General features: G+C 47.8%; 7 protein-coding genes and 5 non-coding genes across 26 annotated transcripts; 8 read left to right on the plus strand and 4 right to left on the minus strand.

Annotated features, from left to right (window-relative positions):
• The first annotated feature begins 7181 nt into the window (after positions 1–7181).
• On the plus strand, positions 7182–26654 carry KIF2C (kinesin family member 2C). 3 transcript variants are annotated; one of them, XM_064281870.1, is made up of 21 exons: positions 7186–7818; positions 8904–8998; positions 12590–12691; positions 12876–12924; positions 14776–14898; positions 16138–16260; positions 16832–16932; positions 17539–17634; positions 18081–18135; positions 18222–18384; positions 19457–19547; positions 19772–19835; positions 19912–20003; positions 20778–20920; positions 21757–21961; positions 22069–22179; positions 23363–23430; positions 23943–24048; positions 24150–24263; positions 25672–25795; positions 25950–26654. In XM_064281870.1, the coding sequence occupies exons 1-21, from the start codon at positions 7755–7757 to the stop codon at positions 26030–26032; spliced, it is 2172 nt and encodes a 723-aa protein (XP_064137940.1). In that variant the 5' UTR covers positions 7186–7754; the 3' UTR covers positions 26033–26654. The 3 variants fall into 3 exon arrangements, with proteins under 3 accessions (XP_064137942.1, XP_064137941.1, XP_064137940.1); XM_064281871.1 differs by lacking the exon at positions 16138–16260 and having other exon boundaries at positions 7185–7818; XM_064281872.1 differs by lacking the exons at positions 23363–23430; positions 25672–25795; positions 25950–26654 and having other exon boundaries at positions 7182–7818.
• Positions 26655–45339: 18685 nt separating this feature from the next.
• Positions 45340–48184, plus strand: RPS8 (ribosomal protein S8). Its single transcript, XM_010595306.3, has 6 exons — positions 45340–45438; positions 45836–45942; positions 46460–46559; positions 46979–47154; positions 47397–47526; positions 48025–48184. Exons 1-6 carry the CDS (start codon positions 45435–45437, stop codon positions 48132–48134), a joined length of 627 nt encoding a protein of 208 aa, XP_010593608.1. The 5' UTR covers positions 45340–45434; the 3' UTR covers positions 48135–48184.
• LOC111752077 (small nucleolar RNA SNORD55/SNORD39) lies at positions 45674–45753 on the plus strand. The gene has a single exon (XR_002787095.1). It is a non-coding gene; the product is annotated as a small nucleolar RNA SNORD55/SNORD39 (small nucleolar RNA).
• Positions 46277–46380, plus strand: LOC111752086 (small nucleolar RNA SNORD46). The gene has a single exon (XR_002787104.1). It is a non-coding gene; the product is annotated as a small nucleolar RNA SNORD46 (small nucleolar RNA).
• Positions 47221–47289, plus strand: LOC111752085 (small nucleolar RNA SNORD38). Its single transcript, XR_002787103.1, has one exon. It is a non-coding gene; the product is annotated as a small nucleolar RNA SNORD38 (small nucleolar RNA).
• LOC111752084 (small nucleolar RNA SNORD38) lies at positions 47842–47911 on the plus strand. The gene has a single exon (XR_002787102.1). It is a non-coding gene; the product is annotated as a small nucleolar RNA SNORD38 (small nucleolar RNA).
• A 2063-nt stretch (positions 48185–50247) lies between the features above and the next one.
• Positions 50248–56130, minus strand: BEST4 (bestrophin 4). Its single transcript, XM_064281884.1, has 9 exons — positions 55474–56130; positions 55294–55388; positions 54512–54745; positions 54108–54262; positions 53587–53664; positions 53091–53279; positions 52895–52975; positions 52622–52776; positions 50248–52446 (listed from the first exon to the last, which is right to left on the minus strand). Exons 1-9 carry the CDS (start codon positions 55623–55625, stop codon positions 52176–52178), a joined length of 1410 nt encoding a protein of 469 aa, XP_064137954.1. The 5' UTR covers positions 55626–56130; the 3' UTR covers positions 50248–52175.
• Positions 56131–74623: 18493 nt separating this feature from the next.
• On the plus strand, positions 74624–80396 carry PLK3 (polo like kinase 3). 6 transcript variants are annotated; one of them, XM_064281877.1, is made up of 15 exons: positions 74624–74848; positions 75015–75122; positions 75243–75359; positions 75505–75634; positions 75721–75808; positions 76627–76722; positions 76811–77009; positions 77126–77252; positions 77455–77546; positions 77785–77878; positions 78017–78100; positions 78194–78356; positions 78470–78599; positions 78771–78884; positions 78993–80396. In XM_064281877.1, exons 1-15 carry the CDS (start codon positions 74639–74641, stop codon positions 79182–79184), a joined length of 1944 nt encoding a protein of 647 aa, XP_064137947.1. In that variant the 5' UTR covers positions 74624–74638; the 3' UTR covers positions 79185–80396. The 6 variants fall into 6 exon arrangements, with proteins under 6 accessions (XP_064137947.1, XP_064137946.1, XP_064137944.1 ...); XM_064281876.1 differs by having other exon boundaries at positions 78017–78356; XM_064281874.1 differs by having other exon boundaries at positions 78771–80396.
• Positions 75241–80206, minus strand: DYNLT4 (dynein light chain Tctex-type 4). The gene has a single exon (XM_064281882.1). It carries the CDS (start codon positions 80204–80206, stop codon positions 79538–79540), a length of 669 nt encoding a protein of 222 aa, XP_064137952.1. The 3' UTR covers positions 75241–79537.
• Positions 80397–82599: 2203 nt separating the features above from the next.
• On the plus strand, positions 82600–99608 carry BTBD19 (BTB domain containing 19). Of its 8 annotated transcripts, XM_003415558.4 has the most exons (8): positions 82600–82709; positions 84190–84403; positions 84533–84586; positions 85862–85921; positions 86210–86278; positions 86352–86483; positions 86609–86734; positions 86866–99608. In XM_003415558.4, exons 1-8 carry the CDS (start codon positions 82624–82626, stop codon positions 86998–87000), a joined length of 876 nt encoding a protein of 291 aa, XP_003415606.1. In that variant the 5' UTR covers positions 82600–82623; the 3' UTR covers positions 87001–99608. The 8 variants fall into 8 exon arrangements, with proteins under 8 accessions (XP_003415606.1, XP_023410425.1, XP_023410423.1 ...); XM_023554657.2 differs by having other exon boundaries at positions 84190–84586; XM_023554655.2 differs by having other exon boundaries at positions 86609–99608.
• LOC111752095 (U5 spliceosomal RNA) lies at positions 96047–96164 on the minus strand. Its single transcript, XR_002787113.2, has one exon. It is a non-coding gene; the product is annotated as a U5 spliceosomal RNA (small nuclear RNA).
• Positions 99609–99804: 196 nt separating the features above from the next.
• PTCH2 (patched 2) lies at positions 99805–115994 on the minus strand. Its single transcript, XM_064281883.1, has 22 exons — positions 115628–115994; positions 114965–115157; positions 108462–108651; positions 108289–108358; positions 108022–108113; positions 107252–107447; positions 106557–106678; positions 106264–106411; positions 106053–106184; positions 105810–105965; positions 105628–105720; positions 105142–105267; positions 104932–105050; positions 104442–104790; positions 103984–104296; positions 103753–103895; positions 103470–103650; positions 103072–103352; positions 102825–102962; positions 101646–101788; positions 101462–101561; positions 99805–101052 (listed from the first exon to the last, which is right to left on the minus strand). Exons 1-22 carry the CDS (start codon positions 115697–115699, stop codon positions 100789–100791), a joined length of 3621 nt encoding a protein of 1206 aa, XP_064137953.1. The 5' UTR covers positions 115700–115994; the 3' UTR covers positions 99805–100788.
• Positions 115995–122629: the final 6635 nt, after the last annotated feature.

Raw genomic sequence — 122629 nt, forward strand, 5'->3', positions numbered from 1 at the left:
AGAAAGATCACAGCCATTGGAAACCCTGTGAAGCACATGGGATTGCTATGAGTTGATATCTACTTGATTGCAGCTGGTTACTGGTGAAATATCATACCTTATCCATACTTCCACAACTTGTTTTTTTCATTCAACATTTATGTTTTCAAGATTTATTTCTACTGATGTCTGTAGATCTAGTTCCAGTTCATCCATTTTATCTGCTGTATTATATTCCATTGGTTGAGTACACCACAGTGCCTGGGACGTAAAAACCTCTGACATGCTAAACAAAGCGATGATATAGTGACATTGCTATAAAAAAAAAAAAACTCTTCACAGTTCCCATATATTTATATGAACAGTTTTCTCAGATCTTTCATTCATAAAAACAAAAAATAGGAATAACTCTGTCTCATTCTACATGAGCCAATTGAAAAATAAAACAGTTTGTCTAGCTCATTGATAGATGCATTTCCAATAAGTTTTTATGTTTTAGGTTGAAAATTCTTTTGTTATTTTGATCAACCATGTACAAAAATAATTGCAGTAATAATTAAATCCAGAAAGTATGTCTTAACACTCAGAGACTTATGGTCACAAGAAATCTTTTTAAAGATAGATTTATACACGTGAGCATCTTTTCATGTTTATTAGCAATTCCAGTTTGCTGTTCTAAAAACATCCTATTCAGATCTTTTGCCTGTTTAAAAATTGTTGTTCTTTTGTTTATAGTTCTTACACTTTAACTCTTGAAATTAAACCTTTGACAGTTATATGTTTCTCATACTGTCAGTTGTTTTCGTTTATCATACGGAAGTTTGAAATTTTAATGTACTTAATCCATCAGTTTTCACTTTATAGTTTGTTTTCTAGATGTAAAAAATTTCCCTATCCTAACGTTATAACAGGAGCCCTGGTGTCATAGTGGTTAAGAGCTACGGCTGCTAAACAACAGGTCGGCAATTCCAATCCACCAGCCACTCCTCAGAAACCCTATGGGGCAGTTTTACTCTGTCCTATAGGGTCGCTATAAGTCAGAATTGACTCGATGGCAACAGGTTTGGTTTTTTGGCTAAGGTTATAACAGGAATCCTGGTGGTGCTATGGTTAAGTGCTCAGCTGCTAACCGAAAGGTTGGCAGTTCCAACCCACCAGCTGCCCTTCAGGAGAAAGATGTGGCAGTGTGCTTCCATAAAGATTACAGCACTTGGACCACATTAACCATGGCCACCACTAGCCTGAGGCCAGAAGAACTAGATGGTGCCTGGCTACCACTACTGACCTCTCAGACAGGGACCACTGTAGTAGGTCATGAACAGAGTGGGAGAGAAGTGTAGAACAAAATTCAAACTCATAAATAAGACCAGACCAGACTTACTGGTCTGACAGAGACTGGTGGAATCCCTGGGACTATGGCCCACAGACACCCTTCAAACTGAAATCACTCCCAGAGATCACGTTAGAGCCATACAATAGACAGGCCTATAAAACGAACAATAGCACCAGTGAGGTCTGTACATCTCAGAACAATCAACTATAAGAGACCTAAAGGGCAGCATCTGCCCAAAAGCAAAGTTCAAAAGGAAGGTAGGGTAGGAAAGCTGGGCGAATGGACATGGGGAACCCAGAGAGGAAGTGGGGAGAGTGCTGACACATTTAAGAATTTGTAACCAATGTCACGAAGCAAGCTGTGTATAAACTGTTGACAGAGAAACTAATTTGCTGTTTCACCTAAACCACAATAAAATGTTCAGAAAAAAGACTACAGCCTTGAAAACACTGTAAGGCAGTTCTACTCTATCCTGTAGGGTCTCTATGAGTTGGAATCGACTCAGTGGCAAAGGGTTTTTTGTTTGGTTAGTTTTTAGTGTTATAACAAGGTCACTAGGTGGCATGAATGGTTTGCACTTGACTGTTAACCTAAAGGTTGGGGGTTCAAACCCACCCGGAGGTACTGGTGAAGAAGAGGCCTGGGGATCTGCTTCTGTTAAGATTACAGCCAAGAAAACCCTATAGAGCAGTTCTACTGGGTAACGTGGGGTCACCATGTGTCAGACGGCAACTAACAACAGACTCATATTTTCTTCTAAAAGTTTTAAAGTTCTGGTTCTTACAATCGAGTTCCTAATCACCTAATTTTTTTAAAATGATGTGAAGTAGGGACCTAATTTTATTTTTTTGAACATTATTTGCAGCATCCTTTGTGATTGCAGGAAGTTGGATGCAACCTAGATGTCCATCACTGGAAGCAGTGGTGGGTAAGATGTAGTATTATGCAGCAGTTAGAAATAATGTGTTAGATGTCACATTGCATTGAAAACATGTTGTCTTAGTCATCTAGTGCCACCGTAACAGAAATAACACAAGTGGATGGCTTTAACAAAGAGAAATTTATTTTCTCACAGTCTAGTAGGTTAAAAAAAAGCCCTAATTCAGGGCGTCGGCTCCAGGGGAAGGCTCTCTCTCTCTGTTGGCTCTGGAGAAAGGCCCTTGTCCTCAATCTTCCCCTGGTCGAGGAACTTCTCAGGCACAGGGACCATGTCCAAAGGACAGTGCTCTGCTCTTGGTGCTGCTTTCTTGGTGGTATGAGGTCCCCAACTCTCTGCTTGCTTCCCTTTCATTTCTTGAGAGATAAAATATGGTGCAGGCCACACTCAGGGAAGCTCCCTTTACATTGGATCAGGGAGGTGCCCTAAGTAAGGGTGGTGTTACAATCCCACCCTAATCCTCTTTAGCATAAAATTACAATCACAAAATGGAGGACAACCACACAACACTGGGAATCATGGCCTAACCAAGTTGACACAAATTTAAAAAAAAAAAAAAAATTTTAGGGGGACATAATTCAATTTTTGAAACATGTTTAGTGAAAACGTGAGATATATATTAGCATAAATTTTAAAATGCATCCACACTCACACAAGGCATGTGGTCAATACCCATTCTGCAGCAACATAACAACAAAAAGATATATATTAAACAGTAGAATGGGTGCCTCATGGAGAGAGGAAGGGAAATGAGAGAGGGATATGAGAATAAAAGAGACTGAAACAATGAACGATAGACAAGTGGACAAAGAAGTAATGCAAGAGAGGAGCCTTACACAGACCACTAATAATATGTCATGAAATGAGAATCGTGATTACACCTGGGATATTCCAGAAATACCTTAGGTAGGTAGACAGATAAGCAGATCTGCTACTAAAAAAATAGAAAAGAATGAAAAAAAGGAAGGCAAATAAGACTGAGTCATGGTCATCAGAGTGTACAATTGAGGGGTAATCATTCCTGTACCAAGAAGGACATAAATAAGTAGCCATAATTCAAGCAGTGGAAAAAGGTGGTGAAGGACTATTTATCCAGTCTCTGTTTATTCATTTTGTCTAGGCTTTCAAATTTATTGGTGTAAAACTGTGCATTCTTTTTTTATATTTATAGTCTATTTGTACTTATCTCTTTTCATTCTGTACTTTGTTCATTTGCATATTTTTTATCACTCTTGCCACATTTATCTAGCTTATTAGATTTAAAATTTTAACAACTGTTAAAATTCAAACAGTTGTGTGCCGTCCAGTCAATTCTGACTCATACTGACCCTCTACAATAGAGTAGAACTGCCCCCATAGGGTTTCCCAAGCTGTATGTAATGGAAGGAATACACAGAGAAGCTGTACCAAAAAGAACTGATTGATGTTCAACCATTTCAGGAGGCAGCATATGATCAAGAACCAATGGTACTGAAGGAAGAAGTCTAAGCTGCACTGAAGGCACTGGCGGAAAACAAGGCTCCAGGAATTGATGGAATACCACTTGAGATACTTCAACAGATTTACGCAGCGCTGGAAACACTCACTCATCTATGCCAAGAAATTTGGGAGAAAGCTAGCCGGCCAACCAACTGGAAAAGATCCACCTTTGTGCTCAAAGAAAGGTGATCCAACTGAATATGGAAATTATTGAACAATATCATTAATATCACACTAAAGTAAAATTTTGTTGAAGATGATTCAAAAGTGGTTGCAGCAGTACATCAACAGGGAACTGCCAAAAATTCAAGCCAGATTCAGAAAAGGATGTGGAACCAGGGGTATCATTGCTGATGTCAGATGGATCTTGGCTGAAAGCAGAGAATACCAGAAAGATGTTTACCTTTGTTTTATCGGCTATGCTAAGGCATTCGACAGTGTGGATCATAACAAAGTATGGATAACATTAGGAAGAATGGCAATTCCAGAATACTTAATTGTGCTCATGAGGAACCTGTACATAGATCAAGAGGCAGTCTTTCAAACAGAACAAGGGGATACTGTGTGGTTTAATATAAGGAAAGATGTGCATCAGGGTTGTATCCTTTCACCATACCTATTCAATCTGTATGCTGAGCAAATCTGAGAAACTGGACTATATGAAGAACAACGAGGCACCAGGTTTGATGGAAGGCTCATTAACAACCTGTCATATGCAAATAATGCAACCTTGAAACTGTAGAGGACTTGATCAAAGACCACAGCCTTCAGTATGGATTACACCTCAACATAAAGAAAACAAAAATCCTCACAACTGGGCCAATAAGCAATATCATGATAAACGGAGAAAATATTGAATTTGTCAAGGATTTCATTTTACTTGGATCCACAATCAACACCCATGGAAGCAGAAGTTAAGAAATCAAATGATGCACTGCATTGGGCAAATCTGCTGCAAAAGACCTCTTTGAAGTGTGATAAAGCAAAGATGTCACCTTGGGGACTAAGGTGCACCTGAACCAAGGCATGGTGTTTTTAGTCGCTCCATATGCACGTGCAATCTGGACAATGAATAAAGAAGGCAGAAGAATTGATGCCTTTGAATTACAGCATTGGTGAAGAATATTGAACAGACCACGGACTGCCAGAAAAACAAACAAATCTGTCTTGGAAGAAGTACAGCCAGAATGCTCCTTAGAAACAAGGATGGCAAAAATTCATGTTATAAGAAGGGATCAGTCCCTGGAGAACATCATGCTTGATAAAGTAGAGGGTCAGCAAAAAAGAGGCAGACCCCCAACAAGATGGATTGACACAGTGGCTGCAACAATGGGCTCATGCATGACAACAACTCTGCAGATGGTGCAGGACCTGGCAGTGTTTCTCTCTGTTGTACACAGGATCACTACGAGTGGGAACCCACTCCACGGCACTTAACAATAGTGTAATCTTTATGGGAGCAGATCACCAGGTTTTGTCTCCCACAAAGCCGCTGGTGGGTTTGAACCCCCAACCTTTAGGTTAACAGTCGAGTGCAAACCACAGACCTTTCTGTTAGCAGCCAAGTGCTTAACCATTGCACTAGCAAGGCTCCTTTCAAACAGCTAGCTCTTTAGAATTCTTTTTAGATCCCTTTTTCACTATTTCTGCCCCTTTTTTTTTATTTTATTTCTATGAATCTCAACTTTGTAGCTCTTCCCAATATACTGAATTAACGAAGTATCAGGAATGTTTACAGCTGCAGGTAAGAGAAAATTTGAATAAAGTTTGCTTAAAGAAACTTGTTTTGCATCATTTTGTTTTGAATTCACATGTCACATGACATAGGTTCAACTATTCAACCATCAAGAGCCCTCTTGGTTTCTTCTGCCTTTCTACTTGAGTGTCCTAATTGAGTTGGTCTTCTGACCCAACGACTATCACCTAGTTCATGATCCCAAGGTGGCTGTCACAACTCCAGATGTGCATCCATGTTTATGGCAAACAAAAAGGGGAAGAGATGGTACAAACTAAGCTTCCTCAAAGTCTATTAAAAAACAACACATCCTGCCCAGAAACCCCCAGAACAACCCTTCTTACATCTCATTGGCTGGAACTATATCACATGGCCGGCTCTAATTGCATGGGAGTCCAGGAAAGCAAGTATTTAGCTTTTTCAGTTCTGATGTGGAGATGTGTTAAGAAAAAAGGGGGTTGGGAATGGCTTTTGAATTAGCCACCAACACTGTGTCACGAACAATTGGCTTATTTGTTTCCAATCTTCCTTGTTTTCTTTATTCCCTTCCTGATGCCTTTTGGATGAATCCTCACCCTGATCTTACTGCTCACCATTTCATTTTGGCTGTAACCATTCTGCTAATCAATCCATGTATGAATTTCAACTATTAAATCTGTCAAACCCAGTATTTCCCAATGATTACCTGCTTGTTCCTGCCTTATGTTAACAATATCCTCCCTTACCTTCTGAGGATATTTATGTTTTATTTTAGATTTGTCAGGTCTATTAATTCTGCTTCATCAAATATAAATTTCTCTGTTGTTTTTCTCTTATTGCAGATGTATTCCCCTTTGGCTTTGTATTACCTTGGAGATGTCAGTGAACTTGGCCAGTAATGGGGATGGGAGAGGGCTAAAGCCTAGACCTACTAAGATATGAAGGGTGGGGGGACAATATTTAGTGTCCACTGATTTGGTGCAACCTAGCTAGGCTTGAGTACTGGGATGGTGCTACTGGTTTTCTGCCTCACAGTGGCAATGGCACAGGCAACAATCCACCCAGGGTCTTGGCCAGAGGTGAGCAAAACCAAAAGGTCTCACTCGGCCTTAGCCTCACTCCCATCTCAAGGTGCCGGACTCTTCCACTCTGGAGTCACATTCTCCCCACAGCTGGTCCCCAACCACCTTGTCTCTCCATGGATTTGTTTTTACCTTAGTTTCCCAAATTCTCAACCTCCCTACACTTCTTTTTCTTAGTTGTTGTTTCTTAATAGAAAATTTCAAGCAAGCAAGTCATTTCATGCTACTCTCCTCCTCACCAAGGCTTCCAGCCACACTGGCTTTCAGTTTTTTAAATAAGAGTTTTTTTTCTGAGTTCTTGCCTCAGGGCCTTTGCACATACTGTTCTCAGAACATAGTCTGTAAGGCTTTCCACCTCCCTGCCCTCCCTCTTGCCACTGCTGGCTCCTTCTTGTTCTCCAGACTCAGGTTAAATATCACTTCAAATATTAATCTGGTCCCTTTATCTAAAGTGTCTTCCTACTTATATTCTATCTCCAGCACACAGGCTCCCTCAAAGCGCTACCAGAATTAGCAATTTACTTGTTACTTCTTTTTGTCCCCTGCTCATATTACAAACGTTAGGTTAGAGAGCATGGACTGTGTCTTGTTTTTCTATCTCCAGCACCTACACCATGGCTAGTGCGTCGCAGACAATAGTTGGTGAATTTCTGTCTTTCAGGCACTCTATACACAGTGCCTCATTTAAATCTCGCAGTAACTCAAGGAAGAAGGAAGCGTGCTCCCCTTCCGCAAAGCAGAAAACCGAGTAAAGCTTCTAACTTGTCCGAGGTCAAACTTGTCCGAGGTCAAAGAGCTAGTAGCTGAAAAAGCCGGAATTCGAATCCATGTCCATAGGACTCCAGCGCCCTCACTCTCAAACACTATGCGTAAGTTTTCGGGGAACCCAGGTGTACAGTGAGGAACGAGTACAAACCCACCAACTGCAAGCCTGCGACCTCAAGGCCTGAGGAAGTCCCCAGCACGCACAGCGCGCAGGCGTATGGTTAGGCGAATGGGCGGTCCCGGGCGCCGGAAGAAGGACCGGAGACTACGTATCCCACAAGGCTCCGCAGGGCGTCGCTGGCCGGCGAAAACGAAACGGGCGACGGCGTGATGACGTTGCTGGAGACGCTGGCGCGCGGGATTTAAACTGCGGCGGTTTGGGCGGCGTTAAGACTTCGCGGGGTAGAAAGAGTTGTGATTTTTGGTACTTGGCGTTTCTCTTCACGGCTGACCTGCCGACTGCCCATGGACTCGTCACTTCAGAACCGACTGTTCCCCGGTCTCACCATCAAGATCCAACGCAGTAATGGTGAGGGGCGGGGTCCTGAGGCCAAGGGGAGCCGTGGGCGGTGAGACGGCTGAAATTACTGTCCCGCCCCCAAAAGGCAGGATCCTGAGGCATGCTCTTCAGGATCTGGGTCTCTGCGCTGGCTATTGGTCTTCCCTACCTAGTGCTAGGAGCCTCTACGCAGACTTGTGTCTCCTCCCCGCCCTCCGGGAGTGGGCGCGGCTTCTCCGCGGTCTTTGCACCTCCCAAAGAGGTTAGGGGTGCTAGATTCACCTCGCTTCCAAATTCTCCCTGAAACAGCCCTGCTTGTGTAGGGAAGTATGCTTCCTGAGCCTTCTACTCTCCAATAAATATTGTGCACTTGCAGTATGTCAGGCTCTGGGAATTCTGCAGACGGACAAGATTTCTGCCCTTAAGGAGCGTGTAGTCCTGTCCACTCTTTTTTGATTAAGGAGCTGCACAGCTACGGCAGGTCTAATACTCGTGTCATTAGGAGAATTATCAGACATGGCCGCCAGGAGTGAGTTAGGGAAACCCAAGGAAGCTAGCCTTAGTGCTGTGTGGAAGAACAGTTTACCTAAGAATTATAGCGACTCCCTTACCCAAACATACCTTCACCCCACTGTAGGCTCTCTCTTGAGTGGGAGATGAATCATCCCATGCAGGTCGGTTTTGAGATCTGTTTCCTGCGCATCTCACTGTGGATGTTCTATGAGTGAAGACTCCAGGAGGTTTATTTGCCCGTTTAGTGTTTAAAAGGAGCCTTAGTGGTGCAAAGGTTAAAGAGCTGCTTCTGCCAACCAAAAAAGGTCGGCGGTTCGAACCCACTAGCTGCTCCGCAGGAGAAAGATGTGGCAGTTCGCTACAGTAAAGGTGAAAAAAACCTTGGAAATCCTACGGGGCAGTTCTACTCTGTCCTACAGGGTTGCTGTAAGTCGGAATGGACTCGACAGCACTGAGTTTGGTTTTGGTTTAGTGTTTAAAAAGAAAGAAAGGCAGCTGCCTATTCATTCAGGTAAACACATATTGAGAGTCTCTGGGATCCTAAAAATGAACTGCCAGCCCTCAGGGAACAGACGGGTAACTCTGGCCTTTTCATACTCTAGGTTTAATTCACAGTGCCAATGTAAGGACTGTGAACATGGAGAAATCCTGTGTTTCAGTGGAATGGACAGAAGGAGGTGCCACAAAGGGCAAAGAGGTAGGTTCTGTGAGATGGCCTCTGCATTTAACATCTTCCTACATAAAGATTCTGTTTGGAAGTGAAACCTGTGGGAGCCTTGTTTCTGATGTTTTCCTGTCCTCCCTAATCTTAAACTTGGTCCTTTTTGGATGCACTGGGATTTCATTTAGTTGGACTTGTTTTTGTTTGTTTGTTAATAATATTTTATTGTGTCTTTGGTGAAGGTTTACACACAGCAGTTTAAGTTCCCATTCAACAGTTTTTACATGAAGTGTTCAGTGACATTGGCTATTCTTCACAGCGCATGAATATTTTCATTATTTCTGTTCTGGCTGTTCTGTTTCCATTAATCTAGTTTTCCTGCCCCCGTATTCTAATCTTCGTTTGAAAGTAATTGTTGACTATTGGGTCTTACAGGTGATTTTTTGAAGAAGCACAGTACTTCTGGATGATATTCATTATTTTGTGAGCCAATCTGTTATTTAGCTACAAGGTGACCTCAGGACTTAGTTTGTGTTCAAGGTTTACAGAGTATCTCAGGGCAGCAGTCTTGGGGAGTCCTCCAGTCTCAACTAGTCTAGTAAGTCTGGTGTATTTTTCTTTTTTCTTAAGGAATTTGAGTTTCTGTCCCACATTTTTCTTCCATTCCATCAGGGCCTATCTATTCTGGCCCTGACTAGAACACTTGGTAGTGGTAGCCAGGCATCATCTAGTTCTTCTAGGGCTCTGTTTTAAATTGAAGCAACCAACAACTTCTGGTATGTTTGTAAAGAGCAAACTGCACAGAATTCTAAAACCTTGCTTACCCAAATTAGCTTCTGAGTGCACACTACCTGTCATATTGGTTTGAGGAGCAAAATAGATAATCCAGTTGAGACAAAATTCTGTTTCTGAAATACCAAATAACAGAAAGCGACTTGTGATGAATGGCACAGATGAGGAGTGCTAGAGCGGCTCAGAGGTGGAGACTTGGGGGCTGGGGTATAAGAAAGCAGTAAGATGGCCCCCAGTAGTAAGGGGTTAGGATGCTTGGCACCAACAAAAAGACTGAAAAGAAATTGGAGCATCTTCATCTCTGGCACTAAGATGTTTAGATTTTTAGTGGTTTGTTTTGTGTTTGTTTGTTTATAAGAAGAGAAATTTATTGTCTCACAATTCTGGAAGCTAGTAATCTGAATTAGGGTGTTGGCAGGATCACGTTCTCTCGAAGACTCTATGGGAAGAGGCTTTCTGGTCTCTACCAGATTCCGTTAGCCCTAGACATTCCTTGGCTTGCAGTTGCAGCGTCACTCCTTTGTCACATAGCCTTCTTCTCTTTGTCTAAGATGTTTAGGTTTTATTCTGTAGGCAGTAGAAAACACTGGAAGGGTTTTAAGAAGAAGAGAGGTGTGACTAAGGTATTTCTGTGTTAGAGGCATTGTGGTATAGTAGGAGGGTCACCAGACTAGGAGTATGACAACTTTGATTTTACCTGGCTCTGCTACTACTCATGCAAGCTTTCTCACCTCTTAGAAATTTAGTTTTCTTATCTGTAAAGTGAGGATGATAATACTCAACAAATCCTTCTGGCCCAATGCCAAAATGCCAGACAGTGTGTTCAGGTCTTGGGGATACAGAGATGAATAAGATAAACTTGGTCCCTCTTTCATGGAACTTAATGAGATAACATGTGTAATGGGCTTGTTTAGCACAGTACCTTGTGATAGGTATGCAAAGACTATATTTAGATGGTATATGTGAGGAACAAATGAAAGGATTGAGTAATTTACATTAACTTAACTGCCCCTGAAGAATCAAGAGGATCCTAAAATTCTTTTCAACCAGCTACTAACAGCTCCTTGTGAGTTTTGTTGTTGTTTGCTAGAATAGCTCTTTTTGGGTCTCACTCCAGCTCAAATATTGCTGTTAGGATGAGGTCCAAATTTCTTAGTGAATCATCCACAGCTTTTTCATGGTCTGACCCCAGTCAACCTTTTTCTTTGTATCTCACACATTTCTTCCAAAGTGTCCTGTGTCCTGGGCAAACAGGTTAACCCACAAGTCTGTGAACATGCCTAGTACCTTGCTCCTTTCATACTTTTACTCTTGTTCCTTCCCCTCAGCACGTCCATCATCGCACATCATCGATGTGAGAATCAGTTAATGTCAGAGCTAGATTTAGGACTCTGGTCTCCAATGCCATTTATGCTCTCTGTAGTTTGGGGGTTGGAAACTGGGAAGCCATGATGTATAGAAGATGTCCTTAGCTGTCAATGTTATGTGGACAGAGTATGATTGCTGAGCCATTTGCCAGGTTTTGCATTTGGTGATTCTTTCCTCTTCATCTTATCCCATGCTGCTTTGGTTTCTGGCCCTTTTTGCTTAAGAATTCTCTCCCTTATTAGATGTGGACTCCCCAGGGCAAGGGCGATGTATGTTTTAATTCATCTTTGACTCCTTTCCTCTGCACTGCTTAGTGTCTTACTCACGCCTGGTAAATGTTCTAATAGACCAGTTAATAAATACAGATTGCATATCTAGGAGGGAAAGCCCTAGCTAACCCTGGAGTACATTTTAGCTCTGTCACATTTTGAAATACAAGTGACCAAGGTGGTACTAATTCTATGTGTTTGAACCTGCTGTGAAGTTACACTGATGAGGTTTGAGTTGTTCCTAGAGGGCTGCAGGACTCTGATGATGTAAATCTAGAATTGTGACCTCACTGCAGGCATGAGCAGGAAGCTGTGCTGGGAAGAAGTTTTTGGGCCGCGTAGAAAATGTAGGTAGACTTAGGGTTAGGTATCAGCTGTCAGGAACTTGTCCCTACCCATAAGATCCTGTAGGGGCTTCATTTTGACTCTCACCAGGACAGTTAGAACTTGTTTCTTCCTCTGCGTCAGCCAGCGAGAGGTGCTCCAGGGGCTGTGTCCAGCAGGACCCCAGGAGGACTCAGCAGAACAGTAGGGAGCTAGATGGCCTAGATCTACTGTGGACTGCCTGCCTGTTTGCCTGTCTGTCTGCCTTCCTCTTCACCTCATTCTCAGCACTGACGTCTACCATTGGCTTGGAAATCAGAAACTTATATCCATCTAGATGGTAAACCACGACTAAGAAAGAACCATTTGTTTTATAACTATTAGTACTTAGAGGAAGTTAGAGCTGGCAAAATCTGAATCTAGAGGTAGCCTTGTTGTCTTAGTTTCCTAGTACTGCTAGAATAGAAATACCATAAGTGTGTGGCTTTAACAAACAGAAATGTATTTTCTCACAGTTTAGGAGGTTAGAAGTTCTAATTCAGGCTTTAGGGGAAGGTTCTGTCTGCTCCTTGGATATCTCCATGTGGCACCTATCTTTCCCTCCTTTGTCCTTGTTTCTCTCCATGCCTAATCAGCTCCTTTATGTCTCCAAGTGATTGTCTTAAATACATGCACCCTACACTGATATAGCCTCACCAACATAACAAAGAAAACCCTATTTGCAAATATGATTACATCCTTAGGTATGGGGGTTAGGATTTACAACACATCTTTTTGAGGGACACAATTCAAACCATAATACCTTGTTTGCAGAGATGAATTTGGATTGAGCAAGCTATGGTGTTCCACTGAAATTTGTATTTGCTCCTTGTAGATTGATTTTGATGATGTGGCAGCAATAAACCCAGAGCTCTTACAGCTTCTTCCCTTACGCCCAGAGGACAATCTGCCCCTGCAGGAGAATGTGACAGTCCAGGTAGGTGCCTGTCATCTGGCTACAGCCAGTGCCCCCAGAAGACCCGCTTGGCTAGTTGACTTCTTGCTGTTTTGTTTCCTAAGACTTTTCTGGGACTGCTACATCAGCAAAGTACTTGGGTCCCTAATGGTCCCTTAAGAATTGAGAAGAGCCATATATTGTGGTGGTTTGTTTTGTTTTTCAGAAACAAAAACGCAGATCAATCACCTCCAAAATTCCTGCTCCAAAAGAAGGTAAATGGATTTTCCCTGGCTTGTTGTCACAGGGCTTGTGCCAGGAATGATGTTCCTGGGGCTCAAAGCTATGGGAGCTGTGAAGCAGGTGGCTTCTATATGGGCTGAGGTCTTCTGTCCTCTGTTTCAGGCATCTTTCTCAGTGAGGAAGAATCCAATTTCAGCTGTTACACCAACTTTTAAGGGGCCCTGGTGCATTAGGGAAATTTGCTGAGTGGCCTAGGAGCCTTTCCTGTAGAATCCAGAGCCTGTTGCTGCGGGGGGATCAGTCATTAGCAGCCTAGCTGGGCTCGGCTTCCTTCAGGGCTCAGCATTCTCAAGGGAAAAGTATGCTTTGGAGTAAGGTTTGTGAGCAGGCTATGAAAAAAGCAGATACCTAGGCCTGGGCTGTTTAGAGGTGCAGTTGATGGTGCTTTGGAGAGCTGGTTGGGATGGAAAAAATAACAGCAATGCCTCCACATCTGTGTGAGGGTTGGGCTTTCTCTGCATAATTAATTATAGTAAACCTACTTTGGATACAATAGACTGTGACTTAGGGGGTGGCTCTAGGCAGAAGCTGCCCAAGAAATCAGCTTATCACTCAGAGCCAATCTTACCTCACAGGCTGGTGAGCCTGCACAGTCTATCCCAGTCCAGGGGTTACTACTGCCCTGACATGATCTAGCTACCTCAGAGGACCTGTGAATACTTTTTGGAGCTTCAGATTCCTGGGGGCCCAGGGTAGGTGGTGGTACTATTCCTAGCTTGGGCTGGGCCTGAGTGGTGTGGTGCTAGCCCTGTTTTGCTGGCTGTACTGTTAGGGCCTGCAGGAAAGATGGGGATGGTAGCGGTACCACTCCACATATATGCCCTCACAGGAGATTACTCCAGCTCCTTTTAATGGACACAATCTTCATAAATGTGCATGCTATCTAACAGTAGAAATAAAAGATTCCAAATAATTAGGGGAATAGAAAAAAATGTGCTAACTCAGGCTTTTTATGAAAGACATACATATGCCAGACCTTCAGCCTAAATCTATGACACTTGGAAATTCGCTACAGCTTACTCTTTGCTTACATCATGTATTCTGTTTCCACATTTCTGACCTGTACTTTATAGGTGATGAGTTGATGGTTTCTCTATTATGGAGATGAACTAAATATAGATGGGTAGAAATTGATAAAAATTCAAGAATAACTCAACAGTTTCTCTTGGTTAAGCATTCTTTAAGATTCCAGAAAATGAATGTAGCTGATCCCCATGGGCTTCTGATGACATGGCCATGCCTGGCTCTGTAAAGCATGCTAGAGCAGTGGGAAAAGCTCAGACTTCGTCATCTGACGGCCTTGGGTTCACATCCTGGCTCTGCCACTTACTAGTTGAGTGACATTGGACAAGTTACTTGATGTCTCTGAGCCTTAATGTCCCCTTTGATCAGATAGGAATGCTCATACCCAACTTAGCTTGTTTTGAGTATAGGAAGGCTGTATGTACAATGGTAGTTGCTGCTGCTACTGTCAAGAATAATAATGCTTTCTCTCAGGGACTTGGATTAGGCCTGTCGCTACAGAAATTATTCAGCTGGGTTGTAGGTCTCTCCATTTACTCAAGAGAGATGCTCTTGTGGGGAATATTTTTGCCTTAGGAGCTCCCAGAGTTGCAGAACATGGACAAGTAAGTTTTGAGGTTGCTGATACTTGACCTTTTCTAATTTTTCGTTTGAGTGGAGAGAATGGGAAGTTGGTGGGCTCCTTTCCTGGTAGCGGAACTCATCTTACCCTGTGCAGAATCTTGGAGGGTTGTCCCTGACCCCTCCATTGGCCCTTCTGATCATGCTACACTGACTGGCTGCTTCCCTTGGTTCTTCAGCTCTTCGTGGCCGCTCCACTCGCATGTCCACAGTCTCAGAGGTTCACATCGCCGCTCAGGAGAATGATATGGAGGTGGAGCTGCCCGCGTCTGCCAACTCCCGCAAGCAGCTTTCTGTTCCCAGTGAGTGATGACTCTGCTCTCCCTGTTTGAGGACCTGGAGCAGGCTCCTCACATATTGCCCCGTTGTGAAATATCCTAGGATTCCCACACCACATCAGCTTCAGTTCTTTTCTGACCCTGTCCCACCAACACTGCTCCCTTATCTGGAAATCATTTCTTTTTTTTTTTTTTTAACTTGTTATTGATACAATGTTTATGTAGAGAAAAGTACACATATCACTAAGTGTATAAAACTGTATAAAACCAAACCCGTTGCTGTCGAGTCAATTCCGACTCATAGCAACCCTATAGGACAGAGTAGAACTGCCCCATAGGGTTTCCAAAGAGCAGCTGGTGGATGTGAATGCTAACATTTTGGTTAGCAGCCAAGCTCTTAACCATTGCACCGCCAGGGCTCCCACTGAGTATATAGATCAATGAGTTTTCTTAAGTTGAATACATTCATGTAACTAACACCCAGCTCAAACAAAACACCAGCACTCCAAAAGTCCCCCTCAGCCCCCTTCTGGATCCTAGACCCCAAGGGTGACTACAATCCTGACTTCTAACAGCATAAATTTGGTTTTTTTTCCTCTTTTTGTACTTTACATAAAAGGAATTTTAAAATATATTAAGTAAATTACTTGTAATTTAACAGACGTATAAAACAGATGCAGATTTTGTAAGACACACAGTCATTACCTCTTACATTTATCAAATTCAGCTCTAAAAAAAGAAAATAAACAAAAGGGTCATGGCCAGGGATGGAAAGTAATGAGTCATTGTAGATTGTACCTTTGTGTTGAGTCAGTATAGTCAGTCTTTGCCCAAGTTCCCTATCATTACTGGCTTTTCAGCCTTTGCTCCTGTTAACCACCTGGGTTCCTAAGGCTTTGGAGACGTCAGAAAGGTCTGGCTTTTCCCCTAAGTAGGTAGAAAGACCTGGCCTGAGAACCCATGCTTGGGTCAAGCCTAAAGAATTTCAGGCCTCCAAAGGCTTTTCCTTTCATTGTGAAGCCCATACTGAGCTAGTCAAACTATTTAATGACTCCAGGAGCCAACCCTTCAAGAGAGACTGGTTGAGTTCAGCATGTGTGCGAGTTGAAGGGAAAGGCCCAGCTCTGCTCATACTGTAAGAACCTGAGTCCTTGCTGAGGTGGCAGCCAGCAGCCCTCCTCCCGGCTCATGAACTGCTAGGTCATGGTGAGCACAGCTGCAGAATGCCTGCCTGCTTCTCCAGTGACTCTCGTTCCCCCACAGCCGGCCCCCCTAGGCCCTCCTGCCCTGCAGTGGCTGAAATACCATTGGCGATGGTCAGCGAAGAGGTGGAAGAGCAAGTCCATTCCATCCGAGGCAGCTCTTCTGCAAACCCTGTGAACTCAGGTAGACAAGCTGAGCTGTCTGCTGTCCTACTCCTAGTATAGGATAGGTAGTTAACATCCTGCCCCAAACCTGGCCTGCCTCGGCAGCTGAGTTCAAACCGTCTTGGTCATAGGGGGGCATGCATGTTTCCCTGTGGTCATGGGATCAATGACCCCAAGAGGGTTTCACAAGAGTGATTACATCCTCACAACATGGTAGAAGCCTTCTGCCGTTGTTGAGGTGTTACCATAGCTATGCTTTTCACCAAAACTTGAAAAACAGCCCAGAATGGCCGTTGAGACCAAGCAGGGTCTGTCTCACCTCTCTGTGGTTGTTGAGAAAACAGCCACCAAGGCACAGGGCTTGGGTTATTGCTACTCTGAACTTACACTAGCCAAGTCATTACCTTGTGGACTTGTCCATCCCAAAGGTCATGGCTCTTGCTTCGTTGCCTTGCATATGGTGATTTAAGAGCAATGATCTAGAAAATGCCTATTCCAGGGAAAGGCCCAGGACTCAGTAATAACAGAAGAGCAGGCTGACCTTGACAGGTGAAAAGAATGGGCTCCTTTTTTTTTTTTTTTTTTTGTAGTTCGGAGGAAATCGTGTCTTGTGAAGGAAATGGAAAAAATGAAGAGCAAACGAGAAGAGAAGAGGGCCCAGAACTCTGAAATGAGAATAAAGCGAGCTCAGGTAGCTTTCTTAGGCATCGGGGCAAGAGTTTTGACAGGCATCCTTAACTGAATTCTAACAAACAACAGATATGGTTGCGCCTGAGCACTTCTGAGGCTCTAGTTCTGATATCCAGGAAGTTTAACTGGTTTCTCATCAGGATTCAGAGAACAAATTATTTAGATGTTTTTCTGAAGGCCCTCAAATGAGAAAAATTTAATGCTGGTTGTCCATTAGGCAAGCCCATCACATGATACATTGTGTGTCTGTGGGGAGGGGGTTCTGCAATGGAGTTCCAGTTTGGAGCATTTCCCCCAGATTGCAGTAATTGTTCTGAGGAAGCCCAGCCTGCTGCTGGCCTCCTAAGAGGTGGGACAGTGGCCCTGGCCCCAGTTCCTAGGGTAGTTTGATGCATGCATAGGCGCGCCTACCTCTCTCTGTTCCCCAGGGCTCTGTTCCTGGGTTCTTGGTCTAGAGTCAGGATGGGAGGAAGTGAGATTGTGTGGGAGCTTTGTCAGCTCTGAAGGGCCGTGAGCACACAAAGCTGTAGTTGCTCTCTTTAGCACTGAGGCCTGAGGGCACCTACATCTTAACAGTCAGTCCTTTTTTTGCTCTTGTCCCAAACAGGAGTATGACAGCAGCTTTCCAAACTGGGAATTTGCCCGGATGATTAAAGAATTTCGGGCTAATTTGGAATGTCATCCACTTACTATGACTGATCCTGTAAGTAAATCCGAAGGACTTCTACCTCTCTCTAAGGAAGTGAGAGAGTTCCAGGAATCTCTACTCACTCACCCTTGAAGTTTTTTAGTACCCTTTGGTGGGCTGGAGCTAGAGAGCCACAGCTGGCAGGGTCCTATCTTTACCAGCTATGTGCCCACCTCTCCCCTCCCTCAGCTATCGTAGGTTGGCTAGATTCTTCCTAATTAATTATGAAAATGGTGCTGAAACCTCCTGTAAGCAGCAGAGTGAGAAAACTAGGAAGAACACTCAGTGCCATCTCCTTTTGCCGTGGAGTAGCTAATAAAGGAAGTAGGGGTCCTAGTCTTAGATCTTGGCCCTTGACTGGGCCAGATATGGGATTGGAGGGGCAGGGGCTCTGGGCAAGCTTTCTTTTGACACTGCTCTGACCCTTTGCTGGTTGGCTGTCTTCTCTCATCCTCTCTAAGATCGAAGAGCACAGGATATGCGTCTGTGTTAGGAAACGCCCTCTGAATAAACAAGGTAAGCTCTGTTAGGTCAGGGGCTTAGGACTGACTAAGAGTTCCTCTGTGTCTAGGAGCACCCCCTGAAATACTTTCTTTCTGCAGAATTGGCCAAGAAAGAAATTGATGTGATTTCCGTTCCTAGCAAATGTCTCCTCTTGGTCCATGAGCCCAGATTGAAAGTGGACTTAACAAAGTACCTGGAGAACCAGGCATTCTGCTTTGACTTTGCATTTGATGAAACTGCTTCGAATGAAGTTGTCTACAGGTTAGTCCCTTATCTTCCTCCCCCACCTTCTACCCTTTTTTTTTTTTTGATGTATTGGGCATTGTGATAACACTTCTCACAGACATGCTGAACTCTGAGGGCCTTTCTGGTCCCCTCTGGTGTTTTCTTTGGTCATCCATCACATAGAGCCAGCTTTGGCTCCTGGCACCAGGAGGGGCCCTGTTTGGGCCTGCCACATCCCATTTTGCAGCTTTGGTGGCCCATCCTTGAGTGGATCACCAGTGAGGTATGCTTTAGTGGCACATACTTTCCGAGGCTGGGCTGGGCAGACTCCCGGGGTTCTTCTAGTGTCTTATGCAGCCACCTCAGTGTGACTTAGTAGGCTCAGGAAATTCTAGAACCGGTCTGTTCAATATGGTACCCACTAGCCACATGTGGCTATTTCAATCTGAAGTTAAATAAAATTTAAAAATCAGTTCCTCAGTTACACTAGCACAGTTCAAGTGCTCAGTGGCCGCATGTGGCAGTGGCTATTGTTGGACAGCACAGATTTGAGCGTTTCTGTCATCACAGAAGGTTCTGTTGAGCAGAGGTCAGCAAACTATGGCCTGTGGAACAAATCTGGTTCACAGCCCCTTTTTGTATGGCTCTCAAACCAAGAATGGTTTTTACATTTTTAAAGGGTTGTAAAAAGAAAAAAAGAAAGTATAACAGATCTATGTGGCCTACAAAGCCTAAAATATTTTAAGCCTCTACTTTGGAGGGTTTCCCCTGATCTTTGTGGTGGACCTTTTGCTGGAAGTTGGCTGTTAAGCTCAAGCTTTCATCTGGTGTCTCTAGTATCAGAGGAGGAGCTTCCTTGCAGCTTCTGGCAGGTCAGTCCAGGCCTCCAAGTTGGCCAGCAGTATTTGAGATTTGTAAGTGGGGCTGGAGTCAGGTGGGACCACTTTGCACATTGTTCAAAAACCACTGAGGCAGGAGAGGAGTGCCAGTGCTTGGAAGGAGGACTTGAGGACCCTGGGAGTTCTGCCGTGGAAGGGCAGCAAGAACATGTTCCAAGAAGCCCATTTTGGGGAGAGATAGAAACACCCTTCCCTACCCTTTCTTGTAGGTTCACAGCAAGGCCACTGGTACAGACAATCTTTGAAGGAGGAAAAGCAACCTGTTTTGCATATGGCCAAACAGGAAGTGGCAAGACACATGTGAGTATCCAGGGTGCCAGGGAGAAAGCCTGCCCAGGGTACAACACCGAGTCCCTTCAGTACAAATGACCATCACCAAATACTCTGACCATGCCAGATGCAGGGAAGGCCCTTCGCAGGTCCAGCCTCCAGACTGTGGTGAAGCGTTCTGTGATGATGGAGCCAGTAGTGCTCTGGCCTCGACCAAGAACCATTTACACAGTCTTCTGCCCCTTCCTTTGTAGACTATGGGCGGAGACCTCTCAGGGAAAGCCCAGAATGCATCCAAAGGGATCTATGCGATGGCCTGTAAGTAGTATGTGCTGCCGCAGTTGAGTTGGGCTTGGAAGGCAGGTGGCTTACTTATCCAGGCTCTTTCCCACAGCCCGGGATGTCTTCCTCCTGAAGAATCAGCCCCGCTACCGGAAACTGGGCCTGGAAGTCTATGTGACATTCTTCGAGATCTACAATGGGAAGGTAACTGGCAGAGAGCCCTCTGTTTATGCTGTTGGGGCCCCTGAACTTTCTAAAACCTTGAGGTTGGCTAGAAGTTACAGAAGCCAAACAACCTGTTGGCCGAGAGTTATAACAGGCTCAAGTCTTTGATAGGTCACTTTGCCCTGGCATGTGTGGGAGGTTCCTCTGATGGTGGGATGGCACCCAAGCTCAGCAAGGATGGCAGGGCTCCCTCTCAGGTGGAAGGTTTGCCTTGTGTGTGTCCTGTCCTCCCAACCCACTTCCCTCCTAACTTTGTCACTTTTTCTCTTCCTCCTCTGCTGCACACATTCATATTCTCTCTCTCTCTCTATGCTTTACAGAGTTGTCTTCCCTGGAGAGGAATCTAAGTGAAAAAAAAAAAAAAAGTGATAATAGCTAATATTTATTATTAGTAGTATGATATTTTAGGCTATGCACTATTTTCGGTACTTGTCTCAACTCATTTAATCATCACAACATCCCTATGAGGTAGAGATTATCACCACTATTTCATAAATGAGAAACAGACCTAGAGTGGTCAGGTAACTTGCCCAGGCACTCCACAGCTGGTAGAGCACCAGAGTTGCATCAAAGGGAGGCAGCCTGTTTCACATCCCAAGCGTATGACCCTCCACTAGTCTGGCATCTACCTGGTAGTATACTCTGCCTTTCCCACTGCCAGCCCTTGTCTAAGTGGGACAGGCTTGAAGGAGGGAGGTGTCAGGTGGGGTGCCCAGGTGCCTGACCCTCAGCTCACTCCCCTTGCTGGCACAGCTGTTCGACCTGCTCAACAAGAAGGCCAAGCTACGTGTGCTGGAGGACGGCAAGCAGCAGGTGCAGGTGGTGGGGCTGCAGGAGCACCTGGTTAACTGTGCTGATGATGTCATCAAGATGATCCACACAGGCAGTGCCTGCAGGTCAGAGCTGTGGCAAGGGGAAGGAGCCACTTTCTAATGCCCGGTTCAGGTGGTGGAGACTGGCTCTAAGCCCACTGCCATTTCCACAGAGAGCCTCTTCCCCCTGTTTGTTGCAGCCTGTGAAGGCCTCTGCTTTGAGGGATCTGTATGGGGCTGATGACCCAGGGCCAAAGGTTCATGAGGAGCAAGTCTAAGCATCTTAAGTCTAACCAAGGCAGGGTTTATTCCCAGGCTATTACCCCAAATGCATTCTTCCTGGCTTCTCTGGGTTTCTTCTTGCTGTTCTCTTCCCTCTTATTGGTGGGAAACTGGAGCTCTGAGTCTATTCTAGGCTGGAAGAAATAGGGCTATAACTCCTCTGTACAGTGGTAGGGAAGTGTTCTTCTACTAGGGACCTAGGCATGGTGGCCCACTGGGGAAGGAGCCAGCTTAGGCTGGGCAGCTCTTGGAGGCACAGAGAGGAGGCTGCCCTCTGCAGGGCCCTCACGTTCTGGTAAGTGGTTCATGAAAGCCCCTCCTTCTCTGCAGCAGGGGCAACTCATCCTTCCCAGATCCTTATGGGCCCGAGGTCTGGCCTAGGCTGTAGCACAGGATCCAATACTTCTTTAGCCACTAAGAAAATTTATTAGGTTCAGAGCTGGGGAATAGCTGCTGCCTAGGGAGGGCAGAACAGAAGTCTGGGTCAATAAGACACTTGGTATCTTGGAGTCCTGACCTGTGTCCCTCCCTTATCAGAGAACTCACTGCTATGGACTGGAGTGGTTTAAACTCTGGGGTGAAATGGTTCCTGGTGACCGCATAAGCTTATCACCTTCCTCTGCCCTCCTTTGCCATAGGACCTCTGGGCAGACATTTGCCAATTCCAACTCTTCCCGCTCCCACGCCTGCTTCCAGATTCTTCTTCGAGCCAAAGGGAGAGTGCATGGCAAGTTCTCTTTGGTGGATTTAGCAGGGAATGAGCGAGGTGCGGACACTTCCAGTGCTGACCGGCAGACCCGCATGGAGGGTGCAGAAATCAACAAGAGTCTCCTGGCCCTGAAGGTAGCGGGGCTAACTCAAGGTGGCTGGCCTGGAGGGCTGCTGGTGGATGGAGGAAGTTGGCAGTGCGAGAGGAAGGAATGGACCTTGTTGCTTTTGCCGCTCCACAGGAGTGCATCAGGGCCCTGGGACAGAACAAGGCTCACACCCCATTCCGGGAAAGCAAGCTGACACAGGTGCTGAGGGACTCTTTTATCGGGGAGAACTCAAGGACCTGCATGGTGAGTGGACTCACTTTGGAGGTGGTGATGTAGGAGGAGGCAGTTGCTTTCCAAGGAGACATTTCTTCTTAATCCTGGGCCGGAAGCTCAGTGCCCCTGAGCTCCCTGGGTTTCAAGGCTCTAATGTAACTAGACTTTCATACCCTGCTCTTCAGCACTAGCCTCCTCATTGCCTACCCAAGCTTCAAGAAAAGGATCTGCTCCCTTTACTATATGTAGGTGCTGCTCTTCATTTGTGGGAGGTCATTCCTCCCCTACCTGGTGAAAAGTGGGGGGCTTCTGAATTCAGAAGGACCTTTGAGTAAGCAGGAAGGGAAGTCCTGTCTCCTCCTGGCTTCCCTGGGGCTCACTGGCTGGGGCATAGGGCTGCTATAGCTTTGCATGACTTTCATCTCCTTCCCTATTTTATCCCTCAGCCCTTCTAGTTAAGGTCTGCTCTTAACACCCAGCCATCCCTCCGCTCCAGGGAATATCCTCTCCCCCGCCTCCTGAGTAAGGGCCTTTGCATGAAGAAGGTAGTTTTCTGAACAAAGCTTTAAACCATTCTCTTGTGGCTTGGGTGAACTGTGGATTCCAGCAAGAGCCATAGAGCCTTCAGGTGTGACCTTGGTCACATGAATGTCTCAGTAAAAAAATAGTAAAGCAGGAGGTAATCAGACAAGCCTTTAAAAGCAGGGAACCTTTTTTTTCTTATTGTGCTTCAAGTCAAAGTTTACAAATCAAGTCAGTCTCTCATACAAAAATTTGTATATACCTTGCTATGTACTCATAGTTGCTGTCCCCCATGAGACAGCACACTCCTCTCCACCCTGTATTCCCCATGTCCATTCAACCAGCGCCGGTCCCCCTCTGTCTTCTCATCTTGCCTCCAGACAGGAGCTGCCCACATAGTCTCATGTGTCCACTTGAGCCAAGAAACTCACTCCTCACCAGTATCATTTTCTGTCTTATAGTCCAGTCCAATCCCTGCCTGAAGAGTTGGCTTTGGGAATGAGGGAACTATTTTTTAAGGTGCCTTAATTCGCAGTGCCGGTGGGGCGAGTTGCCCAAGCACAGAGTGGGAGCTTAATGAGGGTATCAGCAGCTTGAAGAGACTACTCCTGGTGGCCGTTCCAGCAGCAGGCTGTCCAGTGCCCTTACCCTGTGATCCTCAACCCTTAACCACCCATTGCTTCTTTTACAGATTGCCATGATCTCACCAGGCATAAGCTCCTGTGAATATACTTTAAACACCCTAAGATACGCAGACAGGTACTAGTACCTACAGCCATGTAGGATTGCAAGGGGGCTGTACAGGAGGAAGGTATGGCGATGACAAGAGATGGAGGGAGGCAGGGACAGATTACCAGATAATCAAGGTACGCACAGGCTTACATCAAAGAAATGGTGAAACCCATAAGAAATTGTGCACTACAGATTAGTAAGTAAGCACAAGTAAACCTGCGTAAACCTTGCTTACTGGTTAATCTGACCCTGGGAGGCTCTCTTCTGCGACTCAGCAAATCTGAGGCTTGGGGCTTCAGACATAATGCTAGAAGGTCTGTCACAGATCCCCTCAGGACTTGGTGGGGGAGTCAGCAGGGCATGAAGTTCTTTTCTAGGCCAGGTTCAGTTTATTCCACCTCTCCAGGCTGAAGGCAAAGCTGCTGCTATGTCCCCTCAGAGCCCCAAGCCTTCAGCCTAGAGAGGTACAGCCTGAGTGGTGCTGCACTCTTGTGCATGCCAGGGAGGCTGTTGTGGGACTTGAAACCTTGTTTTCACAGGGTCAAGGAGCTGAGCCCCCACAGTGGGCCCAGTGGGGAACAGCCAATTCAGATGGAAACAGAAGAGACGGAAGTCAGCTCTAATGGGGCCCTGATCGAAGGCAATGTAAGGGGGCAGAGTGGGACCAGGCAAGGCAGGAACGTGGCCTGCTGAGGTGGGAATTCAAAAAGCCACAACTGTTGTGTTTTTCCTTTTGGCCCCTTTAGTTCTCCAAGGAAGAGGAGGAACTGTCTTCTCAGATGTCCAGCTTTAACGAAGCCATGACTCAGATCAGGGAGCTGGAGGAGAGGGCTGTGGAAGAGCTCAAGGAGATTACCCAGGTAGGGACATGGCCCACGGCCAGGGAGGGACTGGACAGCCATTCTTACCACAGGCGCTCTGCAGTGCTCAGCACCATTCTTTGAACATGTCCTGGGCTTTGCTTCCAGTCTTCAGGTTGGAATGGCAAGAGGCAGGTCTCTACCCAGTTTTCCTTAGTTCCACCTAGTTGTTCTTATGGGGCGGCTAATCACCACACCCTCTTCTCCAGTCTGGCACACAAGACTTCCTACATCCACCTAGCCAGAACTAGTCTCTCCATGTTCCTGAATGAGTTTGGAGGGTGATGGATATACAGGGACCTTGTTTATTCAGTGACTGTTCACTGAGTACTTCTTATATGTCAGCTCCTGTCTAGAGATGAAGGACCAAAAACATCAAGTATGGGCAGTAGACCCCTAAAGTAAGACTTGAGATAAAATTCTGATGCTTCTGTTTACAAGTTGATTTCCCTGGAAAAGTCATTCAGCCTCACTGGGCCTCAAATTCTTCATCTCTAAAATGGGCAAGACGAGATGGCTGAGGATTAAGTGATATGCTTCTAAAGCACTCAGCACCGGGCCCAGCATATGGTCAGTGTTTAGGAAGCAGTAGATCCTGCTGCGGCTGTGATGCCTGCTTCAAAGAGCAAGTGGTGGGGAAAGATGTGAAAATGAAAAGCTTGTGGCTCTTATAGCTGAGGAAGACACGTGAAGAATAAGTGTGTAAGCATGTTCTCCTCTTCCTGGAGTGCTTAGGGGCACAGACGTTGGAAAGGACATGGCACTTTCAGGATGACTGAGAGGTTCACTATGGTCAGAGCACAAGGTGTGAGTAGAATTAAGGCTCTGCACAGGTCAGCAGGGACCAGATCTTACCAAAGGTCTGGACTTCATTATGATGGCAGGGGGAAGCCTTTGAAGGGAGTTAAGCACAGTGGTAACATGGTCATATCAGAGTATTAGATACATCACTGTGGCCACAGTGTGGAGCCTGGTTTAGAGGCTTGGGGAGAGCAACAGTGGAAGCAGAGAGAGCAGTTAAGAGGTTGTTGGAATAGTTCAAGAGAGACCTAAGTGTCTAGATTGAGGTGTGGCCTTGGCCATGGAACTGGAGTGAGGACATGAGATTTGGGAACCATTTCTGGGGTGGAACTGGCATGTAAGGTGAAAGAATAAAGCTGTTACTCAGATTTCTGGCTTGGGCATCAGAACAGATAATGCCATTCATTTGCCCTAGGGAACAAGTTTGGGGTAAGGAAGAGGATGGATTCAAGCTTGAGGACGTCCTGGGGAGCGGTTCAGGAGGCAGGATATGGGTATTTTATGTAGGCATCTGCATTACTTATATAAGGTAGAGCCCCAGGAAGGATTTGCTCAGTTGGTTTGGTAATCAGTGAACTGACTTGGTCCTTCTCCCTCTGTGTCGCAGCAAGGGCCAGACTGGCTTGAGCTCTCCGAGATGACCGAGCAGCCAGACTATGACCTGGAGACCTTTGTGAACAAAGCAGAATCTGCCCTGGCCAAGCAAGCCAAGCACTTCTCAGTCCTGCAAGGTGGGTTTGGCCGGATGGGGGTACAGTTGGAGGGTGGTGTCCTCTGCTGGCTCCTGGGCAACTGCAGGTGTTGGCAGCTCTGCCCTGAGTGAGTGGAGGTGTGGTGCTCTGACACTCCATTAACCCTGTGTGCCCCACGACCCATTCCTTCCAGATGTCATCAAGGCCTTGCGCCTGGCCATGCAGCTGGAAGAGCAGGCCAGCAAACAAATAAGCAGCAAGAAACGGCCCCAGTGATGACTGCAAATAAAGATCTGTTTGGTTTCACTCCCAGCCTATTCCCCTTCCCGCCCCTCCCCCAGCAGACTCTGGGCACCTGGTGGGTCTAGTCAGGGTCTGAGCTGGGACAGGCTTTTGTAAATGCCAAATATGTGGGCATCTGGGCCCAGGGCAGCTGGGGAGGGAGTCAGAGCTATGACATGGAACAGTATTTTCCTTTTCCTCCACTGTAGCCCTCGTGGGAGTTCTAATGTCCTGCTGTGGCCCTGCCTGGTCAGCTCCTTCCTATTGCTCCAGCTGGAACCTATGTGGAAGGAGGGAACCTTTTCATCCCGTGTGTTGCCCTTCCTCTCCATCAAAGTGGGGGAAGCTCTCTGATGTAGAGCTTTCGCTTGGGCAGCATTCTGTTTTTGTGGACTGGCTGCTCGTGGAGAGCTTCCCGGGGTTGCCATGGATCTGGGGAGAGAGAAGGAGCCTTTAGTCCAGCTCTCTGCTGCCTCTGACCTGCCTTCCACACCCTTGGTCCGGGCACTGATAAGTCTTGTACTTTAAAAAAACTTTCCGGGACCTCTTTCTTCCTTGCTGTTTTCTGTTTTATGTGTTCATTATATGTGTGTCTAACAATAAAGAAAAAGATCAGCCTTTTGTGTGATGTGTGGGAAGGGCCTGGGATGTTTCTGCGCCTCCTGGGGCCAAGGACACTATTGCAATTTGGCCATTAAATAACCATATCTGTGAGTCTGGATTCAGAAGTTTAGCTGAATCAGATGTTTGACAGAACTGGAACTAGCTCTGTGGCCTTGAAAAAAAGCTTCCAGATTATCTGAACGTTACCCCTCATCTGTAAAATAAGGCCACCAATACCCACCTCACAAAGTTGAGAGAATTAAATGAAAGAATGCTACTACCCAGGACCTGGCCACCCCACCTGGAATACCAAATGAATGCCTAACTAGTCTCCCTGATTGAAGTAACTCCGACTGACCCATTCTCCCCAAACAGCCAGAGGAATCTTTATAAGTCATCCCCTGCTTGGAATCTTTTTAACAACTTCCCTTGCACAAAGGATAAATGGCCTGCTAAGTCCTGTCTGCTCAGCTCCTTTCTATTACTACAGCTGGAATTAAGATAGAAGTGTAGAGGTATAGAGCCCAGCATCTGAAGGCATGCTGCAGAATTGGGTTCTAGCTCTTCTTGCAGAATCTTAGGCAACTTGATGAACCTCTTCCATCTATAAAATGGGGATAATATTAGTATAGAGTTGTTAGGAAAATTAAGCAAGTTGTATACATACCCACTGCCCATCTGTCAGTTTGTCATACTGTGGTGGCTTGTGTCTTGCTATGGTGCTGGAAGCTATGCCACCAGTATTTCAAATACTAGCAGGGTCAAACATAGTGGACAGGTTTCAGCAGAGCTTCCATACTAAGACACTAGGAAGAAAGGCCTGGCAATCTGCTTCTGAAAATTAGCTGGTAAAAACATGGATAACAACAGAATATTGTCCAATATAGTGCTAGAAGATAAGAAGATGGCACAGGACTGGGCAACATTTCATTATGTCACACGTAAGCTCGCCATGAGTCAGAGTTGATTCAAAGGCAACAACATACACACAGTTGTAAGTACAATGTCTCACATGTAATAAATGCTACATAACCGACTCGACGGCACTGGGTTTGTTTTTGTTTGTTAACTGCTTGGTACATACTGAAAAAAACTGGTTGATGTCCAGCTATTTCAGGAGGTAGCATATGATTAAGAACCGATGGTATTGAAGGAAGAAGTCCAAGCTGCACTGAAGACATTGGCAAAAAAACAAGTCTCCAGGAATTGACCAAATACCAATTGATGTTTCAACAAATGTATGCAACACTGGAAGTCCTCACTTGTCTATGTCAAGAAATTTGGAAGACAGCTACCTAGCCAACCAGAGATTTATATTTGTGCCCATTCCAAAGAAAGGTGATCCAAAAGAACGCAGAAATTATCAAACAATATCAATATCACATGTAGGTAAAATTTTGCTGAAGGTCATTCAAAAACAGTTGCAGCAGTGCACTGACAGGGAACTGCCAGAAATTCAGGCCAGATTCAGAAGAGGACGTGGAACAAGAAATTCCCGATGTCTGGCTGAAAGCAAAGAACACCAGAAAGATGTTTACCTGTGTTTTATTGACTATGCAAAGGCATTTGAGTGTGTGGCTCACAACAAATTATGGATAACATTGTGAAGAATGGGAATTCCAGAACACTTAATTGTGCTCCTGAGGAACCTGTACTTAGACCAAGAGGCAGTCTTTTGAACAGAACAAGTGGATACTGTGTGGTTTAAAGTCAAGAAAGGTGTGCATCGGGGTTGTATCCTTTCACTATACTAATTCAATCTGTATGCGGAACAAATAATCTGAGAAGCTGGACTATATGAAAAAAAAGTGGCATCAGAATTAGAGGAAGACTCATTAACAACCTGCCATATGCAGATGACACAATCTTGCTTGCCGAAAGTGAAGAGGACTTGAGGCACTTAATGATCAAAGACTACAGCCTTCGGTATGGATTACACCTCAACATAAAACAAAAATCCTCACGACTGGACCCGTAAGCAACGTCATGATAAAATATTGAAGTTGTCAAGGATTTCATTTTACTTTGATCCACAGTCAACATCCATGGAGGCAGCAGTCAAGAAATGAAATGGTGTATTGCATTGGGCAAATCTGCTCCAAAAGGCCTATTTGAAGTATTAAAAAGCAGTCATCCCAAGGACTAAAGTGCGCCTGACCCAAACCATGGTGTTTTCAATCTCCTCATATACATGCGAAAGATGGACAGTGAATAAGGAAGACAGAAGAAGAACTGATGCCTTCGAATTGTGGTGTTGGCAAAGAATATTGAATATACCATGGACTGCCAGAAAAATAAAAAACAAATCTGTCTTGAAAAAAGTACAGCCAGAATGCTCCTTAGAAGCAAGGGTGGTGAGACTTTGTCTTATGTACTTCGGACATGTTATCAGGACGGACCAGTCCCTGGAAAAGGACATCATGCTTAATAAAGTAGAGCGTCAGCAAAAAAGAGGAAGACCGTCGACAACATAGGTTGACACAGTGGCTGCAATGATAGGCTCAAACAGCAACAATTATGAGAATGGTGCAGGACCGGGCAGTGTTTTGTTCTGTTGTACGTAGGGTCACTAGGAGTTTGAACTGACTCAATGGCACCTAACAACAGCAACAATAGAGGAGCCATAGAGACTGAGACTGGGAAGGTAGGCTGGGGTCTAATCATAAAGGGCTTTGAATGCTGTATACTTAGGTGTCTGGAACTGAGCCTATACACAAAAAGGAGCCATTGAACCGAGTTAAAGAAGAGAGATACATGGTTGGATTTGTAGTTTAGAACTATTACTCTTGGAACAGTGTAAATGAAGGAATCAGAACTGTCTACATGGATACTAGTTAAGAACCTTTCGCAGAAAGCTAGGATAAGGAATGAAGACAGGACTGAGCTACAGCAGCAGCAGAAGTGAGGATTAGAGGAAGACACCAGACAGTGAAGAGGTGGGTGGGGAAGGTGGGCTGGGAGGCCATTGCCTTCTACCTGCTTGCTGTGGAATTCTAGATGGCACCTGGCCTGGCTCCCATCTGGTTGCATGCAAGGAACTGCTCTGTTACAAGTCATTGGGTCTTGTGTCCCACAGATTTGCCTCAGATGATTTCTGGGGAAAAAGTATATTCCCTGTTGTTAAAATCTCTTCTCAGCTGATTCTGATCACCAGGTCAATGGGCCCACCACCCCCCTCCCCGCTCCCAACTGTTTGCTGTCCTTGGGACTTACACTGCAGCTCTTCCCTCCATGTACATTGAAAGAGCTACTGGCGAGTTCTCAGTTCTTCACAACAGAGAGCTTTGTTGGGTATGAGCACATCAGGAAGTGTAATCTTGAAATACCTGCCAGGATTCCCACTCTGGCTTAGTTCAGGACCAGGTACTCTGCTGGAGAGTAAGACAGCAAAGGAATAAGGGCAGGTGAGATAGACTCTCCCTAAGCAGTGGTCCATCAGTTGTTGTGGAGTCAACTCCAACTCATGGAGATCCCACATGTCTCAGAGTAGAACTGTGTTCCACAGGGCTTTCAATGGCTGATTTTTCAGAAGTAGATTGCCAGGCCTTTCTTTTGAGGCACTTCTGGATGGACTTGTACCACCAATCCTTTACACAACCCAGGGACTCCTCAGCAGTGGTAAGGGTTCTTTAAATTTTAGCCGAAGGCCCTTCTCAATGCCCACCAGGCTGCCAGTTCCTCAAATCCTGGGCTCTGCTTCTTCAGAGACTCCTGCTATTTGCCTTGGGTGAAGCCTGACTGGACAGAGATAGCCAGCCCTCCTCATCTCCATCCTTCATTCTCAGGGCCAGGAGGAGCTGGATGGATGTTTCTGTTTGCCCTTCCAGATATACACAGCCCCCTTCTCCATCCTGCTCTGTGCCCCAGAAGCTGGCTTCTCTGGGCTGCATCACCCAAGCTCCCTTGCCTTTGGGATTCCTTTTGGGTTCCACACTGAATACTGGAAAGAAGCAGTAAGGGTAAGGATTAACCCGGCTCTTTCTCTGCCACCCATGCATTCCTTTACTGAAGGTAAAAAAGAAACCTGCTAACACAGTCCTAGTCATAGCTACAGCTCTTTCTGGGATCGGGTACATGCTCCCTCCCCTTGTTCCTTCAGGCCTTGGGGTGGTAACAGCTCCCCTGCTGTTAGCTGCCCAGGGTTGCTTCATTTTCTCTTAGCAAATAGTCCTTTTATGAAACTTAACCCCCTACCAAAAAAAAACACCCGTTGCCATCAAGGCGATTCTAACTCAGCAACCCTGTAGGACAGAACAGAGCTGTCCCATAGTGTTTCCAAGGTTGTAATCTTTACTGAAGCTGACTGACGCATCTATATCCTACAGATTGACTGGTGGGTTTGAACCACTGACCTTGAACCTTTTGGTTAGCAGCGAAGCAACTTAACCACCAGGGTCCTTAAACTTTCCCCGGTTACCCCATTTGTGGTCTCCTCTTTCCTATTAGAACCCTGACTCGTACAGCAGGCTTCCTCAGAGATGTGACACCATCTGGACCTGTATTTGTTCTAGCAAGCTCTCTTCAGTCTCATCCTACTTTGTCTATCATGGGTTCTTCAGTAACGTATTAATAAAGCTGTAATAATAAGTGCCTCCTCTCTGTCGGTTGATGGAGAGATTGTAAGAAAACCAAACTTCATAAAAAATTTAATCCCATGTGCTTGACCTAGGCAGCTTCTCATAGCTCTACTTAGCTGTTCATTACTACAGCTCTGTGAGAATACAATAGCTAAAAAGAAATATCTCAATTTTACTGAGAGAAATTCAGACTCAGAGAATGTCAGGACTGGGCTGCTGGGTGACTTGCAGCATTCATTCATTCTTATATTCAAGTATTTATGGAGCACCCACCATGTTCCAGATACACTGGATACAACAAACAGTAACAAAATATTATCGTGGTCTCACTGAGCACACTATTTTGTTGCAGAGACAGAGGAGTAAACAGTGAAATAACATAAGATAATTTTATGAGAGGAGTGAGTATGGGTGATGTGGAAATTCACAAAAGTAGCACCTATCCTAATCTTGTGGGGAGGGCAGAGAAGGCTTCCCAAAGGCAGTAAGTCTAAGCTAAGAGCTGAAGGAAATCTTGCAGTTGACAGGAATGGTAGGGAGGAAGAGGGGTAGAGAGAGATAGGGAGAAGGAGAAGGGAACAGCGTGTGCTAATGAGGTGTTAGAACATGGTGCCTTGGGAAACTGAAAGTATCTCAGTATGGCTGGTGTGACTGATCCTGATTAAAAAGAGGCAATTGCGTTGATATTAATAATGAAGGTAAAGAAGAGTATGCCGAAGGCAGCAGATCCCTTAGGGTGTCACTTAGTACTACCGTGCCCTGTGATTAAAGTCAATGGAAAACTACAGCAACCCAATTCTGACACAGCTACTAATGGCCTAGATCCTTCAGGAATGAAGGTTTGGGTCACCCCACCAGGCAAACAACCACGACCAGCTGAGGTGCTTGCTGAGGGTAAAGGGAAAACTGAATGGGTGGTGGAAGAAGGTAGTTCTAAACACCAGCTATGATCCCATGACCAGTTACAGAAATGAGGACTGAAATTGGATGCTGGTTTAGAGCATATACAGCTTTCTGGAGAACATTGCCCCAACCCTGCAAGGTAATGCCACCTAGCTATTCTGTCATTCCATCAAGCCAGCTGCTTCAGGATGAGGGGGAACATGGTAAGACCAGTGAATTCCATGAGCATGGGCCCATTGCCACACTTCATTTGCTGTGAAGTGAGTCCCTTGATCCAAGGTGATGCTGTGCAGGATATAACCTGATGGTGGATAAGGCATTCTTGAACTCTGAGGACAGCAGTTTTGGCAGAAGCAATGCATGCAGGGAAGGCAATCTGTATCCAGAGTGTCTATTCCAGTTATGCATTCTGGAACCCGGGAAATCACTACAGGATGGGTTCAGGGAACCACTGAGAGATGGACAGGATGTAACACTCCATTAATAACCTGACTTCCATATGCCCCTACACTGACTGGTGGGACACAGTGACGTTTTGGGTTTCCTGGAATTAGTTCAGGGCCAACATCCAGTAATCCCCAAAAAGTCTGATTATTTCCTTTTCCCCAATGAATAGTCACTCCCATACAAGGCCATGGATCCCTTTGGGGAAGGCTGGGAGGGGCCAGAGGCTGAGAGGCCAAGGGCTGGGGAAAGGCCTGCCTACCGGCATGGCCAAAAAGCTCTCCTGACCAAAGAACTATATCCTGAGTTGTTCCTGATCCTGAATTGTAACCTGTTGTTGTTGTTAGGTGTCATGGAGTCAGTTCCGACTCATAGCAACCCTATGCACAACAGAACAAAACACTGCCTGGTCCTGCACCATCCTTACAATCCTTGGCCCCATTGCTGCAGCCACTGTGTCAATCCACCTCGTTGAGGGCCTTCCTCTTTTCCGCTGACCCTGTACTTTGCCAAGCATGATGTCCTTCCCCAGAGACTGATCCCTCCTGACAACATGTCCAAAGTATGTAAGATGCAGTGTCACCATCCTTGCTTCTAAGGAGCATTCTGGTTGTACTTCTTCCAAGACAGATTTATTCGTTCTTCTGGCAGTCCGTGGTATATTCAATATTCTTCACCAACACCACAATTCAAACGCATCAGTTCTTCTTCAGTCTTCCTTATTCATTGTCCAGCTTTCACATGCGCATGATGCAAATGAAATACCATGGCTGGATCAGGCGCACCTTAGTCTTCAAGGTGACATCTTTGCTCTTCAACACTTTGAAGAGGTCCTTTGTGCCAGATTTACCCAATGCAATGCGTCTTTTGGTTTCTTGACTGCTGCTTCCATGGCTGTTGATTGTGGATCCAAGTAAAATGAAATCCTTGACAACTTCAATCTTTTCTCCGTTTATCATGATGTTGCTCATCGATCCAGTTGTGAGGATTTTTGTTTTCTTTATGTTGAGGTGCAATCCATACTGAAGGCTGTGGTCTTTGATCTTCATTAGTAAGTGCTTCAAGTCCTTTTCACTTTCAGCAAGCAAGGTTGTGTCATCGGCATAACGCACGTTGTTAATAAGTCTTCCTCCAATCCTGATGCCCTGTTCTTCTTCATATAGTCCAGCTTCTCGGATTACTTGCTCAGCATACAGACTGAATAGGTATGGTGAAAGAATACAACCCTGGCGCACACCTTTTCTGACTTTAAACCAATCAGTATTCCCTTGTTCTGTCGGAACAATTGCCTCTTGATCTATGTACAGGTTCTTCATGAGCACAATTAAGTGTTCTGGAATTCCCATTCTTCGCAGTGCTATCCATAGTTTATTATGATCCACACAGAGGAATGCCTTTGCATAGTCAATAAAACACAGGTAAACATCCTTCTGGTATTCTCTGCTTTCAGCCAGGATCCATCTGACGTCAGCAATGATATCCCTGGTTCCATGTCCTCTTCTGAAACCAGCCTGAATTTCTGATATACTGCTGCAGCCGTTTTTGAATGATCTTCAGCAAAATTTTACTTGCATGTGATATTAATGATATTGTTCTGTAATTTCCACACTCGGTTGGATCACCTTTCTTGGGAACAGGCATAAGTATGAATCTCTTCCAGTCAGTTGGCCAGGAAGCTGTCTTCCATATTTCTTGGCATAGATGAGTGAGCACCTTCAGTGCGGCATCGGTTTGTTGAAACATCTCAGTTGATATTCCATCAATTCCTGGAGCCTTGTTTTTTGCCAATGCCTTCAGAGCAGCTTGGACTTCTTCCTTCAGTACCATTGGTTCATGATCATATGCCACCTCTTGAAATGGTTGAACATCAACTAATTCTTTTTGGTATAATGACTCTGTGTATTCCTTCCATCTTCTTCTGATGCTTCCTGTGTCATTTAATATTTTCCCCATAGAATCCTTCACTATTGCAACTCAAGGCTTGAATTGTTTCTTCAGCTCTTTCAGCTTGAGAAACGCCGAGCGTGTTCTCCCCTTTTGGTTTTCCATCTCCAGCTCTTTGCACATGTCATTATAATACTTTACTTTGTCTTCTCGAGAGGCCCTTTGAAATCTTCTGTTCAGTTCTTTTACTTCATCAATTCTTCCTCTTGCTTTAGCTGCTCGATGCTCAAGAGCAAGTTTCAGGGTCTCCTCTGACATCCATCTTGGTCTTTTCTTTCTTTTCTGTCTTTTCAATGACCTCTTGCTTTCTTCATGGATGATGTCCTTGATGTCATTCCACAACTCATCCAATCTTTGGTCACCAGTGTTCAATGCGTCAAATCTATTCTTCGGATGGTCTCTAAATTCAGGCAGGATATACTCAAGGTCATATTTTGGCTCTCGTGGACTTGCTCTGATTTTCTTCAGTTTCAGCTTGAACTTGCATATGAGCAATTGATGGTCTGTTCCACAGTCGGCCCCTGGCCTTGTTCTGACTGATGATATTGAGCTTTTCCATCGTCTCTTTCCACAGATGTAGTCAATTTGATTTCTGTGTGTTCCATCTAGCGAGGTCCATGTGTATAGTCACCATTTATGTTCGTGAAAGAAGGTATTTGCAATGAAGAAGTTGTTGGTTTTGCAAAATTCTATCATTCGATCTCCAGGATTGTTTTTATCACCAAAGACATATTTTCCAACTACTGATCCTTCTTTGTTTCCAACTTTCGCATTAAAATCACCAGTAATTATCAACTCATCTTGATTGCATGTTTGATCAATTTCAGACTGCAGCAGCTAATAAAAATCTATTTCTTCATCTTTGGCCCCAGTGGTTGGTGCATATATTTGAATAATAGTCGTATTAACTGGTCTTCCTTGTAGCCGTATGGATATTATCCTATCACTGACAGCACTGTACTTCAGGCTAGATCTTGAAATGTTCTTTTTGACGATGAATGCAACACCGTTCCTCTTCAAGTTGTTATTCCCAGCATAGTAGCCTATATGATTGTCCGATTCAAAATGGCCAATACCAGTCCATTTCAGTTCACTAATGCTTAGGATATCGATGTTTATGCGTTCCATTTCATTTTTGACAATTTCTAATTTTCCTAGATTCATACTTGGTACATTCCAGGTTCCGATTATTAATGGATGTTTGCAGCTGTTTCTTCTCATTTTGAGTCGTTTTGCCAAAAGGGCAACATTTGCCCAAAAGCAAAGATGAGAAGGCAGGAAGGGGTAGAAAATCCGGAACAAATATAACAGGGAACCCAGGGTGGAAATGAGGAGAGTGCTGACACATTGTGGGAGATGAAACCAAGAGGATGAAACACTTTATAAAGTATTGAATGGGGATCTAATTTGCTCTGTAAACTTTTACCTAATGCACAATTTAAAAAAATTTACAGTCTTGGGAACCCTAAGGGGCAGTTCTACTCTGTCCTATAGGGTTGCTATGGGTCGTAATTGACTTGATGGCAGTGGGTTTGGTTTTTGGTTTTATTGATTCATAGTTAATCCTCATTATTTGTGGATTCTGTATTTGCAAATTCACCTACTTGCTAAAATTAATCTTGTGGCACTTTGCAGTCATTTGTGGGCATGCACAATGTGGCAAAAAATTTGAGTCGCCCACACACACATTCCCAGCTGACATCAAATGAAAACACTCTGCCTTCTTGTTTCAGTTCTAATGTCGTAAACAACGTCCTTTACACTGTCTTTTTAGTGCCATGTTTTCCACATTTTTGTGCTTTTTTTTTGGTGATTTTGATGTTTAAAATGGCCGCCAAGCATAGTGTTAAACTGTTGTCTGATGTTCTTAAGCTCAAGAAGGCTGTGATGTGCCTTACTGAGAAAATACATGTGTTAGACTAACTTTATCAAAGCGCGAGTATAGTGCCATTGGTCATGCGTTCAGTGTTAATGAATCAACAATATATATTAAATAAGGTGTCTGTAAACAGAAACACACATAAAACAAGGTATGTATTTATCAACTGACAAAAAATATGACCAGAAACTCGAAGGAACCTGACATCGTATTTCCCCTAGGAGCACTGGCTCCATGTTCACCAACTCAGTGTTTGGGGCAACTTTATAAAACATAACTACCACGAATAACAAAATCAGCTCTACCACATTTTCTTTATCAATTCATCAGTTGATGGACTTTTGGGTTGCTTCCACTTTTTGGCTATTATTAATAATGCTGCTATGAACTGTAGTGTACAAGTTTTGGGTAGACATGTGTTTTCAATTCTCTTAGAATATAGTATCTTTATGCTTAACTTTTTTTTGTTGTTATTGAGAATATACTCAGCAAAACATACACCAATTCAACCTTTTCTACATGTACAATAGAGTGACATTGATTACATTTTTCAAGTTCTGCAGCCATTCTCACTCTCCTTTTCTGAGTTGTTCCTCCCACCTTAACACAAGTTCACTGCCCCTTAAGGTTCCTATCTAATCTTCAAGTTGCTGTTGCCATTTGATCCTATATAGATAGTTCTTAAAAAAGCTTAATATTCAAGGCAGACATTTTTTACTGATTAAGCTAAATTATTGTTTGGTTTTAAGAAGACTCCAGGGGATATTTTTGGGTTAAGTTATAAAGATTATCTCAGGGCCACAGTTTCAGGGGTTCATCCAGATGCCATGGCTTCAGCAAGTCTGGAATCCATGAGAATTTTAATTCTGCTCTACATTTTCCCCCTTTTGATCAGGATTCTTCTATGGAATCTTCGATCAAAATGTTCAGGTAATGGCAGCTGGGAACCATCCATTTCTCCTGGTTTCATGGCAAGGAGGCAGTCGTTCATGAAGACAATTTGCCACACATTCCATATTCTCCTATTCCTGACTGCCCATCTTCCTTTGTTGCTTCAGGTGAATAGAGGCCAATTGTTGTGCCTTGGATGGCTGATTGCAAGCTTTTAAGACCCCAGGTACTATGTAATAAACTAGGAGGTAGAACAGAAGCACTAAACACATTATTAGGCCAATTAACTGGGATGTCCCACGAAACCATGATCCTAAACTTCCAAACCAAGGAACCAAATCCCATGAGGTATTCGGTCGTACATAAGCAGCCTCAGCTGCTACTCTTTTGTTGTTGTTGTAAATATATCACACAACTTTTGGCAATTCAACTTTTTACAGGTGTACAACTTATTGACAGCAATTACAATAATCAGCTGTTGTACCTCTACCCTTAATCAATGCAATTTTCCCATCACCATTAGCCCCTCTTCCCACCTCTCTCCCACTCCTGGTAACAGCTAATAAACTTTGGTCTCTATATGCTTTTCTTGTCTTTTTATATCAGTGAAGTCATACAATATTTGCCCTTTTGTGATTGACTTATTTCACTCAGTATAATATTTTCAAGCTCCAGCCATATTGTAGCATGTATCAAGACTTTGTTTCTTCTACTGGCTGAGCAGTATTCCATTGTATGTATGTACCACATTTTGTCTATCCATTCATCTGTTGATGGGCACTTAGGTTGTTTCCATGTTTTGGCTATTGTGAATAGTGCTGCAATGAACATTGGTGTACAAGTCTGTTTGTGTCTCTGCTTTCAAGTCTTTTGGGTATATACCTAGCAGTGGAATTACTGGGTTATATGGTAGTATGTTTAACTTTTTGAGGAACTGCCAGGCTGTTTTCCAAAGTGGCTGCACCATTTGGCAGTGTATGAGGGTTCTGATTTCTCCACATCCTCACCAATACTTGTTATTATCTGACTTTTATTATAGCCATCCTAGCGGGTATGAAGTGGTATATCATTGTGGCTTTGATTTGCATTTCCTTAATGACAAGCATTAAAGTGTTAAAAGGCAAAGATATCACTTTGAGGACCAAGGTGCCCCTGACCTAAGCCACAGTATTTTCAGTTGCTTCATATGCATGCAAAAAGCTGGACAATGAATAGTGAAGACCAAAGAAGAATTGATGCCTCTGAATTATGGTGTTGGCAAAGAATATTGAATGTACCATGGACTGAGAGAACGAACAAATCTATCTAGGAAGAAGTACAGCCAGAATGCTTCTTAGAAGTAAGGATGGCGAGACTGTCTCACGTACTTCGGACATGTTATCAGGTGGGACCAGTTCCTGGAGAAGGACATCATGCTTGGTAAAGTAGAGTGTCATCAAAAAAGAGGAAGACCCTCAACAAGACAGACTGACACAGTGGCTGTAACAATGGGCTCAAACATAGCAACGACTGTGAGGATGGTCCAGGACCTGGCAGTGTTTCATTCTGTCGTACATACAGTCAGTATTAGTTGGAACAGACTCGATGACACCTAACAATGACAACAATGACAAGTTATGTTAAACCTCTTTTCATGTGCTTCTGGCCATTTCTTTATCTTCTCTGGAGAAATGTCTATTCAAATCCTTTGCCCAATGTTTAATTGTGTTGTCTTTTTACTGTTGACTTGCAAGACTTCTTTTTATATTTTGGATACTAGACCCTTACTAGATATATGACTTGCACATATTTTCTCCTGTGGGTTGTCTTTTTCATTGCCTTGATTGTGTCCTTTCAACCACAAAAAAAATTAATTTTGATAGAGTCCAATTTATCTATTTTTTAATTTGGTTGCTTATGCTTAAGGTGGCATATATAAGAAACCATTGCCTAATGCAAGGTCACAAAGATTTATGCCTATGTTTTCTTCTAAGGGTTTTACAGCTTTAGCTCTTACATTTGGGTCTCTGATCTGTTTTGAGTTAATGTTTGTGTATGGTGTGACATAGGGGTCCAAAATCATTCTTTCGCATGTGGATATCCCCTTGTCCCAGCACTATATGCTGAAGAGGCTATTCTTTCTCCATTGAATTGTCTTGGCATTCTTGCTGAATCAACTGACTATAGACGTGTGGGTTGATTCTTGAACTCTCAATTATATTCCTTTGATCTATATGTCTACACTTATGTCAGTACTATATCGTCTTAATTACTATAGCTTTGTAGTAAGTTTTGAAATCAGGAAGTGTGCATTCTCCAGCTCTATTAATATAATTTTTCAAGATCATTTTGGCTATACTGGAACCCTCACATATCCATAGGAATTTTAGGATCAGCTTGTCAATTTCTGAAAAAAAAAGCTAGAATTTTGATAGGGCTAATGTAGAATCCGTAAATCAGTTGTGGAATATTGCCTGTTAACAATATTCAGTCTTCCAATTTATGAAAACATCAGCTCTTCAAATGGCTCATTTCTCTTTCAGGTCTCAGTTTAAATGTCAACCCAGAGAAGCCATCTCAGAACATCCTATCTAAAGTTCACTCCTCTTTCCCATGACAGCACGTTATTTATTTCCTTCACATTTATTACGTTCTAAATATTTTGTCTCCCTCAATAGAGTTTATGCTCCAAGTTAAGTCTTTTATTGTAAAGATTCTCCAGGGGCTAGCACCGTGCCTAGTACCAATTGTTGTTCTTCATTTCTAGCGGCACCAGTCTGCACAGCAATATGACTTTATCCAGCAGCACTCTGCAACCTAGGTGTCAGGTATGAGGTTGGATTGATTCCAGGCTTAAGGATTTACAGGTGAGGGGCTGCTGAAAGGTTAAGGTTGAGGGAGCTGAAGCTACTTGTGTCATGCAGACAGGCTGAAGGGGTGAACCATGAACCACTGGGTCTAGGTGGATAGAAGATTGAGACTGTGGTGTGTATATGTGTGAGAGAGAGGGAAAGCAGTGCAATGGGTTTCTCTTTATATATGGCCTTTCTGGCCCTGGGTTTGTAGCTCTGCCAGGATGATTTGCTAAACCACAATCTTGCAAAGGGATTGGACAGTTTACTATGCAAATATGATGTGTAAAATCCTTGTGCGGATAGGTTGATTACTATTCAAATTAGGTTACAGTAGCCTACTGAAGTTATTGGCCAATTTGTGGTCTTGGCGGGAGAAGCAGGCTTATAAAAGGACAAATCCCACAGAGGTTGAGGGGGACCTTACTACCATCAAGAGAAACCTGGAGTGGAGTGCATCCTTTGGACCTGGGGTTCCTGCACTGAGAACCTCCTAGAGCCAGGAGACAGAGAGAGCTGTAACACTCCTCCTGAAGTTAGAGCACTTCTGACACTTCTAGACTGCAGAGAGTGAAAGAAATATCACTCCTATCCTCTTCCAAGCTTCAGGCTCATCTTTCCAACTATTTGCAGTACAAAGAATAGCCACTTATATGTCGCGCAGGTGTCTCTAACTCATCCTAAGACTGAACTTCCAAGAAACCTGCCTGTCTTGTGATAATTATTAATTGGTGTCACCTCAACATTCAAGCAGTTTCCCAGGGTAAAGACCTCATGGTCACTCTTCTCTCATCTCCATAATCCAACCTATCTCAAAATTTCACCACCTAACTAGTGCTCATTGAATCCATCTTCTCCTTTTTATTCTCAATTCAATTGCGTTCTTCTTCTCCTGTGTCAAGCGGCTGGACATAGAGAAATAAATGACATACATATGTAAGATCTCATGGTCTACTGAGAAAAGCAAATGAATACAATTTGGTAAGTAGAACAGTAATTTGTTCAACTCTTTGAGTACGATTCCAATATTTATTGATTGCCTACTAAATGCCAGTCACTTTTCTAGGTGTTGGAGATAGAGTGGTGAACAAGACAAAGTCTGTATCTTTACACTTATTATATTTTAGTGCGGAGGACAGATAATAAATGAGCAGGCAAAAAACACTAAGGTAGTATTAAGTGAGTAGAGAAAGAGGAGGGAGTGTTGCTACTTTAAAAAGCAGGCTCAGACCAAGAGACAGAAAGGGCCACATAAGCCAGAGACTCCATCAGCCTGAGACTGAAAGAACTAGATGCTGCCCAGCTACCACCAATGATTGAACTGACAGGGAACATAGCAGAGAATTCCTGATGGAGCAGGAGAAAAGTGGGATGCAGATCTCAAATTCTAGTAAAAATACCAGACGTAATGGTCTGACTGAGACTGGAAGGACCCCAGAGATCACGATCCCCGGGCTCTCTGTTAGCTCAAAACTAAAACCATTCCCAAAGCCAACTCTTCAGACAAAGGTTTGACTGAACTATAAGATATTAGATGATACTGGTGAGGTGTGTGCTTCTTAGTTCAAGTAGATACATGAGACTATGTGGGCAGGTCCTGTCTGGAGAGAGATTTGAAAGCAGATGGGGACAGGAGCTGGTTGAATGGACACGGGGAATATAGGGTGGAGAAAAAGAGTATGCTGTCGCATTGTGGGGAGAGCAACTAGGGTTACATAACAATGTGCGTATAAATTTTTGAATGAGAAACTGACTTGAACTGTAAACTTTCACTTAAAGCACAATAAAACAAACAAACAAAAAAGCAGGCTCAGAGAAGGTCTACTAGTGTGTATTGGGACGACATTTAAGCAGAGACCTGAATGAAATGAGGGAGAGAGCTATGCAAAGATCCAGAAGAGCATTCCTGTCAGACTATGAAGGCCTGAGGCAGGAACAGCAAGGTCAGTGTGCCTGGAGTTGAGTGACTGGAACGGGTAGGAGATAAGGCCAAAGAAATTAGCAGAGGCCAGGTAATCCTGGGTCTTCTAGGCATAGTAAGGAATTTGGGCTTTATCATGAGTGTGCTGGGAATCTGGGGGAAAGTTGAAGACACAGAAGAAAAAAACAAAACTTTTGCTGTCAAGTCAATTCCCACTCGTAGTGACCCTATAGGACAGAGTAGAACTGCCCCACAAGTTTCCAAGGAGCACCTGGTAGATACGAACTACTAACCTTTCATTAACAGCCCTGGCTCTTAACCACTACACCACCAGGGTTTCCATACTGGAGAAAGAAGGGATAAAGTGTTGAGAAAATCACTTCCAAGGGATGGGGTAGGATCTGGAGCCAAATGTAGGAGGGTTTACCATCCCTGGAGTTCAGTTTACAAACTACCCTTATGCTCTGTATTCCTCTCCAGCCACCACCAGCCTAATTCTCTCCTCCCCTTAAAATCACACTTCTCAAAAGAATTGTCTACGTATATGTATCCCTTGCTCTCTTTTTTTTTTTTTCCACTTCTCACTCTTTTTAACTCCTTCTAATCAAGTTTTTGCCCATCCTTCTGCATAGAAACTGCTTTTTTCCAATGTCACCAAAGACTTCGGTATTACTAAATAGTAATAAAATACAATAGTTACACTTTAGTCCCATTTTAACTAGACACACAACAGAACTACTCTCTTTCTTGGCTGTCATGACACCGCCCAGTGCTGATTTTCCTCATGCTACTCTAACTGCTCCTTTTGTCTCCTTTACCAGCTTATTTTTTCTCTACCTGGCCTTGAAATATTGACCTTCCTCAAGTCTTGGACCCAGGCCCTCCTGTATTTCTTTAAGCCAGGGCTTGGCAAACTACTGCCCACGGACTGAGCCCATAAGGTTTTTACATTTTTATATTTTGTCCGTGTATGTTTTTACATTTTTAAATGGTTAAAAATCAAAAGCATACCTCATGACATGTGAAAATTATATGAAATTCAAATCCCATATCCATAAATAAAGTTTTTTTGGAACACTGTCAGTTCCATTTGTTTACTATTGTCTATTGGAGCCCTGGTGGCATAGTAGGTAAGAGTTCATCTGCTAACCAAAAGGTTGGCATTTCGAATCTACCAGCCACTTCTTGGAAACCCTAGGTGGCAATTCTACTCTGTCCTATAATCAACTTAACAGCAGCGGGTTTGGTTTTTTGGTTTTGGTGGTTGCTTTCAAACTACAATGCCAGAATTGATTAGTTGCAACAGAGATCCATAGTCCACAAAGCCTAAAGTATTTACCTAGTGGCCCTTTACAGAAGTTTGCCGACCCCTGCTTTATGCTATCTCCCTAAGTACTATTCATTCGCATGTCTTTTATATACATGTATATATATATATATGTGTGTGTGTATGCGTGTATATATACACACATATGTGCACATATACATACACACGTTCACCACTCTATCTCTAACACCTAGAAAAATGACTGGCATTTAGTAGGCAATCAATAAATATTGGAATCGTACTCAAAGAGTTGAACAAATTACTGTTCTACTTACCAAATTGTATTCATTTGGTTTTCTCAGTAAACCATGAGATCTTACATATGTATGTCATATATTTCTCTGTCTCCAGCCACTTGACACAGGGGAAGAAGAACGCAATTGAATTGGGAATAAAAAGGAGAAGATGGATTCAATGAGCACTAGTTAGGTGGTGAAATTTTGAGATAGGTTGGATTATGGAGATGTAGTATATGTTTTTTTTTATATGTATACATACACACATATATATATTCACAAAGTAGTATCTTGAGTTTGGATCTCTTCTATAAGACCAGACATGAATATCCAGCTGCCTATCCACTTTGATGACTCATCAAGATCTCAAAATGAACATGGCCAGAATACCTCCTGCCTTGGTCTATCCCATCTCAGTGTTGTCATTGTGTGCCATTGAGTTGATTTTGACTCATGACTCATAGCAACCCTATAGGACAGAGCAGAACTGCCCAATAGGATTTTCTAGGCTTATAACTAGGTCTTTTCTCCTGCAGAGGCACTGATCGGTTCGAACCTCTGAACTTTTTGTTAGCAGAGGAAGTCTTAACCATTGCGCCACCAGGGCTCCTTCCCATCTCAGTAAATAGCACCAATATTCATCCACTTATGAAGTGAAAAATTTAGTAATCCTTGACATTTCCCCCTCCTGCAACCCTCATGTCCAATCTATTTTAACCAGACCATTCAAAACAAAACCTAATTCCCAAATGGTACAGGTACTGTGGAAAACAGTTTGGTGGTTCCTCAAAAGGTTGAACATAGAATTACCGTATGATGCAGCAATCCCAGCCCTAGGTCTATACCTTGAAGAAGCAAAGACTGAAACCCAAATAGAAATTTCTACACCAGTGTTCATTGCAGCACTTTTCATAATAGCCAAAAGGTGGAAACAACCTAAATGTCCATCAACAGATGAATGGATAAACAAAATGTGGTATATACATACAATGGAATATCCTGGAGCCATAAATAGAAATGTAGTTCTGATGCATGCCACAACATGGACGAACCTTGAACACATTAAAAAAAAAAAAAAAATTATGCTGAGTGAAATAAGCCAGCTACAAAAGGGCAAATACCTTACAATCTCACTTACATGAAATAAGTAAATACTGCACATAGAAACCAAAGATTATTAACGGTTACCAGAAGTAGGAGTAGGAGGGAGGGGAGAAGAGGTTTTTTTTGGGCGGGGGGGGGGCATTGAGTTTATGTTAATGGTGGTGTAATATTTTGGAAAAGGATACTGATAATGGTGGCACAATATGAAAAATGTAATCAGTGTAACTGAATTGTGAATGTTGAAGTTGTGTTGGCGAATGTTTTGGTGTGCATATTTTAGCCACGATATTAAAAAAAAAAATCCATCACTCGTTTCCACCTCTATTGCCTTCCACCCTTTCCCAACGCACACATCTCTCATCTTGGACTACTGCTATAGACTCTTACACTAGTCTCTCTAAAAACGTAAACAAAACCATGGTACTCTACTCCGTTGTGCCCTGAAGCCCTCAACTTCTACCGAAAGCTTGCACATTTGTCGACCCCGCAGGATCCGCCCACCCAGCCTTTCCCAAAAGGGTTTCAGAGATTTGAGAGCTAAGCGGGCTGAGGGTTCATCGGGCACAAGGACCCTCCCCGCCTTTGGTGCATTTTCGTCGCAGTCGCTAAAGCGTCAGTAAAGTTGTAGTCCTGGCCATTTTAACGGCGCCCGGAATGTACGTAAAGGGGGCGGGACTACGTTTTACAAACCGGACCGTGAAGCTTTGCGTTTTCTCTTTCCAGCCAGCGCCGAGCGATGGGTGAGTCTCGCTGTGTGTTGCGGCCATGATGGGGGGGTGAGTTCAATCGGGCGCCATCCTCATTAGCAGCCAAGTTAGGAGTGCTGGCGCCCCGGTGCCCGGCAACGAACAGCCATGAGAAGGGGCGGTCCGCAGGTTTTGGCCGGCGAGGTCCGCGCCGGGGGCTGCAAGGTCGCTGGATTGCCAGCTGCACCAACATGGCTGCCGCGGGAAGGGAGATCCGGGCTGGGCCGCACGTGCATGATGACACCTCGGTAATGCTGCAAATCCCCGAGTGCGCGGTGGGGAAGCCAACCTTGGAGAGCTGAGCCCGCGGTCCGTCCGGCGAGTGGGTTCTGGAGCTGGTGAGGCCCCGGGTCCCAGCACCTCAAGCTTCTGCCCTTGACCTCATACATAGGCATCTCTCGGGACAACTGGCACAAGCGCCGCAAGACCGGGGGCAAGAGGAAGCCGTACCACAAGAAGCGGAAGTATGAGCTGGGACGCCCGGCTGCCAACACTAAGGTGCGTGCATGGGCCTCACCATCCAAGAGGCCGCTTTCCCCTGCTGTCTAGCGTGGTGGGGTCTCCTCAACGTGTAGTTGTTGTGGATCCTTTCTAGGAGTCAGTAGTGTCTCTTAATGGTTGGTATTGGGCAGTTGCCACACCTTTATGTGTTGAACAAACAGTAAAAAGCTTGTATGGTCTCTGCTGTCTTCCACCCCTGGCGAGTGTCTAATAATAGATGTAGGTGCTGTATATTACTAGAAGAGTCCTGGGAAGGAGTGGGCTGCTCTCATGGTAGTTGTGTGGAAACGTAATGTTCACTGTTTAGCGTTAGATTTTTTCTCTTGGAGGTAACTAGAGTGATGAAAAAGTATCTTTAGGCGTGGTTGTGACTGTTTTGGTCACTTGTGTGCCACTTGCCGATGCTAGGACTTGTCATAGTTACACTGACTGTGTTGCCTCCATCCAGCCCAGGTTCCTCCTCTCTCCTGTTTCTCTCCTTGATAACCTAGCTCCTGTGTCTTGTGGTTCCCAGATCGGTCCCCGCCGCATACACACAGTTCGTGTAAGAGGAGGCAACAAGAAGTACCGGGCCCTAAGGCTGGATGTGGGGAACTTTTCCTGGGGCTCTGAGTGTGAGTACGACTCTTCAGGAGTGCCTAGAAATAGCACCTAAACCTTTCTAAGCCTCAGTAAATGTTTTTAGTGGGAAGTCCCTGGCCCAGACCAATGCACTTGAGTATACTGCTTGCTGAAAGATTTTGAGATGGTTGGAGAGGTCTCACTACCCTGACCAGTTTCTAAGCTCTTAACTTCTGCAGCCTCAATGACTGGCTAAATCTAGAGTTGTGTGGTTGCCAGCCACCCCTGGTGAGAGATGAGTGTGTGAAAGACAAAGATGTTTATGGCTGGGTAAATGCTCAGAGTTCTTTTGCTGCTTTTTCTCAACAGAGGACCTCCTTAGGTCCTGTAGAGCAGAAGAGTCTGGAGTTGGGGGTGAGGCCATCTGGCCTCTGGTTTTCATGGTTTCATCCAGGATTTCTCCTGTGAGCAGGTTGTACTCGAAAAACAAGGATCATCGATGTTGTGTACAATGCATCCAATAATGAGCTGGTCCGCACCAAGACCCTGGTGAAGAACTGCATCGTGCTCATTGACAGCACACCGTACCGGCAGTGGTACGAGTCCCACTATGCACTGCCCCTGGGCCGCAAGAAGGGGGCCAAACTGGTGAGCGTTTGGGAAGTCAGCTTCCCTTTAGAAGGGGCAGTGGGGAGGGCAGCCAGGCTCCAGCCTTCTTGTGATGAAACTCTGTCCAGTTCTGCTACTGAAGGGAGAGAGATGAAAGTCTTTAGTACTGAGGAAGGCTGAGGTTGGGGTGCTCAGGGTTTGAGAAGGCTGGCTGTGGTGACCTTACCTGAGTTAGGGTTTGGGGCCCCAGCTAACCACACTTCTGTATCCCTCCTATTCAGACTCCTGAGGAGGAAGAGATTTTAAACAAAAAGCGATCAAAGAAAATTCAGAAAAAATACGATGAAAGGAAAAAGAATGCAAAAATCAGCAGTCTTCTGGAGGAGCAGTTCCAGCAGGGCAAGCTTCTTGGTGAGATGGCTGTTGCATGGGGGAGGGGTGCACAAAGGTATGGTGTGATTGCCAGCCATGTGGTCTAGGGTTCACCAGGAGAGTTGAATGCCTAAGGTAGCCACACCATTTACTGTTCTGAGACTTCTGAAATCGAAAGGGGCGCTGTTAATGATACCAAGATAACCAGCACGAATCAGCGTGTTTGGTCACCCCATTAGTGAGAAGCTAAAATGGAAAATGTTCGTTAAGAGTCCATAGGCTTGTCCTTGGAGCATGTCCTCTGCCTCTGGGTTTCATGGTTTCGAGAAGTGTATGCCTAGGCTGAGGGGGCCGTCTCAGTGATGAAAACTTTGTCCAGTTCTGCTACTGACTTTACTTGATGATAAAGTATTATCTGAGGAGACAGTGGGCTTCATGCTTGCCCTCAAGGTACCTGAGCCAACGTGGAGTTCGAAGGGGATAGGTTTGGGTGAGGCCACGTTATCATTTTGCTAAGGACCACGTCCTCTCTTACAGCGTGTATCGCTTCGAGGCCAGGCCAGTGTGGCCGAGCAGATGGCTATGTGCTAGAGGGCAAGGAGCTGGAGTTCTATCTGAGGAAAATCAAGGCCCGGAAAGGCAAATAAATCCTCTCCCCTCCCATGTTAGCACATGTATTAAAGGTGTTTATTCTATATCTTGCGTTCACGTTGTCTGAATATCTGACTTCTCTATTTGGTTCCCTGTGCTGAACAAAATAGATGTAGCGATGGCTGGAACTAGATTCCCACACTTCTACTATCCTGTCGCAATTTCAGCCCTACTAGAGTGCTTCCTTGGCCCCAACCCCCTCGCCCTGAAGGCTAGGCTTGTTTTGTGGACTGTGCCTTTCTGAAATTGGCAGAACATTTCTCATCCTAAAGGCCTGTTTCAGTGGGAATAAAGGAATGCAGGCCCAGCAGAGGCTTATGAGGGAGGTGTCCCAGCACTGGGGCCCTTCCCAGTATTGGACCATGGAGAATCAGGTCATACTGCTTCCATGAAAATGGTTCTGAGGATTCAGTTAAACCTGGGATTACAGATGGGTTTTAGATGGTCTGAAACCTTGAAATTGTATTCTTTTAAAGTTAATTGGAGATTTACATATCCTTTCATTTTACCTTTGAATTCTAATCCTTTTTCCCTCACCACTTAAAAGTATTCCAGATTACCAGTTCTTTTTCCATGTATCCTATCAGCATTTAAATGTTGCTTATGCATCTACTTCGATGACATCGTAACAAACCCATTGTCTACCAGCCCATTCCACAGGACAGTAGAACTGCCCTGGAGGGTTTCCAAGGAGTGGCTGGTGAATTTGAACTGCTCACCTTTTGGTTAGTAGCCAAGCACTTAACCACTGTGCTACCAGGGCTTCTGATGTTGTAACAATTGATCTTTGTCTGGATCTCCCCCCACCAACATTCCTGTTTTCTCTCAACTGTAGCAAATAATTACTTCATCCAGTTGCTTAAATCAGAATCTTGGGTGAGCCCTCACTCCCTCATTCTTGCACTTTACAACTTAAATATGTCACCAGCTGTTGGCCCAGCCTTCAGAATACATCCCAACTCCCATCACTTGTCAACACTACCTCTAACATCTGGTCACTTTTTTGCCTAGATTGTTAAAATAGCATTAAAAATTAGATTACGACACAACAGCTTTGCATCTGATAAAAATTCTTAACAAAGTTCTGTGAAACAAAACATGACCTGGCCTTCCTGAGCGCAGGCTCATTTATCATTCACTTTGTTGTGAGTTCTTTCCTCCAAATAGCCATGTAACTCCAGGTCTTTTGTCCTTTCCTGACCACACTTTAAATTGTACTCTTTCCCAACACTATCCTCCCTTTTTTTTTTTAATCTCCTTGAATCTGATGTAAATTTTGCTCGTTTTATTTGCTGCTTGTTGATCTTGCCCTCCTCTCTACTACAATAACTCTAGAGGAGCAGGTATTTGTTCCATGTTGTGGCTCAAAAGTACCTGACGTACTCTTGATGTGCAGTCAATTACAATTCGTAGCAGCCATATTGGATATATTAGAACTACCCCGTGGGTTTCCTAAGCTGAAATCCTTACAGGAGCAAATCTCCAGGTCTTTTCTACTGTGGACCCACTAGTGGGTTCGAACTGCCAGTCTTTCAGTTAGCAGCCAAGCGCTTAACCACTGTACCACTAGTGCTCCTTTTGACAATGTATTAGGCATTCAAGTATGTGCTAAATTTTTTTTAAAGTTTGAGATAACATCAAATTTAAAGTTGATGGAAAACAACTACATACGAGCCAAGGAAGTACAAAGTCCATTTGGTTGACAACAGAAGTTGTAGACTTCTGTAGGAAAGGTAAACTAGATCACCTTTTTCTGAGTATATTTCCCAACCCTCTAAAACTTCAACTTTGGCTCTTAAGAGTCTTGGCCCCCACTTGCCCACCCAGTGTTGATCTTTATCCACCTTTATATTAGCTGATGTTTATTGAGAACTGTTTGTCAGCTGCTAACTGAACAATCGGTGATTTGAACCCACCAGCAGCTCCATTGGAAGAAAGACCTGGCAATCAGCTTCTTAAACATTATAGCCTAGGAGACGCTATGGGGCAGTCTCTAGGTTCGTTGGGAATCAAAACCCAATGGCACACAAATGTCAGACAGGCACAGCAAAGCAGTGCTTAGCATTTTGACCTTATTGTCTAACTTGAGCTCTGTTGTTAGGTATCAAGTCGGTTCTGACTCACAGCAACCCTGTGTCCAACAGATTGAAACACTGCCTGGTCCTGTGCCATCCTCACTATCACTATGTTTGAGCCTGTTATCGCAGCCCCTGTGTCAGTCTATCTCATCGAGGGTCTTCCTCTTTTTTGCTAAACTTTTTTACCAAGCATAATGTTCTCCAGGGACTGCTCCCTCCTGATAACATACCCAAAGTATGTGAGATGTAGTTTCTCCATCCTCACTTCTAAGGAGCACTCTGGCTGTACATATTCCATGACAGATTTTTTTATTCTTCTGGCAGTCCATGGTATGTATATTCAGTATTCTTTGCCAACACTATAACTCTATAAAAGCATCTTTATTCCTCTTTCCTTCTACCTTTAATCCAACACCAGTGGGTTCTTCTCTAGAGTCTAAAGTCCATCTACTCTCCCATCTCCACTGCCACTACCTTTTGTTCAAGTTTCCTCCTCTTTCTTAGACAAGCACTTGCCGCTTGATCTTACTTGGTCTCTGGCTCTTTACTCTCCACGTGAGTCTTCAGACAAACCAAATCCTGTCACTTCTCTGCTTAAAACCCATTAGTGGCTTTGTTACCCCCCAAATAAATACTACTTTACTCTCATCTTCCAGGCCTTCAGAGATCATTCTCTCCCTAGAGCAAGGCTATCCTTGTAAACCTAGCAAAAAACCTCAAATACCTTCTGAATGAATGGTGGAATGGTACTCTTTGTATATTTGGAAGACCATGGTATCCCATGGTCACCCAGCTAGAACGGGGCAAAGCCAGGATTAGAACCCAATTAGTAAACAGTGTCAGAGGCTGCACTCTTAAACCTCCACTGTAGTGCTTCCCCCCGCCGCCCCTTATCTTTGGGTTCTGGTGTTTGTCATCATTTGGCCCTTAAGGTTCAGTTTTGGCATTCATCAATTCCTTCAGATGGAAGCTGAGCTTGGAAGGCAAGAACCTTAGTGGAACCCAGTAACCAATCCAGTGTTCTATGGGGCTGTCTCCACAAGCACGCTTCTCTTATCCTCAGAGCTGAGTGTTCCCAGCATTGCAGGCGCCCCATGGAGATGACCCTGCAGCCTCCACTCCTTATGCTGTCTTTTGTCCCTGTTTGGTTGGTGGGAGCAGAGAATGACTTGGCACTCTAAAGTCCAAATGCCAAAGGTCTAGGTTGGGTACCTTGACCTTCAGCATCTTCACATCTCAGTTTGATCAACCTCCAGAGTAGAGTCCCCAACCCTTCCTCTTCATCTTACTGTGTACATGCCAATTGAATTTTAAACATAATTGAACAAGGAATGAATGAATATATTTTCATTGTAGAAAAAAAAATGAACATTACAGATAAGGCAGAAGTCCCCCCAACACACACTTAGACCATCGGTTCCCTCTTCAGAAGTAACTGCTGTTATCAGGGTAAGGTATATCCTTCCAAACATCTTAAATATGATTCTCAAATCGTGGCCCCCAGACCATCAGCATCACCTGGCAATCTGTTAGAAATGCAAGTTCTTTAGCTCCACCTCAAATCTAGTAAATCAGAAACACTGGGAGTGGTGCCCAACACTTTCAACAAGACGACCTGGTGATGCTGAAGCTCCATAAAGTTTGAGAACCACTGTTGTAAGACTTCACAAGCTCCCTCCCCATTGCCCAGGAAATTAAATTGCATCTGGACTCTGGTCTTCTATGCCTGGCCTCCTTTATCCTAGCTTCACCTCCCCCAGGCAGCCCATTCTACCTTCTCTCCCACCACTCCCAGCCCTGGCTCAGGCCCTTCCTGCCGCCTTCCCCTTACAAGGTCTGCTCAGAGCACATGGAAACTGCTCTGACAGCGCTGGAGGGCAGGCCCGGAAGGTGGGCGGTGGCTGGAGGGGGCGGGCCTGGGGCGAGCAGGCAGGCCCATCTGGCCCCGGCTCCCTCTGTTCAGGGCTCAAGGGCCTTATCTGCGGACTCGGCTGTCTCCTCCTCAATGCGGTCGGCCGCCTCGGGGTCACCGCCCTCCTCGACCCGGAAGCGCAGCACATGAGGGGTGCGTGGGGGTCCTCGTGGACGGCCGAAGTTCCGGAGGCTGATGGCTGGGGAGGGCGCCCCTGCGCCCAGAAAGCGGCCGAGCAGCGGGGTCTGCGCACCGGGCCGCCGGGCCAACCCAGGGGACGCCTCCACCTGCAAGCTCTGCTCAGGGTCGTCGCTCATTCTGTGGGCGGGAGGGCGGGCTCAGCGAAAGTCCGCCTGGGCCAGAACCAGGGGCTGGGTTGGTGAATTGGCCTTTTAGAAGGTAAGGACTGGAGGGACCCAGAGAGTGGGCTGGGACCTGGGCCTGCAGGCTGGGTGACGTCTGGCATCGGCCTCTGTCATAGCAGGTCACTCACCGCAAGTTGAAAGTGGAGCCCAGGAAGGAAGGCCGCAGAATCTCGGCCGCCGTGGCCACAGTGTAGGGTGGCTGCGCCAAGTCCTCGTCCCAGTACGGGTCCTTCTCTGCGGGAGGCAGGTTCTGGTACATGTCGTCCACGGATAGCAGGGACACCTGGTGCAGCAGAGGGGTGGGCTGCAGGTCACCAGGAAACCCACCCTCTTCTTCACACCCGCGCTGAGAACTGGTGGGGAAGGGTAGTGCAAAGAGCTGCACCTAGACCCCTGCACACCTGCAGGTTGCGGTCTATGAGCTGGTTGGTCTCAAAGTCATCATCATCTTCACCAAAGGGGTTGATGATCTGTTCAGCCACCTGCAGGTTGCAGAGACAGTGTCTTCTGGGCTCAGAGTCCCACTCTGTCCCTAAGATTGGTGTGGGCCCTGAGCCCAAATGCAGGCTGCCATGACCACCCAAATGAAGTGCCCACCTTGAGCCAGCCAGCATAGAAGAAGAACTGCAGCAGGGTGGTGAGAGGCACATACATGTCCAGGTCTCCTAAGGCTGGTGCTGGCTCCTGGCCTGGCTCCTGAGGCTCTGCAGCTCCCGCCTCTGGCTCCACAAACTGTCGGCCAATCAGGGAGAGGGCAAAGAAGGAGTATACTGCTATGGTCACCACCTGGAGAGGGTGAAGCTGGCCTCAGGGCATAGTTTACTGAAACAGGAAGAAACGCTTTCCCTGCCTTTAAGTACCTGTGGGGGAGTCTGACAAGAAATTAAAATACTGCAGGACATAGCAATACCAGAAGAGGTAGGGTCATGTTAGTGGGGGTAGAGAGAGGTGTTGAGGATAAGCCTTTGGCTGTTCAGTTTCTCACCAGACTGAACTACCCCAGGGCAGGAACCATGTCTAATTTGTCCAGTATCTCACATACAGCACAGGCTATACAGTAGGCACTGGGGCTGAGGAGGTGAGAGGCAGTTACTTGGGTGTAGACGAGGGGAATGCTGATCCAGTCATAGTGGAACAGCATGCTGCACTTGGCACGGTACTTGTTCAGCTCCTGGTGGAACAGCAAGAAGAGGAAGTCAGCTGCAGTGAGCAAGGAGGAATGAGGAGGGCAGAGGGGAGCTGAGCACAGACTTGGCCTGGGCCAGGTCTGGAGGCTCATTCTGCTCTCAGAGGTGTCTGTGACCGGGAGCAATTTAGCAAAGATTTTAGAGCCAGAATGTCTGGATATGAATCTCCTAGGTCCACTAACTGGCTGTGTAACTTGGACAAGTTTCTTTTCCACCCTGTGCCTCAGTTTCCTCATCTGAGATGATCATAATATTTTTTTTTTTTTAAGAGCTGTTGTGACGGTTAAATGAGTTAACACAGACACAGTGCCTCCACAGCACTTGGCACATAGCTGGCACAAGCCTAAAGAGTTAACTACTAAAATTCTTACTCCAGTTGACAAAGCTAGAGGGAGAAGGCAGATGAGCCTGGTCTTAGCTGACTCACTTCCAGGAGCAGGCAGAGAGCGATGTCGTCATGGATTCGCCCGTCCTTGCGGGCCTGGGCCGCCAGGTTGGTGAACCAGACGCAGGGAACCCAATACTTGTTGAAGTCAGATTTCAGGCTCTCAAACTTTTTTCTCTCTTCCTGGGACATGAAACCTGCGAGGGAACAGTGAGTGGGGCAAAGACTCATCCTCTGCCTCCAGCGAAGAAGCCTTTCTGCAGTATCACCGGCCGCCCCAGGACTTGCCGCACTGGAGCGCCCCCTGGACGCCAGCCCTCCTTTCCCCAGGAGGCCCGCGGGACAGTTCCTGGGACAAGTCCTGGCCTCCGCCCGCCCCAGGGCTTCCGTGTGCAGCACCGGCATCCGGCAACGGGCCCGGCCCCCAGGGGCTCCCGGCCGCGCACCTGCGTCCACCACGTGGTCCATGGTGGGAAAGCGCTTGCGCACGCGGGTGCTGACCGAGCGCAGCACCAGCACTGAGGCCAGGTTGGCGTATCGGATGAGAGTGCGGCGCAGCAGGCGGCCTCGCTGGTCCACGCCGTGCACGCTGGCCGAGATGACGCACATTAGCTGGTCCGGCAGCGGGATGCTTGTGTATTGGGCCCACCAACGGTTCACCACCATGGTCACATAGAAACCTGGTTGACAGCCATGGATATATGGGACAGGAAAGGAGGATGGAGGGCCTGGGAGTGAGCGTCCCTTCCCCCTAACCAGAGAGCGTAGTCCAAACCAGGTAGTGCAAAGGCAGGGGGAAGGACACTTTCCGACTCTAGTGCGCTGCCTCATTGGCTGTCACCGGGACAACCTCTTCCTCTGGTCCCGCCTGCTGGGCCAGACCAGGAGGAGGGAAGTGTGTCAACTTTCTCAGGCAGAAGGGGAAGTGGCGGCGGGGTAATGGTTAACTCTTTCCCACGAGAGTAGGGAAGGTGTCACCTCTCAGCTCCCCTCTGGTACCCAGGGCAGGTTTGTGAGGCCAGCAGGTGCCTTGTGCCTTCTGTGGAGAGAGGTCCAGGATCTGAAATCCTGGGCCTGGTGCGCAGCTCCTGGGCCTGCTGTGCCTGCTCTGGTTGACCTCCAGGCTGTGCCGCTGGGGTAATTTTGACCCTCAGAGCTGCCAACCCAACCCAAAGGTCAGAGAAGATGGTAGGGAGCATACGGGGCAGAATGGAGAGGGAGGCCTTACCCAGTACGAAGGACAAGGGGATGAGGTCTGCAGAGCGATTGCAGTACTGTGCCACCTGGGCGTACACCTGCCTCTGCTCTTGGGTCAGCAGCAGCCTGAGGAGGGTCAGGTGTGGACCTAGGTTAGAGGGAGATGGGCAGCCTCGCTCCCCACACGCCAGCCCTGAGACCGTGGCCTTACCGGTAGGTGATGCTGAGCAGAGCATACAGGGCAACAAAGAGTAGGAACTCCTTGTAGAGGAGCTTGTAGATGCTTCCCCTCCAGCGGAGAAGTAGGGCAGAGAAGCCGCCAAAGCGGGCCTCTGCCACTTTGAGGGTGTATGAAACCGTCATGGTGCTGAGGGCCTGGGGCAGGAGGTCACAAGAGCTGCCCCCATGGCCATCCCTTTCTCCAGAAAGCCTTCTCCTTAGCTTGCCTTCCCATCCCCACACTTGGTTCCCCAGGCAGTCTCCCTTCAACTTTGGTCAGTACACCCCAGCCTTCACCCTGGGTCAGTGACCGAGCAGTGGGCGGGAGAAAGCTGCAAAGCAGGTGACACACATCTCCATCTTCTCCCTGCCCCCCTATGCCACCCCACTCAGTGGTACAAGCATCAATCCAGGATGGGGTTGGGCAAGGGGAGCTGAGATTATGCCCCCTCTTCTGCATGAGGCTTCCCAGGCTCCTCTTCCACCTGCAGGGCTAGGAGCAACCAGACCCTGAACTGCTGAGGACAGAGACCCAACTCCAGCCCAGACCCACCACTATCCCTTGGGGCCTTGCTCTCAAAGCTGGTTAGCTGGTCTCCCAAAGCCCAGGGTACTGTCCCCTCCCCACCCTCCCCACCCTCCATACCTGCCTACCTGCTCTGGCCAGCAGCCTGTACTGAAGGAGAACTGGGCTAGCCTTTACCCTCACAAACTTAAGTACCTCCTGGGTCCATAAAGTTAGGCTGGACTGAGGCTATCATTGATGGATTGAGGCTATCACCCCAGCTTCCCTGGTCCTGGGAACTGGGTGTGTCTCCCTACTCCTGCAGGGCTGGGCTGGCCTTTGAGTGGCAGAACTGCCATCTCCACTGACCCCACAACTCACACTGACAACACCATGTCCTTGAGGCCAGGATGACAGGAATTACTGTCCCACGCTTCAGGTGAGACGGCAAATGCATGATAAACTGTTAAGTGACAGGCACTGTGCCAAGGGCACTATTATATCATTCTCTCATGGAATCCTTGTCACAATCCCATGAGGTAGGAATTATCCCCATTTCACAGCTGAGGCTCCAAGTGGTAAATTACCCGTGATCACACAGCTAGGATATGTTGGAGGCCGGATTCAAAGCTAGAGCTGATGAACTTCAGAAGCTGGAAATGGCCAAATTGGACCTTGATAAGGGCTTAAGCTCCAGGACCAGAGCCCTGTGCACTGACCACACTGCCAGACTTTTAGTCCAGGCCCTGGGGATCCTGGCCAGGCTCTTCCCCATCCCCATGCAGCAGGGCTGACGAGGCCACAGATCTGGGGACACAGGCCTAGGGATGCAGAACCCTCTCAGCCCTGTGTCCAGCATGCTGACTCTTACGGTTGCCCAGGATCTTGGGTGGCCACTTCCACCGCTGGGCCTCAATTTCTTCATTTGTCAAACAGAGAAAATAATACCAGAGTCACTGGAAGAATTAAGAACATCAGAGTGGAAAGAGAACCAGGTAGCTCATACCCACCCCCCTGAGGTCCCTCTGCAAAAATCCAGGAGCAGTTAGTGGTCCTGCAGCTGATATTTCTTGGGAAGTACCTTCCTGACACTGTGGGGTATTTCTAACCTGCAAGTGTTCCTAAAGTGAGGAAGTGTGGTGAGATGGTTAGGAGTACAGGTTGGAAGTCAGACAAGCCTGGATTTGATTTCCAGTTGTCTATGGCCTTGTGTAAGTTACCTAATCTCTCTCTCTCTCTCTCTCAGCCTCAGTTTCCTCATCTGCAAACAGGATCAATTAACACCTACCTCACAGGGCACTTGTGAGTATTCGGAAAGACTTTGCAAGCATTCCAAAATAAAAAAAACCAAATGTGGTGCTGCTGTTGAGTCGATTCCAACTCATAGCAACTTAATAGGACAGAGTAGAACTGCCCCATAGGGTTTCCAAGGCTGTAAATCTTTTTTTTTTTTTAATTTTATTGTGCTTTAGGTGAACGTTTACAAATCAAGTCAGTCTCCCATACAAAACCTTATGTGCACCTTGTTATATACTCCTAGTTCCTCTCCGCTTAATGAGACAGCGCTCTCCTTGTCTCTACCCTGTATTTCTGTGTCCATTCAGCCAGCTTCTGTCCCCCTCGGCCTTCACATCTCCCCTCCAGACAGGAGCTGCACATGTAGCCTTATTTGTCTACTTGATCCAAGAAGCTCACTCCTCACCAGTATCATTTTCTGTCTTATAGCCCAGTCCAATCCCTGTCTGAAGAGTTGGCTTTGGGAATGGTTCCAATCTTGGGCTAACAGAAGGTCTGGGGACCATGACCTCCGGGATCCTTCTAGTCTCTGTCAGACCGTTAGGTCTGGTCTTTTTATGAGAATTTGAGGTCTGCATTGTACTGCTCTCCTGCTCCTTCAGGGATTCTTTGTTGTGTTCCCTGTCATGGCAGTCATCAGTCAGTTGTAGCCGGGCATCATCTAGTTCTTCTGGTCTCAGGCTGTATAGTCTCTGATTTATGTGGCCCGTTTTTACTCTTGGGCTCATACTTACCTTGTGTCTTTGGTGTTCTTCATTCTCCTTTGCTCCATGTGGGTTGAGACCAACTGATGCATCTTAGATGGCCGCTTGACCCCAGATGCCACTATCCAAAATGGGGTGCAGAATGTTTTCTTAGTAGATTTTATTATGCCAATTGACCTAGATGTCCCCTGAAGCCATGGTCCCCAAACCCCTGCCCCTGATACGCTGGCCTTTGAGTCATTCGGTTTAGTCAGGAAACTTCTTTGCTTTTGGTTTAGTCCAGTTGTGCTGGCCTCTCCTGTATTGTGTTGTCCTTCCCTTCACCTAAATTAGTTCTTGTCTACTATCTAATTAGTGAATACCCCCTCTCTCCCTCCCTCCCCACTCTCGTAACCGTCGAAGAATTTATTCTTCTCTGTTTAAGCTCTTTCTTGAGTTCTTATAATAGTGGTCTCATACTATATTTGTCCTTTTGCAACTGACTACTTCACTCAGCATAATGCCTTCCAGATTCCTCCATGTTGTGAAATGTTTCACAGATTCATCACTGTTCTTTATCGATGCGCAGTATTCCTTTGTGTGAATATACTATAATTTATCCATTCATCTGTTGATGGTCACCTTGGTTGGTTCCATCTCTTTGCTATCGTAAACAGTGCTGCAACAAATATGGGTGTGTATATATCTGTTCATGTGACAGCTCTTACTTCTCTAGGATATATTCCAAGGAGTGGGATTGTTGGATCGTAGGGTACTTCTATTTCTAGCTTTTTAAGGAAGCGCCAAATCTATTTCCAAAGTGGTTGTACCATTTTACATTCCCACCAGCAGTGTATAAGTGTTCCAGTCTCTCCACAGCCTCTCCAACATTTATTATTTTGTGTTTTTTGGATTAATGCCATCAAGGCTGTAAATCTTTATGGGAGCAGACTACCACATCTTTCTCCCACGGAGCAGCTGGTGGGTTCATGCTGTAGCTGAGTGCTCTAACCATTACGCCACCAGGGCTCCTTCTGCAGGCATTCAGTGCTCTGAAAAACCGAATCTGTTCCGTTCAATTTCCATCTACAGGCCATTCAGAACCAGCCTGACACTTTTCCTCAGAACAGCCCTTCAAATATAAGGAGGCAGAGACCTTGTCTCTGATGCCCTACAGCTTGTCCCCAGGCCAAACACTGCAGGTCCCAGCTTTAAAGTTGGATACTCCAGGTTCTCTGAGAGCACCCTGGCTTCTCTCCACCATACCCCAGGCATCCTGGGCAGATCTCCTCCAGTGCGCTTTCTGCCTTCTCAGCTCCCTCTACTTATAACCCTCCACACTCGTCACCCTCACCAGCCTCTGGCCTAGCTCATTTTTACTAAACCTTCAAGGTTCAGCTCCAACACAGCATCCTCCGGGATCTTCCTCAGATCACTCCAACACAGCCTGCCAGGATCTTCCCCAGATCACTTCTCAAAGTCCTCCAGGCTTCCTCTCTTGTCATAGCACCTCACACTGGTCTGTGATCCCTTTACAGGGAGACTACCCCTTCAGGCCAACAGCCCCTGGGGGCGGGATTGATCTGACTCATCTCCGTAAAGCTGGGGAGGACTTGAAACCAGTCAGGCCCTTTTTTCTTTTTTGGGGGGGTCCCTTTTAACCTAAATATGGAGCCCTGGTGGCCTAATGGTTAAGTGTTTTGCGGCTAACCAGAAGGTCAGCAGTTCAAATCCACCAGCCGCTCCTTGGAAACTCTATGGGGCAGTTCTACTCTGTCTTATAGGGTCATTATGAGTCAAAATCAACTAGATGGCAACTTCTTTTGGGGGGGTATGGGGTTTAATCTAAAAGACACGTGGTTCCACTCCCCCCATTTTTGAGCAAGATTTCCAGGAAGAGCAAGATCTGGAAACCAACTTGGGGCCTGACTAGAGATATGTTCTCCCTCCAGGCCCAGGCAGGGTGTCAGTAAGAGGAAAGAGGAGGGCTCTGTGTATCCTGGGGTCAGGAAGACCTAGGATGACCTGGAAAGGGAGAGACACCAGCTGGGGCCTTGGCCCTCAAGGCCAGCAGCCCCTCCCCAAGCTCTGGTCTGTGGTTTCCCTAGATCCGGAGGACTGCTTAGCACTTAAAGATTTTCTTGTACCTGGGAAACCAGGTCCTGGGGCAGGGGAGCTCAGATCTTGCTGTCCTGGGAGCTTCTCTCTGACAGCTTGCTCTGCCCCTGGGCAACTCAGCTGGCTGCATTTCAATTCCCTGCCCTACCCACATCTCTGGCCCTCCTGGCTCCCCATTACTAGCACCCTGAACCTCTGGGCTGTGAATTTCCCACAGAACCACTGATAAAGGTGCTTGGCCTGAAGCCCCTCCCTCATGAGTCACCTTATCTTGATTCCCGCTGCTGGCAGGTCCCCACTATTTACAGTTCAGGAGAGGGAACCACTCACTCAGCCTGTAAATACCTGCCCCACCCCTCCTGATCCTGCTCCATCACCCACCTCTCCCTCTACTGGTCCTGCCCTTCAATGCCCCCCTCCCCTCCTCACAGCTGAGAGTTGTGTATATGGCCTGGGAGTTAACAACACGGAGTCTGAAGCCAGACTGTCCAGACTCTTTAATCCCACTCCACCACATACTACCTTTGTGACCTTGGGCAAGTCGTTCACCTCTCTGTTATAGGGTTGTCGTGAATATTGAATGAGTTAATATTTGTAAAGTGGTCAGAATAGCACATAAATCGAAACCAGTAGCTGTCAAGTCAGCCCTGACTCATGGCAACTCCACTTATGTCAAAGTAGAACTGTGCGCAATGAGGTTTTCGATGGCTACTTTTGGGGAAGTAGATCACCAGGACTTTTTTCTGAGACGAACTCAGACATCTAACCTTTTAGTTAGCAGCCGAGTGTGTTAACCATTTGGACCACACAGGGAATCCAGAATAGCCCATGGTAAGCACTAAATGCTTATGTAGCTATTAATACAGCTCATCTCTTATCCAGCTTTGGCACTGCTACCGCTGTACCCACAGAGCATGCTGGAGATGTCCTTACTGAATGCAATGACCCCTCCTGAGTCCTAACCTAACTTGGTATCTCTTATTCTTGAAAGACTCTCTTCCCTTGGCCTCTGTAACCTGAATTTCTATCAAGAAATCGTGACTCTGAGCTACCAAGGGAGCAGGGAGTGTGGGACATGTACAGCTACGGACACGAGACCCAACAGCACCCTTGGTGGGATGGAGGCCCAGAGAGCTGAAAAAACCTCAAAGTGGGTAAAAGTTGTGAGAATCTTAGGGGTTGGAGAAAGGGCTAGTAAGAGGGATAAGGACAGTGTATGGGGAAGACAGGTCGAAGGACAGGGAACAAATGACCCTCCCAGAAAAGTCAGGCAGTGATGAATAGTGGAGTCAGACAGTCTTGGGTTCAGATCATGGTAGCTGTGTGTGACCTTGAGCAAGTTGCTTAACCCCCCTGAGTCTCAGTTTCTTTGTCTGTAAAATGGGGATAGTAATCACATTCACATCATAAGGTTACTGTGAGGAATCAGTAAGATAAATGCTTAGCCCAGCACCTGGTACATGCCAGGTACGTAAGATCCGTTAAAAGTTAGCATATGTTACACAGAAGGAGGAGGCAGAGGTGGCTGTCAGGCCCTTAAACTACAGCATCCAGGAGGACCCCCTCCTGCTTCCCTGAGTCCCAGAGGTGGGCTCAAGAACCTTGTTAGCCTCCCAAGGGAAGAAGACAGGACAGTAGACCTCAAAAAAGGGCAGACATCCATCAACAGATGAATGGATAAACAAAATGTGGTGTATACATACAATGCAATATTACTCTGCCATGAAAAGAAATGAAGTCCTGGTAAATGCCACAACATGGATGAACCTTGAAAACATTAGGCTGAGTGAAATTAATCAGTTACAAAAGGATAAATATTGGGATATGAACAAGCACTTCTCCAAAGAAGGCATTCAAGCAGCTAACAGATACATGAGGAAATGCTCATGGTCATTAGCCATTAGAGAAATGCAAATCAAAGCTACCATGAGATACCATCTCACCCCAACAAGGCTAGCATTAATCCAAAAAGCACAAAATAATAAATGTTGGAGAGGTTGTGGAGAGACTGGAACACTTACACACTGCTGGTGGGACTGTAAAATGGTACAACCACTTTGGAAATCGATACGGCACTTCCTTAAAAAGCTAGAAATAGAAGTACTATTCAGCAATTCCACTCCTTGGAATATATTCTAGAGAAATAAGAACCGTCACACAAACAGATACATGCACACACATGTTCATTGCAGCACTGTTTACAATAGCAAAAATGTAGAAACAACCTAGGTGCCCATCAATGGACGAATGGATAAACAAATTATGGTATATTCACACAATGGAATACTACCATAAAGAACAGCAATGAATCAATGAAACATAGTATGGATGAATCTGGAAGGCATTAAGGTGAATGAAATTAGTCAATCGCAAAAGGACCAATATTGTATGAAGCTACTATTATAAGAACTCAAGGAAAGTTTTAAACACAGAAGAAAACATTCTTAGATGGTACAAGGTGGGGAGGGAGGAAGATGGGAATTCACTAACTAGATAGTAGAGAAGAATTATTTTAGGCGAAGGGAAGGCAGCACACAATACAGGGGAAGGCAGCACACAATACAGGGGAAGTCAGCACAACTGGACTAAACCAAATGCTAAAAAATTTCCTGAACACAACCAAACACTTTGAGGGGCAGAGTAGCAGAAGCAGGGGTCTGGGGACCATGGTTTCAGGGGACACCTAGGTGAATTGGCATAACAAAGTTTATTAAGAAAATATTTTGCATACCACTTTGGTGAGTGGTGTCTGGGATCTTAAAAGCTAGCGAGCGGCCATTGAAGATGCATCATTAGTCCCAGCCCCCCTGGAGAAAAGGAGAATGGAGAACACCAAAGATACAAGGAAGATATTAGCCCAAGAGACAAAAAGGGCCACGTAAACCAGCGACTCCGTCAGCCTTAGACCAGAAGAACTAGATGGTGCCCGACTACTAACAATGACTGCCCTGACAGGGCAGGAGAAAAGTGGGATGCAGAACTCATATTCTAGTAAAAAGACCACACTTAATGGTCTGACTGAGACTGGAGGAACCCCAGAAGATATGGCTCCTGGGCTCTCTGTTAACCCAGGACTAAAACCATTCCTGAAGCTAATTCTTCAGACAAAGATTAGACTGGACTATAAGACATAAAATGGTACTCGTGAAGAATATGCTTCTTAGTTCAAGTAGATACACGAGACTAAATGGGCAGCTCCTGTCCAGAGATGAGATGAAAAGTCAGAAAAAGATAGGTGCTGGCTGAACAGACAGGGGAGATCTGGGGTGGAAAGGAAAAGTGTGCTGTCACATTACAGGGATAGCACCTGGGGTCATATAACAATGGGTGTATAAATTCTTGTTTGAGAAACTAACTTGAGCTATGAACATTCACCTAAAGCATAATTAAATAAATGAGGATAGATATTGTATGATCTCACACAACATGGGCAAATATGTGGAAACCAAAGCTATTAGAGGTTGGAGGGAAGGAAAAAGGGGGAGTTCTTATTTAGGGAGCACTGAATTTATGCTGGAAACCCTGGTGGTGTAGCGGTTAAGTGCTACAGCTGCTAACCAAAAGGTCAGCAGTTTGAATCCACTAGATGCTACTTGGAAACTCTATGGGGCAGTTCTCTGTCCTATAGGATCACTGTGAGTCAGAATGGACTTGAAGGTGACAGGTTTTGGAGTTAATGCTAATGTTGGTGGAATAATTCAGAAAAGGATGATGATAATGGTTGTACAACATGAATAATGTAATGTCACTAAATTATTTGGTTAAAAATTGTTGAATTGGCAAATGTTTAGTATATTTTTACCTTAATTTAAAAAAAAAGGGCAGACAGGAAACGGGACATGGGAGTAGGCTCTTAGCCCAGCCTGGGTCTGTGCAAAGAGACAATGGAGAAGCTCAATATTATCTGTCAGAACAAGTTCAGGGGCCAGTTACGGAACAGACCATCAATTGCTCATATGCAAGTTCAAGTTGAAGCTGACTGTAAGGATGGCACAGGACCAGGCAATGTTTCATTCTGTCGTACATAGGGTACCTATGAGTTGGAACTGACTCGACAGCACCTAACAACAACAATTCAGCCCACTACAATACCCCTGGCCAATGTCCTCCACGGCAGGAATTAGAGAGTTAACACAAGCACGTGTCAGATAACCTAGCTCAGCCTTAAATCCCAGGCCCGGGAGGGGAGGAGAATCTAGCTTTAGACTTCACTTATAGGCTTGGCAGGAGATTCTCAGTTTTGGGTAGGAGGAGCTAGCAAACAGGGCCTGGAGGACAAATCCTCTTCCTCTCTCATTGAGTCGGTCCCCTTGACACTTCCCGGAACCCTCTCCCAGGCTATATTGCAAATTGGGGAAGGCGTAAGTGGACCTTAGACTCATCCACATACCTTGCAAGGCCTTTTGGGTTATGACTCCTGAACTGTTCCAGGGTCCCATCCTCCTTCTCCTCCAGCTACTCTGAAGTTTCAGTTCTTCCAAGAGCCGAGAGCTCTCACTTCAGGCCTCAAGGAGCACACTGTTCCCTCCTTGGGAACACTTTTCTAAGTCTTATGTCTCAGCTTAGAAATCTTGGCCAAGCAGGGTGAGATCCCACTCCCACTCCTATAGGCCACCCCCACAACACACCCCCTTTGCCATATAACATCAATTACAGTACAGTGTAGTTGTCCGTACCCGTGGGTCTCCCCAGGGTCTAGCACAGGATCTAACACATAGTGGCTACTCAGGAAAACGTTAGTGAAAGAATGAACAACTGGCTCCATGGCTGAGCTTGTCCTTGTATCTGCTCTAGGAACCAGCTTTCTTCTGGCCAAGGCTGCTTAGGGAGGTGTCTTAGGCTGGGTTCTCTAGAGAAGCAAACCCAGTAAAGTGTATACATATATAGAGAGAGAGAGATTTATATCAAGGAAACAGCTCACGAGATTGTAGAGGCTGGAATTCCCAACTCCATGGATCAGGATAGAGGTTTCTCCTGATTCACATAACGTCAGGGGCTGGCAAACCCAAGTTCGGCACGTCAGGGAGCAGGACTCTTGCTCACAGGCTGTGAAGGCTGATGAACCCCAAGATAGGTAGGCAAGACTGAAAGGCTTCTCGTGATTCACGTAGCTGCAGGAGCTGGCGAACCCAAGATCAGCAGGTCAGAGAGCAGGACTCTTGCTCACAGGCTGTGAAGATCGATGAATCCCAAGATCGACAGGTAAGCTGCTAGCTCAAGTCCCAAGAATTGGAGTCAGATGACAAGAGGCACCTGCAGGGTCCAGAACAAGCCAAAAACCTTGGCAAGGTGGGCAGGAAGGAAATAGCGTAGAGCAGAGAGATGAAGGCTGTGGGGCAGCGAGGTGCCACAAGCTCTGCCCCCACTGGTACCACTCAGCAGATTCCATTGTGGGGGAGGTCACATATCAAATTTCAACAGGGATGTGATCACAACATTATACAACTCCCAAAACTCTGAGAATCATGGCCCAGCCAAGTAGACACACGATCTTAACCATCACAGGAGAGGAAGCCCTTGATAAGCTGCCATAGTAGATCTCTGGCTAAAACTGAGCCTAAGGGCCTTTGGAACATTGATGGAAGTCTCAAGGCTGGAAAAGAAGCAATTTGTCATTGCTCTAGGTAGGAATTTTGGAAGTCTTTTGGGGATAACTGTGCTCTTGTCCTGGGAACCACGCCCCACAGAGGGCAGACCTTGGAGCAAGAGGACAGCAGTTCTGTGACTTCCAACGTACAAGTGGCTCAGTATTGCTAGATATGGTTGCGGCAAAACCTAAACAAGTCCCCTCAGTGGGCTGGGACCTTGACTGTGGAGAAGTGTATTTTCTAGGCTTGGGAACATAGGATTCTGAGCTGGCCAGTGAGGCTCTGAAATTGTAGGTAGCAGATCTTCAGATCATCAATCACCTCAGCCAAAAGAGTTTGTTGAATCTTGCTAAACTTTGCCTTAAAATTGAGACATTTTGCTTTATTTTCCAAATATAAAAGTGAATTTGCTTGTCTTATTTTCTAAGTGCTGCTATAACAGAAATACGACAAGTGGCTAGCTTTAACAAACAGAAATTTATTTTCTCAATTTAGGTGGCTTGTTGTTGTTGTTAGGTGCTGTCGAGTCAGTTCTGACTCATAGTGACCCAATCCACACCAGAACACTGCCCACTCCTGCGCCATCCTCGCAATTGTTGCTATGTGTGAGCCTATTGTTGCAGCCACTGTGTCAATCCATCTCGTTGAGGGTCTTCTTCTTTTTTGCTGACTCTATCTTACCAAGCATGACATTCTTCTCCAGGGATTGGTCCCTCCTGATAACATGTCCAAAGTATGTGAGAAGGAGTCTTGCCATCCTTGCTTCCAAGGAGCACTCTGGTTGTACTACTTCCAAGACAGACTTGTTCGTTCCCCTGGCAGTCCATGCTTTACTCAACATTCTTCTCCAACACCATAATCAAAGGCATCAGTTTTGCCTTCCTTATTCATTGTCCAGGTTTCACATGCATATGAGGCTGTTGAAAATATCATGGTTTGGGTCAGGTGCTCCTTTGTCCTCAAAGTGACATTTTTGCTTTTGAACTCTTTAAAGAGGTCTTTTGCAGGAGACTTGTCCAATGCAATGCATCTTTGATTTCTTGACTGCTGCTTCCATGGGCATTGATTGTGGATCCAAGAACAATGAAATCCTTGACAACTTCAATCTTTTCTCTGTTTATTATAGTGTTGCCTATTGGTCCATTTGTGAGAATTTTTGTTTTCTTTATGTTGAGGTATAATCCATACTGAAGGCTCTGGGTCTTTGATCTTCATCAGTAAGTGCTTCAAATCTTCTTTGCTTTCAGCAAGCAAGGTTGTGTCATCTGCATAGCACAGGTTGTTAATGAGTCTTCCTCCAATACCAACATCCTGTTCTTCTTCATATAGTCCAGCTTCTCAGATTATTTGCTCATTATACAGATTGAATAGTTATGGTGAAAGGATACAACCCTGACAAACACCTTTTTTGACTTTAAACCACTCAGTATCTGCTTGTTCTGTTCAAAAGACTGCCTCTTGGTCTAAGCACAGGTTCCTCATGAGCACAGTTAACTGTTCTGGAATTCCCATTCTTCCCAGTGTTTTCCATAATTTGCTATGATCCCAATAGTCGAAAGCCTTTGCATAGTTAATAAAACACAGGTAAACATTTTTCTGCTTTTGGCCAAGATCCATCTGATATCTGCAATGATATCCCTCATTCCATGTCCTCTTCTGAATCTGGCTTGAATTTCTGGCAGTTCCTGTTGATGTACTGTGTTTTGGTTATCTAGTACTGCTATAACAGAAATACCGGAAGTGGATGGCTTTAACAAAGAGAAGTTTATTTTCTCACAGTAAAGAAAAAAAAAAAAAAGTTTTTTTTTTTTTTTTTAATAAAATAGGCTAAATTCAGGGTGTTAGCTCCAGGGGAAGGCTTTCTATCTCTGTCGGCCTTCTCATTAATCTTCCCCCAGACTAGGAGCTTCTCTGTGCAGGGACGACAGGTCCAAAGGATGAGCTTTTCTCCAGACTGCACTGCTTTCTTGGTGGTATGAGTTCCCCCTTTCTGCTATCTTCCCTTTCTTTTTATCTCTTGAGAGATAAAAGGTGGTGCAGGCCACACCCCAGGGAAACTCTTTTTACATTGGATCAGGAATGTGGCCTGGTAAGGGCGTTACAATCCCACCCTAATCCTCTTTAACATAAAATTACAATCACAAAATGGAGGACAACCACAGAATACTAGAAATCATGGCCCAACCAAATTGATACACACATTTTTGGGGGGACATAATTCAACCATGACTTGTTGCTGCATGCATTTTTTAATTATCTTCAGCAAAATTTTATTTGCATGTGATATTAATGATATCGTTTGATAAATTCCACCTCCTGTTGGATCACCTTTCTTTGGAATGGGCACAAATGTGAATCTCTTCCAGTTGGTTGACCAGGTACCTGTCTTCCAAATTTCTTGGCATAAATGAGTGAGTGTTTTCAGGACTGCATCTGTTTGTTGAAACATTTCAGTTGGTATCCTGTCAATTCCTGGAGCCTTGTTTTTTGCCAGTGCCTTCAGTGCAGCTTGGTCCTCTTCCTTCAGGACCATTGGTTCCTGATCATATGCTACCTCCTGAAATGGTTGAATGTTGACCAATTCTTTTTGGTATAGTGACTCCGTGTATTCCTTCCATCTTATTTTGATGACTCCTGTGTTGTTTAATATTTTCCTTGTAAAATCCTTCAACATTGCAACTTGAGGCTTGAATTTTTTCTTCAGTTCTCTCAGCTTGAGAAATGCCAAACGTGTTCTTTCCTTTTGGTTTTCTAACTCCAGGTCTTTGCACATTTCATTATAATACTTTACTTTGTCTTCTCTGGTTGCTCTTCAAAATCTTCCGTTCAGCCCTTTTACGTGATCATTTCTCCCATTCACTTTAGCTACTCTGCATTCAAGAGCAAGTTTCGGAGTCTCTTCTGACACTGGTTTTGGTCTTTTCTTTCTTTCTTGTCTTTTTAATGACCTTTTGCTTTCTTCACGCATGATGTCCTTGAAGTCATCCTACAACACCATCTGGTCTTCAGTTATGGTGTTCAATGCGTAAAATCTATTGTTGAGATGGTCTCCAAATTCAGGTGGAATATACTCAAGGTCGTGTTTTAATTCTTGTGGACTTGTTTTAGTTTTCTTCAGCTTCAACTGAAACTTGCATATAAGCAACCGATGATCTTTTCTGCCCTTGGCCCTGGCTTTGTTTTGACTGACGATATTGAGCTTCTCCATCATCTCTTCCCACAGATGTAGTCAGTTTTTATTCCCGTGTTTTCCATCGGGTGAGATCTACATGTACAGTTGCCATTTATGTTGTTGAAAAAAGGTATTTGCAGTGAAGAAGTCGATGGTCTTGGAAAATTCTACCATGAGATCTCCATCTTTCTATCACCAAGGCCATATTTTCTAATTACCAACCCATTTTTTTTTGTTTCCAACTTTCACATTCCAATCACCAGTAATTATCAACAAGTCTTGATTGGATGTTTGATCGATTTCAGACTGCTGAAGTTGGTAAACTTCTATTTCCTCATCTTTGGTATTAGTGGTTGGTGCATAAATTTGAATAATAGTTATGTTAACTGGTCTTCTTTGTAGGCATATGGATATTATTTTATCACTGACGGTGTTGTACTTCAGGGTAGATCTTCTATGAGGCTAGAAGTCTGAATTCAGGCTGCTGGCTCTAGGGGAAGTCTCTCTTTCTGTTTACTCTGGGGGAAAATCCTTGTCTTAGTTTCTGTAGCCAATAATTCTTGGAGTTCCTGGGCTTGTAGACTGGTCTGCCTTCGTAGACTTCAGATAGTATAGCTCTTCACCCTGTGTCTGCTTTCTTCTGTGCCTAATTTGCTCTTTTAAATCTCGAAAGTGATTGATTGAAGACATGCCCTACATTGACATAGCCTCATTAACATAATAAAGAACCCTATTTCCAAATAGGATTACATCCACAAATGCATAGGTTAAGATTTACAACATGTGTTTTTTGGGAACACAATTCAATTCATAACAATGCTTTTTCAACTACTCATGCCTCAGCCCCATTTCCTCTGGAGGTACGTCCTTTCTGGCCCCACCACTATTATCTGCCCCTGGAAAATTGCTGACCTGCAGGATAAAGACCAAACTCCTGAGCATGGTGCTTAAGGCCTTCCTGCCCACCCTCATGCCTTATTTCCCCCTAACTCATCCTGAGCTTCTAGTATTTCCCCACATATCAGGCTGTTTGGGGTCTCCCTTCAGTGGCCAGGAAGGGCAAGGTTGGAGAAGTAGGCTCTTGTAGGTATGATAAGGGATTAGGTGAAATCCCTCTGACATTTGTTTAGAGGGAGGATGAAATGGAGATAAGATTAGCAAGGCACTGTGGGAAAAATTCCCATGAGAGAGATTGTAACCCACACCAGGGTGTACGGGGGGATGATGGATCAAAATGGATAGATTTCAGAGACATTTGGGAGATAAAACTGACAGAAAATGGATGTTCAATAAATATTTGTTGACTTTCCTGGCTACTCTTTCTAAAGGAAGCTCTTCAGTTACTCACCTGTTTACTTCCTTAATAGGACTTTTCACAGTCTCCAATTACCTTATTTATGTACTTTCCTATTGTCTGTTTTCCCCACGTGTCTGTCAGTTTGTCGTATTATGGGGGCTAGCATGTTGCTGTGATGCTAGAAGCTATGCCACCAGTATTCAAATACCAGCAGGGTCACCCATGGTGTACAGGTTTCAGCTGAGCTTCCAGACTAAGACAGGCTGGGAAGAAACACCTGGTGGTCTACGTCTGAAAAGAATTAGCCAGTGAAAACCTTATGAATAGCAGCGGAACATTGTTTGATATAGTGCCAGATGATGAGTCCCTCAGGTTGGAAGGCACTAAAAGGACGACTGGGGAAGAGCTGCCTCGTCAAAGTGAGTCGACCTTACTGACATGGATGGAGTCAAGCTTTCAGGACCTTCATTTCCTGTGTGGCACAACTCAAAATGAGAAGAAACAGCTGCAAACATCCATTAATAACTGGAATGTGGAATGTACTAAGTATGAATCTAGGAAAATTGGAGATCATCAAAAAAGAAATGGAACACAGAAACATTGATATCCTAGGCATTAGTGAACTGAAATGGACTGGTCTTGGCCATTTCAAATTGGACAATGATATATATGGTCTACTATGCTGAATGACAACTTGAAGAGTAAAGACACTGCATTCATTGTCAAAAAGAACATTTTAAGATCTATTCTGAAGTACAATGCTGTCAGTGATAGGATAATATCCATACGCCTACGAGGAAGACCAACCAGTTAATATGACAATTATTCAAATTTATACACCCACCACTAAGGTCAAAGATGAAGAAACTGAAGATTTTTACAAACTTCTTCACTCTGAAATTGATCAAACATGCAATCAGGATGCATTGGTAATTACTGGTGATTGAAAAGTGGAAACAAAAAAGAAGGATTGATAGTTGGAAAATATGGCCTTGGTGACAGAAATTATATCAGAGGTCACATGATAGAATTTTGCAAGACCAATGACTTCTTCATTGCAAATACCTTTTTTCAGCAACATAAATGATGACTGTACATGTGGGCCTCACCAGATGGAATACACAGGAATCAAATCGACTACATCTGGGGAAAGAGATGATGGAAAAGCTCAATATCATCAGTCAGAACAACGCCAGGGGCTGACTGCGGAACAGACCATCAGCTGCTCATATGCAAGTTCAAAGCTGGAGAAAATTAGAAATGACCTTGAGTATATCCCATCTGAATTTAGAAATCATCTCAAGAATAGATTTGATGTGTCGAACACTAATGACCAAAGACCAGACAAGTTGTGGAATGACATCAAGGACATCATACATGAAGGAAGCAAGAGGCCATTCAAAAGACAGGAAAGAAAGAAAAGAACAAAATGGATGTCAGAAGAGACTCTGAAACTTGCTCTTGAACATCACTAAAGCAAATGGAAGAAATGAAGTAAAAGAGCTGAACAGAAGATTTCAAAGGGCAGCTCGAGATGACAAAGTAAAGTACTGTAATGACATGTGCAAAGAACTGGAGTTAGAAAACCAAAAGGAAAGAACACACTTGGTATTTCTCAAGCTGAAAGAACTGAAGAAAATATTCAAGCCTCGAATTGCATGTTGAAGGATTCTACAAGGAAAATATTAAACAACACAGGAATCATCAAAAGAAAATGGAAGGAATACACAGAGTCACTATACCAAAAAGAATTGGTCAACATTCAACCATTTCAGGAGGTAGCATATGATCAGGAACCAATGGTCCTGAAGGAAGAGGACCAAGCTGCACTGAAGGCACTGGCAAAAAACAAGGCTCCAGGAATTGACAGAATAGCAACTGAATCATTTCAACAAACAGATTTAGTGTTGGAAGTGCGCACTCGTCTATGCCAAGAAATTTGGAAGACAGTTACCCGGCCAACTGACTGGAAGAGGTCCATATTTATGCCTATTCCAAAGAAAAGTGGTCCAACTGAATAAGGAAATTATTGAATAATATTATTAATATCACACTCAAGTAAAATTTTGCTGAAGATTATTCAAAAGCAGCTGCGGGAGTACATCAACAAAGAACTGCCAGAAATTGAAGCCAGATTTAGAAGAGGATGTGGAACCAGGGATACCATTGCTGATGGATCCTGGCTGAAAGCAGAGAACACCAGAGAGATGTGTACCTGTGTTTTATTGACTATGCAAAGGCATTCAACTGTGTGGATCATAACAAATAATGGATAACATTGCAAAGACTGGTAATTTCAGAACCCTTAACTGTGCTCGTGAGGAGCCTGTACATAGATCAAGAGGCAGTCATTCAAACAGGACAAAGGGATACTTTGTGGTTTAAAGTCAAGAAAGGTTTGTAAGGGTTGTATCCTTTCACCATATTTATTCAATCTGTATGCTGAGCACATAATCTGTAGAAGGTGGACCATATGAAGAAGAAGGGGCATTAGGATTGGAGGGAGACATTAACAACCTGCATTATGCAGATGAAATAACTTTGCTTGCTGAAGTGTAGAGGACTTGAAGCACTTACTGATGAAGATCAAAGACTCCAGCCTTCAGTATGGATTACACCTCAACATAAAGAAAACAAAAATCCTCACAACTGGACCAATAAGCAAAAAAGATTGAAGTTATCAAGGATTTTGTATTACTTGGATCCACAACCAACACTCACGGAAGCAGCAGTCAAGAGATCAAAGGATGCATTGTACTGATAATTGGGTAAATCTGCTGCAAAAGGCTTCTTTAACGTGGTAAGAAGCAAAAATGTCACTTTGAGGGCTAAGGTGTGCCTGACCCAAGCCATGGTGTTTTCAGTTGCCTCATATGCATGTGAAGGCTGGACAATGAATAAGGGAGACCAAAGAATTGATGCCTTTGAATTGTGGTGTTGGTGAAGAATATTGAATATACAATGAACTGCCGGAAGAACAAACAAACCTGTCTTAGAAGAAGCACAACCAGAATGCTCCTTAGAAGCAAGGATGCCAAGAATGAGTCTCACGTACTTTGGACATGTTATAAGGAGGGATCAGTCCCTGGAGAAAAACATCATGCTTGGTAGAGGGTCATCGATAAAGGGGAAGGCCCTCAACAAGATGGATTAACACAGTGGCTGCAACAATGGGCTCAAGCATAACAACGATTGTGAGGATGGTGCAGGACCGGGCAGTGTTTCGTGCTGTTGTACATAGGGTTGCTATGAGTTGGATCTGACTGGAGAGCACCTAACAACAACAACATTGTCTGTTTCCATCAAGCAGAATGTTAAATAAATGAGGGCTGCAACCTTGGCCAGTCTTATTCGAACCGTGTGCTGGTATTTTCACTGAGTCTTTGGGGACCGAATGGCTTATTCATGAGTTATTGATTGGATGGTTCAGTGTGAGGGCAGGGAGGTGAGAGGGACTACAAAGCCAGAGGTTGATGATCCTGTGACAAACACGCCAGAGAGGTTAAGACCCCACATTTGTCTCTGGCCCTGGAAAGATGAGCATTGAGTAGGTGTCTAAGGGTCCAGATGGTGCTGGCACCAGCTGCCCAGTTGCCCATCGCTAGCATCTGAGAAAGGTGAGTTCCCCTTTCTTAACTTTTTGGCTTTCTGGTTACTGAACCAGGACAATGGGTGTTTTCAGGGGAAGGGAATAAGGAACCCTGCTGGAGCCTGGGATTCGTCCCTCAAGAGTGTGGACATGGGTAGCAGATGATGTGACGCGGTGCATGGTAAAGGCTTGGGATACCCAGCCCAACCCAAAGCGCAGCATAGCTGCCCCTGGGCCTGGCAAGTCGGGCTCGGGAGTGTGCAATCCCTCTCGGTTCCTAAAGGGGCCAGCACTGAGCTAGTCCTGGAGGCTCCGACCGAGGGCGCCGGACGCGCTCACCATCTCGTGCCTGAAAGGGGAGTATTGGTGAAGCGCCCCGGCGAAAACGAGCGCCACCCCTGCCTCTCCCCTTCCGCCTGGAACGCTGGTCCAGTTGCTGGGGAGACGGCCTAGGTGCCGGGCTCCCACTCGGACTTCAGCATACGCCCCGAAGGATGGGAGAAGAAAGTAGCCCCCATTAGGGGGCTCAAAGTTCTCAGGGGCGGGGTGGGTGGGGGGCGGAGAAACAGGCCCCACAGCCGGGGCGCGCCGGCACAGTAGGTGACTAGCAGTATGGCTGTGCCTTTAAAGCGTGAGCAGGAGGCGGGGCGTCGAGGTGTGTGGGGTGGGAGGCGGAGCTTCTTGTTGACGTAAGCCCGAGAAGGGGCGAGGCTTCCCGGTGACTCGCCGCCAGGAAGGGGGCGGGGCTCCTGGTGACGGGACACGGGGAAGGGGGCCGGCGTTCATTGATAAAAACGCCGGGCTCCCTCGGGCGCCAGCGCAGTGTAGCGAATCCAGGCAGCGCCCACGCGCGGCCCTGGCCGGGCGGAACCGAGACCGAGCCGCGCCCGCGCTGCGACGCGCCGCCGCATGGAGCCCGCCGCCGGCTTCCTGTCCCAGCGCCCCTTCCCGCGCGCTGCCGCCCCGCCCTCGTCCCCCGCCGGGCCCGGGCCGCCTCGAAGTGCGGTGCCGGGACCTGAGCTGGAGGTGCTGGCCGGGGCACCGGCGCCGGACCCTGGGCGTCTCATCACGGACCCGCGCAGCGGCCGCACCTACTTCAAAGGCCGCCTGTTGGGCAAGGTGGGCTGGCGGCTGCCCGGGAGGTGATGCTGACAGGGAAGAGGGTCCTCGCCGTCCTTTTTTCCGGCGCCGGGCCTGGCGGGGGCGCTTGTCCCCGGCTCCAGGAAGTGTTCGGGCCAGACCCGGACACCCTGTGAGCGCCGTGTCTGATGCCCTCTCCTTATAGGGGGGCTTCGCTCGCTGCTACGAGGCCACTGACACAGAGACTGGCAGCGCCTACGCGGTCAAAGTCATCCCGCAGAGCCGCGTCGCCAAGCCGCATCAGCGCGAGAAGGTGCGTCCTGGCCGGAGGACGCAGGGTGGTGGTGGTGGTGGTGGTGGTGGTGGTGGTGGTGGTGGTGGTGGGAGGGCGGGGACCCTTGAAGCATGACAACCTTCCGTGCCCCCATCGCAGATCCTAAACGAGATTGAGCTGCACCGAGATCTGCAGCACCGCCACATCGTGCGTTTCTCACACCACTTTGAGGATGCTGACAACATATACATTTTCCTGGAGCTGTGCAGCCGAAAGGTGAGGGGAAGTGATGCAGGTGGAGATGGGGCAGGAAAAGGGACCTTAAAACCCAAAGCTGGGGCCCTGTCTCTTCCTCAGGGAGCACGGATGGGGGAAGGGTCAGGCAGGGAGGGCCAGGGACTGAGACAGTGGCTCTCCCCAGTCCCTAGCCCACATCTGGAAGGCCCGACACACCCTTTTGGAGCCAGAGGTGCGTTACTACCTAAGGCAGATCCTTTCAGGCCTCAAGTACCTGCACCAGCGGGGGATCTTGCACCGGGATCTCAAGCTGGGTGAGACTCCATGGCCAGCAGGATAGGAGGGTGGGAAGGGTTGGGAGGCAGGAAGGAGTCTGACACATCTCTCTTCCACCATCCAGGAAATTTTTTCATCACTGAGAACATGGAGCTGAAGGTGGGGGATTTTGGACTGGCTGCCCGGTTGGAGCCCCCAGAGCAGAGGAAGAAGTGAGTGTCGAGATGAGTGGCCTCGATCTATATGTGACACAGATGATGTGTGCGACAGTGAGTGTGTGTGTGTAGGAGGCAAGGTGACTGCCTGATGTGTGCATATGATAGATGGGGAAGGGGGTGATGAGCTGATTACATATGAAGGTGGAGGTGGCAGCCTGGGTTACTGGGACTGGCAGTGGGGGTGAGGGCCCTATGGGTGTGTGACACAGATGGGGTAGATGACTCTGACTTCCTGAGACAGATGGAGGTGTAAGGGTTCTTGAAGGTGTCTGACTGACCCTGTGAGTGGACAAGGGGAAGGTGCCACAGGCAGTGTGTGTATCTGTGTGTGTGGGAGAGAGACAGAGTATGGGAATGGCAGAATGTGACACCCGGTAGGTATATAAGAAGACCCTGATATGGCCACGACGACTGGGTGTGCATGACACAGATAACATGTGGGAGATGAGTGCTTATGGGGGAATGTGACAGCTGGTGTTGGTGTGTGTGTAGCACAGACCGTGGGAGGTGACAGCCTGTATGGGTGCCTGACAGACGGCAGCAGGGGGAGGAGGAATCAGTGATGGGCCCTCTATGTTGACCCTGGAGAAGGGTCAGGGGCTCCCCCTGTCCTGCAGAGCAGCTGAGCAGCTGGGCCAGGCGGGTGGGCAGGGACTCAGCTGCTATACCCAGCATCCATTGTCCCAGGACAAGCAGAAGCTCTCTTGCCTTTGGTGACAGGCAGCTGCTTTGTCTGGACTCACAGCGGGGGCAGGGATAGGGGGACTGCAGAGCTGGGGCTGAGCCTTCCCCTCCTCCTTGCCCCCTTTCAGGACCATCTGTGGCACCCCCAACTATGTGGCTCCAGAAGTGTTGCTGAGACAGGGCCATGGCCCCGAGGCAGATGTGTGGTCGCTGGGCTGTGTCATGTGAGTCCCGGGACAGAGGCAGACAGGTAGGTGGAAGGGTGGGGCATACCCTCCACTTTACTCCTGACCTCTTTCCTCTGTCCCACAGGTATACACTGCTGTGTGGGAGCCCCCCCTTTGAGACAGCTGACCTGAAGGAGACATACCGCTGCATCAAGCAGGTTCACTACACGCTGCCTGCTAGCCTTTCACTGCCTGCCCGGCAGCTCCTGACTGCCATTCTACGGGCCTCGCCCCGAGACCGCCCCTCGATCGACCAGATCTTGCGCCATGACTTCTTTACCAAGGTCTGTGGCTCACTAGACACCAAAGTCCAGTCTACCTGTCCTCAGAAGATTGAATGGGGGCAAGTGAGAGGACCCCTGGAGCCTCTCGTCTCTTCTCACATGGCTCCCTTCTCCAGGGCTACACCCCTGACAAGCTTCCTGTCACTAGCTGCATGACTGTCCCGGACCTGACACCCCCCAACCCGGCCAGGAGTCTCTTTGCCAAGGTTACCAAGAGCCTCTTTGGCAGGAAGAAGAACAAGAGTGAGTCTGGGGTGTCAGTGGGTTGTGGGTATAGAGTAAGGGGCTGTTACACATGTGTGGTACCTGTGAACATCCTAGGGAGAGCATGTGTTGTACGAGCACTTGGGTGTGCCTATCTCTGTGTCATCCCTGTGGGAAGCAGGGGGCCTGGGCAGAGCAAGACACTGAGGGCTATATCTCCCTAACCCCCTGCCCCCGCAAGGCAAGAACCATCCTGAGGAGCGGGACGAGGTCTCCTGTTTGGTGAGCGGCCTCGTGCGGACATCCCTTGGCCAACAGGATGCCAGGCCTGAGGTGGGTGCTCACGTGGACAATGTCCCTTGACTCACCCCACTCTTGTAGCTGTGGGAAGCCCAGGATAAAAGAGGCTGGTAAAGCATCCAGCCTCGTGGTAGCCTAATTGGCTGTGTCTCATTAGCCAGGTGAGGCTGACCTGGGGTGCCCTGGGAGCCAGGACAGGGCTGGGTCATGGGATCCCAAGGAACTGTATTTCAGGGCTCATCGTACTCCCTTTCCCTCCCCAACACCCCAGGCTCCAGCAGCCTCTGGTCCAGCCCCTGTCAGCCTGGTAGAGACAGCACCTGAAGACAGCTCACCCCGTGGGACGCTGGCAAGCAGTGGAGATGGTGAGGAGCCAGGGAGGATGAGAGGTGCTAGAGGTTGCTGGGGCTGAGACCCAGTCCCAGATGAAGGGAGTGGGCAGAGGGACATGGCCTGGGTCCAAGGGGACTAAGGCTTAACTCCCAGTGCCCTGTTGCCTTCAGGGTTTGAAGAAGGTCCAACTGTGGCCACAGTGGTGGAGTCAGCCCTCTGTGCTCTGAGAAACTGTGTGGCTTTCATGCCTCCAGGTAAGGCTGGGGTCCAGGTCGTTGGAATGATGATGGGAGTTATTTGGCTGGCAGGCCAGGAACAGGTCTTCACTGCCTCCTTTCCCATGACAGCGGAACAGAACCCGGCCCCCCTGGCACAGCCAGAGCCTCTGGTGTGGGTCAGCAAGTGGGTTGACTACTCCAACAAGTTTGGCTTTGGGTATCAACTGTCCAGCCGCCGTGTGGCTGTGCTCTTCAATGATGGCACACACATGGCCCTGTCAGCCAATAGAAAGTAAGTGCTGTTGTGGGGTGCCTTGTCTGTGCTTCTGGGCTCAGGGGCTTGAGGTCTCTCAGGGGAGGGGCGCTGGCGCAGGGCTTCCTCTGACCTCTGCCCTCTGCCCCCAGGACTGTGCACTACAACCCCACCAGCACAAAGCACTTCTCCTTCTCTGTGGGCACTGTGCCCCGGGCCCTGCAGCCTCAGCTGGGTGTCCTGCGGTATTTTGCCACCTATATGGAACAGCACCTCATGAAGGTGTGTGAGTTGGGGTGAGGCACATGGTGGGCTTACACATCCTGATCTCTTCCCATTCCCCTTTAGGGGGTAGGGAGGTATACTCAAAGCTAGAGGCTAGACCTCTAAGGGAGGCATCAGTGGAGAGGGAACCTGATTCATGTGAGACCAGTGACCTGCACCTGCCCGCAGGGTGGAGATCTGCCCAGTGTGGAAGAGGTGGAGGTGCCTGCCCCCCCATTGCTGCTGCAGTGGGTCAAGACTGATCAGGCCCTACTCATGGTGTTTAGTGATGGCACTGTCCAGGTAAGAGCCACTCCTAGCATTGGGGGGAAGGTTTGGGAGACCCAGGGCGCTGGGAAAGAGACTGGTCCTGGAGCTGCGGCCCTGATCATGCTGCCCTCCTGTGCACAGGTGAACTTCTATGGGGACCACACCAAGCTGATCCTCAGTGGCTGGGAGCCTCTCCTTGTGACTTTTGTGTCCCGAAATCGCAGTGCTTGTACTTACCTTGCTTCCCACCTTCGGCAGCTGGGCTGCTCCCCAGACCTACGGCAACGGCTCTGCTATGCTCTGCACCTGCTCCGGGACCGCAGTCCTGCCTAGGGTCCAACCTGCAGAGCAGGCCTTGACCCAAGCCCTCAGTCCTGAGGCCTGTGCCTGTGAGGCCTGGACCCTTGCCTTTGTGGCCCTCCCCCTCCCTTTGGTGCCTCACTGGGGGCTCTGGGCTGAATACCGCAGGGAATCAGGGACCAGCTTTACTGGGGTTGGTGGCTGCCTGTCCTGGCCCGTGCCTGTCCCTTCTCCAAGAAAAGCCTGAGCCTTAGCCCCCAGCTAGGGGGCATTATATTTATAGACCACTTTTATTTATTAACAGACGTTTATTTATTGGGATAGGAGCCCCGGGGAGGGCCTCCTCCTGGGAAAATAAACCGTTTTTGCAGAACTTGGAGACCTCCTCACTCACAATAGAGCCCGTGGACTATGGCCACAGCGAAGAGCGAGGCGTTGGTGAAGGTGGCTGAGGCCAGCCCGTCGCGTGTCGTGTCCCACAGCGCGCGGCTCACCACGCGCACGTCCTGGCCAGCGCGAGGCCCCAGCACCACGCTGCACACTAGCTTGTAGCGTGGAGGGCTCAACTCACGCAGGCGCAGGCGCACCTGGTCGCAGAGCTCCCGCGCCAGCGGCCCAGCCTCCGAGCCTGAGTAGCACACATCGTACAGCTTTGCGGCCAGCGCCTCCTCAAGGGCGCTTTGTGCACGCGCAGTCTGCCAGCGCTCCCCAGGCAAGGGCTCCATGCGGTATGACGGCGCCACCCGGCGGGCAGGCACCAGGGGCAGCCCTGAGAAGCTGACCCGGGAACTTAGAGGGGGCACCGGGCCCAGGGATGGTCGCCGACCCCCAGGACCCACGCCAGGCCCCACCAGCGAGTTGCGGCGTGAGAAGGACGTGCTCAGGCCCAACACAGAGCCACGATGGGAGGCTGGGCTCAGACCAGGACCTGTGGGTCGAGCCTCATCAATGCTAGGCAGGCGGCCTAGGGGTCTCAGCGGTGGTGGTTTTGGCCCGGGGTCTTTGGCAGTCTTCTCTTCCTCCTGGAGTCGGGGGTGCAGAGGCCTGCCAGCCATGGACCTGCCAACTGGATAGACCCACACGTAGGCAGGATGGCCTTCACTCCACTGGTCATCTTCACACACTATCTAGTCTCTGATTCAGTGATGTCAAGAGTTTTTACCCCTTACCTCTTTTTTAAGAATCCTTGGTGCTGCAGTGGTTAAATGCTTGGCTGCTAACTGAGAGGTTTTTGGTTCAAACCCACCAGCTGCTCTGTGGGAGAAAGATGTGGCAGTCTGCTTCGGTAAAGATTACAACCTTGGAAACCCTATGGGGCAGTTCTACCTTGTCCTGTAGTGTTGCATGAGTTGAAATCCACTTGATGGCAACAGGCAATGAGTACCCCTTTCTTACCTGTGTTTTTGGAACAAGTGGATCAAATAGTCCAGGGCTGTGTGGATTCCTTGGCTTAGGATCCTCCTGCTTAGAAGGTTAAAGGCTGTTAGGAACATAAGCAGGGGGAAGGTGTGCTGCTCAGACCATGATCTTGGGCATTTCCCTTGGGCACTATGGAAGTTAGCTAGGTGAGCTATAAGTATATTTTCTTTCTCCCTCCTGGCTTCACCAGCAGAAGGGGGAGATACATCTGGCCTGTGCCTCTAACCCCTAACAAGAAGGAGGGACGGACAGACCCAGCTCCTTCAACCCCACAGATCCTTTTGTTCCCAGGGTATTGAATCCAGTATTCTTCTACCCCTACCTGTTCCTAGGGTGGCTGGCACAGGATCTCCCCCACAACGGGCTGGAGCAAGTTACTGAGAAGCTCCTTTTGCCCTCTGCTTTGGCTTCCTCTGGCCCGGCCTCCTCCAGAATCAGTTCTAGGATGGCCACCCTCTTCTCCTGAAACTCCCGCAGGCACTTGAGTCACCTGCAAGGCTTTGGCCTCTGAGCTCTTCCTGGCTCTACAGCCCTGGCTGAGCTGGCCTGACTGGCAGGCAGGAGGGGGATGGGCCCCTCACCTTGTTGTGGAGTTGCCATGGGTTGCTGGGGCAAGCACCCCTCCCTCTCTTCTTCTTTCCTTCCAGTCCTGGCTCTGGCTTAACTTTAAGTGTTACCACTATGAGCATGTGCCGAGCGTGGAGTGCCTGTGGTGTCCCTGAGTCATCAGGGAAGAGGGTAACAACAGGGGCTTGGAGCTCAGGGGTAAACTACGAAGATGAGGATGACTTAGGGGCAGGGTGGAGGTGAGAGAGACGTTGCAGAGAGGAGAGGGGGCTCTGGCCAGAAAGATGTTCCTCTGCCCCAGGGTCCTTGAGGAACTGTCCATTTCTCTCCTTGTGAAATGGCTTGAAAACTGACTCTTCACTCTTGTCTCAGACGCTGGGATCCAGGGAGACCTTGAGGCTGCGGGGGCAGCTGCTCAGGAATCCGGGATCTGGGCCCACAGGAAGGAGCACGTCATGGCTCTATCGTCTCCCCATCAGCATCAACAAGGACAAACATTTCCGCTCTGGGCTCAGAGCTAGGGTGGGGCTTGGATGACTTCCTCAGTTCAGAGCTGGGGAGGGGGGAGGCCCCAGTGGTTCAGCTGGGGGAGCTAGGTCTGACGAAGCAGTGACTTGGTGACCTATTCAGGCCTCCTGACCTTTGCTGACCCAAGTGCACTGGGGCTTGTCCCCAGCTGGCCACACCTCTTCTGTGTCCCAGTGCCCATCCCCCATCCCCTACAGGCACACAGAGTAGTTCCATTTCAGGGATGCCAGAGGCTGTGACGCCTCTGTCAGAGCTGACGCCTTCTCACCTGACCTCCTTCTGGGAGTGACATGGGACTGCCCCCTCCCAAACAAGCCAGGCTTGGGCCCTGAAAACCGTCCCATGAGGGCAAGGAGTTTCCCTATTGAGGGGGATTTCCCAGGCCTGGATAAACTGTGTATATCAGGGAGGAGGGCAGGGAGTTTGAACTCTCTGAACTCAGGGCAGGCAGGGGCCAGGGTGCTAGGACCCTCTGAGGGCCCCTCTGAGAGCTGAGGTTTTCCCTAGGCCTTTGGGAGATGGGCGGGGCCTCCTCTTAGGCCAGGCTCCAGTTTCCATGGAAACCCACAGGCTTCCCACCCCAGCTGCTGCCTGGCCAAGCTCCCAACCAGGGCCTCAACTGCTGCCAGCCTCTTCTCACCGACCACTGGCTGTTCCTGCCTCGGCCTTTCCCGGGCTCCTCCCTGTATCTGTCCCATCCCTGAGCCTGTGGCCTCCTCCATGGGCCTCTGATGTCTTCTTCAGGAAGCTGGGCCTCTCCAGGCCCTGTCCCTAAATTTTAGCTTCTCAGCAAACAAGGCTTCCAAGCTCCTGCCCTTCCTTCTCAGGCCTTTCTACTCTCCTCACCAGCTCTAGAGCCTGGCCAGGCCTCCTGCTTCTTCCCACCTACTGCCTCTCACAGACCAACAGACAACAGGCCTCCTGGCCACTTCCTCCACTTATTTCCCCCACCCCACCCATGGAGACCCCAGGACTGGTTGTGCATGGGGAGGCTGAGCCTTTTTCCACAGCACTCCGAAGCCTCATCAACAACCCTCAATACAGGTGAGGGGTGGGCCCTGTCTGTGGGTTTTCCCTAGCTGGCTCTGCTGGGCCCCAGGACTGACTGTGAGGAAGCCCTGGGTGCAGAAGAGGTGGGGAACTGGGACTTGGCCTTGCTTCCTGGTGAACTCAGTCTATGGGGAAGTCAAGTGTAGAGAATGGCTACTGGTCACTTAGTGTTCATGACAACCTGAGGGCCAGAGGTGGGAGGCAGTGAGACCTGGAGCCTGGAGCTGCTGTGCAAACCTCGGCAAAGCCCTTACTTTTCTGGGTCTTATGCTCTTAGCAGGAGAAGAGTCCTCTGTTCCCTGACTCCTGAGAAATGGGATATGACTTGATTCTCTGTACTCAGGAAATCCTGGTGGTAGTGGTTAAGAGCTACGGGTGCTAACCAAAATGTCGGCAGTTCGAATCTACCAGGTGCTCCTTGGAAGCCCTATGGAGCAGTTCTACTCTGTCCCACAGAGTTGCTGTGAGTCAGAATCAACTTGAGAGCAACGGGTTTTTCTCTGTACTCAGCTTGGTGTTGGGGCTTCCCTCCCTGGGGAGACAGAAGAGCAGATGACCCTAGTGCGGAGATTCACAAGAGGAACAAAACTCAAGGGACTGAGCTAGAGTCCCAGACAGGAAGTAATTCAAGGGTGCTGACTGGGGCCTCACAGCTTGCCCAGGATGCTAGTGGTGTTGAAACTAGGGGACAGGCTGTTCAGGGGAACTAAAAGGCAGCTTTCTGTCTCCTCTGCCTCAGAGCTGGACTCTTCCTCAAGGGCTGAGGCCTCCTCATAGGCCTGCTCTTTGGGAATCACAATCTGGCCTGAGTAGGAGGAACCCCAGTTCTTGGACCTGGAAGTAGGAGGCTCCAGGAAGCCCAAGCTTCGTCTCCTGCTCCTACCCCCTACCTTGCTTGGAGACCCAGAGGCTGAGGCCGGAAGTAATCATGAAGGTGGAAAATGTGGTCTGGCCTCATAATGGTGCATCACTGCGGTGTATGCTGGCAGCCAATGCACGCTATGCACTCCCACCACAACCCCCTTGTCCTTCTTCCTGGAGGAAGGCTGAAAAAGCTGAATTTGCATCCAGTGGAGGAGGAGCCAAGAGGAGCCTCCCTTCCCCCAAGACCCAGCCTGGGAAAGAGAGGGCCAGGTGGGATTAATCTGATTTCCCTGCTTGTATCAGCTCTGGTGACCTCTCAGTGATCAAGCACAGCCACCCCCTCCAAGACGTGAGGGTTTGGGATTACCATCCCATTTCATGGGTGAGAAACCTAAGATTCAAAGATAGGAAGTCACTTGCCTTAAGTACCATAGGGTGGAGCTGCCATTAGAACCCAAGTCTGTATGTTCCAGACCTTCCACTGGATGACTAAACCCAGTCTCTTCTATTAAAGATAAGGAAACTGAGGCCCAAAGTGGGCAAAGACAAAGCCCAAGTCACATCCTAGACTCTGGTCTCTTCTCTGGCTCTCTGCCTCTCTCTCCCACAGTGATGTTCGCTTTGTGGTTGGGCAAGAACAGCGGGAGGTATTTGCCCACCGGTGCCTGTTGGCCTGTAGATGCAACTTCTTCCAGCGACTTCTGGGCATGGAGCCGGGCTCCGGGGTACCTAGCCCTGTGGTGCTGAGCACCGTGCCAGCCGAGGCCTTCCTGGCAGTGCTGGAGTTCCTGTACACCAACAGTGTCAAGCTGCACTACCACTCTGTGAGCCCAATGAGCAGGGGTCTGGGTGGGAAAAGCTGGGGGTACAAGAGGTGGGAGGAGTTTATGCATCACGTGTGCGCTGAGGGGCAGGGGAAACTCCCTTTTGCTCTCCAACCACCCAATCTGCAGGTGCTAGAAGTGCTGACGGCGGCTGTGGAGTATGGGCTGGAGGAACTGCGAGAGGTGGGTTTTTGTGCCAGGTTCCTGTGTTGTTTCCCTTGCCTCTCATGGGTTCAGCTCCCACCCTGCCTCACACATACCCTGGCCTGGAGAAGAACGTGTGCCAGTGCAGAGAGGAATATGGGTTTCTCTCTTTGTAAATAGGGTGTGTATGAAGACCTGTGTATACAGGGATATGTGTATGCCCTGTGTATGCTGAGGAGATATATAGGGTATTTATGTGTGGCACTGCAGATACAAGGATAAGTCAGCCTTGGTCCCTGTTCCCTAGAGAAAAGGGATAGACACGTGGAAATTCAACTCAGTGACAGAAGTGTGACAGATGAGGGTAAAGAGTGCTGAGACTGCATGGAGGGTCTCACTGGTCCTGCCACCAGAGAGGAGACTCCTGGAGGACAAAATGTTTGTGTTGAATCTTGCAGAATGAGCAGGAGCTTGCTCCAACGGGGAGTGGGAAGATAGCATTCTAGTCACAGAAGCACAAAAGGAGCTAGTGCGATGTTTAGTGTGACTGGAACAGGTGCATGAGAGGAGAGGGGAGCAGGGGCCTGTTCTGCAGGACCTTCCTCACCCCTTAAAGAGTTGGGACTTTTTTTTTTTTTTGCCCAGAGAGCAGTGAGATTTATTTAAGGATTCAAGAGAAGGAGTGAAGATTTGGAAGTGAAGGGGAGAAGGGACTGGGAAAGATGGGAAGGGCTCGCCAGGCCAGTCAGGAGTTCATGCAGCAGTCAAGAAAAGGGATGATGTGGCTGGAATGGGGGCGGCAGTGGAAACCCAAAGGAGAGGTGGATGGCTTTGAGGGAGGAGGTAGAACTGGCATGACCCAGTGCTTTTCTGGATGTGAGGGTGAGAGGGAGATGTCATGAATGAAATTCAAGTTGCTGGCTAAAATAGAAATGTCCTTGAGTCAGAGGGTAGCAAGTGGAGGTAAATAAGTGTCCTGAGAGAATGGGAGAGTGGAATTTTTACACAGCTCCTATCTGATCTGACTAATGGAGAATATGCTCCTAGAAGGAACACTGCTGGTTTTGACCTTGTTAGTCTCCAGTTCCTCTAGGCTTTGCCAAGTCTCGGGCCCTGCCAATTCCCTGCCTCCCCTGGCCTAGGAGGTCAAGATGAGCCTGGGAGGACAGCGTGGATCTGGGAGGTCAGGGTGGGCCTGGGGCTGCTGCGATTCTAGGTGATTCACTGCTCCAAGTCTGCTCACTGCCTCTGGGGTGGGGCTGCAGTCTTGGAGCAGGGACACCTCACAGGACCCACATCCACTTCTATTCCCAGCTGTGTCTGGAGTTTGTGGTGAAGGTGCTGGACGTGGAACTGGTTTGTGAGGCTCTGCAGGTGGGTGGTGTTGGACAGACCAGGGAGGAGAAGCCCAGGTCTCTTCCTGCTGAATTCCCCAAGCTCAGGGGTCTGGCTTTCAGCATGTGTCAAGCTGCACTACCACTCTGTGAGCCCAATGAGCAGGGGTCTGGGTGGGAAAAGCTGGGGGTACAAGAGGTGGGAGGAGTTTATGCATCACGTGTGCGCTGAGGGGCAGGGGAAACTCCCTTTTGCTCTCCAACCACCCACTCTGCAGGTGCTAGAAGTGCTGACGGCTCCAATTGACCCCCTTTGTTCTGCTCCCAGGTGGGCGTAACCTTTGGCCTAGGACCGCTGCAGGAACGTTGCATGACCTTCATAGAGGCCCACAGCCAGGTACTGCTCCCCTCTTCATACTCCCAGCACCATACACCCCATTCTCTTCTCTGATCCATATACCGGCCTGCAGGAGGTGCTTCGGACCCGTGGCTTCCTGGAGCTGTCAGCGGCCGCTCTGCTGCCCCTGCTGCGCAGCGACAAGCTATGCGTGGATGAGGCTGAGCTAATTCGGGCAGCCCGGAGCTGGGCGCGCGTGGGCGCTGTGAGTGGGGGCTGGGGAAGCGCGGGCTGGGCGGGGGGGCGCTGAAGGAGGCGCAGGCGGCAGAAATCCAGCGCGGGGGCGGTGGGGCAGATGACCCCGCCCGGGCTCAGAGTTGGCGTTCGCAGGCGGTGTTGGAGCGGCCCGTGGCTGAGGTAGCGGCCCCGGTGGTGCGGGAACTGAGACTGGCTTTGCTGGCCCCGGCGGAGCTGAGCGCCTTGGAAGAGCAGAACCGGCGGGAGCCGCTCATCCCGGTGCGGAGCGAGGAACCAGGCATAGATCCGCTCCGCAGCGTGGAGGAAGGGCGTGGGGGGCACGGCACAGCCCATGGTCTGCGGGCAGAGGGGGCACTGCCGGGCTCTGCGGTGACGGGCTTCCCCTGCAGGTGGAGCAGATCGTGGAGGCATGGAAATGTCATGCCCTGCAGAGAGGGCACGCGGCCCGGGGCGCCCTGTGCCGCCGCCGGAAGGGCACCGTGCCCCGCGAGCATCACCGCTTTCTGGACCTGCCGTTCAAGTGACCCAGCGCCACAATTTGAGAGGAACCCCGGACCTACTTGACAGAGCCTGTCTAAAACTACACCTCCCGAAACGCTCGGCGCTAGGAGCTGGCTTCCGCTCCCGGCATGCCTGGAGAGCGAGGCGCCGGAAGGAACGCGCTCAGTCTTGCTCAGAGCTGTGTGTGTGGACGCCGGGGCGTGAGGGGCCGTTCCTATGTTGAGTTTATCTTTTCCGGGAAGGCAAGTCACAGAAAGCGAGTCTCTTGCACCACTTCACACTTCGCTCCGTACCCTGTCCCTAGGCACTCTCATTTGTCCCATATACTCTGATGACACCCAAGTATCTTTTCAGCTCAGCCCCCTCTTTAATTCCAGACCTGCCTCCTGCCTGGATGAGCGCTCCCTGAATGCCCTACAGGCATCTCAGACAGTGTAAAATCGAGCTCCCATCTTTCTCCAGTTCTGTCCCCGTAGTGTTTCTCATCGCGGTGACAGCCCAAGACAGAAACTTGGACTTCATCCTTGCCTTATCCCACCTTACACCTGTCTTCTGTCCCTTCTACTTTCTAAGAGACCTTTCCAGTTGGTTCAGTTCTATCCCCTCTGGGTTTAGCCAACCTGTCTGTCGCAGGGACTGCTGATACAGGCTCTAATTAGTCTTCCTGGTTTCACTCCAGCCACCCCTCCCCCAGTCCAATTCTCACACTGAAGTCAGGACTTTCTACAATTCAGGTCTGACATTAGTCCTATTCCCTTTAGTATTAAGCTCCTCAGTATCCTCATTGTCTGCAGTACAAAATACGATCCACTTTCAGGGCACTCAAAACTACTAGTGGCTACCAAACACTAGCAGCTCTTCTCTCAACCACTACCTTTGTATAATCTCACTCTTCCTGGAGCCCCTAGTCCTCCAGCTTTGGATTTATTCTTAGGGGTACTGAAGACTCTTGTGCTACCTCTTGAATTCACTGGACATCTTGTCTTCTTGAGGATCTGACTCTTCGTGGAGAAAGATCCCTGGAGTGGTGCCCCTGTTCGTTTCTGCTTCACTGGTCCTTGAATCGTATTCAGTGCTTTGTAAATGTTAAATAAATTACTTTCTTACGTAAATGCCAGTTTATTCCATAATGGTCCCTTGGTGGTGCAAACGGTTTGCACTAGACTACTAATCTAAAGGTTGGAGGTTCGAACCCACCCAGCAGTGCTGTGGAAGAAAGGCCTGGGACCTGCTTCTGCAAAGATTTCAGCCAAGAAACCCCTACAGAGCAGTTCTTCTCTGTAACACACGGGGTCGCCATGGGTTGGAATCGACTGGACAGCAATGATTTTATTTTTTTGGTTTTATTCCATAAAGAGTTTAAGGAATATGAAAAACAAGATGCCATCAACCTAAAAGGAAGGACGATTGATTATTTGGAAGAAAATAAAGTTAGATTTTTGTCTCAAGGACTTAATACAAAATATATTCCATGTGAATTAAAGAGGGTTATTTGGCATTATCTCTAAAGACTGAAAATGTGGTTACTCAGCAGTACCATTTCATAGCAGCATTGTTTAGATAAGGAAAATTGAAAAGAACTTATATGTCCATCAATACAGGACTGATTAAATAAAATATGGTATATTCCTATAATAATATAAAAAAAAAGATATCCATGATCTTTGGTAGTAAAAGCATCGAGCAGGACTTCTTTTGTTAAAAGAAAAGGTAACATAATGGTTAAGAGTATGCCTTTGGGATGCAGACTGCAGAGTTTGAGTCCCAGATCCACCACTTTCTGGCACTGTAACTTGAGTGAGGTTACTTAGCCTTTCTATGTCTAAATTTTCTCATTGATAAAAATGGAGAGAAAAATAGAACCAACTAGTAGGTTTCTTAAAAAAAAAAAACTGTTGCCATGAAGTTGATTCTGACTCATAGCAACCCTTTAGGACAGAGTAGAACTGCCCCATAGAGTTTCCAAGGAGTGGCTGGTGCATTTGAACTGCCAGCCTTTTGGTTAGCAGATGAGCTCTTAATCTTTGCAACACCAGGGCTCCAGTAGCTTTCTTAGGAAGATGAAATTAATTTTTTGAAAGTGCTTAGAACTGTAGTGGTACTGAGTAAATGCTATATATGTGTTTGGAAAGTAAATTCAGTATATTTTCATTTGTTTCACAAATATTCATTTGAGTGCCAGGCATTGATTTAGGGTCGTGGAACAAATACATCAGAGAACAAATCAGGTAAAGTCCCAGTGTCTGAAGCTTATATGCTAATGGGAAAAACATGTAGTAAACAAGAAATACCCCCACGCTTCTGTCAGTTTGTCATACTGTAGGGGCTTGTATGTTGCTGTGATGCTGGAAGCTATGCTGGTATTCAAATACCAGCAGGGTCATAGATGGTGGACAGATTTCAGCTGAGCTTCCAGACTCAGACAGACTAGGAAGAAGGACTTGGTGGTCTACTTCTGAAAAGAATTAGCCAGTGAAAACCTTATGAATAGTAGTGGAACATTGCCTGATACAGTGCCAAAAGATGAGCCCCTCAGGTTGGAAGGCATTCAAAAGATGACTGGAAAAGAGCTGCCTGCCTTCTCAGAGTCGAGTCAACCTTAATGACATGGATTGAGTCAAGCTTTCAGGACCTTCATTTGCTGATGCACCATGACCCAAAATGAGAAGAAATAGCTGCAAACATCCATTAATAATTAGAACTTAGAATGTACAAAGTATGAATCTAGGAAAATTGGAAATTGTCAAAAATGAAATGGAACGCATAAACATCAATATACCAGGCATTACCAAAAAAAAAAAAACAAAAAACAAAAAACCCAGTGCCATTGAGTTGATTCCGACTCATAGTGACTCTATAGGACAGAGTAAAATTGCCCCCTAGAGTTTCCAAGGAGTGCCTGGTGGATTCAAACTGCTGACCCTTTGGTTAGCAGCCGTAGCACCACGGTTTCCATACTAGGCATTAGTGAACTGAAATGGACTGGTATTGGCCATTTGAATCAGACAATGATATATATGGCCTACTATGCTGGGAATGACAACTCGAAGAGGAATGGCATTGCATTCATCGTCAAAAAGGACATTTCAAGATCTATCCTGAAGTACAATGCTGTCAGTGATAGGATCATATCCAAAAGCCTACAAGGAAGACCAGTTAATAGGACTATTATTCAAATTTACGAACCAACCACGAAGGCCAAGGATGAAGAAACTGAAGATTTTTACCAACTTCTGCAGTCTGAAATTAATTGAACATGCAATCAGGATGCATTGATAATTACTGGTAATTGGAATGTGAAAGTTGGAAAGAAGTTCAGGAGTTGGAAAATATGGCCTTAGTGATAGGAACAATGCCAGAGATCGCATGACAGAATTTTTGCAAGACCAATGACTTCTTCATTGCAAATACCTTTTTTCAACAACATAAATGGCAACTATACACGTGGGCCTCCCCAGATGAAATACACGGGAATCAAATCAGCTACATCTGTGGAAAGAGATGTTGGGAAAGCACAATACCATCAGTCAGAACAAGGACAGGGGTTGACTGCAAAACAGACCATCAGTTGCTCATATGCAAGTTCAAGCTGAAGCTGAATAAAATTAGAATAAGTTGACGAGAACCAAAGTACAACCTTGGGTATATCCCACCTGAATTTAGAGACCATCTCAAGAATAGATTTGCCACGTTGAACACTAATGACCAAAGACCGGACGAGCTGTGGGATGACCTCAAGAACACTACACATGAAGAAAGCAAGAGGTCATTCAAAAGACAGGAAAGAAAGAAAAGACCAAAATGGATGTCAGAAGCGACTTTGAAGCTTGCTCTTGAACGTCGAGTACCTAAAGCAAGTGGAAGAAATCATGAAGTAAAAGAGCTGAAGAGATTTGAAAGGGCTGCTTGAGATGACAAAGTAAAGTATTATAACGACATGTGTGAAGACCTGGAGTTAGAAAACCAAAAGGAAGAACATGCTCGGCATTTCTCAAGCTGAAAGAACTGAGGGAAAAATTCAAACCTCGAGATGCAATACTGAAGGATTCTACGGGGAAAATATTAAACGACTCAGGAAGCATCAAAAGAAGATGGAAGGAATACACAGAGTCACTATACCAGAAAAGAATTGGTCAACGTTCAACCATTTCAGGAGGTAGCGTATGATCAGGAAACGATGTTACTGAAGGAAGAGGACCAAGCTGCACTGAAGGCACTGGTGAAAAACAAGCCTTCAGGAATCAACAGAATACAAATTGAGCTGTTTCAACAAATGGATGTAACGCTGGAAGTACTCACTCATCTACGCCAAGAAATTTGGAAGACAGGTACCTGGCCAACTGAGTAAAAGAGATCCATATTTATGCCTGTTCCAAAGAAAGGTGATCCAAGAGAATGTGGAAATTATTGAACAATATCATTAATGTCACACACAAGTAAAATTTTGCTGAAGATCATTCAAAAGTGGCTGCAGCAGTACTTTGGCAGGGAACTGCCAGAAATTCAAGCCGGATTCAGAAGAGGATGTGGAAGCAGGGATATCATTGTTGGTGTCAGATAGATTCTGGCTGAAAGCAGAGAATACCAGAAGGATGTTTACCTGTGTTGTAGGGTAAAAACATCACAAAGTTTAGTAAAGCAAAAGAAAGTTTTATTCGGCATATATTCAAAGAGGCAAAAGTAGAAAACAGACAAACATGCTGGTAGAGCCATGTCTGTCCGAGTCCAAGGTTTACAGAATAAGCAAGAGTGGGAAAACAGACAAGTATGCTGCCACAGCCATGTCTGCCTTAGTCCAAGGGAATATTACAGAGCAGGTAAGAGTGGGAAAATGGACAAGCATGTCGCTAAAGCTGTGTCTACCTGAATCCAAAAAACATTACAGAATCATCAGTATAAATACTATAAAATGGTCAAAACCATAGAAAACTTCACCTTTTCACCGATTGGCTAGAAACTGCTAAATCTCTGTGATTCCACATTTTGAATTGTCTTTGTTAATAATCAGTGGTACAGGTTTCAGTCCTTGATGTCATTCCACAACTCGTCTGGTCTTTGGTTACAAGTGTTCAATGTGTCAAATCTATTCTTGAGATGGTCTCTAAATTCAGGTAGGATATACTCAAGGTCATATTTTGGCTTTTGTGGAGTTGCTCTGATTTTCTTCAGTTTCAGCTTAAACTTGCATATGAGCAATTGATGGTCTGTTCCACAGTCGGCCCCTGGCCTTGTTCTGACTGATGATATTGAGCTTTTCCTTTATCTCTTTCCACAGATGTAGTTAATTTGATTCCTGTGTGTTCCATCTGGCGAGGTCCATGTGTATAGTCGCTGTTTATGTTGGTAAAAGAAGGTATTTGCAATGAAGAAGTTGTTGGTCTTGCAAAATTCTATCATTCGATTTCTATCACCAAGGCCATATTAATATCACATGCAAGCAAAATTTTGCTGAAGAGCATTCAAAAATGGCTGCAGCAGTATATCAACAGGGAACTGTCAGAAATTCAAGCCAGTTTCAGAAGAGGACGTGGAACCAGGGATATCATTGGTGATGTCAGATGGATCCTGGCTGAAAGCAGAGACTACCACAAGGATGTTTACCTGTGTTTTATTGGCTATGCAAAGGCATTTGACTGTGTGGATCATAACAAATTATGCATAACACTGCAAAGAATGGGAATTCCAGGACACTTATTTCTGCTCATGAGGAACCTGTACATTGATCAAGAGTCCATTGTTTGGCCAGAACAAGAGAATACTGATTGGTTTAAAGTCAGGAAAGGTGTGCATCAGGGTTGTATCTTTCACCATACCTATTCAATCTGTATGCTGAGCAAATAATCCGAGAAGCTGGATTATGAAGAAGAACGGGGCATCAGGATTGGAGGAAGACTTATTAACAACCTGCGTTATGCAGATGATATAACCTTGCTTGCTGAAAGTGAAAAGGACTTGAAGCACTTACTAATGAAGATCAAAGGCCACAGCCTTCAGTATGGCTTGCACCTCAACATAAAGAAAACAAAAATCCTACAACTGGACCGATGAGCAACATCATGATAAATGGAGAAAAGATTGATGTTGTCAAGGATTTCATTTTACTTGGATCCACAATCAACAGCCATGGAAGCAGCAGTCAAGAAATCAAACGACGCATTGCGTTGGGTGAATCTGCTGCAAAGGACCTTGTTAAAGTGTTGAAAAGCAAAGACGTCGCCTTGAAGACTGAGGTGTGCCTGACCCAAGCCATGGTATTTTCAGTCGCATCACATGCATGTGAAAGCTGGACAATGAATAAGGAAGACCAAAGAAGAACTGACACCTTTGAATTGTGGTGTTGGCGAAGAATATTGAATATACCATGGACTGCCAAAAGAACAAACAAATCTGTCTTGGAAGAAGAATGCTCCTTAGAAGCAAGGACAGCGAGACTGAGTCTTACATACTTTGGACATGTTGTCAGGAGGGATCAGTCCCTGGAGAAGGACATTCATGCTTGGCAAAGTACAGGGTCAGTGGAAAAGAGGAAGACCTCAACGAGGTGGATTGACACAGTGGCTGCAACAATGGGCTCAAGCATAACAGCAATTTTAAGGATGGTACAGGACCAGGCAGTGTTTCTTTCTGTTGTGCATAGTGTTGCTATGAGTTGGAACCGACTCGATGGCACCTGACTACAGCAACAGGTTTCAGTAATGACAGTCAGGAGGGTCTTCACTGGGCCAACAAATCTTCTTTTACTAAATGCTAATAGGATCGCTATGAGTCGGAATCGACTTGACGGCACTGGTTTTTTTTTTTTTATAGAAAAAGATAAGAGTGGAAACTATGTGGGTCATTTGTGCTGTTTTATTAGTTTATGTGAAAGTTTCCCTAAACGATGTTTTCTAAGATTGTCCTAGCTATTGTCTTTATACCTCAGTTGATACGTACTTGTGAGTCCTCGTGAGTCTAGCTCCAGCTGGGTTACACAGTAAAAAATGGCTTCAATATTATCTCGTAAATCACCTGTCCTTTTATTGACTATGCAAAAGCATTTGACTGTGTGGATTATAACAAATTATGGATAACATTGCCAAGAATTGGAATTCTAGGACACTTAATTGTGCTCATGAGGACCCTTGAACAAAACAAAGGGATACTGAGTGGTTTAAAGTCAGGAAAGGTGTACATCAGGGTTGTATCCTTTCACCATACTTATTCAACCTGTATAGTGAGCAAATAATCCGAGAAGCTGGACTACATGAAGAACAGGGCATCAGGGTTGGAGGAAGACTCATTAACAACCTGCATTATGCAGATGACACAACCTTGGTTGCTGAAGTGGAAGACTTGAAGCACTTACTAATGAAGATCAAAGACTACAGCCTTCAGTATGGATTACACCTCAACATAAAACAAAAATCCTCACAACTGGAGCAATAAGCAACATCATGATAGATGGACAAAAGATTGAAGTTGTCAAGGATTTCATTTTACTTGGATCCAAAATCAAGAAATCAAAGGATGCATTGCATTGGGCAAATCTGCTGTAAAAGACCTCTTTGGAGTGTTGAAAAGCAGAGATGTCACCTTAAAGACTAAGGTGCACCTGACCCAAGCCATGGTGTTTTCAATCACATCATATGCATGTGAAAGCTGGACAATGAATAAGGAAGATAGAAGAAGGATTGATGCCTTTGAATTGTGGAGGAGAATATTGAATATATCGCAAACTGCCAAAAGAAGGAACAAATCTGTCTTGGAAGAAATACAGCCAGAATGCTACTTAGAAGCAAGGATGGAGAGACTGAGTTCCACATACTTCGGACATGTTATCAGGAGGGATCAGTCCCTGGAGAAGGACATCATGTGAGATGGACTGACACAGTGGCTGCAACAATGGACTCAAGCATAACAACTACGGTGAAGATGGCGAAGGACCGGGCAGTGTTTCCTTCCGTTGTACATAGGGTTGGTCTGAGTTGGAATTGACAGCACCTAACAACAATGAACAACAAGAAATAAATTATATAATTTCAGGCAATGTTTCATTCTGTTATAGGTTGGAGCTGACTTGACATCAACTATTAACAACAACAACATAATTTCAGGGAGTAGTTTGTGCTAAGAAGAAAAATAAAGCACGTTAAAATGATAGAGATGTCAGAGTGGGACTGTTCTCATCTCTCTGATAACATGTGACTACAGATCTGAAGGAACAGGGGCATGAACCACGTGTCCTGGGAAAAGGCATTGAAGGGTGTTCTGCAAGAGAGTGGTATGTGTGATGGATTTACATTTTTATAGTTAATTTGGCTGCAGTAGAGAGGATTAGGTGGAGGCGCCGAGGGAGAGAGGGGTAAGAATGGTCCATGGAGAACAGCTAAGAGGTTATTGTAATAATGCAGGAAAGAGATTTTGGATCAGGGTGGTAGCAGTGGAGGTGATAAAATGTAGTTGGATGCTGCAAACACAGAACCCCAGCAGGAATATTGTGTGATCTTTACTTTCTCCTGATCTTCAGGGTCAATCCTCTTCGGTTTGTGACTCCTTCAGAAGAGGAGTGGACAGGTGAAGAAAAGGCCCCAGCCACTTTGAGGTAACAGCTGCAAACACTTTAATGCACCCAGCTCACCCAGAGGTGCCTGTTGACCTACCTCCAAAAAACCCGCCGCTGAAATCTCAAGGAGCAGTTGGGGGGTCACCAATAATCATGGGAGGCTCCAACACAACCAACCCAGAAAAAAAAAAAAAAATTACCGCAAGCTCACAGGACTTATTCTTTACAGTACTTCAAACTTGTGACTAAAAAATGTTAAAACATGGTAAAAAAAAGTATCACTCAAAACCAAAAAAACCAAACCCAGTGCTTTCGAGTCGATTCTGACTCATAGCCATCCTACAAAAACCAAGACAGAGTAAAACTGCCCCTCTGACTCATAAAAAAAAACAGTGATGCTATAAGTCAGCCTAAAACTGCCCCTTAGAATTTCCAAGGGGCGCTTGAAAAACTTAAACTGTCAACTTCATAGCTAAGAGCCCTAACACTCACTGACCCATAAGCTTTCTTTTTCAACACCGAAAAACAGCCCAGCAAAAGCCAGACCTACCAAAAAATTAGCTAACAACTCCAAACTTCTTCTCTCCACGGAAATCTTTAGTAAAAGGCGAAAGATTTATACGATTTGAAGAGAAATCAGAGTATATTTCGTGTTTTTTTTGCTTCAACCACCCAGAAAGACACAACTCTTAACACGTTTATGGTTGTGTAACGACTGCGCTATACGGACTAACTGCGTGCATTTCTTACGTACCATCTATTTTTAACGGGCATTATACCCTGGCAATAGTGGAGAAACGCCCGTGGAGACGGAACTCAAGCATCTTGGAGCTGTCTTTTCGTGGTGCACCCTGGGTATGCAAATCACAGGCTGCTTCGGGCGGGGCCTCCGGGCGGGGCCGCCGGGCCCCCTGGGCCACGCCTCTCCCTTCCCTGCGATCCCGCCCGGGAACCCGCGCCCGCATTTGCCGAGAAAGGTGTGGGTGCTTCCCACAGGTGCCGGGTGCCCAGTGCAGAGTCCCTAAGGGGGTTTGGGATTGTTAAGTGTTAGTCCCATTTGTTAAGGTTCAGTCGCATCATTCCATACCGACAGGGAGCACCCCAGCCGTAGGGAGACAAGAGGAAACAGTCGAGTACGGACAGCCAGGGACAGTGGGACCACTTAAGAGGCACGTCACCACCACACCTCCAGGCGCCCAGTTTATCTTGAAGGATGATTTGGAATTAGGCCAGGGGGAGGTGAAGAGGTGTTCTAGGTAGAGGGGAGGGCGCATGCAAACTTATGAAGATTAATAGGAATTCAGCGTGTCCAGAGCGTGGAGTGTGGGTGTGTGTTGGAATGAGAGTGTGTTTGGCAGGAAGGCTGTCATCTAGAGAGCTGAGGCTAGGGTGGTGGGCCGGGGCTAGACTGACTCAGGCCTGGAAAGGGCTTGGATTTTATCCTGTCAGTGACCGGGAGCCATCCCAGGGTGTTGAGGCCAAAGGGCTGAGTAGTGAAAGTGCTACACAAGGGTGGGCTGTCCTGCAGGCGGTACTGGGACCTTGCCCCCTAAGACTGGATGTGGTTAGTGGTCCAGGGTTGCCCACTCCTGGGTGGTCCAACTCCGACTGTCTGGGCCTGGAATCCCTTAATTTGCTGCCACACCAGGCACACCCTTCCTTGTGTCAAGGTTCCGTAAGATGCAAAAAGAGCAAAGGAAGGAGGAGAGTGCCTACGAGGTGCAATTTCTTTCTTTCTCTCTTTTTTTCTAGGCTGTGATCCCAGCCAAGTAAAACTTACCCACGTTAAGCACAGGAAGGGAGCAGGAGAGGGTAAAAACGATTTGCTAGAGTGGTGAGATTGGGAATGATTATTTTCTTTTTAAGGTTTCAATATTGTGCCATTCATTTTCTTTATGGTGGTAAAGTATATATAGGATATAAAACTTGTCATTTTAACCATTTTTAAGTGTACAATTCAGTGGCATTAATTATCCTCACAATGTTGTGCAACTATCACCACAATCCGTTCCCAAAACTTTATCATCGCCCCAACCAGAAACTCTGTACCGTTAAGCAATAGCCCCGGTTCTCCCCTCCCCAGTCCATGGAAACCACTGCTCTACTTTCTGTCTCTCTGCATTTGCCTGTTGTAGATATTTTATATCAGTGGGATCTTACACTATTTGTCCTTTTGTGTCTGGATGATTTCACTCAGGATAATGTTTTCAAGGCTCATCCATGTTGTTGCATGCATCAAAACTTCATTGATTTTTATGATGGAGTAATATTTCATTGTATATATATACCACATTTTGTTATCCGTTCACCTGTTGGTGGACATTTGAGCTGTTCCTACTTTTTGCCTGTTGTGAACAATGGCCAGGTCATTTCTTACACATATTATTTAAAGTCCTGGGGGGAAGAAAAAAGACACCCTACAATATAGACTCTAATCTTGCCATTTCACAGATGAAGACACTGGGGATCCGTGAGTTTAACTAACTTGCCCACATCATTCAGCTGGTAGAAGTGGCTCAGTGGGCTGTAGCATCTTTTACGCTGCTTAAGCCTGGTAAGCTCTCCGCTCTACCCAAAATCCCTCCTTAGTGACTCAAATGTTGTTGTTGTGTGCTGTCAAATCAACTCATAGTGACCCTAAGGACAGAGCAGAACTGCCCCACAGGGTTTCCTAGGCTGTAATCTTTATGAAAGCAGATCTCCAGGTCTTTTCTCCCACAGAGCCGCTGGTGGGTTTGAACTGCCAACCTTTCAGTTAGCAGCCCGGCACTTTAACCAATGTACACCCGGGCTCCTTACCCAAACACTGAAAAACTCACTGCCATTGATTCCTACTCATAGAGACCCTATAGGACAGAGTAGAACTGCCCCATAGGGTTTCCAAGGCTGCGATCTTTAGGGAAACAGACTGCCACATCTTTTTCCTGCTGAATGGCTGGTGTTTGAACTACTGACTTTTTGGTTAGCGGTCGAGTGCTAACCTGGGCTCCAACCAAAACATTACTGGACCCCAATCCCCAATTCAGTCTCTATCCCTTGGGCAGTGCTGAATGCACTCCCTTTTCTAGGCTCCAACCACCTGCTTGTCTAGCCTTTTTTTTTTTTTTAAAGATATTTTAGTGTTAATTCGGCTACAGCACGTTTTTAAATTTTTGTTTTTTTTCCTTAACTTTTGTTTGGAACATAATTTTCTTTCTGGCTTTTGGCTGGGGAACAGATTCTGGCCCCTGGAGATAGATCAGGGTGAGAGGCAATGCTCTCGGGGTGGGATCATTCTTGGTGAGTGGGTAGCTGAAACCAAGGGTGTTACTGTGTCAGCTGAGACTGAGCCAAGGGATAGAAGATCTCCCCCACCCCATGGGAGAGGCTCTGTCCTCTAGCCCAGGGGTAGGGCCAGATGCTTCTAGGCCTTTGTACAGTGGGGCTGTTCAGCTTTCAGTTAGAATCCAGAGCCCTCATTGGTTGCTAGCAATATGTCAATTTCTGGGCTGTTTCTCCGTTTAAGGAGTCCCTGGGTGGTGCAAACCCTGGTGGAATAGTGGTTAAGAACTATGGCTGCTAACCAAAATGTCGGCAGTTCAAATCCACCAGGCGCTCCTTGGAAACTCTATGGGGGGCAGTTCTATTCTGTCCTATAGGGTCATTATGAGTTGGAATTGACTCAAAGGCAATGGGTTTGGTTTTGGTTTTGGATGGTACAAATGGTTTGTGCTCAACTGTTAATCTACAGGTTGGTAATTTGAACCCACATGGCAGTGTTGCAGAAGAAAGGCCTGGCAATCTGCTTTCATGAAGGTTATAGCCAAGAAAACCCTATGGAACCCTGTAACACATAGGGTTGCCATGAGCAGGAATTGACTCCACAGCAAGGGATTTGATTTTGGTTGGGTGGTGCAAATGGTTAATGTGCTTGCAAATTAAAGGTTGGAGCCTTGATTCGAGTCCTTCCAGAAGCACCTGGGAAGAAAGGCCTGGTGATCTACTTCTAAAAAACCAGTCATTGAAAACCCTATGGAACACAGTTCTTCCTGGACACATGTGGGGTCACCATGAGTTGGAATCGACAACTGGTACTGGCCCCCTCCCAATCCCCTGAGTGTTTGGCCAAAGATGCCTCTGGGGCTCCAGGCCACCAGCTGACCTGCAGAGGCCTTGGTCTGGGAGGTTGCTGTGAGCCCTGGTTCCTTTCCTTCTATCCACAAACCTAAATTATCTCCCCAGACCTTGCTGTCCCCATCGCTGTCTACTTCCACCTCGCATGGCTGCAGTCTGGCTTTGCTCCACCATGCTGCTGAAACAGGAAGGTGGGAGATGAATCTGCAGAGGTGGGTAGGCTTAGATTATTATGGCTCTTGAGTCACACAGTAGGGTTTGAGACCAAAAACGCTTGTATCATTTTTGTGCACTAGCCACTAACCCCGATCTCGTTACCAAGCATACGGCCAATAGCTGATTGCTGAGCATCATCCTCACTTGCTAGGTGAATAAACAGACCGAAGTTATACAACTGAAGTTCAGAACTTGGATATTTTCCTGCCCTGGACCAGAGAAGCCCCAGGACCTCAGGCCCTGACACCCCATAAGCCACCTCCAATATCTGAGCTCCACCTGCAAACTTCCAACTCTGCCGGGAAGAAAACCACCGAAGTCATTTGAGATGAATTCATATAGAATATATTTTACTCTTTAAAAATAAAACTTTCAGCATAGCTAACATCTATACAAACTACAAAAATAAACCTCTTCATATAAATAATTTATGTGATAGAAGGTGGACAGGGATAGAGAGAGATCACCCTGGGGGGAGGTCACCGAGGCGGGGGGTGGCGGCCGGGAGTGGTACAGGGTGCTAATGGGCCCCTCAGGCTTAGTCTGCTGGGAGGGCAGCAGTGGGGGTGGGGGTGAAGTGGGGAGACAGGCTGCACTGCAGCCTCAAGTGCTGGCTTTCACCCCTACAGCTTGACACCGGCCCAGGCACTTCTTCCACACATGCTCACATCTGCTCACATCCAGGCTTTCACCCCTAGGTGGGGACAGACACATTTATACACACAGTCCCTGGGATGTACAGGGCTGCTCAGCTTCGGGGTGTCTGTTTTGCATGGGTACTGAGGAGATCTGTGATGGCTGGGTGTGGGGTGGGGGTGATGTAGACAGCAGCAGCTGCAGCGGGACCCCTCAGGGGTCCATCCTGAATTCAATACCCCAGCCATTGCTTTCCAGGGACTATGTGTGGCCCAAGCAGGGTCTCCAGGCTTCAGCTGCCCTTTCACCCAGTAGCTGCACACGGCCCCCTAGAACTGAGGTTGTCAGGGGCACTAGCAGCTGGGGTAGCAGCAGGGGACCAAGCAGGATCCTCAGAGGTGGGATGGATGTAGGCACCAGGCAGCGGGGGCGCGTGTAGGGCCACGGTCATGGAGGTAGTCACTCTGGCAAAGCCCTGGGTTAGGGTGGGAGGTGCCCCCCACCTGAGCCCTCCTTGTGGAGCTGGCGGGCTCAGAACCTCTGGGCTCTCCTTGTACATCTGTACCACCTGGAGGGAGACACCGGCCCAGTAAGCCCAGGGGCTCCTGGGGCCACAACCCCCCTTTGGCACCTCCGTGGAACCTCACCCCTCCCATCACCATGACTGTTGGGCCCTTGTTGGCCTCTGGCAGGATACGAGAGCTGATAAGCCTCAGGATGGCAGGTTTGGGGCAAACCCTGTTCCTCGCTCCTGGCCCGAAAAGGCTGAGGAGGGTCTCATGCAGAAACCAGGAGGGCTGAGAGGCAGGGCAGGGTGTCTGGGAAAAGGAGGAGGCTGCTATTTTCAGTTGGGAAGGGTCCTTGTGAGCTGAGCCCTGTCTGCCAGCCACTGAGGGCATTCTGTCCTGGCTCTGCCCCTTCCCTTGCCTGTCCCCACTCCACACCCGGGGCTGGGAACGGAGACGGGGTGTGGTCACCTCTGGTGGCGGGCCCAGGATGGACAGCAGCACCGGCAGCAGCACAAGCCCATGGAGGAGGCCCAGGAGGGTGAGTACCGTCAGCACAATGAAGAAGTACCTGGGTGGAGAGGGGTGGTCAGCCTGGGCGGGCCCTGTGCCAACACCAGAAGGCCCTGCCTCCTTGCCCTGTGCCCTCCCCTACCTTACGATGAAGTCAAAGTTGGAGCCAGCAAGCATCAGCAGACCCAGCAATGTAGAGACAGCACCATCGGTCACGGGGGCAAACGTGTGCTCCAAGGCCTGGGCGGCCCGCAAGTTCTGGCTTCCCTGGGCGGTCAGGAAGCTCTGGAGGAACGATGTGATCCTAGACTTGCTCCTCTGCCAACCTGGGGTCCTGCATGCCCCTGGCCAGTTTGTTCATGTCCCCAACTTCTACTTCTCTGTTTCTGGAGCCCCCTTGGCCCACAGAAGGATCTAAGGGTAAGGTGAACTGAGCTCATGGGGACTGTCCAGGAAGTAGGCATAGACCCATTTAGGTAACACTGTACAGATGTGTCTGGTGAGCTTAGACACAGAGAGATGTCAGGAAGGGGGGAGGGGTCAGTAAACTATTAGTCTGCCACTTGTTTTTGCAAATAAAGTTTGGCTGAAACACAGCCACATCCATTCGTTTACCTACTGTCTATGGCCGTGTCTGTGCTATAATGGTAGAGTTGAGGCAGAGCCGAGACAGAGGCCTTAAAGCCCACCAAGCCCTTTACAGAAAACATTTGCCAAGCCCTGGTCTAGAAGGATGATCACCAAAGCCGTAACAGTTACTTCTCAGGGTGGCATTTGAGAGGATTTCTAGTTCTTTGTACTTTTCTGCATGTTGTGTTTTTATTCCCCAAGGGAGCTATTTGTGGGGTGGGCCTGGTGTGTGCTGCGGCTTTGGGCTGATCTGTGGAGCCCATCCCCGGTTCCCACTCCTGGTTCTGCCAGAAAGCATGAAGCCTTAGGAGACTGAGGCCCGTGCCTTCTTCAGTCCTAGGATCTCGGTCTTTGTAAAATCCCTCCTTGAAGCCCACATTGCCGTCCAGCTACCATCCCGTTTCTCTGATCCCCTTCACAGCAGAACCATTCAAAAGGACTGTTGGCTCCCGTGTTCTCACCTCCCTTTCTGTCCTTTTAGACCATTCCTGTCAGGTCTGGCTGGTTATTTACTTGTTTACTTGTTGGTTGCCTATCTCTATCCCCTAGAATATAAACTCCTTGAAAATAAAGACTGTATTGCTATTATAGCCCCAATCATTAGAAGTCCCTTGCGATAGGAGGTGCTTGATAAATATCTGTTGAAAACTGAAAGAGCTGACCTCCCCCTCCCCTGGGGGCCTGTGCTCACCAGGGCCACATGGACCGTGAACTCGACACCAATGCCTACAGAGGCCACGAGGATCACCACGGGGATGGCACTCAGCTTGATGCCCAGGAAGCCCATGATGCCAAAGAGCTCCACAGTCATCATTGCCAGGACCAGCACCTGGGGAGGGCAGGGCAGGGCTCAGCCAGGGCTCCTGGGAGGACGGGAGGGGCAGGGGCCAGGAGGGCAGTACCACTGGGTCTCTCTGACCCATCCTGCAAGTACTTACTATGAGGCCAGCCACCCAGGGGTTGAGTAGCAGCAGGGCACACACGAGGAAAGTGCACACCAGCAGGATGCAGACGGCCAGCAGGAAGCAGCGCCGGAGGCCCAGATACTGCTCCCAGAAGAGGAAGGGGGAGCCACTAGGGTAGGCGCGCACCCCGGCCCGGCCTGCCTCCGCGCAGGCTGCTCGGGCCCCCTCAATGGCCTCCACAAAGTCCGCTGTCTTCTGGAGGCCGCGTAGTAGGAAGGGGAACTGGGCGAACTCCAGGGGCTGGGCGGCTGGGACTGCGGAGGGCAGGGAAAGCAGGCAGAGATGGGTGGCAGTGAGCACAGGTGGCCGAGCGGGGCAGGGGCCTGTGTGGGCTGCAGCCGAGGCTCTCACTGGGCGCCCCAAGGACTCACTGCGAAAGTTCTCCCCCGTGGTGTCGTACTTGTCATGCAGCCATTCAGGGGGTGGTGGGTAGAAGTTGGCCTGCGAGGCTGCCAGACCCAGGGGGTCACTGCTCACCCACACAGTCAGCCCCATGTAGAAGAGCTCCGGGGGAATCAGGCCCTCCTCATCCACCAGCTTCCTTGTGGTCAGCTGCAGAGGCAGAGGACTGAAGGTGGGTGCAGACCCCAGCAGCCTAGGCTATGAGGCCTCATACTTCGCTATGCTCCCTGGCCTTTCCAGCCCTCTCCCAACCTGGCTGAAATCCAGGGGCTCTTGGGCATCCCCGGTCTGGATGAGTAGCTTGTAGGCCAGGGCCCCATCCTCTGAGCCATTGCGGTAGGAGTGGCGGGTAATGCGCCCAGAAGCCCAGTCCTGGTCGAACGCAGCCTGGATTCCTGGGAGAGAAGGAAGAGCAGATGGTCAGCCTAAGGAGCAGGGGACTTCTCCCTGCAGCACCCTCCCTGCAGTCCTCTCGCCTCTCACCCTGTAGCCAGTTGCGGTAATAGTGCAGCCAGGTGCGGGGCACTTGGGTGGCTGGTGGGGGTAGCACGGCCTTGAGGGAACTGAAGTGCTGGTGTAGATCAAAGAGGGCGCGTTGGGAGTGGGTGTAGTCGAAGCCACCCTGGGTCACCAGGGCTACCTCGTACAGGGAGAAGTACCTGAGCTGGGCGCTCAGGAAGGCATGCTCCTTGGTGCCCCGAGGCACCACGTCAGTCAGGGCCAGGCCATCCTGCACCAAGGTTGCTCCGTAGAGGCTCAGGCCCAGAAGAGCCCCAAAGAGCAACAGCACCAGGGCCTGTGGGAAATGGCAGCTAAGCTGGAGGCTCAGGGAGGCCCTGCAGTCCCCAGGTGCTGGGCCAGGCCTTCTATATTCCTTGGGGTCCAGAGACACTCAAGCCTCTGCCTGGCCCCAGCCATCTTCCCCAGGCCTGAAGTCTTACCTTGGTGTGTGACTGTAGCAACAAGGGTGAGAACTGATAGCGGGCAAAATGGGCAAGATTCCAGCGAGCACAGGGCAAGGACCTGCAGGCCGCTTTCTGCCTTGTCCCCTCCTCCTGGTCTAGAAGGTCCCGTGTGGACCCTCCTGGGCTGAAGAGCTGAGAGTCCAATGGGTCAGAATGTGGGGGTGCCAGGTGGGTTTGGGGAGGCAGGATGGTGACCACATGCTGGCTGCTGGCATCACAGTGGGTAAAGGCTTGAACTGTGGCAGTCAGGTGGGCAATGCCCACTGGGACCGTCCTATCCCCCAGGTCCTCGGGCAGAATCTGAATCACTCGAGCAGAGCAGGGGCTGGAAGAGGCACAGAGAGGGGATGACACACCTATGCCTTGAAATGCTGGTGGGGGACAGGCTGGGAGGTGGTTGGGGTCAGGGGTCAGGCTGGGAGGGGGTCAGGAAGGCCTGGCTGGGACGGGGGCTGTGGGGCGGTACCTAGGAAAGCAGCAGAGCACATCAAGGCGCTGGCAGTGGCGCCGGTGCAGGTCCATGCTGAGGATGGCTGGGAAGACAAGCATCACGGCTGCAAAGTTGCAGCCAACCACTATGGCTGCCTGGGGGTGGACAGGAGGGGCACAGAGGCTGGATGAAGTCTGCCCCAGTGCCAGAGCCTGCCCTGAGTCCCGGCCCATTTGAGAGGCTCACCTGCAGGGAGAAGGCCCGCAGTGCAGGGATGGGTATTAGGGCCGCCATAAAGAAGGCGACCATGTTGTTGACGGATGTGAGTGTGACGCTGGTGCCCATGCGCTGCAGACACTCGCCCATGCGCTCCTGCGGGGGAGGGGGACGTGCCCTCCAGTTACAGGGGAGGAGAGGCCATGGGTCTTTAAGGTAGGGTGATGCAGAGGCTCAGGAACTTGGGGAGGCAAAGGTGAGACAATACTAACACAGCAGCAAACATTTATTATCAGGTATGTGTCATGCACTATTCTAAGCACCTGCTCTGCATTATCTCAACGAACACACATAGCAACCCTTCCGACACAAGCACTGTTGTTATCCCCTTTTACAGATGAGGAAACTGTGGCACAGAGAGGTTAACTACCAACCCAACATCACTTGAACCATGAGCCTCTTAACCACTCCGCTGTGTTGGCTCAGATGAGCACAGGCTGGAAGACGAAGGCTCACCTGGAGAGGGGTGCCAGGTGGAGCCTCTGTGAAGGCATGTGCCAGCAGGAATATGTCATCCACGCCGATGCCCAGTGCCAAGAAAGGCAGCACCTGAAGGGGCGGGGGGGAGGGGGGGCAGCTGGAGGAACTGTGCAGCCCAGGCTGTTGGTACCCAAGTCTGCCCTGTGGCCCTGGTGTACCTGGGTGGTGGCAGCATTGAAGGCGAGGCCGAGCAGTGCACAGAGCCCGAGGCCTGAGGCCACGGCCAGGGCCACCAGCAGCACCCCGGCCAGGCCCACGGCACCCTGGGACTGAGCACAGTCCCACCGCAGCATTGTCACGCAGGCATACGCCAGCTGTGGGAGAGAGGGCACGTCATGGACAGGGGTTCCCAGCGTGGGCACCGGTGAAGGTGGAGGCAAGGTGCCAGGAGCAAGACCCACCATAAGCAGATAGCCTCCCACCACACGGGCGGCACTGACTTCTGAGAAGGCATGCAAGATGTCATCCAGGGTGGTGGAGGAGAAGGCGTGGATCTGCTGGGTTGCGTTCTCAGGCAGGGCCTCCTGGGCCAGCTGGAGAGACAGGGTGGGCCTGAACAGGCGGGAGGAGGAGTGGCCTCAGGGCAGCCGACCTGGCCGGGTCCACACTTACCTGCACAAAGCGCCGCTGCCAGGCTTGCAGCACGGTGCTGGCCTGCTCCTCACCCCAGCCAATGTCGTGCGTCTGGTAGTCGCCCCGGAAGTGCTCATACAGCTGGCGGGGACTCATCAACAGGAAGGTGCTCTGCAGGGCCTCTGCCCTGGTGAGAGTGCAGGGGAACTATGGGTCAGAGTGGGCCCCATCACAGGGGTGGGAGTGCAGGGGGCTTCTGCCAGAGCTGCCTGGTCCCAGAGTGTGGATTCCCATGACTGGGTCCCCTCATCAATTCCTAAGGGAGGCCCTACCTCAGCAGCTGTCCTCGGGGGTCTCTGGTCATGCCCCCTAGCAGCAATTCCTCCTGCCAGCGCATGAACTTGTGGGAGAAGCCATGGCAGCCCCCGCTCAGCTCCTGAGCCACATTGGGAGCCTGGAAGGGGGAGGTAGAGGGGATCTATTATTCAAGGCCCTGGCTGTGGATGACGGGGGTCCCTGGACTTACACCTTCAGGAACCATGCCTGCCACAGAACCCTGTAGCCTAGTGTAGATAACCATCCTGAGCCTCTTGCCTACTCTGTGACCAGCTAGTGTCGTGTAGACAGGCGGCCACAAGAGGGTGCAGAGGCCTGGAAATTAGAAATAGGCCGCTGGGAGGAGCTGGCATAACTTTGGTGGGTTTTGGGAAAAGTGCCTTGTTCACAGAGCCACGTGGACATTTGGGAAATTAGGTATGACATTAGCGGTTAGCTAATTTGTTGTTTCCCTGTAGGAGTTTATTGTGATAAAGTCCAGCCTTGCCTGGAACTCACTTAAGGGTTCCTTAGGGGAACTGGGTGGAAATGGAACATTCTAGGTGTCTGGAACCTAGGGCAGGGTAACAATGTTCAGGAAATGGGGGGCAAGCACAGATAATAACCCACTCTTCCCCAGAACAGAGGAACACATGAGGTGAGTAAAGGAAAGAAAACAGCCCTTCCCTGGCCAACCTGGGCAGGAACCCACCTGCCTGCTGTGATAGTTGGGGGCACTAGGTGGGCAGTGGAGGTCATCGGGGTGCAGGCATGGCCGCCCCACATAGGCCTGGCCCACCTGCGCCTTGTCTAGCAGCTCCCGGAAGCTCTCAAGGGAGGCAAAGGGGCCTAGCTCCTCCAGCAGCTGCTTTGGATCCAGGTTGGTCCACTGGATATCCGGGTGGCCCCTGCGGGGAGAGCCCAGGGCAAGTGAGGCTCAAGGCTCAATTTCCAGCCTCCACGCTGCCGCTGTGAGGACCCATGTCATACCGCACCTCCTCCTATCTGCTCATTTGTCTCAGCTCCCCTGAGCTCCCAGGCTGCATCAGCCCACTAGGTTGCTGCAGTGAGCTGTGGATGGACACAGGGGCTGAGACAGACGTCAGGAGAGACAGTGCTTAACACACAGAAAGGGCCCAGAAAAGCCCCCAGAGTCTCTTCCCATCTACCCTTGGTCCTAATACATAATCTATAACAGGTTTTCTTTCTGGCCTGGGCAATAGCTTAGCAGACATCTAGCTAACGTCCCCCACCGAATCTCCTTCTCAGATCTTACGGGTCTTTGTGTGTTGTCTAAACCCTGGGAGTGTGGAGAAGGCAGAAGGGAACAGAGCCTTGGGTGGCCCAATGCTCTGATCCTGGTCTGGGAGGGAATTAGGACTAGATGGTTTGGATCATCACCTTTACTCCCACCCTCTCTGCCAGGGAAATCCCCCACAGGAGCTGAAGCAGAGCCCCAGGGGTGGCTGTGGCAGTACTCACGGCAGGTAAGCAGAGCCCCCTTGGAGCTTGGCTCCCTCCCAGAAGCAGTCGAGGGGGGTAAGGATCACACACGGAAACAGCTTCTCGATCATCTGTCAGGGACACCCCAGGACACCTCAGTCCTGCCTCTGAGCTCCCTTCCCCTCAACCTCTGTAGGATGCCCTCTGTAACCCCTGCTTAGCTTTCTGGAGCCTCTCTGAGCTCTCCCCCACTGAAGAGAAGGTTCCACCTCTACTCTGTCTCAGGGGACAGCTCAGGATACTTACCCGCTCAATCATTCCATTTTCAATGACGGGAACTCCTGACTTGTAGCAGATTTTGTTCAAATCCCAGGACCTGGAACAGCCAGGGGCACAGGGTATCAGCAGAAGAGGGGAATTCTCACTGCAGCCTTGCCAGAGCACCCCTCGCCCCCAGATGCAGGGGCTGAGCCACTCACTTTCCATAGAGCGAGACTTGCACTTTGCTGGCTGTGAGGGCTGCCTGGAGGTGGAGGCCAAGCGCCTCCGGTGTGAGGACACTCTCCCCTTCCTGGCGTGCAGTCTGTATCAGCATCTGGGAGGTGTATGCAGCCTCCTCCCCCAGCTTTTCCTTGGTGTAGTGCAGCTCCTGGCTCACCCGGCTGCCCACTGCCAGAGACAGGAGAGACAGCCAGATCAGAGCTCTGGAGGAGGTGGGATGCTCACTCACTGAGGCCTCCCAGGACAAGAGGGACAAGCTGCCAAGAGGAGCCCCTGCCTTTTCCCTGACGGCCCTGTCACAGACCAGGCTGGACTCCCCACGCTGGATTCCTCTGTACAGAATCTGGAGCTCTACTAGAGAAAAAGGGGAGAGGTCTCAGCTGTGTCTCCATGGTTCTCTTGTATGGGCCTAGGATTTAAGCATGACCCAGGTTGGCTGGGTTTGGGGCACAGAACTTAAAAATGAGAGATCAGCATGAGCTGGGCCAGTGCTGGGGTTATGGGGGTGTCCTGGTAAGGGAGCCCTCACTTAGTCCCTCGGTCTGGTGGGAGGATAAGGAGGGGGAAATGGGCCAACAAGGAGGCTGCCATTGGGGGGGCTTCCTAAAAGGCTAAGTCTAGGGCTCAGGTTGGTTCCTAGTTCAGGCTGCGCCAATCAGTGATTTATATCCACATAACCGTTTTGCAAACTGTTCTGGACCAGAGGAGGGTAGAGATGGGAGTGCCTGTCATGATGGGCCCTGTGTGGCACTGGCAAGGGGGAGGTCAGACAGCCTGTCAGTTGTGATGCTATCAGTATACTGCTGCACTCAGTCAAGAAGTACGGAGAATCAGCTCAGGTACCTCCGCAGAGGTGAACTCAACGTGGGCCAAGGGGAACGAGTGCTCCAGATAAACTCCTTTCACCAGCCTCGCTGCCCAGACGATGGGGAGCCCCAGTGCTAGGCCTGCCTTAGTCTCTTCAATCTTCGAGTCTCTCAAGTTCTGCTTTATGCAGGCCACTAAGTCATGCTCTGTAACTACGGCCTGGAGGCGGAACACTGTGAAGGGTAAGACCTGACTATGATTTGGGTGAGGGCTAGAGGGAAACCCAACCTGGAGGCTTTGTGGTCTGGTCTCAGACTCAGTCTGCCCTCGTCTCTCTGGGGGCCTTTTCCTACTGGTCACACTGCCACCCTCTGGGGCTCACATGAACTGCTTCTCCAAGACTCTGGCCCCACCCTGGATCATCATGCTTCCCAATCCCCAATCTTTTTCTCAAATCAGCATAATCTCACTCATGAGAGCCCCAAACTCTGGGGTATCTCTCCAAACACAGATTTACCCATATTCTCACTCCCCCTCCAACCCAAGTCACATTCCTGGCCCCTCTCCTCATGAACCACAGCCACATGGTCCCCTTCTACCGTCAAATCCCACCTACTCTTTTTCTTCCTTCCGGGTCAACACAGCCCTCCCCCAGCCCTTACTGCAGTGACTATTTCACCAGTCCTAGGCCAGAGGCTGCCACATGGAGGGAAAGAAGGGGAAGGCAGGGAGAAATTCACCATAGTAAGTGGGTTTCCTGAGGGGAAGGAAGCATGGGAGAAGGAAGGAACCCAAAGAGATTTAATAAGGAAGCAGGAGAAAGAAACACTGAGAATTTAAAATACAAAGACGATAAAGAATTCTCACAGAAAAAAAATGGGGAAGAGAAAAAGATAAACCTCCGCTGACAAGGACAATGACAGATGAGCTGGGATGTACTGTGTACGCAAGAAGGGACACAGGCTCTACACACACAGACCTGGCTTTGAGCCCTGGCTCTGACACTTGGTGCCTTCGGCAAATTAGTTTTTCTGAGCCTTGGTTTGCTCATCTGTAAAATGGGGACAATGCCTATTTGGAGGGTTACTGTAGAATTAGAATCAATGCAGGCAAAGTACTTATGATGTTGCACGGCACATAGTAGGTACAAGCAGGGAGTTATTATTCAAAGTTGGTGGGAGAGAAATGATGTGATAGAAGAATGAGAACGGACCTGGGGAAAAAAGATGGTAGGTTAGTGGGAAGGAAATGGGAGATCTGGGGAAGGAGACACTGAAAACAACCCATTTGTTAAAAACTTTTGTGCCTTTACAAATGGGAAGATATAACTGGCTAACCAACATAGAAAAATATTTAACCTTATAGGTAATCCTATAAATGCCAATTAAAACAACAATATACTATCGTCTATGAAATTAGTAAAGATTAAAAAAATGGTAATATCCACTGCTGACTTACAGGAGTGCACGCTAATCTACCACGGGAGTGTAATTTAGAACAATTCTGGGGGAAGAGCAATATTGCAATATATATCAAGATCCTCAGAAATGTCCCTAATCTTTGGTCCAGGAATTTCCCATGTAAGGGCAGAGGGACTCAGGCTTTCTCTGAAAGGGAGCCATGACAGGTTTTGAGCAGAGGAGTAAACAGATCTGATTTTTTCATCACGGTATACTCTGGTGCTGAGTGGAGTCGTGAATGAGGAATAGGAGTTGGTCAGGGGAAGAAGTCAGGAAAAGGTGTTCTGAACTGAGTTTGTGCAGGGAACTGTCAGAGGCTCAGTGCTGCTAAGAGCGAGGCAGGGAGGAGCTGGAGACAATGCTGGAGAAGCAATTGAGAGCTCTATCACAGAGAGCCTAGGATGTGCGCAGGGGTCCCTGGGTGAGCAAACAGTGGTTGATGTGCTTGGCTGCTAACGGAAGGGTTGGAGGGTGAAGTCTACCTAGGGATGCCTCTGCAGAAAGGCCTGGTGATCTTCTGAAAAATCAACAATTGAAAACCCTATGGAACACAGTTCTACTCTGACACACATGCAGTCCCCATGTGTCAGGATCGACTTGGGGCAACTGGCCTTTTTTTTTTTTTTTTTTTAGAATGTGTGTAGGAGCTTGGACTTGATTCTGGAGATGCCACAGTCCTGGTAAGAAAGCAATAAAAGGATTCTAAGCAGGCGACTGACTGGGCCAGATTTTGGGACACCACAGGGGGGCAGTGTGGAGGCAGATTTGAAAGCAAGGTCTAAGGAAAATGGTTCATCTTCCTCCTTTCTAACAGGCCCTGATTTTGTTGGCCATCCTCTGAATGGCTTTGTGATTCAGGGCAGCTGCTCCTGCCCTCCCTCCCCCTAGCCTCAGGGGTGAAACTTCATTAGTCTCAGAAGCCAATCACGGTAATTCCACTGCCTTTGCCAAGTGAAGGATTTAGGCAAAGGATGCTGCACAGTTTTTGCCAAGGAGATTAACGGGAAGTTTGCTGTGGGGTTTCTGGTAAACTCTTCCTCACTTTCACAAAGGGATGAAGGCAGGAATGATTTCCCTTTTCTGCCACTGCAGCAGCCACCTTGGGACAAGGCAATAAGCCTGAGGACAAAAGCCCAACATGCTGAAGATGACCTAAGAGAAAGGCAGAAAGAACCTGGGTTCTTGCTGATGTCCTTGGGTTGCTGAATTATCCATCCTGGAACTGCTCAGCCATCTATTGCCAGACTTCTTATTCTCTTGTTAAGGGGGCTAATAAACCAATTTTCTTCCTTTCTTTTTCATGTGGCTAAGAGCATTCTAAACAATACAATCAGGAGTATACTGACAGAGATTGAAAAAGGCCTTAACTAGCGCAGTGCCTGTGAGGGTGGAGAGGATTGGTCTGCTTTAAGAAAGCTTAACCAGTTGTCATGAGTTGGTTCCGACTTATGGTGACCTCATGCCATGAGTTGAACTGTGCTCCATAGGGTTTTCAATGGCTGATTTTTCAAATGTAGATGACCAGACTTTCTTCTGAGGCACCTCTGGTGGACTAGAACCTCCAACTGTTTGGTTAGCAGTTGAGTGTTTTAACCATTCGCACCCCCCAGGGACTCCATAAGAGAACTTACAGGAGAATTTACAAGTTTAGTAACCAATTAGGTTAGTGAGAGGAAGAATCAAGACTGACTCCCAGGTTTCTGCCTTGGGTATTTGAGTGGATGGTTCTATCAGCTGATATGGGCCCATCCTCTGCCTTCTAAATGGAATGGCTAGCTGTTCCATACCTTCAGAGACAGTTCCAATTTTAAACAGTCTCTATCGCTGTTTTTTTAAAGTACTAGCCAGGCTATACATTCTGATTTTTATTTTAGAGAACGATCTACCTCTAAGCCTTTTAGCTTTAAAGTGGATCAGGAAAGACCACAAGTCACATCTCAAGTCCACCACCGCAAAGCAGAAGAAGGCCCTGAATTTTGGCCCAGGATTCTGATAGCCAAAGCCCTGTTTCTTCCTCTCTTTTCTATATTAGCAAAGTGGCAAAAGAATGGCAAATACCCTTGTCATGGATTGAATTATGTCCCCCCAAAATATGTGTCAACTTGGTTAAGCCATGACCTCCAATATTGTGTAGTTGTCCTCCACTTTGTGATTTTCCTGTGTGTTATAAATCATGACATCTGCTTGTGGTTAAAGAGGATTAGGGTGGGATGTAACACCCTTGCTCAGGTCACATTCCTGATCCAATGTAAAGGGAGTTTCTCTGGGCTGTGGCCTGTACCACCTTTCATCTTACAAGAGATAAAAGGAATGGGAAGCAAGCAGACGGGGGAGGGGGGGAGGTGGGGAGGGTGGGGGGGACCTTCTACACGAAGATGTCGGGGGCACGGTGTGTCCTTTGGACCTGGGGTCCCTCTTGCAGAGAAGGCCCTAGTCTGGGGGAAGACTGATGAGAAGGTAGACAGAGAGAGAAAGCCTCCCCCTGGAGCTGACATCCTGAGTTTGGACTTTTAGTCTACTTTACTGTGAGGAAATAAATTTCTCTTTGTTAAAGCCATCTGCTTGTGATATTTCTGTTATAGCAGCAGTAGATGACTAAGACAACCCTCCAGTTCTCACCTTGATTAGCTCCTCACTGTCTAGTGCATTGGGGGATGGAAGAGAGAAGCCTAGCTATAGAGAAAACACAAGTCAAGATCACTGCTTTTACCCTACTCCCAGCCTTAGCCAACATAGGGTAGAAAGATATTTTGAAATGAAAAAGAAAGGCCTAGGAATTGGCTACCACCCTCCTCTAAAACAATAGCAAAAATCTGGTGAGTCCAACCTGTCCTGTGCTACAGTGTAGACGAGAAGATGAGGAAACACGAAGGTTCAAGCTGTGTTTAGATGGGGAAGATCTGGGGAATGGGGAAGGACAAAGGGGAGGGAGGCCATGTCTATTGTAGCAGGAAATCCAAGAGTCATTTGGGACCACCCAAGCAGCAGTGGTGTGGGTGGGGGCATGTCTGTGTGTATGTATGCATGTGTGTCCTGGGGCTGGGGGCAAGCAGGCAGGCACAGAGAAACATCTGCTGTGGACTCCAGGGCTGTCCTAGAGTATATGTATGTGAGAGTGTGCAGAGGCTGGGGGCAGGGTAGGGATGGGGTGTGGGAGCCCAACAGGCAGGCAAGCAGGCTCCAAGAAACATCTGCTCTGGATGCTAGGACTTGCCAACATTTGAAATAACTCAAGGGTGTGAGCCTTCAACCTGGGCCCTGCCTTTGGGTGTGGGCCAGAGCTGGGGGAGGTCTGGGGAAGCCCACAATGCAAATTTCCCAGGGAAGAAGAGAGGAGGGTTGAACTCTTTGAAAAGGCTGCCACATGAAGCCAGGCCTCAGGAAAGAGAGTCATGCTGAAAATATTAATAAGAATTATTTTTATCTAATGCTTCCATTAGGAAGTGAGGCTTTGGTCCCAACTGACCCTCGCTGTTGCCTCAAAGCTCAGGTTCTGTGCTGCTTTTCCACTAAATACATAGTCCCAGGGGGCCTGGGTGCATGGGACCTCTCTTTGGAGGACTGAAAAAAAACCAAACCCGTTGCCGTTGCGTTGATTCTGACTCATAGCGACCCTATAGGACAGAGTAGAACTGCCCCATAGGGTTTCCAAGGAGCAGCTGGTGGATTCGAACTGCCTACCTTTTGGTTAGCAGCCGAGCTCTTACCCACTGGGACACCAGAGGTCCAATCCTCCAGTCCTGGAAGACTAGCCAGATGATTTACTCAGTTTCCTTGCCTTCCAGGCCTAACTTTTCTGATTCTCCTGGTCTTGCCTTCTCTTATACAACATAATCATATCCTGCTTTGTATTATAGTTATCCTAGCACAGATTTGATTTTCCTTGCTAAAGCGTAACCTAAAAGATGGGTCTTGTTTTAGTTTTTAGTTGCCTTTGTAAACTGTGCTGTGCTCTCAAAAATACATATAAAAGGTTGCTAAATAAACACACATTATCACAGATCTCTGTGCACCTATTCACAGGACTCTACCATCTACAGATGTCCATTTATGGGTGTGGGAGTGAGCAGTGCTCCCAGATGCCCAAGCTCTGGCTGGCAGGTACTCCTCCAGACCCTGGGCCAGACCTACCAGGGCTCAGGAGCCAGCTCCTTACCCTGTTCTTGTTTTGGGCTCACCATATCCAAGCCAGCTATGCAGTGCCCACATCTCACCTTCTACCCATAGCTGCTCGAGGTCTGTCTCAATGATGGCCACACGGAGACCCAGTGCCAGGGCCCCAAACGCCAACAGTCCCAGGAAGAGCACTTTGCCACAGTGTCTCTGGATCCCGCAGCCCAGAGAGAAGAGCAGTCCCTGGAAGTAAGCGCGAAGCCAGAGAGGAGCCTTCAGGCTCCCAGCTAGGGTCTGGGATGAATGGAAGGAGAAGGGTTAGGCAGGCATCACTACAACAGTGCATGAAATCCTTCCCTTCGCTCCCTATGTTCTCCCTCTGCCAAGTTTGCCCCAGCTTCTTGATTTCTGGATGCAGTTCAGGAGCAGCAACGCTGACACAAGCCCAAACTTGAAAAAAAGATTTAGAGCCTCCTGCCCCACCCCCTTGAGGGAGGCATAGACTCATTTTCTGAGAGTAGGCTACAGATGTACAAAGACCTGTCCTCAAGCGGACAGAGGTGAACCCACAGACACATTTAAACTCTATCTGGCCAGACACGGAGGAGACAGTCACACACGCACTCACATGCTCTCTCACCTGTCCTCAGACAGGTGAACACGACACTTACAGACATCACATTTTGTAGAGGCTCCAATAACAGACCTGGGGTCTCCAGACCTGGTTCCCAATCTTCCTTCTTCCTGGCTTCGCCTCCACTCACCTGGGGAGCCGATGTTCGAGCTGGGGGTGTGTAGCTGGGCGGCAGCTCCCCAAGGGACGGCGGCCGAGCCATGTTGGCGAGGATGGGGGGTGCAGGCGCCCCCAACCCGCATTATCTGGGTGCCCCCATAGGGTGGATGTGCTGGCCTGGTCCCCCTGCGCCGCCCACCCGGCGTCAGGACTCAGTGGGACCTCAAAGGCGCGGATGTGGGTGAGGGCGGCGGTGAGCTCGGGGTGCGATGTGCAGCGGCTGCCGTGAGAGGGCGGCGTGCAGGGCGGTGCGGCCGGATCACAGCGCCGAGGGTCGCCCGCAGCCAGAGGAACAGTGGAGACCGCGTGCCGGCCGTCAAGCAGAGCTACACGCCAGGGATGCCCCACGCAGTTCGAGGTGGCGACAGCAGTGCTGGGAGGCCGCTGGAGCCCCAGAAAAAGGGAACGAGCAAGGGCGGCGCCCTCCTATTGGCTGAGGGGCCAGCAAATTACCCGGAGCCGCGCGGCCAGAGCCGGTGCTAGGCAACGGCGCCGCGGAGGGCGGGGCGGGAGACCACCCAAGCAGGGCCACCCCTCTCCTGGCCAACTCGCCCGCCCGCGGGGCCCTCCGGGAGGAGCCGGGAGAGGGATCCCGCAGAGGCACACCGCTGGCCAAGTATAAGTCATGAGAGGCCGTCGCTGAGAAAGGAGGTGTGTCAGCCTCCGTTAGGGCCATACTGCCTTCCGGACCCAGCCAAGAGCCTAAGACTTTTCTCCTTTCACTCTTCCCTGCCTCGATTCTTGCCCCCTTCAATTCACTCTCTCCACTGAGACCAGAATCATCTCTCTAAAATGCAAATCTGATACCACAGCTCCAAAGACCAAAGCCCACTTGGATCACAGGGCCCTGCAAGATCTAACTGCAGCCTCTCTCTCCCACAGTTCCCTCACACCTACCCCAATGTTTATTCCAGCCCTGCAGGGAAAAAAAAAAAAAAAGCCCTGCAGAGCTATCTGTAATTTCCTAAACACATCGTGTTGTTCTATGCGTTCCTGCCTTTGTACATGTGGCCTTTTAGTTTAGCAGACAACTTTCACAACTGAACTTGTATCAGTTACTCCCTCTTTTGAAGCTTTCCTTGATTCATGCTTCCCTCCTGGCAGCTAGTGGCTTCTTTCTTTGTGCTCCTTGTTGTCAGCTGCCTTGGAGTCTGCCCCCACTCATGGCAACCTCATGCACAACTGAAAGAAGTGCTACCCTGCCCTGCACCATTCCCATGACCAGTTGCAGATCTGAGCATTGTGATCTATATCACGTTTTCACTGGCTGATTTTTGGAAATAGATCACCAGGCCTTTCTTTCTAGTCCTTCTTAGTCTGGAAGCTCTACTGAAACCTGGTCAGCATTATAGCAACATACAAACCTCCACTGACAGACAAGTGGTGGCTGAGCATGAAAGACATTGGCTGGGAATTGAATCCAGGTCTCCTGCATGGAAAGCAAGAGTTCTACCACTGAATCACCAATGCCCTCTGTAACACCCTGTAATGCTCCTTATAACACTGTATACATACTTGACACTGCATTTATGACACGTAATTTATGTATTTGCTTGCAGGTCGGCCTCCCTCATTAGACAATGTGTGTTGTGTGCCACGTGTCGATTCCCACCCATAGCGACCATATAGGACAGAGAACTGCCCCTTAGGGTTTCCAAGGCTGTAATCTTTATAGAAGCAGATCATACACCTTTATCCTGAATTCTACCACTGAACTACCACTGCTCTCTAATAAAGGGGATTGTTAGGTGATGTCCAGTTGATTTTTGACCCATAGTAGCCCTGGTGGTGGAGTGGTTAAAAGTTCAGCTGCTAACTGAAAGCTTGGCAAGTTGGAACCCACCAACTGCTTCATGAAAGATGTGATCATCTGCTTCTGTAACGACTACATCCTTGGAAACCCTATGGGGCAGTTCTGCTGTGTCCTATAGGGTTGCCCTGAGTCAGAACAGACCTGAAGGCAATGGGTTAGTGGCCCAATGTGACCAAGTAGAACTGCCCATGGGTTTTCCAGGCTGTAATCTTTATAGGAGCAGACTGCCAGGTCTTTCTGCAGCTAGCCACTGGATAGGTTAAAACTGCCAACCTTTCCTTTATCAGCTAAATGCTTAACTGTTGCACCACCAGTGCTCCCTAATAGAAGGAAAACCAAAAACCAAACCCATTGCTATAGAGTTGATTCCAACTCATAGCAACCCTACAGGATAGAGTAGAACTGCTCCCCTAGGGTTTCCAAGGAGTGCCTGGTGGATTTGAACTGCCAATCTTTTGGTTAGCAGATAAGCTCTTAGCTACTGTGCCAGCAGGGCTCAAATATAGGTAATAGTCCCTCTATTACACTTTCCTCAATTATTCCATCTGAGTGTGCTGTTTCTGTTAGATTACTGACTGGCCAAAAAAAACCAAACCTGTTGCCATCGAGTTGATTCTGACTCATAGCAACCCTATAGGACAGAGGAGAATTGCCCCATAGAGTTTCCAAGGAGTGCCTGGTGGATTCCAGCTGCTGACCTTTTGGTTAGCAGCCATAGTACCTAACCACTACGCAACCAGGGTTTCCATAAGATTTGCAACGGGGTGGCTAGTGGATTCAAATTACTGACCTTCTGGTTAGCAGCTGAGCTCTTCACCACTGTGCCACCAGGGCTTCCCAATATTCCAATATGTAAAGTTGGGAAAAAATCTCCAATGAATTTATTACTCTAACACAACTACTATCATCTCTGACCAATTTCTTCCAGACTTTTTTGTTTATCATTACATCATAAACATTTCATGCTACTACATATTCTTTGTATCACTTGGAGAATGTCCTTAGGACAGATTCCCAGAAGTGGGGTTGCTAGGTCAAAGACTATGATGGTTCTTGCTACAACATTATCAAACTGCATTCTGAAAATTTGTTCTGGAGGAAGGGAGCCTCTAGATGGAGGGTGTGAGCACCTAACAGGTTTGCCACTTGGGAAACGGGCAAAATGCTTGTAGAGGAACTAACATGTGTACGATACTGTGGTGTTGGCCAAGTAGATCATTTGCCAGAGAATGGCTTGGAATCAGCACTGGGTATCATCAGGACTGCAAGTAGAGCTGCTTTGCGTAAAAAGCTCTTGAGATCTCTTTTTACCAGACCCTGTGAGGCGTAAGAAGGTCCATGGAGAAACAGACCTATAATCACCTTGGCTTGGGATTCTGCTTCTACCACAGGCCCGCCACTACTAACAATTGTGGCAAAGTATAGCATTTCCACGGATGCTTCCAGGGCAGGACTGCCCTGCTGAGAAATCTCTTGCCTTGCAGTACAAAGACCAGGATGGGAGAAATTGGTCTGCAGTTCCTGCCTCTCCAGCCTGGGGCTTAACACCCTCTGGCTGCTCCAAGCTTCAAAATGAACTTTCTTGTCTCCAACAAAATGATTTCCCAAGTGGAGCTGAGCTAAGCCATGGCAAGTTAGAGCCACACAGCCTAGGGAACAGGAAGGGACACAGAGGCTCAGAACATCTTGTCTCACTGTTACTTTCTCCCATTGTATCGGGGTATGTGTTTTGAGCCAAACCAGAGATATTCTCCAAAGTGTAACAAAGGAGAAAAGTAACCTAATTAAATCCATTATCACTGAGGAGTATATCTAATTATTGATTCATGAGATAAACATATCTTGGGGTCTTTTATGTGTCTTCCCCTGTACTGAGCTCTGGGGTTGCAGGCACCTGCTTTATAGGAGCTCACAAAAGTGGGGTACACACACACACAAACACACAAGAAACCGACCAGCCTAGGTTTCTCACTCACCATGCTTTTGACTGGCCTCTTATTATCTGGGCCCCAGTGTCAGTGACGCTTAGATGTGGGGAGAGGCCCTGGGCAGCACCCCGCCCCACCTATAATGTTTATGAGTTGACCTTGGAATATACACCCCTTTCCTATAGGCTGGAGTCCCTGAATGGTGCAAATGCGAGGCTGCTAACCAAGGCTGGCAATTTGGAGTCTTCTCAGAAATGCTTTGGAAGAAAGGCAGGGACATCTACTTAAGAAAAATCAGCCATTGAGAACCTCATGGAGGGAGCATAGTTCTACTCTGGCATACATGGGTTCGCCAGGAGTTGGAGACCATTGGTTCCCTGTAGGCAGCTTCAGGCCAGTAGCACCTGCCAAGTGTTTGGTGCTAGAGGTTGCAACCAGAGATCAGAGAAAGGCTCTTCACCTTGACAGGAGGGAAGGAGAGGGACTAAGAGACAAAGCAGTTGAGATCTCCCCATTTGTCTATGGCAGAAAGAATCTGGATGCAATCCTCTTGGGTGGTGGCAGACGGCTCAGGTGGACAGGCCACCCTGGCCTCCAGTAGAATGTGTTCTTCTGCTCAGCCTCTTTCCTTCCGGGTGGCTCCACTAGAGCTGAGCTTTCTAGACCTTCTGTCGGGGTGGTCTCTCCTACAAGCCCCCTCCACTCTCAAACACAAATTTAACTATTTAGAAAGCAGCATACAAATGCCTGAGTTATAGTACCGGTTTAGGGGCGTACATGGCTGTGGGTAAAGTATACTTCCTGCAATTCTCCAAAAGTAGAAATAGCTAGGCTGTAAAACCTCTAGATTGCTTTTGGGGCTATAGCTGAAAACGTTACACCTCTCTCTCCACTGGGAATGGGAGGGGGATGGGAACAGTAATGGGGTAAAGGCCTAGGAAGTTTCACCTCTGACCTTGGGAAAAAATGGAAGGTAGTCTTTGCTGTATAAAGCTCTTGAGATCTCCTTTTTTACCACACCCTGCGAGGCGTAAGAAGGTCCATGGAGAAACAGACTTATAATCACCTTGGCTTGGGATTCTGCTTCTACCACAGGCCCGCCACTACTAACAATTGTGGCAAAGTCTAGCATTTCTATGGATGCTTCCTGCCTCAGGGAGCTCTTGCCAGCAGGCAGGGGTGAGGTGTTACTGGGGGAGGGTGTTCCTGGCATAGTAGCCATCAAATTTTGTCTACCTGGCAAGTTCCTAGAACCCTATTCCTCAACACCTCCCCAGAGTGCTCCCTGGTTTGGCATTGAAGGCACCCTTCCTCCTCTCCTCCACCTCCCTCATAACTGGGAGAGGCAGGGCAGGCCCTATCCACTCTTTGGCATGCCTGGCTCTTCCGGCCTCTATTCCATGAAGAGGTGGCTTGCCAATGGACTTTCAGCTGCTCAATGTATTTCAGACATACTCAAACCCCCTGTAGCTGCTGCCAAAAGGAAACAAAAGCTGTCCCTGCCTTTCTGCAAACAAATAGAGCAAAGAGAAAAAATAAATAAATAAATAAAAGCATCATGGGCACCCAGCCAGTCCTGGAGTTGTTGGAGACAATAGAAGCAGTGTCCCAGCCAGGACCCAAACTCAGCTAGGCCTTCCCCTGGGGAGCCCTCACCTGTTCTGTCTTCTCCAGCTCCCACTTTTTCTTGGTGCCAAGGGTTGCTGATGGGCTTGTGCAAGGCGAAGGCAGAGGAGAGGCCTTTCCTCCACCTCACTGTCAGGGGTTCCCAGGGCCCAGTGAGAAAGGCCAAGAGTCTAGGAGGGCTGTGTGGCAGTTTAATCATTACCCTTTCCTTCTTCACCCCACCCTCCCTCCAAACCTACCAAACTCTATCCCCTTTCCGTGGTCAAGCAGAAGCCTTCTGGCCTCTTGGGCAACCTGGACCCTAAGGACTAGCAGGCTTGGACTTTCTGAAAAAAGGGATAAAACTTAAGAATGGGAAAGGCATTTAAAAGTCACCCATTCCAACTTTTCCATTTTGTAGATGGAACAGAAACAGAGAAGAGGCAGTGACTTGGCCAAAGCAAAACATTCCAGAGGCCAGGTCTTCTTCTACTCAGGCCAGGACTCTGTCCCCAGCATCATCTGGCCCTACAAATTTCAGTTCCTGAGGGAGGCAAGGCCTGGTCCCTCTTGGGTACTACCACAACTCTTTCTCCTCCTTCTCAGTTGAAGTGGTTTTAACCCCTTCGGCTGGGCCATTTCAGCTCCTGTCTGATTAAACTTCCAGGAACCTTGTCCTGACCAGTGGGAGGAATGTAGAGCTCTAGAGCTCCCAAGAAGGCTAGTGGGGGTGGAGATCCCCCAGGGCAGAACGCACATCTAGTCTCTCACAAGCTCAATGGGAACACTAAGATCAGGCCAAATTATGCAAGTGACTTGAGAGCCTTGAGATTTTTGAAGCAATGTAGAAACCAGTATTTCAAATCATTCTTTATAATTACTGCCACCCACAGTGAGGACATCAAGAGAAACCTTTACTTTGATAATTCTAGGAGGTGAAATCTCACTCCAGGAGCCACTTTTATCTTCCACCACACACCTGGAGGTTGTAAAAGCAGTGCAGGGAAGGGCAAGAGCAGAGTGTATGTGTGTGTTTGAGAGGGGGGCTGGTGGAGGGAAGGTGGATCAAAAAAGGACTGTGAATATGGAAATCTCGTTCCTCAATTATCTGAAGCAGGAGAGGCTGTATAATTAGTAAATAAAGGAGTGTAGCTGGAGAAGAGTCAGAAGAAATATCAAACCATGATATAAGAGCCTGGCTCTTCCTTACCAGTGTTGGACAGAACTCACTAAGGGGAGGTGGGAAGGGGTCTTGCTTCTCAGACCATGGCTCTCCTTCACTGTTCTTGCCTCCACTAAAACCTGTGGGAATAGGCTTATTGGCTAGGCAGGGACTGCTTCTTGCCTGCTTTAAAAGACACCAAGGAGCTGGAGAAAGTGGCTAGAGACAGGGGAAGGATAGGGAGTGAATGGTGGGGGCTGGGGAGTGATGGTAGTGGGCTGAGAGCCTGGGACCTGTGTGGCAGGTATGGGAGCAGGGAGCAGTGAGTCCTGGGCTGAGGCTCAGGGGCTAGGCTGCCCAAATGCAGCAGCTGCAGAGGGAGAGCATGTGCAGAAGCGGCACTGCCAGCAGCTAAGCCTATGGGTCAGGGACAGATGTACTCCCAGGTCCTTTTAGGTGAGAGAT

This window comes from Loxodonta africana, chromosome 3, assembly GCF_030014295.1.
Source record: "Loxodonta africana isolate mLoxAfr1 chromosome 3, mLoxAfr1.hap2, whole genome shotgun sequence".
Taxonomy (NCBI): Eukaryota; Metazoa; Chordata; class Mammalia; order Proboscidea; family Elephantidae; genus Loxodonta; species Loxodonta africana.

Coding starts and splice junctions, on each gene's coding strand:
- RPS8 (XM_010595306.3), top strand. Junction 46,560..46,978: donor CTTTTCCTGGGGCTCTGAGT/GTGAGTACGACT, acceptor TCCTGTGAGCAG/GTTGTACTCGAAAAACAAGG. Junction 47,527..48,024: donor CCAGCAGGGCAAGCTTCTTG/GTGAGATGGCTG, acceptor CCTCTCTTACAG/CGTGTATCGCTTCGAGGCCA.
- BTBD19 (XM_023554653.2), top strand. CDS start 82,624: ATGGAGACCCCAGGACTGGTTGTGCATGGGGAGGCTGAGCCTTTTTCC. Junction 82,710..84,189: donor ATCAACAACCCTCAATACAG/GTGAGGGGTGGG, acceptor TCTCTCCCACAG/TGATGTTCGCTTTGTGGTTG. Junction 85,922..86,209: donor TGGTTTGTGAGGCTCTGCAG/GTGGGTGGTGTT, acceptor TTCTGCTCCCAG/GTGGGCGTAACCTTTGGCCT.
- PLK3 (XM_064281873.1), top strand. CDS start 74,639: ATGGAGCCCGCCGCCGGCTTCCTGTCCCAGCGCCCCTTCCCGCGCGCT. Junction 75,123..75,242: donor AGCCGCATCAGCGCGAGAAG/GTGCGTCCTGGC, acceptor CCCCCATCGCAG/ATCCTAAACGAGATTGAGCT. Junction 78,600..78,770: donor TGGAACAGCACCTCATGAAG/GTGTGTGAGTTG, acceptor ACCTGCCCGCAG/GGTGGAGATCTGCCCAGTGT.
- PTCH2 (XM_064281883.1), bottom strand. CDS start 115,699: ATGGCTCGGCCGCCGTCCCTTGGGGAGCTGCCGCCCAGCTACACACCC. Junction 106,412..106,556: donor CCCCGAGGACAGCTGCTGAG/GTAGGGCCTCCC, acceptor CACTCTCACCAG/GGCAGAGGCCCTGCAGAGCA. Junction 104,297..104,441: donor TGCTACAGTCACACACCAAG/GTAAGACTTCAG, acceptor CATTTCCCACAG/GCCCTGGTGCTGTTGCTCTT.
- DYNLT4 (XM_064281882.1), bottom strand. CDS start 80,206: ATGGCTGGCAGGCCTCTGCACCCCCGACTCCAGGAGGAAGAGAAGACT.
- BEST4 (XM_064281884.1), bottom strand. CDS start 55,625: ATGACGGTTTCATACACCCTCAAAGTGGCAGAGGCCCGCTTTGGCGGC. Junction 54,263..54,511: donor GGACCACGTGGTGGACGCAG/GTGCGCGGCCGG, acceptor GTTCCCTCGCAG/GTTTCATGTCCCAGGAAGAG. Junction 52,777..52,894: donor TCATAGACCGCAACCTGCAG/GTGTGCAGGGGT, acceptor CTGCTGCACCAG/GTGTCCCTGCTATCCGTGGA.
- KIF2C (XM_064281870.1), top strand. CDS start 7,755: ATGGACTCGTCACTTCAGAACCGACTGTTCCCCGGTCTCACCATCAAG. Junction 18,385..19,456: donor TCGAATGAAGTTGTCTACAG/GTTAGTCCCTTA, acceptor CCTTTCTTGTAG/GTTCACAGCAAGGCCACTGG. Junction 25,796..25,949: donor GCACTTCTCAGTCCTGCAAG/GTGGGTTTGGCC, acceptor CATTCCTTCCAG/ATGTCATCAAGGCCTTGCGC.